At 48.3% G+C, this 144,179-nt stretch overlaps 1 protein-coding gene across 3 annotated transcripts; it reads left to right on the forward strand.

The window, feature by feature from the left end:
- Positions 1 to 9,285: 9,285 nt before the first annotated feature.
- Positions 9,286 to 84,528, forward strand: LOC119971602 (ETS homologous factor-like). 3 transcript variants are annotated; one of them, XM_038807386.1, is made up of 9 exons: positions 9,286 to 9,469; positions 27,764 to 27,869; positions 40,315 to 40,602; positions 45,126 to 45,185; positions 55,418 to 55,480; positions 56,013 to 56,081; positions 62,096 to 62,152; positions 72,586 to 72,781; positions 82,769 to 84,528. In XM_038807386.1, exons 2-9 carry the CDS (start codon positions 27,767 to 27,769, stop codon positions 82,866 to 82,868), a joined length of 936 nt encoding a protein of 311 aa, XP_038663314.1. In that variant the 5' UTR covers positions 9,286 to 9,469; positions 27,764 to 27,766; the 3' UTR covers positions 82,869 to 84,528. The 3 variants fall into 3 exon arrangements, with proteins under 3 accessions (XP_038663314.1, XP_038663315.1, XP_038663316.1); XM_038807387.1 differs by lacking the exon at positions 62,096 to 62,152; XM_038807388.1 differs by lacking the exon at positions 45,126 to 45,185.
- Positions 84,529 to 144,179: the final 59,651 nt, after the last annotated feature.

Raw genomic sequence — 144,179 nt, forward strand, 5'->3', positions numbered from 1 at the left:
GAAGGGACTGTCCGATAGATTCTGAGAACTTCTGGCATTTATCGGCATCACTCGTGTGGACTTTTGATGAATAGAAGGCAACAGTGCTTGGAGTTGGATATTTTCTGTGGTTCTATCTTCAATCAAGTGATGGGCATCACAATCTGCATTGTGATAGGTGCCAGTGTGAACAATGTTGAACAGATTGTCTCTTCTAGCGGCACCGGGATCATCGACAGGCGGGATCTCTTCAGGCTCCTCCCAGGGTCACGGGCCAGATCGCTGCTCCGCCCCCATCACCTGGTCACCAGGAGGCCCCAGAAACAACTCCGGAAACAGCTCTGGGATGGTGATAGAGGTGCCCGAAGACAGCGGTTGGGACAGAGGGTCTTCCAAACCATATCCCACTAAGAACCCAAGAAGCAGGGGGTTATCTCTGTTCCTCTCTCCTGAGAAGCTGAACAAGTCCGGGGTGGTACATTGTACTGGGTGGAACAGGCCCCCCAGGGTCCCGTCCAACCCCGGAGCGCCCTGCTCAGGGGGCAGTGGCAGCTGCTGGGATTTCCTCACTATCCCCCTGCTTCAGGGACTGGGTGTGACATCTATAGGAATGAACCTGGAATGGCGCCATTTGCGGGGGAGAGGGTCACACACCTGGAGACCTCTATCTCTGGAGGCCCCTCCAGGCTGACTCCTTGTCCCTCAGTGTTTCTCTTCAGACTTTTTGGCTGGGACAGAGCACCCTCTGATTTGAGGTTGCGCACCTCACTATCACCACCCATAGGGGGCTGCGCAGAAGTGTCGCCAGGCCCAACATCCGATGGCGAAATATCACTGGGCTGTTGTTGGGTGATGGTGGTATGAGGCATAATGGCTGCACCCGAGTCAATAGCCAGGGGTACTAGGTCAGTCAGGTTCAGAGGGTCAGAAGGATCCGAACCTGACTACTGGTAAATCCATGCTAAATTGCCCCTTAGAGTCCAAAGATTTGCAGGTGAGGTGGATTGGCCATTCTAAATTACTCCTTAGAGCAGGGGTGGGCAAACTTTGAAGATTCGAGGTTTTTAAATTTTAATTTGCCGGTACTTCCCTGCATATAACTCACAGGACTTTGCATCGTGAATTGCATTGGCATAATTAAAGCCACACCTCAAGGAATCATCTTTATACTGCTTTGTTCCCGATTTCAGTTTCTTCTTAATGGGTTGTTCGCCAGAGGCCCTGAAGCTCTGTATGCAGCTCACACCGTCAGGCACAAGTGAGCCTTGAACTCTCCTGAGCAACTTAAACCAGTTGCTGTTTACACAAGGGGCTGTTTAGCACAGAGCTAAATCGCTGGCTTTGAAAGCAGACCAAGCAGGCCAGCAGCACGGTTCGATTCCCGTAACAGCCTCCCCGAACAGGTGCCGGAATGTGTCGACTAGGGGCTTTTCACAGTAACTTTATTGAAGCCTACTCGTGACAATAAGCGATTTTCATTTCATTTTTCATTTCATTTTTCACCAGCACTGCTCTATCCTGCCATGGACTCTCCTGTGAAGCTCTCTCCAGTTGATTTAGTTGTGAGATTCTGGCCTGTTTGTGTCTCTGGCCCTCTCTTCCTTAATACAAAATAATCCATCTTCAGTTCTTTACACACTCCTGTTGCTTGCTTGCTGGTAGCTACAAAATGGAGGAATCTCTCCTCCATGATTTAACGCCCAAAGCATGACGCACAGGGTGCATAGCATCAGTGTACGTGCCAGGTGCGTGACCTTCTGTCTCCCCTGCAGCCAGCGGCGTGCAGAGGGGGGGGCTGACGGTGCGCTGGCCCCGGGCAGCCGTTGGATGGCGGCAGCAGCGTGAAGAGAACGGAGCGCGCCTGCGCACCGCGGTCGGCCGGAGTGCGCCTGCGCACCGCGGTCGGGTGGAGCGCGCCTGCGCACCGCGGTCGGGTGGAGCGCGCCTGCGCACCGCAGTCGGGTGAAGCTTTGGACTCGGCGGCTGGAGAAGGAGCAGAAAGGGCGCGAATTCTCCAGAATCGACGGCAATGCCACCATGGGTGAGTTTTATTTATTCTTTATCTTTATCTTTTGATCTATTTTAAAACTCTTCTCTGCACCCTCTCTGTAGCTGTCAACTTACTAAACTGTCGTGCCCAGAATTTGACATTTGGGCCAGGGGCACCCATTTGGGACAGAATCAGTATTTTATAAAGATTCATCATGGCCTCTTAACTTTTGCCCTCTTACCCTTTATACTTAAAGCCCAGGGTCCTATAAATGGGAGATTCTCAGAGACTTGACTGCAAGCTGCTGGAGCTCGGATCTTGAACAGAGCTTTTATATCTGGATTTGGGGACCCTTTATGCACTGGCATAGTGCACAAACAGGCCCCACATGACCAGGGTTTTGTGAAGAAGAACGGATCTGGAAATGTGTTGACTGTGAAAATTATATTTGTGGAAATTGGGTAAAGTAGTTTGATGAGACTTGGTGCTAAAGCTTTAGAGAAATGAAGATGGAATTTGATTTGAAGAAGTTCAACGTTTTGAAGGATATTGTGGCTGAAATGAAAGCGATACGTGTTGAATGAGCTGACCGAAATGTGTGAGATATGTCTTTGTATCTGCTATGTGTAATTTATCGGTCATATTATTGCAATTTTCCTGTTAATTCATGTTTAATTTACGTTGATTTTGGTGTGATTGCTAATATAAAAGTGAAGTCTTGTATATTGGTCTTAGTTGGGTTGTTTGTAGTTTGTTTCCACAAGGGTCATAACAGTATTTCCATGACGTTGCTGCTCTTATCCTTCTCCATGGGGGTTGCAGAGGAGGGAGGCACAACTTTCGAGACATAACATCTCACCCATTGCTGCAAAGCAAAATGACTGAAGAAGAGAACAATATCCCTAGAATCCCAGCGCTAAGGGGAAATTGACTAACTCTTACAGCGCAATTTAACCTCAGGCAGCCGTCCTATACCTTAGAGATGACCTAGAGGCAGCTTGGGGCCTGTCGTGAAGGTGAGTGAGTGCCTTTAAATTTGCTTACCTTTCACCGGGAGCAGGGTTTGAGGGAATATTAGGTAAGCTCTTCCTTTCTTTTTCTTCTTCTTGTTTATTTTAAAATCTAGAGGTGATGTCAGGGAAGGCAGTACAATGCTCCTCCTGCAGAATGTTTGAGGTGAGGGACGCCGTCAGTGTCCCTGCTGATTTCATCTGTGGGAAGTGCACCCAACTCCAGCTCCTCAAAAACCGTGTTAGGGACCTGGAGCTTGAGCTGGATGAACTTCGGATCATTCGGGAGGCAGAGGGGGTCATAGATAGGAGCTTCAGGGAAGTAGTTACACCAAAGACTGGAGATAGATGGGTAACTGTAAGAGGGACTGGGAAGAAGCAGTCAGTGCAGGGACCCCCTGCGGTCATTCCCCTGAGTAACAAGTATACCGTTTTGGATACTTGTGGGGGGGACGACTTACCAGGGGTAAGCCATGGGGTACGGGCCTCTGGCACGGAGTCTGTCCCTGTTGCTCAGAAGGGAAGGGGGGGAAGGAGTAGAACATTAGTAATTGGGGACTCAATAGTCAGGGGCACAGATAGGAGATTTTGTGGGAGCGAGAGAGACTCACGTTTGGTATGTTGCCTCCCAGGTGCAAGGGTACGTGATGTCTCGGATCGTGTTTTCCGGGTCCTTAAGGGGGAGGGGGAGCAGCCCCAAGTCGTAGTCCACATTGGCACTAACGACATAGGTAGGAAAGGGGACAAGGATGTCAGGCAGGCCTTTAGGGAGCTAGGATGGAAGCTCAGAGCGAGAACAAACAGAGTTGTTATCTCTGGGTTGTTGCCCGTGCCACGTGATAGTGAGATGAGGAATAGGGAGAGAGAGCAATTAAACACGTGGCTACAGGGATGGTGCAGGCGGGAGGGATTCAGATTTCTGGATAACTGGGGCTCTTTCTGGGGAAGGTGGGACCTCTATAGACAGGATGGTCTACATCTGAACCTGAGGGGCACCAATATCCTGGGGGGGAGATTTGTTAGTGCTCTTTGGGGGTGTTTAAACTAATTCAGCAGGGGCATGGGAACCTGGATTGTAGTTTTGGGGTACGGGAGATTGAGAGTATAGAGGTCAGGAGCACAGATTTGACTTCGCAAGAGGGTGCCAGTGTTCAGGTAGGTGGTTTGAAGTGTGTCTACTTCAATGCCAGGAGTTTACGAAATAAGGTAGGGGAACTGGCAGCATGGGTTGGTACCTGGGACTTCGTTGTTGTGGCCATTTCAGAGACATGGATAGAGCAGGGACAGGAATGGTTGTTGCAGGTTCCGGGGTTTAGGTGTTTTAGTAAGGTCAGAGAAGGGGGCAAAAGAGGGGGAGGTGTGGCGCTGCTTGTCAAGGACAGTATTACAGTGGCGGAATGGATGCTAGATGGGGACTCTTCTTCCGAGGTAATATGGGCTGAGGTTAGAAACAGGAAAGGAGAGGTCACCCTGTTGGGAGTTTTCTATAGGCCACCTAATAGTTCTAGGGATGTAGAGGAAAGGATGGCGAAGATGATTCTGGAAAAGAGCGAAAGTAACAGGGTAGTTGTTATGGGAGACTTTAACTTTCCAAATATTGACTGGAAAAGATATAGTTCGAGTACATTAGATGGGTCGTTCTTTGTACAATGTGTGCAGGAGGGTTTCCTGACACAATATGCTGACAGGCCAACAAGAGGCGAGGCCACATTTGATTTGGTTTTGGGTAATGAACCAGGCCAGGTGTTAGATCTGGAGGTAGGTGAGCACTTTGGAAACAGTGACCACAATTCGGTGACCTTTACGTTAGTGATGGAAAGGGATAAGTATACCCCGCAGGGCAAGAGTTATAGCTGGGGGAAGGGCAATTATGATGCCATTAGACATGACTTAGGATGTGTAGGTTGGAGAAGTAGGCTGCAAGGGTTGGGCACACTGGATATGTGGAGCTTGTTCAAGGAACAGCTATTGCATGTTCTTGATAAGTACGTACCAGTCAGGCAGGGAGGAAGGGGTCGAGCGAGGGAACCGTGGTTTACCAAATAAGTGGAATCTCTTGTTAAGAGGAAGAAGGAGGCCTATGTGAAGGTGAGGCGTGAAGTTTCAGTTGGGGCGCTTGATAGTTACAAGGAAGCGAGGAAGGATCTAAAGAGAGAGCTAAGACGAGCAAGGAGGGGACATGAGAAGTCTTTGTCAGGTAGGATCAAGGAAAACCCAAAAGCTTTCTATAGGTATGTCAGGAATAAAAGAATGACGAGGGTAAGAGTAGGGCCAGTCAAGGACAGTGGTGGGAAGTTGTGTGTGGAGGCTGAGGAGATAAGCGAGATACTAAATGAATACTTTTCGTCAGTATTCACTCAGGAAAAAGATAATATTGTGGAGGAGAATGCTGAGACCCAGGCTATTAGAATAGATGGCATTGAGGTGCATAGGGAAGAAGTGTTGGCAATTCTGGACAAGGTGAAAATAGATAAGTCCCCGGGGCCTGATGGGATTTATCTTAGGATTCTCTGGGAAGCCAGGGAAGAGATTGCTGAGCCTTTGGCTTTGATTTTTAGGTCATCATTGGCTACAGGAATAGTGCCAGAGGACTGGAGGATAGCAAATGTGGTCCCTTTGTTGAAGAAGGGGAGTAGAGATAACCCCGGTAACTATAGGCCGGTGAGCCTAACGTCTGTGGTGGGTAAAGTCTTGGAGAGGATTATAAAAGATACAATTTATAATCATCTAGATAGGAATAATATGATTAGGGATAGTCAGCATGGTTTTGTGAAGGGTAGGTCATGCCTCACAAACCTTATCGAGTTCTTTGAGAAGGTGACTGAACAGGTAGACGAGGGTAGAGCTGTTGATGTGGTGTATATGGATTTCAGTAAAGCGTTTGATAAGGTTCCCCACGGTCGGCTATTGCAGAAAATACGGAGGCTGGGGATTGAGGGTGATTTAGAGATGTGGATCAGAAATTGGCTAGTTGAAAGAAGACAGAGAGTGGTAGTTGATGGGAAATGTTCAGAATGGAGTTCAGTTACGAGTGGCGTACCACAAGGATCTGTTCTGGGGCCGTTGCTGTTTGTCATTTTTATAAATGACCTAGAGGAGGGCGCAGAAGGATGGGTGAGTAAATTTGCAGACGACACTAAAGTCGGTGGAGTTGTAGACAGTGCGGAAGGATGTTGCAGGTTACAGAGGGACATAGATAAGCTGCAGAACTGGGCTGAGAGGTGGCAAATGGAGTTTAATGTGGAGAAGTGTGAGGTGATTCACTTTGGAAAGAATAACAGGAATGCAGAATATTTGGCTAATGGTAAAATTCTTGGTTGTGTGGATGAGCAGAGGGATCTCGGTGTCCATGTACATAGATCCCTGAAAGTTGCCACCCAGGTTGATAGGGTTGTGAAGAAGGCCTATGGTGTGTTGGCCTTTATTGGTAGAGGGATTGAGTTCCGGAGCCATGAGGTCATGTTGCAGTTGTACAAAACTCTAGTACGGCCGCATTTGGAGTATTGCGCACAGTTCTGGTCGCCTCATTATAGGAAGGACGTGGAAGCTTTGGAACGGGTGCAGAGGAGATTTACCAGGATGTTGCCTGGTATGGAGGGAAAATCTTATGAGGAAAGGCTGATGGACTCGAGGTTGTTTTCGTTAGAGAGAAGAAGGTTAAGAGGTGACTTAATAGAGGCATACAAAATGATCAGAGGGTTAGATAGGGCGGACAGGGAGAGCCTTCTCCTGCGGATGGAGGTGGCTAGCACGAGGGGACATAGCCTTAAATTGAGGGGTAATAGATATAGGACAGAGGTCAGAGGTGGGTTTTTTACGCAAAGAGTGGTGAGGCCGTGGAATGCCCTACCTGCAACAGTAGTGAACTCGCCAACATTGAGGGCATTTAAAAGTTTATTGGATAAGCATATGGATGATAAGGGCATTGTGTAGGTTAGATGGCCTTTAGTTTTTTTCCATGTCGGTGCAACATCGAGGGCCGAAGGGCCTGTACTGCGCTGTATCGTTCTATGTTCTAAAGATAAAGAGGTCAGTGAATAGCTCTAGAACGGGCGCAACTACATTTTCTATAGGTTTTTTGGTGATATTTAATGAAATATTTACGTGGGGCTTTGGGGCATACAATCAAGATTTGCCCCGGGCATTACCAGACCTCTGCACGCCACTGCCTGCAGCAGAAAAACTCCATTGTTTGTATTTAAAGGCCGTTTGTGGCCGGCATTCTTTACTTTGAAACTTTATTTCCAATACCTGGTTTTTCCAAGTTAATGACATTTTACTACTGAAAATCAAAACACTTTCAGTTGAACATGGGCATCTTTACATTTACAAACAAACTTTGTTTTAAATATATTCCCATTTCTTTAGAAATTTAAACAAGCATAGAAAAAAGCTCAATCTTTCCAAGTTTCACTGTCACCCTGTGTCTGTGTGGGTTTCCTCCGGATTCCTCCCACAAATCCCGAAAGACGGGCTTGTTAGGTGAATTGGACATTCTGAATTCTCCCTCAATGTACTCGAACAGGCGCCAGATTGTGGCGACTAGGGGATTTTCACAGTAACATCATTGCAGTGTTAAAATAAGCCTACTTGTGATAGTAATAAAGATGATTATATTATTATTAAATCTTGTTTTTACTTTACAAACTATGACTTTAGACGAGATGAAGTAACTTGCCAAACACATACAATGTCACAATAAGAAATATTTCTTATTGGTTCCACTGCATTGCATTATCCAAAGATCCAAGTCATCTCCTTCTCCATTCTCACCAAAAGCACTCACTTCCTGGTTTCCAAAGAGTGGTGACACAAAGTGATGGCTGCGGGTTTTTTTCCAGTCTTGACATGTGTCAGCGTATTGACTGACCTCGGTTGATCAGTATTCCTCGCCAACAAACCAGGCCTGGCTTCCCTCTCACTGCCCAGTAGCTGCATCCACCCCAGTCACAGAGTGCTGACCACTTCCTGACCAGTACTTCACGTCCTGGGAGTGCAAGCTGATGTTGTGCCGGCCGTTGAACAGCTTGACCATGGAGCCGCAGGTCTCATACTGCCGATCGGTGGCGGGGGACGAGCTGACCAGTGTACAGAGGAAGAGCACCAGAGCGGAGCTCTAAGCTGGGGCCACCAAGCTGAGAGGTAGCATTGTGCGCCCACGTGGATGCCCATCAGCCCCTATCTCCACCCCCCCAGCATGACCAGCACACAGCCCAGCCTCGTGCCACCCGACCTCCTCAAGCGCCGCAAGAAATTGGGGACTGCCCGCGGCCGGTATTCTTAAAAGCCGGTTGCGGCTGTTGGGGTCTTCTTCCCGTGATCGGGAATGCCACAACCGATCGCTCCAAGATCCTCCCGACAGCAGCCCATGACCCACCCGCGGGTCGCGATTCTGAGTTTGAAAAGCCCTGATGTAAAGATGCAGAGCAGCTCCAACACAAGGGAATAGCGTTAGACTAACCATGCACCGTGTTTGCTCAGGTCTATTTCCTCACTGGCATTATAGCACACAGAGGACAATGTGGTTCCAGATGAGGGCAGCACCAGCTTGGCTGTGGATGGGAGGGACAAGGAGCACATGAAGAAAGGTCAATTGGACGTGTGGCTGGAGGGCTTGCTGCACTGGTGGAGCCTTAACGTGGCCAGCAAGGGGGTCAACATCATTGGGAAGAAATGGTGAAGGGAATCATTGGCAAAAATAATAGAAGAGATTCCAATCATGTAGCTGTGTGGATCCTGCTTTTCATAGCCTCTCAGAATGGGAATAACTGGGAGCATGGGAGAGTGGGAGGGTGCAGGTTTGAAAGCAGGACTGAAGCTGTTTGTCCAGTCCCTTTTATCCTCCCCTGTTTGAGGTTCCCAGCTTACAGGAGGAAATATAGTTTTAGTTGGAAAATTGACACCTATTTATTGCTCAATACAAACAGGCCAACCCGTAGGACGGGTTTTACTGTTAATACAGTACAGGTACTGGTTAACAATTAACCATTTGTAGGATAGACACTGTAAAGATTTGAATGGTTAAGTCATTCTAAATGCATCTTGAACACCGCCAGCAATTCATTTTAGTCACCTATTTCCTGCACAGATATATTTATTGAAAAACTTCCTCCAGTGGAACTTAGCACAGGAGGCTCAGTGTCCTGTATGCAGTTGCCTTGTCCTGAACAGCAACTGCAGTGTTTATGTAAACTGGCAGTCAAATGTTTATGTAAAGCACTGCACATGCAAATTAACAAGCTCCTTTCTGTTTCTAACTACAACCAATCAAACAAAAGGAAGCCAGGGTAGGGGAAACCCCTCACGAGTGACACAGTCCTCCACCAGCCTCAGAATTATTTTATTCTACTTCTGGTCTGATCTTCATAGAGAACCAGGATTAACTTGATTTGTCAAACCATCTCACGTTCAGTTTTACGGGAGTACCTGCATCTGCCATCTTACGCATTGCTCTGGGCACCTTTGGAGGGAGTATTTGGACCTGTGTCAGGTAAGATCTGCAGCTTGCGAAAATTACTTTATGAAGCTCCTCTTTTCGCTACACTTGTCCTGATATAAAAACAGGAGAACTGGAAATACTCATTCGGTCAGGCAGTATCTTTGGAGAAAGAAACTCAGTTACATGTCGGCAACCTTTAGATCGAACTGATTATTGTTTGCTACAGGTGGATGTGCCAGTACTTTTGCTAATGCAGTACAGTCTAAAAAACATTTGAAATATTGTACACTTGCGTAATAAGAAAAGTTGGTTGAATATCTGGTTAAGAACATTTCTAAGGGTTTTGCAAATCCGTAGAGTTAGAGTTAATTATGTGGGGGCCATGGTGGGTCCCCATCAATGTCTTGTCCTTCTTCTTCTTCGGCCGGCCCTCAGAGTCGAGGGTGACTTGGTGGGTTCTGCGGCTGAATAGTCCAATCCTGGATCCGCAGACCCTACCACAGGTTTGGCAGATGGTGTGTGATGAAATGGGTGGGTGGGACGCTCTGGATTCTGCGCTCTCTTTCCGCTGTATACGCTTGCCCTCCGCACGCTCCACCCTACGACGTTCAAGTTGATTGGTGCCTTCGCGGATGATTTTTCTCCAGTTTGTGCGTTGAAGGCAAGTGATTCCCACATGTTGATGGGGATGTTGCATTTATTTAGGGAGGCTTTCAGAGTGTCCTTGTAGCATTTCCTAGTGATCGCTCACCATTGCGGAGTTCAGAATAGAAGTCTTCTTTCGGGAGTCATGTGTTGGGCATGCGGGCAATGTGACCTGCTCATCGCAGCTAGCCAAGCATGACCAGTGCCTGGATACTGGGGATGTTGGCCTGGATTGAGGAAGCTCACATTGGTACGCCTATCCTGCCAGTGGATTTGCAGGATTTTGCGGAGGCAACGTTAGTGATATCTCTCCAGGGATTGTTCATGTTTCAGATGCATACAGGAGGGCGGGGACCATGGCTACTCTTTGACCATGAGCTTGGTGCTGGATTTGAGATCTTGGCCTTCGAACACTTTGATCAAGTGTCCAGCAACTGCACTGGTGGATTGGAGTTAATGTTGAACTTCATCGTCAATGTCTACTTGCGCACAGATGAGGCTCCCCAGGTATGGGAAATTATCCACATTGTCCATGGGGCTCACCATGGATCTTGATGGTCAGGGGACAGTTTGATGTGGCAGGAGCAGGCTGGTAGACAACCTTTGTTTACCAGATGTTTAGTCTGAGCCCATTCTTTCAAATGCCTCAGTCACTGCGTCGACAATGGTATGTAGCTCAGCATCTGATTGTGCACACACACGGGCATCATCTGTGTACTGCAGCTCGATGACAGCATTTTTTAATAATAATCTTTATTAGTGTCACATGTAGGCTTACATTAACACTGCAATGAAGTTACTGTGAAAATCCCCTAGTCGCCACACTCTGGCGCCTGTTCGGGTACACGGAGGGAGAATTCAGAATGTTCAATTCATCTATGTCTTTCGGGACTGTGGGGGAAATCGGAGCACCTGGAGGAAACCAACACAGACACGGGCAGACTCCACACAACAGTGACCCAAGCCGGAAATCGAACCTGGGACCCTGGAACAGTGAAGCAACAATGCTAACCGGTTCTGGCCTGGAGGCATCGGAAGTTGAACAGTGTCCTGCTTGTCCGGTAGGTTAGCTGCACTCCGTGGGATCATCAGGGTTCTGTGAAGAAGATGGAGAAGAACATAGAACATAGAACATAGAACAGTACAGCACAGAACAGGCCCTTCGGCCCTCGATGTTGTGCCGAGCCATGATCACCCTACTCAAACGCACGTATCCACCCTATACCCGTAACCTAACAACCCCCCCCTTTAACCAACGCCCAAGAGCGTTGGTGTAATGGTGCAGCCCTGTTTGGCCCAGTTTCCACAGGTATTGGGCCAGTGACGATTACGTTGGTGAGGATCACGGTTTGCATGCCATCGTGGAGCAGGCTGAGAATGGTGACGAATTTCTGTGGGCAGCCAAATTAGAGGAGGATGTTCCACAATCCTGGTTGATAGAGTTGAAGGCCTTTGTGAGATCGAAGACAGCTACTGGCAGGAAGTGGTTGAGGAGAATTCTCTCAATGACCTTTCCCATGGTGGAGAGTAGGGAAATGCTGCTGTAATTTTCACAGTCAGACCTCTCTCCTTTCTTGACAATGGTCACAAAGATGGATGTGTTCTCCAAAATGGGGTTTGGGGAGGTGTAGGAATTTGACGAGTTAACAGGAAGACTTTTATTCAGCTTTACAGGCCCGGTTACACATTACCGGGTTCTTACTCCTTTTCTCGGCTACTACAAAGGCTGACCTATTATACAAATGCTGGTTAATTCCAATCAGGACAAGGGAACAATCATCCACAGCTGGATGAAGCTCATGCATGTCACATGCAGGTTATTACTGGAGGGAATCTGCAACTGGATCCAAATGCTTTACATAAACAGCAATGCAGTTTCAATCAATGCATGGGAATCAGAAAGCTTTTTGGAGTCAGTCAGGGCTGCCCTCTCTGCCCTGTCCTGTTTGTGTGCTGTATAAAACGTTTTGCCCAGTCCAGCAGGAAGGATTCAGGCAAAAGAGGAGCGATGATCCCAGGCAGCGGAGACATTCAAGTCAAAGCTTCCCTGTACACGGGTGATGTCACTGTTTTCTGCTCAGATCCGATGCTGTTGCACAGGCTCATGAACATTTGCGAACTGTTCAACTGGCCTCAGGAGTCAAGGTAAACCATGGCAAGAGCAATGCCATGTTCTTTGGAAACTGGTTTGAGCGATTGTTTATACTCTTTATGGTCAGATCAGATTACCTGAAGCTTCTGGGGTGTTCAGTGTGACTAGGGTAAAAAACTGGCAGCATTGCATTGTCAAGGTGAGGCAGAAACTGAGCATGTAGGAGTGACACTGCCTCTTCATTGAAGGTAAGAACCTGGCCATCAGCTGTGAGGTACACTTGGGGTTGCTGTACATGTCTGGCCCATACCCCAATCTGTGCTGTAGCATTCACCTGAGCCACTTTCAAGTTCTCCTGGATATCAAAGATGGATTGTGTCCAGAGGGATAGCATTTACAAATCTCCGGATAAGTAAGGGAGTAACATACCCAACGTCACCATCATCCTTCGGCCACCTTTGTATGTGACTGCATCAAGCTGTGCCTCGATCCTCAGTGTGCCAACACCAAGTGTTACCACATACTGTAACAAAAATATTCACATGTTTGTAATGTTCTCATTACTGAATTGAAGAATCTCAAAGTGCATCTTGATCTCCAGAGAAACTGTGAACATAATTGCACTTTCTTGTTGTGATGATTTGAAATGTGTTACAATGTCTCTTTCAGATATTTTATGAGTAAAATATGTTTTTGCAAAAAAATAAGTTTTACACCCAGTCCACTTTTACTCTCCATTGACTTCCTTTGAGAGTAAAGTCAGACACCAAACCCAAACCCTAACCCAGATGGTATCAGTGCACAGCTGGCATCAAAGAACGTGTGGTCTTATTTTAGGTAATGGTTTATCCTAGTTTACATGGTTTTAACACATCGTAAGATTAAACCCCACTATGAGCATTTCCCTTCTCTCAATGTAAAAGATGAAAAGCTGAGACTGAATCAAACAAAAAGTTAACCAAGCTTGTGCAGTAAAAGGCAAATTGCCATTGATAGGCTTTCGGTACAAATACAAACTCACAGCCTCTACCACCTAGACGGACAAGGGCAGTAGACACCCTGAAATACCATCGTCTGGAGGTTTCCCTCCAAGTCACTCACCATCCTGAATTGGAAATATATCGCCGTTCATTCACTGTCGCTGTGTCAAAATCCTGGAACTCCCTCCCAACAGGACTGTGGGTGGACCTACACCACATGGACTGCAGTTGCTCAAGAAGGCAGCTCACCATCACCTTCTGAAGGGCCATTCGGGATGGGCTTTTAGGGATGGGCAATAATGCTGGCCTTACCAGTGATGCCCACATTCCATGAAACAATACAAAAGGCATCTTTCCGCTGCTGTGGAGTGGCAGCAGCAGGGTGAGGAGACTGTCTGTGGTACATCACAATGTTGGCCACAACACACTAAGATCATTCCCATTTCATCAGCTCTCTGAATGGTCTCCATGCATATCAACTCTTTCCAATCTCTACATTTGTTTAACCTCTTTGTGGCCTTTGAAACGTCTGCCAATTTGGTTTGCAATCCAAGCTGCATTGCTTTAAAGCTCTGTTTCCCCACACCTGCTCTGCCATTAGGTGTCCACAGGGGCTCAGTTCTCATATTTTCATGTTTAATTCAGAAAGGCAGCTTCAGAGCCCCACCTCGGAGACATGACACTCCAGTGCAGTACTGAGAGAGTGCTGCACTCTCAGTGGTACCATCTTGACCAGCTTTTCTTTCATGGGATGTGGGTAACACTGGCAGAACCAGCTTTTGTTGCCCGTCCCCAACTCAATGGTTTGCTGGGCCACTTTAGCGGGCAGCTAAGAGCCATTGCTGGAGATCTGGAGTCACATGTAAGCCAGATCAAATAAGGGAGTAGTCGAGGGACTCGGTGGGAATGTTATCTGATGTTGCTGAGGATGGCAGTCACAAATAGAAAGGAAGGAGTGTGCAACAGGATGGTCACCAGGCCTGACTTGCACCTTCTGGTCAGCCACAGACTGTTGTCGAGTATTAGCCATGCATGTACTGGGCAGACCCTGGAAACTGAAGATGTTCACTTGCATGTTTGTATTGTGACATTGGAAAATTGTCTGTATGACAACCTTTAGTCGACACAATAATCTCCTGACCCAGCCAATGAGAGATGAAAATATTCTGATTCACTCCATGTGACACAATCATCCCAGGCCCATTTTGAATGACAGAACGACCTCGAGACCTGCCGTATGTGACAGGATTGTCCTTTGACCTGCCCAATTTTTGACAGCATGGTCATTGACCTGCCCGACGTGACAGGATGATCTTTGACCTGCCCGATGTGACAGGATCATCTTTGACCTGCCCGATGTGACAGGATGGTCTTTGATTTCCCTGACCTAACAGGATGGTCTTTGACCTACCCGATGTGACAGGGTGGTCCTTTGAGCTGCGCGATGTGACAGGATGGTCTTTGACCTGCCCAATGTGACCGGGTGGTCCTTTGACCTGCCCGATGTGACAGGATGGTCTTTGACCTGCCTGATGTGACTGGATGGTCTTTGACCTGCCCAACATGACAGGATGGTCTTTGACTGGCCCGATGTGACAGAATCGTTTTTGACCTGCCTGATGTGACAGGATATTCCTTTGCCTTGCCAATGTGACAGGATATTCCTTTGCCTTGCCAATGTGACAGGATATTCCTTTGCCTTGCCAATGTGACAGGATATCCCTTTGCCTTGCCAATGTGACAGGATGTTCCTTTGCCTTGCCAATGTGACAGGATGTTCCTTTGCCTTGCCAATGTGACAGGATATTCCTTTGCCTTGCCAATGTGACAGGATATTCCTTTGCCTTGCCAATGTGACAGGATATTCCTTTGACCTCCCAGATGTGACAGGATGTTCCTTTGATTTCTCCAATGTGACAGGATGGTCCTTTGATTTCTCCAATGTGACAGGATGGTCCTTTGACCTACCCAATGTGACAGGATGGTCCTTTGACCTACCCAATGTGACAGGAGGCCTGATGTGACACCTCAATTGTCAGGACCTTACTAACCAATTAGATGTGTTTTGGCAAGCTATCCAGTATATGTAGAGAAGGAACAGCAGGCCATACATTGTCCTGTATTTGGAGAGGATAGAAGAGACCCATCTCTGAGCCTGATGACCTCCAAAACCTGGACATCGAGGTCAAGGTGACACGAACCAATATTTGTGCTCAAATATTTGTGCTCAACCATCCCAGAAGATCCTGTTCTGTGGTGTTTAATGATATTGACTGTCATCCAGATTTTACTGTTTTATAATCCACAAAGAATGGAAGTGTAAATAATGAATGAATGTTTCGCTGTCTACAATCACTCCCATTGTTCTCTTTGGAAATGTGACAGTCGCTGTAATTACACTGGTAAATAGCTTCATTTAACACCTCATTTCTCACTAATATCAGAACTGACACAGTGACTGAGCTGTACTCCACCTGAATGAACCGCAGCTGGGGTGGTGGTGGTGGTGGGGGGGGGGGAGTGGATGTGCTCATAAGGAGCTCCAACATCATGACATTGGTTCAGAATTTTGTAAGAGGTGAGAAGGATGGAGGGTAGACATATTACCTGGCAGGACATCAATTGAGCTTGTTTAGAATATAATTACAGGGAATTTACAGATGCTTGAACGGAAGTTAATGGGCTTTCGTATTTTGTGAATATGCACAGGAATCACAGTTCTTCATAACTCTGAGCAGTTAAAGGTGGCATAAATAAGGGAAGATCTCCTTCTGCCTCTGGTGGCCATTTTGCAAGTATTTATTGGCTCGTGTGAGAAGAGTGGGGAGCGGATGCTATTGCAGCCAACAGTGGGAGATATTTAATCGTGGAGGGCTGCTGCATTGAGTGATAGTCCTGTAAGGGTGGCATCAACAGTGCTGGGGTGGGCAATCTGCAAGTGCTAGAGATTGGCTGCAACGCCTGATTTAAAGGAAGTACCAATGGAAAGCCCCTGGGGAGGCTGATGTAAGGTAGCGCCTTGGAGGGAAAGGTGGTGACCAATGGGATGGGACTGATCTACCCAGTCTTCATGGCCTCCAATGTGGGGAAGGGCGATACAAAGGGAGGGAGGAGCATACAGCACCAGCTCCACAGCAAGAGAGCCTGTCACTGGCTGCGCAATGCCAGAGAAATGCACAGAATAAAGTTACATCAAGTTGCAACCCAAATGGCCTCATGGCCTTAAATAAAGGACCCACCCTCCAGAGGCAGTGTGCCAGATATACCAAGACTATTTACATATGCTCGAGCACCAATGCCAAATAAGAACCCAAGGGAGGCCTGCACTGGCTTCTGAGCCAGTTATTCCTGCCCGCACTACTGCCCAATTCCCCTGCAGGTCTGGATTCCCAGTGAGAGGAACGCCCACTGAAGACATGGTTTATCATGGCTGTGAGGAACACTCACACTGCAGCAGAGGAAATGTACAATCCAGGATTTGTCACAGATCCACACGAGTGATCATCAAGCAGGCCACTGTGCTTCTAAAGATGAGATTCAGGTGCCTACAATGATCTGTTGAAGCCCTTTGGTATGCCCCAATATGCCCCAGTGAGGATTTACATAGTGTGGTGGTCTGCTGTGCCCCATGCAATCTAGCACTGCGAGGTTGATGAGAGGAAGGCCTTGAGTAACAAGGACATCATTGATCGCCACTCCTCTCACATTGAAGAAAATGTGAAAGAGACTGCTGAGCAGGTGGCACAGGATGAAGAACCCCTTGTACCAAAAGTGAGGGGCATTGCAGGTGGGCAGGGGAGGGCTCGGTCAATCTCAGATATACCATTTCTTGCGACCCTGTTGTCCTTTCACAATCTTTGTAATGATGATTAACCTCTTGATCTAAAGATACTTCTAATAAAACCCTGGTGCTGTTGTGGGAGAAGATGGGAGAGAATGATAAAGGAAGAAATATAAGAGAAAATAAGGCAATGAGAAATAGAGGAGAGAGAAAAGGAGAAAAATGGAGAAAAATGGGGCTGAATTCTCCGAACCTCCGGGCCAAAATCGCGTTCGATACGGGGAGCGGAGATTGGCCGTCAACCCGGAAATTCGGACCCGCGCCGCTCCCGCGATAATCCGGGGGGCCGCGTGCATGAACTATGCATTGACAGAGGCCCCCCCCCCCCCCGCGATTCTCCGCGCGCAACTGGCTGAGTTCCCGATGGCGTGGGTCTAACCACCTATCGGCCCGCAGGAACGACAGGTGGCGGTTGCGGACTCAATCCGCAGCCGCCCTGGTGGGGGATGGGGGAATCGTTCACCGGCGGGGGGGGGGGGGGGGGGGGGGGGGAGCCTTATGGACGGCCAAGCAAGCGATCGTGTCCAGAATGAAACGCCAACATTTTTACGCTGCCGTCGGGGTAGCGCGGTAGCATTGTGGATAGCACGATGGCTTCACAGCTCCAGGGTCCCAGGTTCAATTCCGGCTTGGGTCACTGTCTGTGCGGAGTCTGCACATCCTCCCCGTGTGTGCGTGGGTTTCCTCCGGGTGCTCCGGTTTCCTCCCACAGTCCAAAGATGTGCAGGTTAGGTGGATTGGCCATGATTAATTGCCCTTAGTGTCCAAAATTGCCCTTAGTGTTGGGTGGGGTTACTGGGTTATTGGGATAGGGGAAGGTGTTGACCTTGGGTAGGGTGCTCTTTCCAAGAGCTGGTGCAGACTCGATGGGCCGAATGGCCTCCTTCTGCACTGTAAATTCTGTGTAATTCTAATAGAAAAAGCCCCATTATTGGAGAATCCAGCCCAATGTTTGAAATAGGCGCTTTACCTACAGGCATTGATTCGGTGAGTCCAGGGATTTTGCAGCACCACAAGTGGTGAGCATGAGGATTTCAAGGTGATTAAAAATAATTCTGCATGACTGGGCTTGAATTTTAACAAAGGGCTTACCGCCTTAGCTAAGACAGGCCATCGCAGACTTCTGCGCCATGCTGCAGGATGAACCGAATCTAGAAGTCCTGCCCATTCCTGATGGCAGTGTGGTGAGCCACGTATGGCTATTGTATATACTCACTGTTGTTCTATTATTACTATTGTGACCGACATCCACTATTGTATATACTCACTGTTGTTCTATTATTACTATTGTGACCGACATCCACTATTGTATATACTCACTGTTGTTCTATTATTACTATTGTGACCGACATCCACTATTGTATATACTCACTGTTGTTCTATTATTACTATTGTGACCGACATCCACTATTGTATATACTCACTGTTGTTCTATTATTACTATTGTGACCGACATCCACTATTGTATATACTTACTGTTGTTGCTGTTACTATTGCTGTTGAATTGTTGTGTTGATGCTGCTGTTGGCTCCGTCTGTGGCTCCGCCCCTCTGAGGAGGTATATAACAGGCCGATCTGAGACAGGCTCTCAGTGTGGGAGAAGCTACAGGTTGGCACACTGTCTCGACTGAATTGATGGTCATCAGGCAAGTATTTTTTGCCCAAGATGGGAGGTGGGGCAGTGGTGGAGTGGATGGTGGGTAGGAGGTGATTTGCACATATGGAAACCTGAATCTAGAAGAGCCTTATAAACTCTTGTTAGAAAGTACATCCCACTTTCTCCCTGGAGTGAAGACAGTTTCCAGTAGTGTGTGACTTATGATTGTTAAGAGTTAGATTTAGATTTATTGTCACTTGTACCGAGGTACAGTGAAAAGTACTCTTCTGCGTACAGTCCAGGGAGATCGTTCCATACATAAAAAAACATAGGACAGACAATAAAAACACAATGTAAACTCATAGACACAGACATCGGGTGAAGCATCCGGAGTATAGTGCTACAACAGTAGAGAAGATGCATAGAAAGGTCAGTCCAGTGCATAAGTGTGTCATTCAGGAGTCTGGGAACAGCGGGGAAGAAACTTTTTAAAAATCTGTTAGCGCATTTAATCTTTTGAATCTCCTGCACAATGGAAGAAGTTGGAAGAGTGAATAAATGAAAAAATGAAATGAAATGAAAAGCGCTTATTGTCACGAGTAGGCTTCAAATGAAGTTACTGTGAAAAGCCCCTAGTCGCCACATTCCGGCGCCTGTTCGGGGAGGCTGTTACGGGAAGCCGGGTGCGATGGGTATTTTATTATGCTGCCCGCTTTCCCAGGGCAGCGTGAGGTGTAGACAGAGTCAATGGATGGGAGGCGGGTTCGCGTGATGGACTAGGCGGTGTTCACTACTCTCTGTAGTTTCTTACAGTCTTGAGCTGAGCTGTGATGAAGCCAGATAGGATGTTTTCTATGGTGCATCTGTAAAAATTGCTAAGAGTCAATGTGGACATTTCCTTAGTTTACTGACGAAGTATAGACGCTGTTGTGCTTTCTTGATCGTAGCGTAGACGTAAGTGGACCAGGACAGATTGTTGGTGATGTGCACACCTAGGAATTTGAAGCTGTCAACCATCTCCACCGATATCTAGCCGCCTCTTGAATATATTCAGTATTTTAGCATCAACTACTTCCTGTGGTAATGAATTCCATAGTCCCACCACTCTTTGAGTGAAGAAATGTCTCCTTATCTCTGTCCGAAATGGTTTACCCTGAATCCTCAGATTGTGAGCCCTTGTTATGAACACACCTATCATTGGTAACATCTTCCCTGCATCTACCCTGTCTAGTCCCGTTAGAATTTTATGTCTCTATGAGATCCCCATCAAGGTTGGTGGTTGATGGGAAATGTTCAGACTGGAGTCCAGTTACTAGTGGTGTACCACAAGGATCTGTTTTGGGGCCACTGCTGTTTGTCATTTTTATAAATCACCTGGAGGAGGGCGTAGAAGCATGGGTGAGTAAATTTGCAGATGACACTAAAGTCGGTGGAGTTGTGGACAGTGTGGAAGGGTGTTACAAGTTACAGAGGGACTGAGAGGTGGCAAATGAAGTTCAATGCAGAAAAGTGTGAGGTAATTCATTTTGGAAGGAATAACAGGAAGACAGAGTACTGGGCTAATGGGAAGATTCTTGGTAGTGTGGATGAGCAGAGAGATCTCGGTGTCTATGTACATAGATCCCTGAAAGTTGCCACCCAGGTTGAGAGGGCTGTTAAGAAGGCGTATGGTGTGTTAGCTTTTATTGGTAGAGGGATTGAGTTTCGGAGCCATGAGGTCATGTTGCAGCTGTACAAACTCTGGTGCGGCCGCATTTGGAGTATTGCGTGCAGTTCTAGTCGCCACATTATAGGAAGGATGTGGAAGCATTGGAAAGGGTGCAGAGGAGATTTACCAGAATGTTGCCTGGTATGGAGGGAAGATCTTATGAGGGAAGGCTGAGTGACTTGAGGCTGTTTTTGTTAGAGAGAAGAAGGTTAAGAGGTGACTTAATTGAGGCATACAAGGTGATCAGAGGATTAGATAGGGTGGACAGTGAGAGCCTTTTTCCTCGGATGGTGATGTCTAGCATGAGGGGACATAGCTTTAAATTGAGGGGAGATAGATAAAGGACAGATGTCAGAGGTAGGTTCTTTACTCAGAGAGTAGTAAGGGCGTGGAATGCCCTGCCTGCAACAGTAGTGGACGCGCCAACACTAAGGGCATTCAAATGGTCATTGGATAGACATATGGATGATAAGGGAATAGTGTAGATGGGCTTTAGAGTGGTTTCACAGGTCGGCGCAACATCGAGGGCCGAAGGGCCTGTACTGCGCTGTAATGTTCTATGTTCTATAGAATCCCAGAAGATGACCACCAATGCCTCCACTATTACCAGAGCCACCTCCCTAAGCACGCTGGGATGCAGATTCTCAGGCCCTGAGGATTTATCCACCTTCAATTCCATCAATTTTCCCAGCACCATTTCTCTACTAATGTTGATCTCCCTCAGTTCTTCCCTCTCACTAAATCTTTCATTCTCCAACATTTGTGGGATCTGATTTGTGCCCTCTCTGGTGACGACAGAACCAAAGTATATATTCAATTGCTCATCCATTTCTTTGTCCCTTATTATGCATTCCCGCGTTTACAGGGGGCCTACATTTCTCTTTACCAATCTGTTTTTCTTCACATATCTATAGAAACTCTTAGTGTCAGTCTTTATGTTCCCTGCAAGCTTCCTTTTGTACTATACTTTCCCCTTCTTAATCAATCCCTTCGTCCTTCTTTGCTGAATTCTAAACTGCTCCCAATCCTCAGACCTATTATTTTTCTTGGCCAATCTGTATGTTTCTTCCTTGGATCATATTCTATTTCTAATTTCCTTTGTCAGTCATGGACTGACCCTTTTACCCCCATTGCTTTTGTGCCAGACATGAATGAACAGTTGCTGTAGGTTCCCCATGCGTTCCTTGAATGTCAAAAGGCTTTGGTACTTTTTTACTGCCAATGAAATCATGGCAGAAGAGAAACACTTTGTGGCCCACAAACATATAACCTCATGCAAAGCTTAACATCTACGAAGACTCCGAACTCCAAGCCCTTTGGTCAATTGGTGCAACTAGTGAGGGACTATTTCTATTATTATGCAGCGCGATAAATTTCATACAGCCATCAGAGATCTGGGTGAAATGGTATCTCCTTTTCAAGCCAGACCTCGACAAATGTTGGAACATTATGAATTTGGTACTTCTCTCAGCGACATGCTGTGTGACCAGTTAGTCTGTGTGATCAATAACTTAAATATTCAGAAGCAGTTATTGGCGGAAATCAAGTAATCCTTGGACAAAGCAGTTTAATTGGCTCAACTGACTGAAAGTTCGAAAGTTTTTGAATTATAAAGCGTACATAGCGAGGTGAATTAGTTTTGGCAGGAAGCGATGGCTGTTCAAAGCTCCTGAATTGAGAGTGCAGCAGAGCCTGAGAAGAAGAAAAATGACCAACGATCACAAGGCTTAGAGGCTTGTAACCATTGAGGGGGGGAGACTTCCAAGATAGATGCAAGTGTCAGGAATTCATCTGTTTCATTTGCAAGCCAGATACAGAGTCAGACAGTCCACTACAAATTCCCGAAAAAAAAACATTGGCGATTCCAGTAGACAAACTTGAGGAAGACCCTGAAGAAAAATCTGAAGTATACAAGCTTAACATGGTGAGATTAAGTAAAACATCCCCACTTAAGATTGTCCTTGTCATCAACAGCTGTCCACTTAAAATGAGGTCGATACAGGGGTGGCTACCACAGTGGTGGGTGAGCAACTGTTTAGGTGTCTACAAGGAGACTGCAGCCTGTGAATCTCAGCAACACATCAACCACCTTCGCTACCTATACAGGGGAGGCACTGATGATATTGGTGATGGCACCCATACCAGCATCGTACCAACAGCAGTCAGCCTAGCTGCCATCAATTGTAGTGAAGGGACAAAGGTCAAGCCTCATGGGGCTGAAGTAAATCAAATTAAATTGGCTAGAAATATTCAGCATTGCCGACAGGGTTTTTCAGGAGCGTCTACAGAAATACCACAAGATCTTCCAGAGAGTGAGATGCATGAAAGGAGTGAAAGCAAAGATATATGTCGAACCAGAAACAACACCAAAAATACTTTACATCAGATCAATCCTTATGCCCTACATCAAAAAGTGGAGGTAGAGTTGGAGTGTCTGGAAGACCTGGGGTTAATTATTCCAGTACAGCTTTCAGAATGGGCATCACCGATAGTCCCAGTATTGAAGCCGGACCACACAGTCCGAATCTGCAGTGATTTTAAATGACGGTGAACAGGGTGGCTAAAGTAGATAAACATCCTATCCCCAGGATAGAAGATTTATATGCCGAGTTGGCAGGAGGCCTCAAATACACCAAATTGGTTTTAAGCCATGTGTACTAGCAGCTCGAGTTGGAAGTTGAGTCGAGAATTTATTTTACCATAAATGCCCACAAAAGCTTTTTCCAATATAGGAGATTGCCCTTTGGGATTTCATCTGCTTGTGTGATATTCCAGCACGCAATGGAAAGCCTTTTGCAGGGAATTCCGAAGGTTGCCACGTATATGGATGATGCCCTAGTGACGGGAACAACACCAGAGGAACACAGCGCATATTTGGAAGAAGTCCTCAAGTGGTGTAAAGAGGGCGACAATTCGGCTAAAGCAAGAGAAGTGCATGTTTCAGGCTGATGAAGTTACGTATTCAGTTTTCAGAGTTGATGCGAAGGGATTACACCGAATTGAAGATAAGATAAAGGCAATAAAAGGGGTTCCGGAACCAAGGAACACATCGGAATTAAAGTCCTTTCTAGGGATGGTTAACTATTACGGCCGTTCTTTAACCAAACTCTCTACCATTTTGGCACCCCTGCATCAACTGCTGAAGGAGTACCAATGCTGGAAGTGGGAAGATTCCCAGAGGAAGTCTTTAGATCAGGTAAAACAGGCCCTGCAGTCGTCAGCCTTGCTGGTCCATTTCAATCCGGATAAACCCATTGTCATCACCTGCGATGCATCACCACATGCATCACAGTAGTACTCTCATACAAAATGGAAGATGGTGTGGAAAAGCTATCACCTTTGCATCCAGAACACTGTTGGATGCCGAGAAGAAATATTTCCAGATCGACAAAGAAAGCCTGGGGTCATTTATGTAAAAAATGTCATCAGAGACCCTGTGCATTCCATATCCTAGTGATGCAACAATCCCTATCCCATTGCTGCAGTATTCCTTATCCCAGTGATGCAGCATCCCCTATCCCATTGCTGCAGTATTCCTTATCCTACTGATGCAACATTCCCTGTACAATTGCTGTGATATTCTGTATCCTTATGATGCAGTATTCCATATCCAATTGCTGCAGAATTCTATATCCTAGTGATGCAGTCTTCCCTATCCTATTGCTGTGGAATTCTATATGCAAGTGATGTAGTCTTCCCTATCCTATTGCTGTGGAATTTTATATCCTAGCGATGTAGTCTTCCCTATCCTACTGCTGTGGAATTCTATATCCTAGTGATGCAGTCTTCCCTATCCTATTGCTGTGGAATTCTATATCCTAGTGATGTAGTCTTCCCTATCTCATTGGTGTAGTATCCCTTATCCTAGTTATGCAATATTCCCTATCCCAATGCTGCAGCAGTCCATAACCCAGTGATAGAGTATTCCTTATCCCCATTGCAGGAATATTCCATATCCCAGTGATACAGTGTTCCCTATTACATTGCTTGTGATGAAGTATTCCCTATCCTCATTGCTGCGGTATCCTGAAGCTTAGTGATGCAGTATTCCCCATCCCAAGGCTGCCTATTCCATATCCAGGATTTTGCAGTATTCCCAATGCCATTGCTGCACTATTCCCAGTGACATATATAGTATTCCTTATTCCATTGTTTCCGTATTCTGGATCCTGGTGATGTAATATTCCCTGTCCAAATTCTCCAGTATTCTGTATCCTAGTGATGCAGTATTCCCTATACCATTGCTGCAATATTCTGTATCCCAGTGATGTAGTATTTCATATCCTAGTGATATGGTATTCCTTATCCCATTGCTGTGGAATTCTGTATCCGAGTGATGCAGTATTCCCTATACCATTGCTGCAATATTCTGTATCCCAGTGATGTAGTATTCCATATCCTAGTGATACGGTATTCCTTATCCATTGCTGTGGAATTCTGTATCCTAGTGATGCAGTATTCCCTATACCATTGCTGCAGAATTCCCTATCCTAGTGATACAGTATTCCTGATCACCATTGCTGCAGTATTTCATATCCTAATGAGGCAGTATTCCCTTTGTCATTGCTGCAGTATTCTGTATCCTAGTAACAGATTAGTACAGTATTCCCTCTCCCATTGCTGAAGCATTCCATGTCCTAGTGATGCAGTATTCCTTATGCCCATCGCTGCAATATTCCATAACCTAGTGATGCAGTATTCCCTATCCTATTGTTGCAGTATTCTGTATCCAAGTAACATAGTATTCCCTATCTTATTGAAGCAGTATTCCATATCCTAGTGTAGTATTCCCTATCCCATTGCTGCAGTATTCTGTATCCTAGTAATACAGTATTCCCTAACCCAATTCTGCAATATTCCATATCCTAGTGATACAAGTTACCTTATCCCAATGCTGCAAAACTCTGTATCCTAGTGATGAGGTATTCCCTCTGCCACTGCTGCAGTATTCCCTATCATTGTGATGCAATATTCCCTATCCCATTGCGAAGGTATTCCCTATTCCATTGCTGCAGTATTCTGAATCTGTGATGCAGTACTCAACCATCCCAAGATGGCAGTATTTCATTTCTTAGTGATGCAATATTCCCTATCGCATTGCTGCAGTATTCCGTATCCTAGTTATATAGTATTCTATATCCCAATTCTGCAATATTCCATATCCTAGTGATAGAGTATACCCTGTCTCGATTCCACAGTATTCTGTATCCTCGTACTGCAGTATTCCCTATCCCATTGCTGCAGTATTCCGTATCCTAGTGATATAATATTCCCTATCCCATTGCTGTAGTATTCCTTATCCTAGAGATACAGTATTCCCCATCCTATTGCTATGGAATTCTGTACCCTAGTGATGCAATATACTCAATCATGATTGTATCCTGGTGATACAGTATTCCTTACTCCGCCTCCAATGCCACCACCCGATTGCTGTGGTCTGACTTCACACTCTCAATCTCTCAGATCTGCCACCCCTGTGCCTCCAACCATTTCGCCACCCTCTGCATCAAGGGTGCCACAGCGATCCTCCTGCATCTCCATTCTCTGCTGGCGGAACTCTTCCTTGATGAAGGCTATTAACTGTTCCACCTGGGGCTTTGCTATTTGCACTGACCCTTCCCCTTCCACCACCTTTCAATAGCTGCTGCACCACAGGTCTCTTCCAACTCCTTGGCCAAGTCCCTCACCTTCTGTCAGGGTTGATAACCAACAGGCATGCCACTCCTGGGGGTAACTTCTCCTCCAACCTTCAGTTACACTTTTCCGTCGAAGTTGCACCCAATTTCGGGTAAAAGGAGCTCTTTTCTACGCCTTCAAGCAGGAACTACCCTGTGTGCGACCACTCACACCATGACTGCCACCAGAAGTCCATACAAATGACTTAGATGACTATGTGGGGAGGGGTAGGATCAGTAAGTTTGCAGATGACACAAAGATTGGCTGGGTGGTTAACTGTGAGGTTGAGCATCTTAAGGTACAGGAAGATATAGACCAGCTGGTCAAATGGGCAAAAAAGTGGCAGATGGAGTTTAACCCTGAAAGGTGTGAGGTGATACACTTTGGAAGGAGTAATATGACAAGGAAGTATTCAATGAATGGCCTGATAGTGGGAGGTTCCGAGGAACAAAGGGACCTTGTCAAAAGATCTCTGAAGGCAGAAGGGCAGGTTACTAGGTTGGCAAAAAAGGCATATGGGACACTTGCCGTTATCACTCAAGGCACAGATTACAAAAGCAAGGAAGGTCATTTTGGAGTCGTATAGAACTTTGGTGAGGCCACAGCTGGAGTACTGTGTGCAATTCTGGTCACCACATTTTAGAAAGGACGTAATTGCACTAGGGGGTGTTGAGGCGATTCACCAGGATGTTGGCTGGGATGGAACATTAAGTTATGAAGAAAGTTTAGGTAGGTTGGGTTGTTTTCGCTGGAGCAGAGAAGACTGATAAAGGTGTCCAATATTATGAGGGGTATGGGCAGGGTGGATAGCTGTTCCCCTTAGTTGAAGAGTCAGTTACAAGAGGACACAAGTTCAAGGTCATGTACAGGAGGTTTTGGGAGGATTTGAGCAAATATATTTTACCCAGAGGGTGGTGACAGTCTGGAATGCACTGCCTGGGATGGTGGTAGAAGTGGGTTACCTCACATCCTTTAAATGTGGTGAGCACTTGGCACGTCATACCATTCAAGGCTGTCGGCCAAGTGCTGACAAATGGGATTAGGTAGGCAGATCAGGTGTTTTTCATGCATTGGTTCAGACTCAATGGGCCAAACTGCCTCTTCTTCATTGTATCAGTCTGTAATTCTGAGTCTGCAGCAAGATGAGCAAGTAAAACCTGTTTTATTAACGTAAGTGATATTTGAAAAATGTGGGTTGCTTAATTGGAATGTAGAGGCAGGTTTCAGGAAGTTAAGATGTTGTACCTGTTAACTGTAAAGCTACTTATTGTTGCAAATGTGCTTAATTCTGTGTTCAAACTAAAGTTTGTTTTAACATAAAAGCTGTCTACTGGTCAGTGTTATCACTCCTGTGGCACAGTACCATTTCCTCATAGTTTTACCAAATGCAAATTGTTAAATTCTAATCCAGGATCTTAACCAAAATTGTAGTTCTGGTAAGGCCCCATAACACTAGTGATAATGTATTCCTTATTCCAATGTTGCAGTACTCTGTAACCTATTGATGCAGTATTCCCTGTTGGATCACTGTGACATTCCCTCTCATATTGTTCTGGTGTTTCCAATTCCCTGTTAACAATGTGAGCTAACCTCGAGGAAATGTTGGGAAGAGAAATATCCCCTCCATGTTGTGTCCTTCTGATGTACAGGTGAGTATTTTCCATTGCAGTCTGGTTCATCTGCAGGAGTTTAGTTGTCGTCACAAATCACTTTCCTTTCAATAGCAACAACTGTTACTGCCTTCCAGTACTGAGAGGCAATTAAGAGGAGTGCTTGATGAGGTCTTTCTTTTTCCTTTGATTCCAGATCATGATTTTGCATGAAAGAAACACAATGAATGCTCAGTTCATACGTCACCCTGTAACTCAGCAATTACCACCCATATGGAGCAACCTTGACCTTGGAAGTGATGGTAAGATTCAGAAATGATATTTACAAAAATGCAAATGTAAAACCATTGGGATGCATTCTGATTTGGGGTGTTTGTGTAAAATGGGTGATAGCGAATCAACAGCTCACTTTATATCTCCCCTGATAGTTATTTCAATTGCTGTTCAACAAGTCACCGATTTTCTATCATCCATTTCACACTAGCACACAAAATCATGATCCAGCCCCAGGGAGTTTTAAAACATTTTTAGATCATAGTATTTTCTCTCCATAGCCTTCAATCTATCTCCGGGTGAAAAATCATCTGGTCATCTGTTCAACACATTTATGTCTGTTGCACATTTCCTTATAGCCGAATAAACAATTAGTACATCAGTAAAAGTCAAGTCAAAGATCGGGCTACTGCTTCACCAACTGCTAAACTTTGACCAACAATCAGACAAGGATATGAACCGCTAGCATCCTGCTGTCAAGCATACACCAGTTTACGAGATGTGTGTGTGCCATTGAAAAGCTGTTGAAAATGTTTCTGTTTTAAAGAAACTACAAAGTATCGGATTCTCACCCTTATAAGTGGAGTGATAGAAAAAACACTGCATCAGTGAGTGCTTCCTATCTGTCACACTGTACACTGTGTGGAGCAAATCAATCTTGGTCACACTTCAAAAGGTCTTGCCAGTTATCAAAGAACAAAGAACAATACAGCACAGGAACAGGCCGTTCAGCCCTCCAAGCCTGCACCGATCACGTGTCCTATCTAGACCTGTCATGTTGTTCACCCTGGGGTAACACGGATTGCACACGATGCAATTAACTGATCAAGTATACACCAAACGTGGGCGTTGGTTCAATATAAGTTTTGTTGAACTCTAGTAACGAAGCACACAGCTGCCTGTAGGTTGACTCTCTCCTACTCTGAGTAAACTATCACTAACTATCGAGACCAGGCTAGCTCTGATCCACGTGTAGAGGTGTTGCATGATTTGTGCACCCTGACTGTCACTACAGCTATCACCAGTGAAAAGAGACACAGTGCTGATGCCTCATGTGTTTTATAGTTGGAAGCCTCCCTCTGACGTTCTGTCTGGTGATTGGTTGTGTTCTGCTCTGTATGTTGAATGGCTCACCTGGGTGTCTGTCACTGCCTGTTTTTACCTCATGATGTGCATGGGTGTATATTATGACATCCCCCTTTTTAAAAATAAATTGTCGCCTGCTTACAGCAGAAGCGACATATTTACAAGAGTAACTATATACAAGATATCGGTGAGTCGATGGATATGTACATGTAAGGTGTCTAGCGTGCAGAAACATAACAGCATATGTACAAGGAACTATTTATAAACCCAGTCGTTGATGCTGTCGTCGGATTCTTGTGGACTGCCTGAGAGGTGGAGGCATAGATAAAGGTGTCTTGACCGGTTGGCATGCAGCCAGGTTGGTAGCCTCGTGAAGCAAGGTGTCCAGAACGGGCAGAATGATATCTGGGAAAGTGAGATCCGATGGTGGGCAGGCAAGTTTGCGTAGTGCCCTTCTGTTGCGCCTTACAATAGATCCATCAGCCATGCGAACCACAAATGACCTGGGAGCAGCCTGTCGAACAATAGCTGGAGCTAACCAGCTTCCACCAGGCAACTGGATGTGAACAGTGTCCTTCGGAGAGAGCACCGGCAGATCCGTAGCCTGAGCATCATATGTTGTCTTTTGCCAGGTTCTGATCTGCTGCATAGAACATAGAACATAGAACAGTACAGCACAGAACAGGCCCTTCGGCCCTCGATGTTGTGCCGAGCAATGATCACCCTACTTAAACCCATGTAACCCGTATACCCGTAACCCAACAATCCCCCCATTAAGCCCCCCCCATTACACTACGGGCAATTTAGCATGGCCAATCCACCTAACCCGCACATCTTTGGACTGTGGGAGGAAACCGGAGCACCCGGAGGAAACCCACGCACACACGGGGAGGACGTGCAGACTCCACACAGACAGTGACCCAGCCGGGAATCGAACCTGGGACCCTGGAGCTGTGAAGCATTGATGCTAACCACCATGCGACCGTGAGGCCCTCTTTTGCAAGAGATCAGATGCAAGAGATGGGGCTGGTTTAGCTCACCAGACAAAATTTCTGGCTTTTAAAGCAGACCAAGGCAGGCCAGCAGCACGGTTTGATTCCCGTACCAGCCTCCCCGGACAGGCGCTGGAATGTGGCGACTAGGGGCTTTTCACAGTAACTTCATTGAAGCCTACTCGTGACAATAAGCGATTTTAATTTCATTTAATTTCAACACTGAAAGGTGATCAGGGTCAGGTACATGAATGGCCGGAACAGTCGTCCTCAGGACCGGTGATGGGATCCGGTTCCCAGTCCAGCAGCCCTTGTTGCACGCTTCGAACTCGTCTTTGTTGGAACTGGAATCACTGGCCCCCAGTCGGAGGTGCAGATCTGCACAAAGCCGCATAGTGGCCAAGCTTCTTGCAGTTGAGACATCGCCTGCCTTTCGCAGGGCATTGCCGCTTTAAATGGGCGGTGTTGCAGTTGGGGCACGTCATCACGTCGCCGTTGTGACGCTTGGCGCGTCATCGCACCTGTGCAGTGCAGTCTGCCGCCGCTCGCACCTGCGCACTGTAGTCTTCGGCCGTTTTGTTTTCCGACCGCAGTGCGCATGCATGGGACCCCTGGAAAAGCACGTGAAATCGATGCTCAGGCCCCGCATTCCGGCAATGGCCTGTACACTTTCAGCCTCGTGGGAGGCAAGTTGGTCCTGCTCTGCCGACTTTAGGCAGGAATAGCAACTTTTCGCCTGTTCATGGACTTTGCATGTCTTGATGGCCACCGACAGGGTCATATTTTTTATTTTTAGGAGCTGCTCGCGCAGGGCATTGGAATGGACGCCAAACACAATCTGATCCCTGATAAGATTGCAAAATACTCATTAAGGACCTCACCTAATTCCTCTGGTTCTACACATAATTTCCATCCTTTGTCCGTGAGTGGGCCAACTCTTTCTTTAACTACCCTCTTGTTCCTAATATACGTATAAAATGCCTTGGGTTTCTCCTTAATCCTGTCTGCCAAGGACATTTTGTGACCCCTTTTTTGCCCTCCTAACTCCCTGCTTAAGCTCTTTTCTACTTTCCTTGTATTCCTCAAGTGCTTTATCTGTTTTTAGTTGCCTGTACCTCAGATGTTTTATTTTGACAAGATTCTCAATTTTCCTGATCATCCATGGTTCCCAAATCCTGCCTTTCCTGTCCTTCCTTTTTACCGGCACATGCCTGTCCTGCACTCCCATCAACTGCTCCTTAAATATCAAATATGGATTTACCCTCAAACAGCCTCTCCCAAACAACAGCCTCCAAATCCTGTCTAATCTGGTTGTAGTTAGCCTTCCCCCAATTTATATTTTTTTAAAAATCTTTTTATTGGCTTTTCTCATATTTATAAACAGTTGTTATGTATATACATTACATTTTTCCTGCCCGCGCTAATTTACTTTAATTTACAGAGAGGTTTGTTTTGGCCTTCATTTAACTAACTCTATGTACATTTTGTTGCCATCTGCATCGGTCTATGATTCCCTCCCCTACCCCACATTAGCTTCAGCACCCTTCCTCTTCTCTTGTGGTTTCCCCACCTTCCTTCCACGCGCCCCCTCCCTCCCCCCCTCACCTTCCTTCCGCTCCCCCCCCCCCACCCCCCACCTTCCTTCCGCTCTCCCACCCCCCACCCCCCTTTCCGGGTTGCACAGTCCTTTGGTTCCTCATCTATCTTTTTTTTCTTAGCTTACTCCTCGTTGCTGGCCTCGAACAGATTTTGGAACAGGCCGACGAACTGCCCCCAAGTATCCAGGAAGCCTTCCTCTGACCCTTGGGTGGCGTACTTAATCTTCTCCAGGTGGAGAAATTCCAATAGGTCTGCCAGCCAGTCTGCAGCTTTGGGTGGTGCTGCCGATCGCCAGCCGAGCAGGATTCTCCAGCGTGCGATTAGGGAAGCGAATGCAAGGGCGTTGGCCCCCTTACCCATGTGTAACTCTGGCTGCTCCGGTACCCCAAAGATTGCCACTATTGGGCATGGCTTCACCCTCACCCCCACAACCTTGGACATTGCCTCGGAGAAGGCTGTCCGGAACCCATCAAGTTTGGGGCAAGCCCAAAACATGTGGGTGTGGTTGGCCGGGCCCCTCTGGCACTGCTTACATTTCTCCTCCACCTCCGGGAAGAACCTGCTCATTCCGGTTCTGGTCAGCTGCGCTCTGTACACCACTTTGAGCTGCATGAGGCTTGCGCAAGAGGGGGTGAAGTTCGCCCTGCTGAGTTCTTCGCTCCAGAGTCCCCATCCTACCTCTGTCCCCAGTTTGTCCTCCCATTTTTGTCTGGTCTCGTCCAGTGGTGTTCGGGCTCTGTCCAGTAGCTGTCCGTATATTTTCCCACATAGCACCCCCTTCTCGCTGCTTGTGCCTATTAGGTCCTTTAATAGTGTGGTTTCTGTGGCCCTGGGGTACCCTACCGTCTCTTTGCGGACGAAGTGTTTTATTTGGATGTGTTTCAATTCCTGTCCTTTTGCTAGTTTCCACTTCCTCATCAGTTCATCCAGTGTCGCCAGTCTGCACCCTACATTGAAATCCCCGACCATCAGTGTGCCCCCGTCCCGCCTCCACCTTTTGAAGGTGGTATCTAGCATGGCTGGGGGGGGGGGGGGGTGAAATCTATGATTTCCGCAGATGGGGACCATAGGGGACATTTTGGTTATCCCGAAGTGCTGTCTCAACTGGGTCCACGTTCTCAGCGTGGTCGTTACCACTGGGCTCGTTGTGTACCTTGTTGAAGAGGATGGGAGTGCTGCTGTGGCCGGGGCCCAGAGGGTTGTTCCTTTACAGGATGCCTCCTCCATTTGTACCCAATCTGTGTCGGGTTCTTGTACCCATCCCCTCACTTTTTGTGCCGTTGCTGCCCAGTCGTACTATTGTAGGTTCGGTCGAGCCAGGCCCTCTCTGACTTTTCCTCTTTGCAGTGTCGGTTTGGAAATTCTCAGGATCTTACCCCCCCCCACACACACAAACGCCATGATTAGACAGTCTACGTTTTGGAAAAAGGCCTTAGGATGAAGATCGGGTTGGATCTAAACAGGAAGAGGAACTTTGGCAGTACGTTCATCTTGATCGCCTGCTCTCTTACCGCCAGGGAGAGTGGGAGTGAGCCCCACCGTTGAAGGTCTTTTCTTACTTCCTCCACCAGGCTGGTCAGGTTCCACTTGTGGGTCTGTGTCCAGTCTCTGGCTATCTGGATCCCCAGGTAACGGAATCTGTTCTGGGCTGTTTTGAACGGGAGCCCCTTCAGCTCTGTCCCTCCCCCTTTTGGGTTCACTGGGAATGTCTCACTTTTGCCCAGGCTAAGTTTGTAGCCCAAGAAGGTTCCAAACTCTTTCAGTATTTGCAGTATTGCCTTCAGTCCCTCCTGTGGCTTTGAGACATAGAGGAGCAGGTCATCTGCATAGAGTGAGACTCTACTCTCTGTCTCCTCTCCAGATTCCCTTCCAGCTTTTTACGTCCCGCAGGGCTATAGCCAGGGATTCGATCGCCAGCGTGAACAAGAGTGGGGACAGGGGGCAGTCCTGTCTTGTTCCTCTCTATAGCTGGAAGTATTCAGAGCTCATGGTGTTAGTTCGGACACTCGCTTTGGGAGCGTTGTACAGGAGCCTCACCCAGGCCGTGAATCCCGCTCCTAGCCCAAAATGTTCCAGTACCTCCAGGAGGTAGTTCCATTCGACTCTGTCGAAGGCCTTTTCTGCATCCAGGGAGACGATCACCTCTGGTGTTCTCTCCCCAGGGGGGGTCATTATCACATTCAGCAGCCGCCTGATGTTCGCGTGGGCTGCCTACCCTTGACAAAGCCCGTTTGGTCCTCTGCAACCACCTTTGGTACGCAGCCCTCCAGCCTTCTGGCCGGGACCTTTGCGAGTATTTTCGCTTCCACGTTCAGCAGTGAAATGGGTCTGTATGATCCACATTCCATCAGGTCTTTATCTTTTGTGGGTATGAGTGAGATTATGGCCTGCGCTAGTGTGAGGGGCAGGGTGCTCTCTGCCATTGAATCTGCGAACATGTCCCGTAAGTGTGGGGCCAGGACTGGTGTAAAGCTTTTGTAGAAGTCAGCCAGGAACACGGGTCCAGGTGCCTTCCCTGCCTGGATGGAGCTGATGTTCTCCATGATTTCTATTGGTCTATTGGTGCTTCCAGCTCCCCCCGTCTGCCTTCCCCCATCACTGGTAGTTCCAGACTGTCTAGGAACTGTTTCCTTACCGCATCCCCGTTGGGGGCCTTCCCCCAATTTAGCACTGTAACCCAAGGACGACACTCGTCGCTTTCCATGAGCATTCAAAACCTTATGGAATTGTGGTCACTGTTCGCCATTTGTTCTCTCATTACAACTTTGATAAGCTGGCCGGGCTCGTTCCCTAGTACTAGGTCCAATATAGCATCCTGTTCACATATTGGGCGGGATTCTCCCCTACCCGGCGTGACGGAGGGTGCCGGCGTAGGGGAGTGGCGCCAACCACTCAGGGGTCGCGCCTCCTCCAAAGGTGGGGAATTCTCCCCACCTTTGGGGGCCAGCCCCGCGCCGGAGCAGTTTGCACCGGTAGACTGGCGCAAACACCCGGCGCAGTCGGAAGCGGGGCTGGCCGAAAGGCTTTCGGCGGTCGGCGCATGCGCCGGCAGTGACGTCAGCGGCAGCTGGCCGCTGACCTCACTGCCGGCGCATGCGCGATGCGGGGTTCTCCTCCGCGTCCGCCATGGCGGAGGCCGTGGCGGCGCGGAAGGAGAAAGAGTGCCCCCACGGCACTGCCCCGCGGAGTGAGCGGGGGGCCCCGATCGCGGGCCAGGCCTCCGTGGGGGCACCCCCCCGGGTCCGATCGCCCCCCGCCCCCCCCAGGACCCCGGGGGCCCGCTCGCGCCGCTGAGTCCGCCGTTTCAGAGGTGGTGTACACCTCGGCGGCGGGAGAAGGCCTCCCAGCGGCGGGACTTCGGCCCATCCGGGCCGGAGATTTCAGGTAAGTTGTAAAAAAATGAAATCCCGCCGGCGCCAGCTGTTTTCACAGGCTGCCGGCGGGATTTGCACAACGCCGGTTTTTTACCGGCGGGAGAATTAGGAAACCTGCGGGAGCGGAAATAACGCCGCTTCCCGCCAATTCTCCGACCCTGCGTGGGGTCGGAGAATCCCGCCCCTGGTTCCAAAAACACTTCTTGGACACACTTAATAAATTCTTCACCATTCAGACCCCTGGCCCTAAGGGATTTTCAGTCAATATGAGGAAAATTAAAGTCTCCCACTACGACAACCCTATTATTTCTATATCGAGAATCTGCTGACATATCTGTTCCTCAACTTCCCGTGGACTGTTAGGAGGTCTGTAGTACACCCCCATCATAGTGACTGCCCCCTTCCTGTTTCTGAGCTCGACCCACAGTGTCTCATTACTTGGTCTTTCCATGGTGTCCTCCCTCTGTACAGCTGTAATATGTTCTCCAACCAGTCCCCCACCTCTTTTACCGAAAGCACCTCTATCCTGGAATATTTAGCTGCCAGTCTTGTCCCTTTTTTAACCACTTCTCCGTTACAGCAACCACATCCAAGTTCTGTGCATGAATCAAGGCTTGAAGTTCATTTGTCTTACCTGTTATACTCCGTGCATTGAAGCAGATACACTCCAGACCTCCAGGGCCACTGAATTCGACCACACCCAGCCTGCCCTTCCTCTTAACCAGCCTGGCCCTGGTATCATGCTCATTCCCAGTCTCTGCACTTGCTGGCTTACAGTCCTGATTCCCACCCCCTGCCAAATTAGTTTAAACCCACCCGAAACATACTAGCAAACCTCCCAGCCAGGATATCGGTGCCGCTCCAGTTCAGCTGTAACCCATCCTTCTTGTACAGGCCCCATCTTCCCTGGAAGACATCCTAGTGATCCAAAAAACCGAAGCCCTCCCTCAGGCACCAGTTCCTTAGCCATGTGTTCATCTGCACTATATCCCTGTTGCTAGCCTCGCTAGCATATGGCACGGGGAGTAATCCTGAGATTACTACCCTCGAGGTCCTGCTTTTTAATCTTCTACCTAGCTCCCTAAATTTCTATTGCAGGACCTCGCTACTCTTTCTACCTATGTCATTTGTGCCAATGTGAACAATGACCTCTGTCTAATTTCCCTCCCATTTTAGGGGTGCTTTGTACCCGCTCAGAGACATCCAGGATCCTGGCACCAGGGAGGCAAATTACCATTCTGGAGCCCTTTTCGCGACCACAGAAGCGCCTGACTATTGAATCCCACTACAGTATTGTTTCTCTACGCTTTGTACCCCCCTCCCCATCTGCGCGGCAGGGCTAGTCATGGTACCATCGCTATGACCACTACTGCTGTCCCCTGATGGACCTTCCCACTCATCAGTATCTAAAATAGCATACTTGTCAGATAGGGGGACAGTCATAGGGTACCCCTGCACTGTCTCCTACCCCGTCTGGCAGTTACCCATCTACCTTCCTGTACCTTGGGTGTGACCACATCTCTGAAGCTATTATCTATAACAATTTCAGCTAATTGTGTGCTCCTCAGTGCTCCCAGCTGCTGCTCCAACAGATCCGTGTGTTCAGTGAACTTTTCCAACTGAATACACTTTCCACAGATGTCCACTTGAAGTGTCCATGATGCCCCACGTCGTGCAAGAGTAATTGACATCCCTCCCTCTTTTGGCTGTTAGATTTTAAGAAAAAAAAGAAATAAAAAATTACTGCTGCTTTCATAAATAGCCCCCCCCCCCAAAAAAAAAGTTTCAAAAGATATTCTGTACTAATAAATGGATTAATTTGCAACATTTCAAATGTGTAGCGAAATTCTCTGGACATCAATTTTATATCCTGGGCACAGTGCATATGAGGAGTTAAAATCATCCAACACCACTGAACCCAACAAAACCCAAGGTCAAAACAATCCCACGCAACAGCATCTTTATCTTTTCGGAGACTTGTTACTGATTCAGTGTGAGAAGAGGTAAGTGTTACTTCACAGCACCTCGAAGAGGATAGAAGTTGCATTTATACAGTATTCTTCACAACCTCATGATGTTTCAACGTGCTTTGCAGTCGATGAGGTACTTTTTGAAGTGTAGTCACTGCTATAAGGTCGGGAATGTGGAAGCCAATCTGTGCACAGCAAGGTCCCATAAATGGTAATGAGAGACATGACCACTTGCTGGTTGAGAGATAAATATTGACAGGGTCACCAAAGAATTCTGTGGCTGGTCCTAACTTCCCAAAGCCTGTCCACCTTCGACAAGGCACAAGTCAGGAGTGTGATGGAATACTCTCCACTTACCGGGACGAGTGTGGCTCCAACGACTTGACACCATCAAGGACAAAACAGTCTGCTTAATTGACATCCTATCCACCACCCGCAACATTCACTCCCTCCATCAGCGATGCACTGTAGCAGCACTGGGTACCTTCTGTAAAATGCACTGCCGCAACTCACCAAGGGGCAGCAGGGTAGCATGGTGGTTAGCATAAATGCTTCACAGCTCCAGGGTCCCAGGTTCGGTTCCGGCTGGGTCACTGTCTGTGTGGAGTCTGCACGTCCTCCCCCTGTGTGCGTGGGTTTCCTCCGGGTGCTCCGGTTTCCTCCCACAGTCCAAAGATGTGCGGGTTAGGTGGATTGGCCATGCTAAATTGCCCGTAGTGTCCTAATAAAAGTAGGGTTAAGGGGGAGGTTGTTGGGTTACGGGTATAGGGTGGATACGTGGGTTTGAGTAGGGTGATCATGGCTCGGCACAACATTGAGGGCCGAAGGGCCTGTTCTGTGCTGTACTGTTCTATGTTCTATGTTCTAAGGCTCCCTTCGCCAGCACCTTCCAAACTTGTGACCTTGACCACCTAGAAGGAGAAGGGCAGGTGATACATGGGAACACCACCACCTGGAAGTTACCCTCCAAGCTATTCACCATCCTCACTTGGAAGTGCTTCGCCATTCCTTCACCGACACTGGGTCAAAACCTAGAACTTCCTCCATAACAGTATTTTGGGTGCACCTACACAAAGGGACTGCAGCAATTCAAGGAGGCAGCTCACCGACCTTCTGAAGGGCAGTTGAGGATGGGCAATAAATGTTGGTCTAGCCAGCGATGCACACGTCCCATGAATGAATTTTAAAAAGGCATCTCATGCTCTGCTTCAAATAGAGCCCTGAGCTCTTCTACATTTGCCATAGAGAGCACATAGAGCCTCAGGTTACTCTCTCATCCAAAAACAGCACCTATGACCATGTAGCACTTCCTCGGCACTACAATGGAATGTTAGCCTTGACATTGTGCTGAAGTGCGACTTAAAGCTGTGACGGTCTGATTCAGCACTGACAGTGGTACCATTGAACCAAGGCTGACACAAATACAAAGAGCTATCTACTGCCTTTCCAGCCCTCTTAGCACAGGGCTAAATCGCTGGCTTTGAAAGCAGACCAAGCAGGCCAGCAGCATGGTTCTATTCCCGTAACAGCCTCCCCGAACAGGCGCCGGAATGTGACGACTAGGGGCTTTTCACAGTAACTTCATTTGAAGCCTACTTGTGACAATAAGCGATTTTCATTTTTCATTTCATTTCTTCAATGTCACTTTGCTCATCAACAGAATTTAAAAAGGCTTAAACATTGGTCATTTCAAAACAGTTTTGATTGAAACGGTAAAGCTGCAGCCCTCACTGGGGTGCTGCAGGTCCTGGGGCTAACATGGTGGCATCTCCATTGAAGGACATCCTGCCTGTGTCAGTTCCTTCATAACCATTAACCTATCTCGTGGGTGAGTGCCTCAAAAACAGGATCAGAACTCATTGTTCAAAACAAAAACTATTCCCAAAATTCAACAAACTACAGCGGTAGCAAACAAAAGGGAAATGTTGCGAAAATCAATCTATAAACTACCTTCATATTAACTCTTTGTTACTGACTTCTCCTCAACATTGCTGTGCTAAAGCTTTAGTTAGAGCTGATGTTTACTTTGACAGGAATACCTTGTCATGAGTTGGGACAAAAATGGATTGCCCTACCTCAGCAGGAATGAAATAATATCAGAAGGTCTTGCCATACAGGTGGACAGGGGAGACAGTGACATGGTGGTATTGTCATGGGACTAGTAAACCAGAGACCCAGAGTAATGCTCTAAGGACCCAGGTTCAAATCCTGCCACTACAGATGGTGAAATTTGAATTCAAAAAATCTCTGGAACTAAAAGTCTAATGATAACCATAATGATTGTCGTAAAAACCCATCTGGTTCACTAATATCCTTTAGGGAAGGAAATCTGCTGTCCTTACCTGGTCTACATGTGTTTCCAGAACCACAGCAAAGTGGTTGACTCTAAACTGCCCCCTGAAGGGCAATTAGGGATGGGCAATAAATAAACCCTCCTCCCTCTGTCAGTTTATATTTTATGCTCAAATCCCTGAATTGGGATTCACAGTTGGTCTTGTGGCACAGTGGTAGCCCCCTACCACTGGACCAGATGTTTTGGGTTCAGGTCCAAGGCTATGGAAAGTGTTCATAATGTGGTAATCAATTCAGGAATCCTACCACTTCCCACTATTCCTCAAAAACGGTTTTTAAAAAAATGTGGGTGTGAAGATATGTGAAAAGGAAAACCAGTTAGAGTGAGTGCTGAATGTTGAGCCCTGGCTGACAAGACCCTAGGATCACACTGGGCTGACTTATCCCACTTGGATTGCAATCCTGATATCAGGAAAATAGAAGTAGCCAGGTCAGGTTGTCGGTTGTGATCCTCCCAGCGGATCACAGCCAATTTGACAACACCAGCCAATAACTGGTGGCATGCGGACCACAGAAACAGGATGTTCAGTGGGAGGGCGAACAACGATGTTAGGCCGGGCTGCCCAGCAGGAGAGGTGGGCACTGCTGAGGCAGGCAGGGATAGTGAAGGTGACTCAAAATGGAGGGACTTTCTGCAGCATTGGGAAAAATTAAAGAAACAGGTATTGCCACAGCTGTCGGACTATCATTGTGGAGGGGAAATCCTGTGAGTGTGGCCGTCACATCTCAGCCAGTTTATGCTGAGGTGAGTGAGAGGAACTGTCGATGGGTTCCTGCCTCCCCTCCCCCCAAGCAATGTTGCCATGAGTTAAAACTGTAAGCTAAAACTGGGCTATAGCCTGGGCTGCAACAATAATATTCTCCCAGTTGGCCTACCAATGCAGCTACCTATTGCTGCTGAGTGGGTAGACTCTGCCCTCCACCCCAGAAAGATAACTCCAAGATGTGAATGTACCAGGTAGCTGGCAAAACGCATGTTCCAATTTTGCTCTTGTTCTACCTCCTAATGCACCTCTGGAGGACCAGGAAACTTCAAGCCCACTGCCTCTGTTGCTATTAACATGCTGACATAAACATAGCTTTTGTATCCTCCTACTTTAGGTGGGTATTCTGGGAGCTCATGGCATCACACTCACCCACAGTTATGGGCCAAGTACCAAGTGTGGGAATGGCTTCAACACACATTGGACATCAATCAGTTGGATGCTAACTGTGTCCGCTTTCAAGACTTTGATGTTACTGGAGAACAGCTGTGTTCTATGACTATTGAGCATTTCACCCAGACAACGGGACATTTGGGTCCACTTCTCTTCGACAACCTGAGGAGCTTCAAGTGGAACAGCAAGTACCTATCCTCAAATGGACAGCCATTGATGGCAGAGCAGAGAGGCGAGTATCTTTATGTCACATATTAATTGGACTTGCTCATTCAGTATCGACTAAATAAGAGTTTGGCCACACGGACTCAGTTGAGACAGCTTTATTAACCTTCTGAAAGTTTTAGATAATAAAGATAATAAGAAAAAGGAATAGTAATAATCTTTATTGTCACAAGTAGGCTTACATTAACACTGCAATGGAGTTACTGTAAAAAGCCCCTAGTCGCCACATTCCAGCACCTGTTCAGGTACACAGAGGGAAAATTCAGAATGTCCAATTCACCTAACAAGCTTGTCTTTTGGAACTTTGTGGGAGGAAACCGGTGCACCCGCAGAGGAACAGGATTCTGCCCATCGAGCTTTCTCGCTGCCATTTAATCAGATCATGATTTATCTGAATGTTGCTTTAGTCCCACTTTCCTGTCTGTCCCCTATGACCCTTGTCTCCCTCGTTAATCAAAAATCTGTCTAAATCAGCCTTGAATATATTCAGTGACCCAGCCTCCACTTCTCTCTGGGGAAGAGAATGTCAAAGCCCTTCTGAGAGAAGAAATTCTTCCTCATCTCAGTCTTAAATGAGAGACCTTTCATCTTCAAACTGTGCACCTGGATCTACATATCCTCACAAGAGGTAAAATCTTCTCTGCATCTAACCTATCAAGTCCCCTCAGAATCTTCTATTGTAAATGTTATGACCACTCAAAAGCAATAATGTAAGTTAATACTACCAATGCCATTACCACCTACAAGTAACAGTAAAAGATGGACATACCTTTGAACAGTACAACATCCAATAGCTATTCCAGAACCCGAAGTTGATCAGACTTTCTTTCATTACAAAGCATCTTGAGAATTCTGCGTCATAGGGGACTTACATTTTCTTCAATTAAGCTTCTCAGCAGATCTTGCACAATGACCCACCCACATCAGTTTGGCTCTATCACTCCCCCCCTCCCCTCACACAGATACACACACCCACACAATCACCTACACAGACACTCACCCACAAACATGCACACACGTTCACCCACAAACATACACTCACGCTCACACATACAATCACTTACATAGACAATCACCCACAAACGCGCACACCCACACACACATCTGCACACACACACGCTCACCCACACACACACACCGACATAGACAATCACCCACAAACACGCACACCCACACACACATCCGCACACACACACGCTCACCCACACACACACCGACATAGACAATCACCCACAAACACGCACACCCACACACACAAACTCTCACCCACAAACACGCACTCCCCTACTTGAAATGAAAATCGCTTATTGTCACGAGTAGGCTTCAATGAAGTTACTGTGAAAAGTCCCTAGTCGCCACATTCCACATTCCACAATCGAACCGTGCTGCTGGCCTGCTTGGTCTGCTTTAAAAGCCAGCGATTTAGCCTAGTGAGCTAAACCAGCCCCTTAGACAATTTACTTAGACAATCACACACAAACATGCACACCCACACACACACACTCACTCACATACAAAAATCACTTACACAGATACTCACCCACAAACAAGCACACACGCTCACTCACAAACTCATACACACTCAAACACACACTTACCCACAAACGCACACACACTTACCCTCAAATACACACACATTCACCCACAAACATTCAACCCACAAATACCCACACATACAAATACACACACACAACCCATCCACAAACACACACAGACAACCCAGAAACACGCAAACACACACATTCATCCACACACAGACGCTCACCCAGAAACACACACACACAAACCCCCACACACACATGCACAGAAACACACAAACACATGCACTCACCCAGAAAAACACACGCACTCACCCAGAAACACACGAACACCCACACACTCACCCAGAAACACACACACACTCACCCAGAAACACACACACACACTCACCCAGAAACACACACACACTGACCCTCAAATACACGCATTCACCCACAAACATTCAACCCACAAATGCCCACACATACAAACATACACACACAACCCATCTACAAACACACACAGACAACCCAGAAACACGCAAACACACACATTCAGCCACATACAGACGCTCACCCAAAAACACACATACACACTCACACACACACACACAAACTCCCACACACACACAGAAACACACAAACACACGCACTCACCCAGAAAAACACACACTCACCCAGAAACACACAAACACCCACACACGCACCCAGAAACACACACACACACACTCACCCAGAGAAACACACACACTCACCCAGAAACACACACTCACCCAGAAAAACACACACACACACTCACCCAGAAACACAAACTCACACAGAAAAACACACACACATCCAAAAACACACACTCACCCATAAGCACACAAACATACATATTCTCCCAGAAAAACAGACACACATTCACCCAGAAAAACAGACACACACTCACCCAGAAAAACACACACACACTCACCCTCAAATACACACATATTAACCCACAAATGCTCAACCCACAAATACACACACATGCACTCACCCAGAAACACACACACAACCCATCCACAAACACACACACTCACCCAGAAACACGCAAACACACACACTCACCCACACACAGACGCTCACCCAGAAACACACACACACACTCACCCACACACACACACTCACCCACACTCACACCCACACACACAAACACATGCACTCACCCAGAAACACACACACACTCACCCAGAAACACACACACACTCACCCTCAAATACACGCATTCACCCACAAACATTCAACCCACAAATGCCCACACATACAAACACACACACACAACCCATCTACAAACACACACAGACAACCCAGAAACACGCAAACACACACATTCAGCCACATACAGACGCTCACCCAGAAACACACATACACACTCACACACACACACAAACTCCCACACACATACACAGAAACACACAAACACACGCACTCACCCAGAAAAACACACACACTCACCCAGAAACACACAAACACCCACACACGCACCCAGAAACACACACACACACTCACCCAGAGAAACACACACACTCACCCAGAAACACACACTCACCCAGAAAAACACACACACACTCACCCAGAAACACAAACTCACACAGAAACACACACACACATCCAAAAACACACACTCACCCATAAGCACACAAACATACATATTCTCCCAGAAAAACAGACACACATTCACCCAGAAAAACAGACATACACACTCACCCAGAAAAACACACACACACTCACCCTCAAATACACACATATTAACCCACAAATGCTCAACCCACAAATACACACACATGCACTCACCCAGAAACACACACACAACCCATCCACAAACACACACACACTCACCCAGAAACACGCAAACACACACACTCACCCACACACAGACGCTCACCCAGAAACACACACACACACACTCACCCACACAGATGCTCACCCAGAAACACACATACACACTCACACACACACACACACACAAACTCCCACACGCACACACACAGAAACACACAAACACACACACTCACCCAGAAAAGCACACACATGCACCCAGAAACACACAAACACCCACACACGCACCCAGAAACACACACACACACACACTCACCCACACACACAAATACACGCACTCACCCAGAAAAACACACACGTACTCACCCAGAAAAACACACACACATACACTCACCCAGAAATGCACAAACACACTCACCCAGAAACACACACTCACCCAGAAATACACACACAAAACACACACACCCAGAAACACACACACACACCCAGAAACATACACACACTCACCCAGAAACACACAGGTACACACACTCACCCAGAAACCCCCCCCCCCCCCCCCCCCCCAGAAACACACACACTCATCCAGAAACACACACACACTCACCCAGAAACACTCACCCACATACACACCCACACAGCACCTGGCAGATGTGTTTTGGAGTGGTGGAATGCCACATCTTAGAGAAGGCCATTTGGCCCATGGTGGCCTTCTTTTTTTTCCATGAATTAATATTTGCAGCACCCAAAGTCAGAATAAGCCTTTTCTAGTGATTTTGAATATAAAATACTTGAAGCTTGACCTGGTTAATATCCTGCAGCCAGGGAAGGACGTTCATCATTGTGATGATTCTTGACCCAATGCGGAATATACAGAATATGAAATATGACAAAGTAATCAATATTTAATATGGTCATTCTGTTTGCACGTTTCATATAATCAGATGCCTGTGGCCTCTGGAGGGATGATTCGTATCCAATGAGTATAGGAAATGAAACAGTGTTGTTTTCTGGCATTGATCTTCTTTTCCTATCAAATGTGGAAAATCTCTGCTCAACGATATTAAACACAGCAATGATTTGGAACAGTTGATCACAATAATTTTAACATAGGACCAGTTGATGTTAGGACTAAGATCAGTGACATACTTCAAAACTTAATCATCTTTATCACAAAACTTAAACAAAAGGAAATCTTTCTTTATTTTACATTTAGGTACTTTTATCAATAGCGTGTTGTTCCCAGTCAACGTCATGGTTAAATCACAAGCACTTGGTAAGTATCCAGACTATCGTCCAAATTGTCTACAGTTATATCATTGCATCAAAATATAAAACGTTGTTCATGAAACAACAAACTGTCGCCCAAACACAACCATCTTCTAGATTCAAAAAGAGCAAGCTTCCCAACCCCCAGGCAGCAACCTCCCTAATCCCCACACAGCAACCTTCCCAATCCTGAGACAGCAACCTCCTCAATCCCCACATAACCTTCTCAATCCCCACACAACCGCCCCAATCCCCACACAACCTCCCCAATCTCCACACAACATCCTCAATCCCCACACAACCTCCCCAATCCCCACACGACCTCCTCAATTCCCACACAACTGCCCCAATCCCCACACAACCTCTCCAATCCCCACACAACCTCTCCAATCCCCACACAACCTCTCCAATCCCCACACAACCTCCTCAATCCCCACACAACCTCCTCAATCCCCACACAACCTCCTCAATCCCCACACAACCTCCTCAATCCCCACACAACTTCTCCAATCCCCACACAACCTCCTCAATCCCCACACATGCTCCTCAATCCCCACACAACCTCTCCAATCCCCACACAACCTCCTCAATCCCCACACAACCTCTCCAATCCCCACACAACATCCTCCTCAATCCCCACACAACCTCCTCAATCCCCACACAACATCCTCCTCAATCCCCACACAGCATCCTCAATCCCCACACAACCTCCTCCTCAATCCCCACACAACCGCCCCAATCCCCACACAACATCCTCCTCAATCCCCACACAACCTCTCCAATCCCCACACAACCTCATCAATCCCCACACAACCTCTCCAATCCCCACACAACCTCCTCAATCCCCACACAACATCCTCCTCAATCCCCACACAACCTCCTCAATCCTCAAACAACCTCTCCAATCCCTACACAATATCCTTCTCAATCCCCACACAACAACCTCCTCAATCCCCACACAACCTCCTCAATCCCCACACAACCTCCTCAGTCCCCACACAACATCTCCAATCCCCACACAACCTCTCCAATCCCCACACAACCTCCTCAATCCCCACATAACTTTCCCAATCCCCACACAACAACCTCCCTTGTCTCCAATAGCAGGTGGTGTGGTAATATTGTTGCAGGATTTATAATTAAAGACCCAGTGCACTGCTCTGGGGACCTGGGTTAAATCCCCACTGCGGCATAATGTCAAATTTGAATTAAATAGAAAATCTGGAATTAAATTCTAAAGGTGACTATGAAACTATTGTCTATTGTCATATTAACCTATCTGGTTCCCTGATGTCCTTTAGAGAAGGGAATCTGCCATCCTTACCTGGTCTGGCCTCTTTATGACTCCAGATCCACAGCAATGAGGTTGACTCTGAAATGCCTAAGAAAGCCACTCATTTTAAGGGCAATGAGGGATGGCCAATAAATGCTGGTCTAACCAATGATGTCCATATTCCATACATCTTTCTCCACAAATCCCCACACAACAATCTTTCCAACCCACATATAACCATCCAACTTGTGTTCTCTGACTGTTATCACACTCTGGCCATCAGGGCCGCACGGTAGCATAGTGGTTAGCACAATTGCTTCACAGCTCCAGGGTCCCAGGTTCGATTTTGGCTTGGGTCACTGTCTGTGCGGAGTCTGCACATCCTCCCCTTGTCTGCGTGGTTTTCCTCCGGGTGCTCCGGTTCCTCCCACAGTCCAAAGATGTGCAGGTTAGGTGGATTGGCCAAGATAAATTGCCCTTAGTGTCCAAAATTGCCCTTAGTGTTGGGTGGGGTTACTGGGTTATGGGGATAGGGTGGAGGTGTTGACCTTGGGTAGGGTGCTCTTTCCAAGAGCCGGTGCAGACTCGATAGGCCGAATGGCCTCCTTCTGCACTGTAAATTCTATTATTCTATGATAATCACTAGCTTGTCAAAAGTTCGAATAGATGTTGTCGCTAGGCCTCCTGAGAACAGCAAAAGAGCAGTAAAAGCACTCGTTCCTGGATTAGTGAGCTGTTGAAAAGGCAATGTTATTTTAATGGTAGATGTTAATTTGCATATATTAGGCAGAGTAGCTCAAGTCAGATAGGTAGTGAATTTCTTGAGTGCATTCAATGTAATTTACTGGAGCAAAATGTTCTACAACCAAAATGATAGCAGGGTATATAAATTTAGTAATAAGTAATGAGCCAGGCTTAATTAATAATCTTAACAGTGACGAAACACTTACCTATCACCGATCATAATATCATTGAATTCAACATTAGGTTTGAAAAGCAGGAGCTTCACATATTTACTAAGCTCCTAGATTTGGTAATACTAACTTCAGTGGGATAGAACAGAGATGACAACAGAAAGCTGGTCAAAACTGTTATCAGGTCAACTACAAACAAACAGAGGGAGGCTCAATACAAATACAGGAACAGTATACAAGTACAGGAACAGTACAGAACTTAGCAAATAAAATAGCTACGTCAAAAGTGGTAAAAGGTCACATAATAATCTTCATTATTGTAGGCTTACATTAACCATGCAATGAAGTTACTGTGAAAATCCCCTAGTCGCCACACTCCGGCGTCTGTTTGGGTACACAGAGGAAGAATTCAGAATGTCCAATTCACCTAACAAGCACGTCTTTATTGTGGGAAGAAACCGGAGCACCCAGAGTAAACCCACGCAGGCACGGGGAGAACGTACAGACTCCACACAGACAGTGACCCAAGCCGGGAACCGAACCTGGGACACTGGTGCTGTGAAACAATAGTGCTAACCACTGTGCTACCATGCCGCTCCGTAAAAGAAAAAAGCATCTAAAAATGAAAAGAATAGTGTAGATCCAGGCTACTAGGATGTTGAGAACAACAATGGAAGACTAAAAGGGACATTACGAGTTGCAAAAAGGATTACAAAAAGGAACTTGCGAGGGATATCAAGATTAACACAAAAGATTTTACAATAAAATGATAAAGGATAGTTACGGTTATATGATCTCTTTAACAAACAGATTTGGGTGACATTGCAATTGAAATATGGCAGACTTGATGAATGATTACTTTGTGTTGATATTCAAAGTAGAAGAGGATAATATATTCATTCCAGGGAAATTATTAATGAATCAAGAACTGGAACTTATTAAAGATAACGTAAGCAAGAAAACAGTGTCAGAACAAATAGTGACTGACAAATCCCCAGGAGCAATTGGTTTCTCACCCAGGGTTTCAAAATAAATTGCAGATGTTTTAGCCAAAATCTTCCAAAGCTCTCTATTCAGAAATCGTCCCTCTAGATTGGAAAATGGAAAATTTAACTCCATTATTTACGAAAAATTAGATTGAAAAACCAGGATATTACAGACGTTTTAGTCTCATCTGTTGTGAGGAAGTAACAGGAATCTATAATTAGGAGTGACTGGTGAAAGGTGAGCTGATTATAATGATCAAACATGGATTTGTGAAGGGTATTCCACCTCCAACAAAGCGAATATACCTTTTTGAGAAAGTGCCTGATTTAGTGGGCAAGGAAATGTGTTGGATGTATTTTATATTGCTTCCAAGAGACATTTGATAGGTTCAACATAAAAGGATGTTAACTTAAAGTTAAAGGGCCCGATTCTCCACCCCCCACGCCGGGTCGGAGAATAGCGGGAGGGCCTTCCCGACATTTTTCCCGCCCTCCTGCTATTCTCCCCCCCACCCCCCCCCCCCAACTCCCGACACGAATCACTGCCGCCGTTTTTTTACGGCCGGCAGAGATTCACAGCTGTTCGATGGGCCGAAGTCCCAGCCCTTTACGCTGTTTTTACGAACGGCAAACACACCTGGTCTGGCCGTTCGTAAAAACGGCGGGAACAACTCGCTTTTTATAACCATGGCACCGATTGGCACGGCAGTACCACGGCCGTGCCAAGGGTGCCATGGGCCTGCGATCGGTGGGCACCGATCGCGGGCAGCGGGCCCGATGCCCGCGCACTATTTGTCCTTCTGCCGCCCCGCAGTATCCATTCGCGGGGCGGCTGAGGGGCATCCCGGCCTGCGCATGCGCGGGTTTCGCGCAAATACGCGATGACGTCATCCGCGCATGCGCGGGTTGGAGTCTTCCAATCCGCGCATGCGCGGCTGACGTCATATGACGCGTCAGCCGGCGCTAACTCCGGCAAGCGGGCTTAACGAAATTCGTCAATCCGTGATGCCGGAGCTTGCGACGTCGGGCTGCTAGCCCCGACCGGGGACCAGAATCGGTTCCCAGTCGGGAAGGGGCGCGCTGGCGTCAAACCCGCCTGGGTTTGACGCCAGCCTTACGATTTCTCCCGTTTTGGGAGAATCGCGCCCACAGTTCATGAAACTGAAACTGACCTGGTTTAGGACACAGGCTCAGTAGTACACACCTGAGAGGGGTCTTTACAGATTCTACTGCCTTGGAGCCTTTTGCCATCACAAAGAGTAGTCCCTGGTCGGTCCAATTTCCAAATGTCTTCTTTTATTGCAGATTACATAAGATTGCCCAGCACATATTTTAATTCTTCAGCTCTTACTGAATTCAATCTCTCACTCGCTGAGCATTCCTCAACTTCCACCGACCCTCTCTCAACTCTTACCTTCTGACTGAAGCTTCACCTCACTTGTCATTTCACCTCTTCACCTCTTCTCCTTTTTGCCATTCCCCCACCCCAATCTAGCATAAAGCTAGACAATGGAGTTCAAAGAGATTTGGGGGTTTATGACCCAGATCCCAAGTGATCAGGGTATAAAAAAATAATCAAAAGAGCTTGTGGAATGTTAATCTTTATACATGGAGGTCTAGAATATAAAGGAGAGAAAGTTTGCTACAGTTATACAAAACCCTGGTTGGACCTCATCTGGAGTTCTGTACGCAGATCTAGATGACAACCTTTAGAAAGGATAGGGTGAAATCCCCCCTTGGCATGTTCTGTGGCGATGGAGACAGCCCTCCATTGGACGGTGATGGGATCATCCTGCTGCTGGCAATGTGATTTCCTGTTACAGGAACATAAGAATTAGGACGACAATGAGGCAATTCAGTCCTTCGAGCCTGCTCCGCCATTTAATCAGATCATGGCTGATCTCTTCCTGGTCTCAAATACACCTCCCCAACTGTTCCCCATATTCCTCTAACCTGTTTTTTTAAATCAGAAATATATCTATCTCCTTCATGAAACCATATAATAACTTGGATTTCACCACACTATGAGGCAGCGAGTTCCACAAATTCACCACCCTCTGCGAGAGGTAGTGCCTCCTCATCTCAGTTCTAAATCAACTCCTCTCAACCTATATCTGTGACCACTTGTTCTAGATTGCACTACAAGTGGGAGCAATTGGTCTACCTTTACTTTATCAGTCCCTTTTAGTATTTTATATACCTCGATCAGATTCCCCTCTCATCCTTCTAAACTCCAGCAAGTGTAAGCCCAAACTGTTTAATCTGTCCTCTTACGTCAATCCTTTCATCCCTGGAATCAATCTGGTGAACCTCCTCTAAACTGTCTCCAATGCTACCACATCCTCCCTCAAATAGGAAAACTAAAACTGGACAAAATACTCCAGGGGCAAATACACCAGGGGCTGGTTTAGCTCACTTGGCTAAATCGCTGGCTTTTAAAGCAGACCAAGCAGGCCAGCAGCACGGTTCGATTCCCGTACCAGCCTCCCCGGACAGGCGCAGGAATGTGGCGACTAGGGGCTTTTCACAGTAACTTCATTGAAGCCTACTCGTGACAATAAGCGATTTTCATTTCATTTTTTTCATTCAGATATGCTCTCATTGACACCTATACAACTGCAGCAACACTTTTCTACTTTTATACTCCAGTCCTTTTGCAATAAAAGCTAACATTCCATTTACCTTTTTAATTACATACTGTACCTGCATACTGACTTTCTGCGATTCATGAACAAAGACACCCAGATCCCTCTGCACAGACGCATTTTGAATCTGCTTTCTATTTAGTCAATAATTTGCCTTTCTACAGGGGCGGCATGGTAGCACAGTGGACAGTGGTTAGCACTGTTGCTTCACAGCCCAGGGTCCAGGTTCGTTTCCCAGCTTGGGTCACTGTCTGTGTAGAGTCTGCATGTTCTCCCCGTGTCCGTGTGGGTTTCCTCCAGGTATTCTGGTTTCCTTCAACAAGTCCCGAAACACGTGCTTGTTCGGTGAATTGGACATTCTGCCATTCTGAATTTGCTCTCAATGTACCGAACAGGTGCCGGAGAGTGGTGCCTATGGAATTTTCACAGTAACTCCATTCCAGTATCAATGTAAACTCTTGTGACACTAATAAGATTATTATTATTATTTTGACCAAAATGGATAATCTCACACTTATCTGCATTAAAAACCATCTGCCAAATGTTGGCCCAATCTCCGAGCCTATCTATATCCGATCTTTATCTCCTCTTCACTGTCTGCTTTCACACCTATTTTAGTGCCATCCACAAATGTTGCTATGTCCTTGCTTATAGATCATTTATATAGATTATAAACAGTTGAAGTCTGAGAATTGACCTCTGCGTCACCCCACTAATTACAGTTTGCCAGCCAGAGGAGGACCCCTTTATCCCGGCCCACTGCGTTCTCGCATCCTCCGCCGGTGTTGCTTGCACCCTCCGCCATCGGGAATGGCCAGAAAATGTTGGTCGATATATTAACCATGGAACAGGAATGGCATAAATTTACTAATGTTCAAAGGGCTCCAAATGTTAGATTACATGGAGAAATGATTTAAATTGGGTTTGCAGTTCCTAGAATACACAGGTTAAGGGTGATTTACTGAGGGTTTTAGAATTTTGAAATAAATTGATAATGTTACAGTGTTTTCGATTGATGGATGAGTCTCCGACAATGGGACATAGCCCTGCAATCAGAGCCAGCCCATCCAAGAGAGAAGTTAGGAAACATGGTCAGCATGGTGGCACAGTGGTTAGCACTGCTGCCTCACAACACCACGGACCTGGATTAAATTCTGAGCTTGAGTCTGTACGGAGTTTGCCCGTTCTCTCTGTGTCTGCGTGGGTTTCCTCCGGGTGCTCTGGTTTCCTCCCACAGTCCAAAGATGTGCAGGTTGGGTGGATTGGCCATGCCAAAATTGCCCCTTAGTGTCCAAAAGGTTAGATGGGTTTAGGGATTATGGGGAAAGGGCGGGAGGTAAGCCTGGGTAGAGTGCTCTTTCGGTAGGTCGGTGCAGATTTGATGGGCCAAATGGTCTCCTTCTGCACTGTAGGATTCTATAAAACATGCCTACACCAGGCTTGGTACACAGAACTCTCTTCCAGCAGTAGGATCTAGATCAATTTTCAGTCTAATGATAGATTTCTGCTAGCCAGGGATACAATAATAATCTTCATTGTCACAAGTAGGCTTACATTAACACTGCAATGAAGTTACTGTGAAAATCCCCTAGTCTCTACATTCCAGCGCCTGTTCGGGTACACCGAGGAGAATTCAGAATGTCCAAATTACCTAACAGTTTGTTTTCCGGGACTTGTGGGAGGAAACCGGAGCACCCGGAGGAAATACATGCAGACACAGGGAGAATGTGCAGACTCTACACAAACAGTGACCCAAGCCGGGAATCGAACCTGAAACCCTGGTAATGTGAAGCAACAGTGCTAACCACTCTACTACCATCCCGCCAAATAAATATAGAAAGATATAGATATATAGATACAGAAAGGATATGGAACCAAAGAGGGGGAATGGAGTTGAGATATAGATGAGCTATGATCTGTATGACAGAACAGGTTGGAGGGGCTGAATGGTCTCCTCCTGATCCGATCAGGTTATCAAGGTTCTATACACTGAGCATTATTAGACATTCAGATTTCTATTTCTGATCCTACTATTATCATGTACAGCTTTCACCTCTCCAACTTGATCGGCAATAACATTTGGATAAATGCCAAGAAGCAACTGCTCGTCACTATTGCTAATCCTGCAACACCAACAAAACTCAGCAAGTTGATTGTTGCACAAGCGACAATTATTTGCTGCTCTTGGCTTCTGAATTCAGCTCACTATATGAATATTCACACTGTTTGATTCATTCATACTGCACGCCAGAAATCCACAAAGGTGAATGTAGATGCGAACTTTCAGCCCATATCATAACAGTCCCCTCTCCCATAACCACATCCAGCTGTCTCTTAGCTTATACTAGATTTTCCTTTCTTTACTCCTTCTAGAAGTCAATCCTATGTGCTGCTCACCTCTCAATATTCACAGAATCACAGGTCACCCCTCAGTCTTCTCTGCTCCAGTGAAAACAACCCAAGACTATCCAACCTTACTTCATAACTAAAATCCCAGGCAACATCCGTGTGAATCACCTCTGCACCCCCTCCAGTGCAATCGCATTCTTCCTATAATGTGGCGACCAGAACTGCACACAATACTCCAGCTGTGGCTTCACCAATGTTCTATACAACTCCAACTTGACCTCCCTGCTTTTGTAATCTACGCCTTGATTGATAAAGGCAAATGTCCTATATTAGTTTAAACTCCTCCCAATGGCACTAACAAACCCACCAGCAAGGATGTTAGTCCCACTCTGGTTCAGAATGTAGACCGTCCTGCTTGTACGGGTACTATCTTCCCCAGAAATAGTCCCAGTGGTCCGGCCATCCAAAACCCCCCCTCCTGCACCACCTCTTTAGCCACACATTCATCTGTGCTATTCTCCTATTTCTATACCCGCTCGCTCGTGGCACTGGGAGTAATCCAGAGATTACAACCCGAGAGGTCCTGATTTTTAGCCTAGCTCCCTGAATTTCTGATGCATGACCTCATCCCTCCTTCTACCTATGTCATTGGTACCAACATGCACCATGACCTCTGCCGTATCACCCTCCCCCTTCAGGATGCCCTGCAGCCGTTCAGTGACATCCCGGACCCTTTCACCAGGGAGGCAACACACCATCCTGGGGTCTTTTTCACGATCACAAAATAGCCTATTTGCGCCCCTGACTATGGAGTCCCCGATGACTGTTGCCTTTCTGCGCTTTGACCCTCCCTGCTGAAAAGTAGAGCCAGTCGTGGTGCCACTGCTTTGGCCGCTGCTATTGTTTTCACCCGTTAGGCCAACCCTCCAACAGTACCCAAAACGGTATACTTGTTAGAGAGGGAGACAGCCACAAGGGATTCCTGCACTGACTGCCTACCCTTTCTAACGATCACCCATCTGTCGCTGTACTTCATGCATGCTGGGTGTCAGCTACAAACATTGTTGTACCAATTCTCCAATCTTAGCTCTTTCCAAAAGCATGATGTGGAGATGCCGGCGTTGGACTGGGGTGAGCACAGTAAGAAGTCTTACAACACCAGGTTAAAGTCCAACAGGTTCGTTTCAAACACTTGCTTAAAGACCAACTAGGTTAAAGTCCAACATGTTTATTTCAAACACTAGCTTTCGGAGCACTTTCGGTTCACCTGAGGACGGAGCAGTGCTCCGAAAGCCAGTGCTTGAATCAAACATGTTGGACTTTAACCTGGTGTTGTAAGACTGCTTACTTTCCAAAAGCAGTTCAACAATGGACCAGTGGGATTGCAGAATCTACTCTTTTCTGTGAAGAATATCTGAAAAACAAATCAAAGTTTGATTATTTTTGGTTTGAACTTGCACTCACTTTCACTATAGAATTAACATTCTTATATAGCTCTGTGATACGATCTTACTGGGTCCCTCTCAAAGCTAAGAAGTTTAATTTACTCCAGTGTTGCTTCAAAATTCAGCCCCCAGACATAAAGGATGAGTCTAGGCTTTAAATATCTCACTGCTGGCTTAATATATTCATGAAATATTGAAGTTGCAGTTAAACTAGAACACTTACAGTTTGGTACTTCTCTTTCTTTTTTTTTTGCCTATTTAGTACAACTTCCTATTTGTCTTCCTCTATCTGTTTAAAAATAATAAAAACTTTAAACTCTTAAAATAGGGCCCAATGCAACACCGCAATGCAGTGCTACTTAATACCACACAACATATCGTAATGCTGTACTGTGCAGTGTAACCTGCTCAAAGCACGGCAGCTTAACGTCTATGTCTGACGTAACGTGTGAATGCTTTCCTGTGAATATTTGAGTAACATGATTTATAGTGAAAATGCATGACATTTCCTCACAGCACCCAATAATAAGACTGTAAGCAAACAAATATCAAATCTAAGAACAGGACATTGGATCACAACATGTACTGTTTGTTCCTTCATCAATAACTTCTTTGGGCTTTTTTCAGATTTGTCAACTGTCAGCAATGTATGGAAGGAAGATGAATATTTGTTTGATAATAACTATGAAGGTATGACCTTATTTCTATTTGGAGAGCATATTCTTCACATTCTTTACTGGGCCTGTACTCGTTGGAATTTAGAAGGATGAGGGGGGATCTTATAGAAACATATAAAATTATGAAGGGAATAGATAGGATAGATGCGGATAGGTTGTTTCCACTGGCGGGTGAAAGCAGAACTAGGGGACATAGCCTCAAAATAAGGGGAAGTAGATTTAGGACTGAGTTTAGGAGGAACTTCTTCACCCAAAGGGTTGTGAATCTATGGAATTCCTTGCCCAATGAAGCAGTTGAGGCTCCTTCATTAAATGTTTTTAAGATAGAGATAGATAGTTTTTTGAAGAATAAAGGGATGAAGGGTTATGGTGTTCGGGCCGGGAAGTGGAGCTGAGTCCACAAACGATCAGCCATGATCCCATTGAATGGCGGAGCAGGCACGAGGGGCCAGGTGGCCTACTCCTGCTCCTAGTTCTTATGTTCTTATGTTCATCCTGTGTGGCTTGGAACACGCATTGAAATCCTGTGAAAACTCTTTTTTTAGATGGTGCTGATGGTAGAGAGGTGAGAAGGACAGAGATTGCAGGAAAGTCTGACCCTGAGGATGCTTCAGGTAATACCCCTTTGATTTGCTAATTTGTTTGTGAAATCTTTTCTGCATCTCCAAGAAGTGGCTTTGACATAAGGGGCATATATGAATAATTAATACCAGAGCCAGGCTCAAAGTGGTCAGGAATGATGTGGCTTGGATTGGGAATTAAAGGACCAAAGGAAATGGACCCTGGAATAATATCATTGGATAAGAGCCAGCTTTTGTTTTAATTTAACTGTAAGACTTCAGTCAATGTCTATTACAGACTAAGTTGGGAGAGATGATCAAAAAGGGACTTGCAGCTCTAGCTACCTACAAAACCACATGGGTACCAGGGTATTTTCACAAGTTTCACAGACTGCTTGTCCACAATAAGCAGAAAATCATTTTTCTTAGCAAAGGGCAGTGGTCATCAGTCACGCTCACGAGCAAACACTGGTACTTAACCTCCAATTGACTGCGCACCTTATCTCTTCATGTTTTTATTTTAATTTTATTCCTCTCTCAGAGTTATAAAACCAATGCGCAGAGTGAACAAGGCAAGAACCTAATCTATCCCTTGCCTGCTCCAAAAATCAATTCAAATTCAACTTGAATCTAATTCATGGTCCTACAAAGGAGCGTACTGGATCCAAGCTGACGAGAACAGGCAATATGCCTGATCGCACACATTCATCCTACACTTGATTGTCTCTCAGTTGAAGTTTATCTTCTGTCTTCTCTTCATCTTATTGATGATGATGCATACTTTAAAATAAATCATTAATTTATACACCGTTTTCAGAATGGCTGTGTGCCATATTAGGTAAAACCCCATTTCTGGCCATCTGATTGATGAATCATTACCTAACTGCCTTTCCACGATAGTACCTTTAGCCTGATTTAAGGGATTGTCATTGAGGGAGGGGTTCCAGATTTGTGGCATCCTTGCTCTTTATTCATCAACACTGACCACCTAACAGGATTAATATACACTTGTCCATTTCACAGCTATTTGGCTAGACTGCCACAGATTAAAAAGCCAACGGCAGCGCAGTGGTTATCACTGCTCCCTCATGGCGCCAAGGACTCGGATTCAATCCCAGCACCGGGTCATTGTCCATGTGGAGTTTGCAAAATCTCCCTGTGTATACTTGGGTCTCACCCCCACAACCCAAAAAGATGTGCAGGACAGGTGGATTGGCCACACAAAATTGTCCCTGGATAAAAAATAAATACATAATTTTAAAAAGATAAAAAGCTAACAGCCTCTCTGGTGTCATCCGTATCCAAATGACGTTTAAATAATGGGGTGGAATTCTCCATTTCAGAGGTAAGTGTTGACGCTGGGACTTATACAACGATAAAATTGGCGCCGGTCCCAGATCAATTCATGAACAGTTAATGGGCCAGCACCGGCACCACGTGAAACACCAGCGATTCCAATCATAAACGGTATCTGATTCGCCAGAGTCGGGATTGACACTCGAGAGGCTGACAAGCTGCGGCTACATATTAGCACCTCACTCCCCACCCACACTCATCCCAGCCAACAAGATGGCAGCATGGAGAGCGGTACCCAATTGTGCAGTGGCAGAGCTCGAGACCCTGTTGGACACCTTGGAGGTGAGGTGGGCCACCCTGTACCCTGGCGTGGGAAGAAGGCTGCCACCCGCCGCCGTACACCGGGACTGGGTACTGGCGGCAGATGCCATGAGCCCCATGGGCCCTACTGTCAGGGCTGGGCAGCAGTGCAGGAAGAAGCTGCATGACCTCCTCAGTGCAACGAGGGTGAGTAGGCATCACCGTGCCCCTGGCACTAACCCCCCATCGCACACACCTGTAACTACCCCCTCACCCCCCTCCCCCACCCCGGAGGGGCAACCAGGCCCTGAAAGTGTGCACACTCCCCACCCTGCAGTACATGCCAGCACCCATACCGGGTGCCATGCCCTGGCCACAGAGGCCACCAGCTGTCCACCCCCTGTGCTGCACGCGTCCAACTGCCTAATAATTTGCCCTTTCTGCCCCACCCCCCCTCCAAAGAAGGGGTCATATAAAAACTGGGAGAGAGGGAAGACCGGAGGGGGTCCGCTGGATCTACGGCACCTCACCGGAGCGGCAGGTACTGGACCTGGTTGGTGGGCCTGGATGCAGAGCAGCCATCAAGGTGGAGGTTGGCATCAGGTGAGCAAGTGAGCCCACTCTGAGTTGTGGTTCTCCATGGCATGTGTGGCACAAACCCCACACATCCCTCTCACTACCCCCACACCATCCCAATGCATGATCCAATCATGTGTCATGAATTGTGTGTTGCAGGATCAGCTGGCGATGAGGGGGAGCCTTCTGGTGTCCCCCACCACCAACCCCAACCCCAAGCAGATACCAGTGACGACAAGGCAATGGACAGCAATGAGAGCCCCAAACCACAGTCTGAGACACCCCGGAGCATCATTCTGGGGACAACACTGATCTCTCGACACAGCTGTCTCCAAAATCCTCCACCATCCCAGAGACACTCACCTCGGGTGGACATGTTAATGAAGAGGCTCCTGAAGCACTATCTGGTGCGCACCACACATGTGCTGTGGCATATCAGGTGGGGGGGGGGGAAACAGTCCAACCGCAGGGACTAACTGCCGTCTGGATGGTATTCGGGCTTTTGGAAAGGGCGGTCCCATCATAGTGGAGATGCAGGAGCAGAGCCAGGGACTACATCAGGGGGTGTCAGCAACCATTTAGCACCTGCAGGTGCAGTTGGAGGAGTCCAACCTCCTTCAGTGGCGGGTGGCAGTGTCAACGATATGTGCCACCCAAGCCATGGGTCAGGATGTCGAAGACCAGGGGCTCTCTGTGCGGGTGTTGGCCAAGGCACAGTCAGGGATGCAGCGCCGGCCCTAGGGTTGCTGGCACCCCGGGCAAGCTGAACTTCGGCGCCCTTGGGGGGGCGGGGCCGAGGGGGGTCGGGGCGGGGGGGGGGGCGAGGGGGGGGCGGGGGCGGGGGGGGGCGAGGGGGGGGGGCGGGGCGGGGGGGCCGTGGGGGGGGGGCGGGGGGCGGGACCGAGGGGGGGGGCGGACCGAGGGGGGGGAGCGGACCGAGCGGGGGGACCGCCCTGGGGGAGGGCGGCCACCGCGCATGCGCTGGTTGGCACCTGCCCAACTGCGCATGCGCGGGACCTGAGTCTCTGGCGCCCCCTAGCACATGGCGCCCCGGGCGACTGCTCGAGTTGCCGGTGCCTTGAGCCGGCCCTGCAGGGATGCCCCGTCACAGGCAGGCTTCCCCACATCCTTCTCATTGGATGAGGTCTGCCGTTCATCCCCCTCCTCCAGCACATTGTCCTTCTGCTGTGCGATGTTGTGGAGGATGCAGCAGGCCACCATGATGTAGGAGACTCTCCACGCGCTATACTGGAGGGCCCTTCCAGAGCAGTCCAGGCCCCTGAACTGCACCTTTAGGATGCCATAAGCACCGCTGGATCACACCCCTGGTCGCTGCATGGCCATTGTTGTAGCGGGTCTCCACATCGCTCTGTAGCCTCCGGATAGACGTCATCAGCCAAAAGCCAACCACTCACCTGGGGTTGCACCTCGTAGGTGTCAGGAACCAACGATTGTGCCAGAATGAAGGTGCTGTGCACACTGTCCGTGTATCAGGCACAGACATGCATGATGTACATCTCATGGTCACACACCAGCTGCACATTCATCGAGTGGAACCTCTTTAGGTTTGTGAAGAGCGGCCTGTTCTGGGCCAGTGCTCGTAGGGTGACATGCATCCCGTTAATCACTCCCTGTACTCGGCACATCCCGGCGATGGCAGCCCCACCACACAGGCATCTGGTGGTCTCGGTCCACATTGAATTTGATATATTGTGCCCACCGGGCATACAGGGCTTCCAGACAGGTCCCCACCAGGCACCTGGAAAGACCCCGTGGTGCAAAGATTCAGGGCGACTGGCACCTTGACAGCCACGAGGAGCGGGTGTGCTCCTCCGAACCTTCCGTGGTTCCAGGTGCGCCATGATCCTGCAGATATGCCTCACAAACCCCTGCTCAGCCGGAGTCTTCAGTGACATGCCCAGTCTGGCAGGTCCTCGAAGGACAGACGCTGCTGGTATACATGATGCCTGATGCGGCGCTTCCTTCGGACATCCTCCTTGGCCTGTTGGGTGGCTGGCTCTCCATCATCACCATCTGGCCCCTGTTCCTCTGGGGCAGGCTCTGTCGCTACAGAGTCCTCCCTAAGCAGCTCCTGATCGTACAGCCTCCGTGCATCCCCCAGGGCTGTGAAGGCCAGGATGAAGGCCACCATTTCTGGTTGGATTCTGATAGCCATTGCTGCAGGGGGTGAAAGGCAAACATATTACCATGGTGCGAACCCCCGTGCCCAACCAGGTCCAATGGGCTGCACGGTGGCCCCAGCCTGCACTGTAGCCCCTGCCCCTGTGTGTCGCCCTTCCTCCTCCCGCATCCTCACGCCAACCACTGGCCATTACCCAGGAACGCTGCCCTCCGCACCGCACTCCTGGCCCCATCTGTGCCTGGCACCACAAAAACCTCTGTCCCTGGCACCCATCCCTGCTGGCAGAGACCCATCCCTGTCAGCAGGGGCGCCAGTGGCTGGCCCTATCCATGCCAGCGGTAAGCTCCACGACCCCGTCCGGCACCCACTTTTAGGGGCTATTGTTGGCGTTGCCCTTGGATGGGTCACGTGATTCCCCACCAGCGGGTGGTGCGGCTCCCAGGGCTTTTCGGGAGGGGCGGGGGGAGTTGGTGGAGCGGAGGGGGGTGGTGTGTGGGATGGTGGGGTGCATGGTGGAGGATGGAGTACTGGGGTGATGGTGTGGGGGCACGCATACTGCCAGTGTCACTTTGTGCAACCACGGGCCATAATGGGCGGTCAGTGTGCAGCAAGGTGGCTGCCTTGCTGGCCAAGGCAATGGCAGTCTGTGCCTGGACACCCCGACCCATCCCCTGATCACCCCCTGTCACCCCCTGCTACCTCCCCTCCCGCTGCCCCTGCTCCCCGCCAGCCCCGACGGCCCCCCATACAGTCCACGGTCGTGCCTCTGCATGTCCTATCTCCTCTCGCTCCCTCATCAGCCACGACGCCTCTTTCCCGATTTTTAAAACCACAAGTGATATTCGCCGTCAGTAATTCCTCCCGGTGGAGGCGGAGCATCAAGGTGGCCCCGGAGAATACCGGTCAGGCCCCTTAATGGTATGCCTACTGCGTTTATTGTATATATGGAGTAGAACGCATTGATGCCACTGTCGAGGTACCGGAGCATGGCAGGTTTTCACCTCACGCGTGATTGCCCGCCAAATCTCGTTTCAGGATTCCGGCGTCGCTAGATGGAGAATCCTGCCCAGGATCTTTACATTGTCTGAATTCATCCTTTTTATCACTTCTCAACATGTCAGCCTTGTAAAGAACTGTAGCTAACCTTTAACTGATCTTATCCATCATGCTCTTCTGGTCATGTTACACCAAGAATATAACATTAAGCAATATATTTAATGATATGATAACTAATAATAATCTTTATTGGCGTCACAAGTAAGCTTACATTAACACTGCAATGAAGTTACTGTGAAAATCCCCTAAGTCCTAATGGTATAACAAAATAGTATCAATCTTACAGGACATGAGTAGTGTTAGGGTGCAGAGGTCCCAAAAAGATGGCGGTGTGAGGAGTGTGAGGAGACACAAGGAAGCCTCCTCCTTCCTTCTCCTCAAATCAAAATCACATGTATTTTGGCTCTGCATCCAGCTAGGTTTCTCTGGCACATTTGACACAGAGTAGGCCTCATCCTGTGTCATTATGAAAGTCGTAATGACGATATCATTAAAATTAGGCCTGGGGCTTGCCTGGAGGAAGAACCTCAAGGTCAAAGTCAGTGAAGATAAGGTGTTGCTGGGTAGGAGCAGCCCTGGGCCCTTGTCAACTCCACATGAATTATTCACAATAATGAGGCAGGAATTACTGCATTCTTGATTTGAAAAATAATTAAATGTACCCCCAGCAATGACTGTGCTGCTATTTTCCTCTTAGACTCCCAAGATAAGAAAGAGTGTGTCCAGTCCCAGAGATCGAATGGAAAAAAGTATAGTAAGTAAATGCCATATTCACTCTTAAGGTAGAATCATGCCATTGTGAAAATGTCCAGTTCCTAAGTGGGTTCATCAGACTGGGCACATCGTGATAGAAAGAATATGGGAAATCGATGGGTCTTCTCTCCTGAGACAATGTCAGGCAGTCTCCTTGCAATGATTTCAGCATTAGTACTGGCACCATACCACTCAGGGACTGTGTATCAGTGTGCTGCTGTAGACTCATCAAGAATGCCTGGCTTAGGAAATGAACTGTTCATCATTACCGACCCATTCTGGCCAGCCTCACCCCATCCAGAAATTTGTTGTCACCCCAAACTCTGCTCTGCGTCTCCTAACTTTCACCAGGTCCTGCTCCCCCATTGTCCATCCCTGTGCTCGCTGACTTACATTGGCTGCCAGTCTGGCAACGTCTCCATTTTAAAATTCTCATCCTGATTTTGAACCTCCCTCCATGGCCTTGCCCCAGCCTAAAACTATAATCTCCTCCAGCTTTACAAATGCTAGTGTTAAACCAATTCAATTTACTCCACATGGAAGCAAGAAATGACTGAATGGACTGGAAACAGCCAAGGCCATAGCGCCTGTCAACATCCCAGCTGAAGTACTAAAGGCTTGTGCTGCAGAACTAGCTTCACCTCCAGTCAAGTTGTCCCAGTACAGCTACAACACTGGCATCTACCCGGCAATGTGGAGAATTGTCCAAATACTTCCTGTCCACAAAATGCAGGACGGATTGTAAGACTTGTAACTAAAGTTTGCATCAGTCTAACAGTGCTTAGAATTTAAACTGGTGCTGGAGCATACAAATCAAGATGAAGACATCAGGATAACTGTGAACATAAAAACTACAATAGTTGGCAGCAAACATGAGCATAGATACCATGTCAGAAGTGGGGATGTTTGCGGATGACTGCACAGTGTTCAGTATCATTCAAGACTCCTCAGATAATGAAGCAGTCCATGTCCATATGCAGCAATACCTGGACAATATTCAGGCTTGAGCTGACAAATGGCAAATAACATTCATGCCACACAAGTGCCAGGCAATGACCATCTCCAATACGAGAGGATCTAACCATCACCCCATGACATTCAATGGCATTACCATCTCTGAATTTCTCACAATCAACATCCTGGAGGTTATTATTGACCAGAAACTGAATTTGACTAGATATATAAATACTATGGTTACAAGAGCAGGTCAGAAGCTGGGAATTTTGTGGCAAGAAACTCGCTTCTTGACTCCCCAAAGCCTGTCCACCATGTATAAGGCACAAGTCAAGAATGTGATGGAATACTCTCCACTTGCCTGGAGTGCAGCTCCAACAACACTCAAGAAGCTCAACACCATCCATGATAAAGCAGCCCGCTTGATTGGCATCCCATCCGTCATCATAAACATTTCACTGCCTCTCCCACTGGCACACTGGGGAATTATAGGGACTGCAGCGATTCAAGTGATTCATTGCCATCTTCTCACGGGTAGAGATGCGGAACAAATGTTGGCCTTACGAATGACACTCAATCTCATGAGAAAGTAAAAATAACCACACAAGATCTCTTCATCACCTCCAATTCTGGCATCTAGAGGGTCACAATTTTCGGTTTGCATGTCTTCAGTTGTCTGGACTCAAAGCCTCATTAAATTTCTCCCTAACCTCCTGCGTCCCTCCCCCTCTCCATATTTAAGATGCTCTTTAAAACCTACCACATTGACCAAGCTTTCTGCCCCCATTCACATATCTCCTCACGTTGACTCCATTTGGTAACATTCCCGTGAAGTGCCACATGATATTTTACTCCGTTGAAGGCACTACATGCAGGTTGTTAGTATTTTTATTCCCACTGTTTTCTCTAACTTTCACTGAGTAGCCATTCATTCATTTGTGTAAAGCAAATGTACCCAAATTAGATTGTGCAATCCATGCAGGTAGATTGAATCGATAGCACAACAGTATACCAGGAAATAATGGAATATTCAGAAGCAGAAATATGATACATCTGGTGCAAGAAGGCACTTGCTCATTTTCTACGCACTGGCTGGATGTTGTGAAACATGTTTTGGATTTCCTACGTTGTGCCTTTCCATACATTAAACAGTTTTCATCTATCCAAATCCTGAAATTCCAATGTTTATGCAGTGCGGAAACTCTATCTGGGAGGGCTTGGGAATTTGTGGAGGAGACAGGGTCCACCGGCTTTATGTCCCATTCCTGTTCTATTCTCCATTCCTGTGGAATGAGAACGAGTGTAAGCCTAGGCCTACCCTAGCTACTTTGCAGCTATGAAGGTGACGAGTTTGCCAGTGGTGACTGTGTATGTCCTCATTGATTTGCAACACAGAAATAAACTGTTCAGTCCAACTAGTCTACCTCATCCTTTATGCTCAGCTGTCTGGATGGCTGGTTTGTGATGCGGAGCAACATCAACAGCACAGGTTCAATTCCTGTACTGGCTGAGGTTATTCATGATGGCCCCGTCTTCTCAACCTTGCCCCTCACCTGATGTGGGGTGACCCACAACCACCACTAATCAGTTTTCTCTCCAATAAAAGAGGGGAGTGCAGCCGACGACCGATTATGGTGACTTTCACTTTCTTTTTCACATGTGCAGTTATCTGACTTCATTTAATCTGGTCTGCATATCCTTAATTTCTGACAGTGCTAACAAGTCGAACAGTTGAGGCTATCATGAAGCAGGGTGTACTCGGACCAGCAGTTGAAAAAGGCTGGTGCCTGAATTGTAGTCCTGTGTTTCGTTGTGCGTTTATATAATGACCCTCAGTTACATTACGTTGATCTTCAACAAAAATTGTGGTTGTATGTCTTTGAGGTTGTTGGTTTAATTTCAAAGTGTCTCTCAAGACTGTCTTCAATTGAGAATATCTATTGATTCATTCATAGAATGTGGACATTGCTAGGCTAGCATTTGTTGCCCATCCCTAATTCCCCTTGAGAAGGTAGTGGCGAGCCATCTTCTTAAACTGCTGCAGTCCATGTGGTGTAGGTACATCACTGTGCTGTTAGAGAGGGAGAAATTAGAATGTTTCCCCGAGATAAAATATTGGGGACCTTCAGCATTCTGGAATCCATTTTTTGCCATTTCACCTGAGCAGCAACCAGATTGCTTTTCTTATTTTCCCATACATTTTCCCCCAAGACACACAGTACTCCATTCAAAAGCTTTCCACTGGCAGGGGGGGCTGGGAGCCAGAGGACACAGATTTAAGGTAATTGGCCAAAAGGCCAGCTGGGAGACGTGGAATTTTATTTTTTATCAGTGGTGTTATGATCTGGAATATACTGCCTGAAATGGTATTGGAAGCAATATTAACTGCCAAAAAGGAATAGAATATCTACTTTAAAATTAAGTTGGCAGGGATATGAGGAAGGAGCAGGGGAGTGGGAGTAACTGGTAGCACTTTCAGAGAGCTGACACAAACAAAATGGCCTGAATGGTCTCCTGTGTGCTAATCTTAAAACAGAAGATCCTAAGGCCATCTTCTTTCACTGCCAGAAGTTGTTTGTGTTTCATTCAGAACAATTTTGAACAATATCCAATTTGTAAAACGACAACAATTTCAAAAGCTTGCATTTGTGAAAAATGTTAAACCTCGCCGAGTAACCACTGTTCACCCACTTTCTGACTTTTTACATTTGTTTGATCAACTCAAACACTTCTTCCAAATTCCACCCACAGTCCAAGGTGCGAAAATTGTAACTTCAGTGTGCAGACAACTACTGGGGAATTATTATTACTCGTGTTATGGAGCTGCCCTCAAGAGAATGAGACTTATAATGGTCTTTCTTACAAGGCAGGAGATGAGAATTGGATAGTTTATGAGGAATTGTTTATATTGGAGATGTGCAATAATTTCAGACCTAACCAGAGGCACCCTCATTCCATGATTAAATATTAAAAAATTATACCTGCTGATAGAACTGGCTTCAAAATCATCCATGTTTGCCTCTTTAAATAGGGCAGGTTGTGTGGTGTATTAGTCATCAATTTCCATGGAGTAGACTGTTGTATTAGAGCCAGTGGGCCAAATTAAAACCAGTTTAACAAGGTCATACCTAGTCAGAATGTCAAACATGAAATTTAGAGACAGGAAGGAGAAAAGGGATAATAATAATCACTCATTGTCACAAGTAGGCTTCAGTGAAGTTACTGTGAAAAGCCCCTATTCGTCACATTCCGGCGCCTGTTCAGGGAGGCCGGTACGGGAATTGAACCCGTGCTGCTGGCCTTGTTCTGCATTACAAGCCAGCTGTTCAGCCCACTGTGCTAAACCAGCCCCTGTGATATTAAATACTGTGATATGACACGATTGGGACACTTGAATGTCACCATGCGAGTTACATAGGGAAAAGCTATAGATACTAGAAAGAACAGATATGATTTTAAAAAAGCAGCTAGAAACAATTCCTTCATATACACTATGAATTGAGAGCTGTATTTCAAGTTGGGCTTTGAAAACCCAAGGCATTACAAGGCATTAAACAACCTCAGGAGGGGCAGCACGGTGGCACAGTGGTTAGCATTGCTGCCTACGGCGCTGAGGACCTGGGTTCAAATCCCGGCCCTGGATCACTGTCTGTGAGGAGTTTGCACATTCTCCCCGTGTCTGCGTGGGTTTCGCCCCCACAACCCAAAGATGTGCAGGTTAGGTGGATTGGCCACATTAAATTGCCCCTTAATTGGAAAAAATAATTGGGTAATCTAAATTTAAAAAAATAAATAAAAAAATTAAAAACAACCTCAGGAAATCCTAAAGTGAAGTACTTTTGAATGTAGTCATTGCGTAATATTGGAAATGTATCAGCTAATCTGAGCATAGCAAGCTCCCATGAGCAATGTAATAATGACCAGGAAATATTTTTTAGTGATGATGGCGGGGGAAAGCATGGGCCAGAGGACCAAGGGAAACTCTCCGACTCTACTTTGAATAATGTCACGGCATCTTGTAGGTTCATTTGTACTTATCTGGTCATTTCAACATTGCTGTTCAAGACAGAGCAAGTGGGCAAGAGGGTTGCTTCAGTTTAGTGGCACATCCAAATATCAACACACACAATGGGCGCGATTCTCCGTTCCCCACGGCGGGTGGGAGAATCGCTGGAGGGCCCCCCCGATAAATTTCACGCCCCGCCCCCCCCCCCCCCCCCCCCCCCCCCCCCCCCCCCGGCTCGGAAGAATCGGCGTTTGCCGTTTTTCACGGCGAACGGCGATTCTCCGACCCGGATGGGCCGAGCTGCATGCCATTCGCGGCCATTTCACGGCCCAGCAAACACACCTGGTTTCTGCCGTTGTGAAACGGGAGTGAGAAGCCTATTTGGGGCTTGTAGGTTGCCTAGCAAGGAAAGAGCACCACGACTGTGCTCGGGAGGGGACAGGCCCACGATCGGTGCCCACCCATCATCGGGCCGGCGTCCAAATCGGACGCACTATTTCCCCTCCGCCGCCCCGCAAGATCAAGCCGCCACGTCTTGCGGGGCGTCTGAGGGGAAAGACGGCCACCGCGCATGCGCGGGTTCGTGCCGTCAGCATCATGACGTCAGCCGCGCATGCGCAGGTTGGAGCCGGCCAACCTGCGCATGCGCAGCTGATGTCATTAGGCGCACCAGCCGCGTCATTCTTGGCGCAACACTCCGGCGGCCAAGAGTTACGGAGCACCGCTCCTAGCCCCGCCGGGAGGGGAGAATAGGGGGCGAGGAGCGGCCTCCGAGGCCGTCGTGAAACTCGGCCGAGTTCACGACGGCCCTCCCGATTTTTCCCAGGAGCAGAGAATTACGCCCAATGTGTCAGTCCAGGATTTGTTGTCTGGTCTCTGGAGTGGGACTTCAACTCACAACTTCTGTATTGTTTTGATACTTATTCAGAAAAACCAATGTGTACCCTGCAATAAACCAAATGCCTGTATGTCAACATTTGTAACCGTTCACAATGGTTACAGGCCCGTATATTGCTTCATTGGTCACGTTGTTGAATTTCCTGATTATATTTTCGATTAGCATGCGGGCTAATGATTATACATCAGTACGTCAGAGGAGTTTCAACTGCCCTATGAACTGGATTAAGAAATTATGGGCATGATCTACCTGAATGGGGACAGAGTTCCGTAGGGCGAGATTAGCCAGGTGTTTCTCGGTGCTCGGAGTGCCGAGAAGCACCCTGCCATCTAATGGCCATCCGGGTAGATCGGTACCTCAGTGCAGAACTCCCTGACGAGGCTGCACTGGGCCCCATTTTCTGTACTGAGGAGCTCCGCTCGGCCATCTCTCAAGCCCCAACATGAAACACGAACCCCCCAAGACGCAACTGACTATAAAGAGGTCCTGGGCCCCCTGCACACACTCACACACCCGTGCAGGGCACATGCTGTCCCGATCACCACTGCGCAAAAAATGCCAGCCTGACACCCTGGAAGTACTCTGGCCAGCTGGCAGTGCCACCTGGGCACTTGGCAGTGCCAGGCTAGCACCCAGGTGCCAATGCCAGGGTTCCCAGGTGGTGTCAGCAGTGCCATGGTACCATCCTGCCCAGAAGGCATGCACCTGGAAGCCTCCAATCCCCTGGGAGACCACCATGAGTGCCGTCCTGTCTGGTCCCCATTTGTGGAGATCATCATTGAACGGCACTCACACATGGGGCTGGATTCTCCAAAAATGGGGCAATGTCCCCACGCCGACGTAAAAACGTTGGTGTTTTACTCCAGACTTTCCTGAAAAAATATAGGGCAATTCACTTACCTGTCGGAGGCTAGCAGGGACCCAGGGACCGTCACGCACCTTTGGCTGTGGATACGGACCCCCGCATTTCTTTTTCCGAGTCCGTGCATGCGCACAGCGGCCGTGCTGAACTCCATGGCGGACTTGGACCGCAGATGATCAGCAAGAAAGAAGGTCCCCCTGATCAGCCCCGCGCCGCTTCATCTCGCCTGCCTGATCGCTGCCCTGGTCGTCCATAAGGCCCCCCCCCCCCACCCGGTGATGGATCCCCCCGCCCCCCACCAGGGAGGCCGTGGACTGAGTGTGCAGCCGCCGCGCGTGAGTCCCGACCGGCCAGACGTGGTTAGAACCACGGCGTCGGGAAATCGGCTGGTAAGGATCAGAGTATCGCTGAGAGGGCCTCTGGCAATGGCCCCCCAGCCGCGCGGTGTGATTCGTAGGCCCGATTCAGGCATAAAAGACGATTCTCCTCCCCCGTGCCAAACGCGATTTCGGCGTGGAGAATCCAGCCCGAGGTCTTCAAGGAGAGGGAGTTAAATACCACACCTTGGTTAGTTCTCAAGAATGCATAATAGAGTGAGACGAGCTGTCCCACTCTACTATTCAGATTTGGCAGAAAGTGATCCTGCCCACAGTGTTAGATCTCACGAGGCGTGGTGAACCTGGGCGATTCGGAAGTGGAATCTCCTGGTATCTACTGGTCACATTGTGCCGCGCCGCATTGCTTTTAGCGTGGAGCCGTAGATCCCACCCTATATCAATAATCATTTTGTATTAACACACGTAATGTTCAATTGAGGAGTGTGAAGAGAGTGACATTTTCTATAATCCAGATACCCATTAAACTCATCATTGTCTAAGGAAGGGACGTTAAAAATACAATGTACTGGATATTGAAGCAATGGCTTTTACAGACACACCACCCAAACTCTCTTGGACATACACAATAGGGGAAGTATTTCCAGGCAAGGCTGCCAGCCATGAAGCAGAGACTGCAAGTGGCACAGACAGTGTCAAGTAAGTCTTTAACAGAGGAAACTGGCTGAGGGATAGTCTCTCTCTCTCTCACTTCTCTCTTTTGAAATAATAGTTTTGTCCGGTTGGAGAAGCCAACTCTACCAGAAACCAGTCAGTGAACCGTGATCTCATAATAATTGCAATATCTTCTACAGCGGTGGTACGGTGGGACAGTGGTTAGCTCTGCTGCCTCACAGCGCCAGGGACCCGGGTTCAATTCCAGCCTCGGGTGAGTGTCTATGTTGAATTTGCACGTTCTCCTCATCTCTCTGTGGGTTTCCTCCAGGTGTCTTCCATAGTTTCCTTCCACAGTCCAAAGATGTGCAGCTTAGATGCTTTGGCCATGTTAAATTGCCCCTTAGTGTCCAAAAGGTTAGGCGGAATTTTGGGAAACGGGGATAGGATGGGGGCTGGACTTAGATGGGCTGCTCTTTCAGATGGTCAGTGAAGACTCGATGGGCTGAATGACTTCCTTCTGCAATGGAATTCTATGATTCCAGTGATCTGACCACTTTCAAGAAACCAGAGAACTTAAATTGGTTGCAACGTTTAAAATGTATACCTCAAAGACAATCAAAAGGTTGCAAAGTATATTATTTTACTTTTTTTATTGGATTTTAACTCGCCTTGTGTGTGTGTGTGTGCCTGTCCTAATGTCTGCAGGGAGGTCCTATGCTTGCTGTTGCGTTTTTATTATTTTTCTCAGATTTAGTGGTTAGTAAATTTGCTCGCTCTTTGATTCAATAAACTCTTGTTTGATTGGTCTTTGTCACCCACAGTTTAAATTCTGAAATACATTCTGGCTTGGAAAAGTTATAGTCTCATGAAAATTAAACTATGGGCGGGATTCTCTCAGCCCATAACCGGGCTGGAGAATCCCTGCGACCAGCGCTAATCGCGCCACGCTTTACCAACACCGGCACATGATTCTCCGCATAGTGGAGAATCGGCACCATTGGCGCCAGCGTGGTTGGTGCCAGTCGGGAGCTGCTCTACGCGGCCGGCCCGCCGACCCTCAGCCCGGGGTGGGCCGAGCGTCCATCGTAAAAAAGCCGAGTCCCGCCGGCGCTGGCCATACCTGCTCTCATCCGGCGGGAAATCGGTGTGGAAGGGTTGGGGAGTGGCCTGAGGGGAGGGGAGGGGTGGTCCAACTCCGGGGGGGCCTCCGATGTGGCCTGACCCATGGCTGGGGGCCTCCTTTCTTTCGCTCCGGCCCCTGTAGCTCTGCGCCATGTTGCGTCGGGGCCGGCGCATTGAAGGAAGCCACTGCGTATGCGCGCATTGGTGCCGGTGCCAATGCGCATGTGCGGATCCCGCGGTGCCCAGTTGATGCCGGGATCAGCAGCTGGAGTGGCGTGAACCGCTCCAGTGCCGTGCTGGCCCCCTGTAGGGGCCAGAATTGCTGATCCTGAAGCCGTGTTGACGCCGTCGAGAAACGCGAAGGCGTTTCCAATGGCGTCAACACTTAGCCTCAGGATCACAGAATTACCGAGGTGATTGAATAGAGGGGAGCCATTTGACTCCTTCATATCTGGTCTTAATAAAATTAGGGGCTCATAGTCGGAATTGTTCTCACAGTTTGTCAGAAGAATTGCAGTGGGGAAAGTAAATTGTTCCTTCAAAAGCAATTTAAAAACTGAAAAATGCTTTCTTGAGTCTGTAATACTCGAGTGCTAAAATATCTACATTTGATGCCATTGCTTTCATAGAGCATGGTGAGATAACTAGTGAGAAGTTAGGGGTGCTGTCCTTGGAAGAATAAAAGAGTTCCACCCAAAAGCTAGAAAAACGGAAGCACAAAGCAGAGAATAATCAGCTCTACTGTATAATTTTGATTATTACTGTCAACCATGGTTGAGCCAGCTTTGGCTGGGGACTCAATAATGAAAACATTTCCGTGCAGTTTGGGTCATTGGTATCTTGAGTGGGTTCAAAAGTCATATTAGTAAGACAAGAGATGTTATGAAAGATGTTCGACATGGCCAACATCTCTCATTTTTGCTGCTATAGTACCTATTTAGTTAAGCACACAGGTCCTTCAAACCTTTTGTGCAGCCACACACATGGTGATTTAAAGGGGCTGAATGATATACTTCCAGATTGATGGAAGTATATCAGCTACACTGAGAATTATTAATCATGATCTAGGCTTCAGTCCATCAGGGGTCTACGTTCTAGGTTCATCTTTCCTCCAAGTGTCTTGAGGAACTTCCTCTGACTAGTTATAATTTTATGTACAGGTCATCTGCCACATAGAGAAGCCTAATTCTTTTTGATGTTCTAGCAACCTAAAATGAACCACTACTTAGTCACGTATGATGATTCATCATTTACCATTTCCTTAGATGAGGTGTTAAGCCTAGATTCTCATCTGCCCCCTCAGGTGGGTAAAAGGATACTCTGGAACTTTTTGCAGAAGAGCAGGGGAGTTGTCCTTGGTATCCTGGTCAATATTTATCCTTCAATCACATCACATGTGACAGCTTATCTGCTCATTTCAGATTGCTTCCTGTTAGATCCTGCTGTGCTTGAATTGGCTGCACGTTTCCTACTCATGATTACAGTTGGAAAGTGCTGCTTTGGCTGTCAAATACTTTCTAGATGCTCTGAGGTTCCCAAAGGTGTGAGATAAATGCAGGTCTTTCCTTCTTTTAGCTACTCTGTATACTTTTCTACACAGCACCTCGAGGGACGCACCTCTGGGAGTTTATTCGGGACATCCTCCTGGATTCAGACAAGAACCCCGGATTGCTAAAGTGGGAGAACAGAGCAGAAGGGGTTTTCCGTTTCCTCAAGTCAGAGGCTGTGGCTCAACTTTGGGGCAAGAGGAAAAACAACAGCAGTATGACCTATGAGAAACTGAGCCGTGCAATGAGGTAGGTACCCTCTGCAGTAAGTTTGTCTCCTTCATTTATCCACTGTAGATATAAAAACCTTCACTCCTGATCTTTCCCAGCACTGCTATTCTTGTGGGCTAATTTCCCCAACACCACCAACAAGGGTGAAATACTGAAGGTCACGACATGAAAATGAAAATTGCTTATTGTCACGAGTAGGCTTCAATTAAGTTACTGTGAAAAACCTCTAGTCGCCACATTCTGGCGCCTGTCCGGGGAGGTTGGTACTGGAATCGAACCGTGCTGCTGGCCTGCTTGGTCTGCTTGAAAAGCTAGCAATTTAGCCAAGTGAGCTAAACCAGCCCCTAGACATAGACAGCATACCCAGTTTGTTCCCTTCGCCGAGAGTGTGGGTCTGAGTGAAATATGGTGGTAATATCAGTGTTAGTGCCATGTGCTCTTTGCTCAGGATGAGCATTGCTTCTGAGAGCTCTTAGCCCCACATCAAACATCAACCTGTGCCACAGTTTCAGGCTGCTCAGTCACATCAAAACAAGAATACTCTCTCCAAGGTCAAACCTGGCATTGGGAAGAATTCTCATTGTCCCAACTGCCATGACAGATGGGAATATTGTAAGCAATAAAGAGGAAAGGAGGACAGCTTTATGAATGGAAGATGCCCACACAGCTGAGAGGCAGAGGCTCCAGACGGGAGTTTGCAGGTTAGGTGAAAATGCAGTGGTTTCTGGACAGGCTGGAGTTTCCCAAGGCAGAGGAGGAGCTGGTTCAGGGATTGGGGGCCCCAACTGGGTTGAGGGAGGTGATGGAGAGTATGGGGGCGATGCAGGCAGGGAAGGTCCCGGGCCCGGATGGGTTCCCGGTAGAATTCTATAAAAAGTTTCAGGGGGACCTGCTGCACTACTGGCGAGGGCATATAATGAGGCAAGCGAGAGGGGGGATCTACCCCCCTCACCCCCCCCCCCCACCACCATATTGTCGCAGGTTTCCATCTTCCTGATATTGAAAAAGGGCAAGGATCCAGAGCAGTGTGGGCCGTACCGCCCAATATCGCTATTGAACGTAGACGCCAAGCAGTTGGCGAAGGTGTTGACCCCGGAATCGAGGACTGCGTCCCGGGGGTGATAGACGAGGATCAAACGGGTTTCATAAAAGGGAGGCAGTTGTCGGCGAATGTGAGGAGGGTGCTCAGTGTAATTATGATGCCTTCAGAGGGGCAGGAGGTGGAGGTGGTAGTGGTGATGGACGCAGAGAAGGTGTTTGATCAGGTGGAGTGGGAATATCTGTGGGAGGTGCTGGGATGGTTTAGGGATGGGTTTGTGGACTGGGTCCAGTTGCTGCACAAGGCACCGGCCGCAAGTGTGCAGACAGACGGAGAGGGTTCGGGATATTTTGGGCTGCATTGGGAGACGAGAGAGGGGTGTCTGCTCTCTCTGTTGCTCTTTGCTTTGGCAATAGAGTCGCTGGCAATGGCACTTAGGGCATTGTGGTCTGCAGAGGGATTGTGCGGGAGACGTCAAGCATAGGGTCTCGCTTTGTGCAGACGGCTTGCTGCTATATATTTTGAACCCATTGAGCAATATTGGGTATTTTGGAGAATTTGGCTGGTTCGCCAGATACAAGTTGAATATGCGAACGAGTGAGATGTTCCCCATTGAGACTAGAGTGCAGGAGAGGAGACTAGGGGAGCTGTTATTCAAGGTAGTGAGGGCGAGTTTTAGATATTTGGGCATCCAGATGACACGGGGCTGGGCGCAGCTGCACAAGCTGAACTTGCCTCGGTTGGTGGAGCAGCTGATGGGGGACTTTAAGAGGTGGGATATGCTGCCGCTGTCGCTGGCGGGACAGGTATAGACAGTAAAAATGACCGTGCTGCCAAGGTTTCTGTTCATGTTTCAGAAACTCCCATCTTCGTCTCAAAGGCGTTCTTCAAAAAGGTTAATGGGCCGATCTCTCGGTTGATGTGGACGGTGAAGGCCCCACGGGTCAGCAGGGCGTTTCTGGAGCAGGAACGAGGGGAGGGAGGCCGTTTATGAACATGATGAACTATTACAGGACGGCGAATATTGCCATTTTCAGGAAATGGGTCTTGGGGGAGAGGTTGGCGTGGGAGTGGATGGAGATAGCTTCGAGTAGGGGAACGAGGGCTTTGTTGTCAGCACCTCTGCCGTTCATACCAGCCAGGTACTCTGTGAGCCCAGTGGTGGTGTTGGCCCTAATGGTGTGTGGACAATGGAGGCAGCATCTGGGACTGGAGGGTGCCTCGGTGTGAGCACCGATCTGCGATAACCATAGGTTTGTGCGGGGGGGGGGGGGGGGGGGGGGGGGGGGGGGGGGGGTTGAATGCGAGGTTTCAGGGAGGGTTGGCGGCAGGCAGGGATTGAGCGATTTGCCGATCTGTTCATAGGAGGCAAAGTACAAGTTGCCCTGGGGAATCGGGTTCAGGTCCGTGATTTTGTAAAGAGAAAGGTGCCGTCCTTTTCTGAGCTGCTTCCCCAGGGGTTGCAAGAGAAGGTACTGTCGAAGGAGGAAATAGAGGAGGGGATGGTGTCCAAGGTCTCCAAGGAGTTGATACACTAGGAAGGAACCCTGGTGGGGGGACATAAAGCATAAGTGGGAGGAGACGCTGGGAGGGGAGGTGGAGGCCAGCGGCTCTGCGGAGGGTGAATACGTCTTTGGGGTGTGTGAGGCTAAGCCTCATTCGGTTTAAAGTAGTCCATTGGGTGCATATGACGGTAGCAAGGATGAGTAGGGTTTTTGAGGGGGTAGCGGACAGGTGTTGGCGAAGCGCTGGGAGGCCTGCGAATCACATCCACATGTTTTGGGCATGTCTGAAGCTGAAGAGGTTCTGGCAGGGCTTCGCAGACATAATGTCCGAGGTGCTGGGGTGAAGGTGGCCCCGAGTCCAGAGGTTGTGATATTTGGGTTGCCGGAAGACCTGGGAGTTCAGGGGGCGAGAGAGGCTGATGTTTTGGCCTTGTCTCCCTGATCACCCAGAGACGGATCTTGCCCAATAGAGGGACTTGGAGCTGTCGAAAGAGGGGGTGTGGGAGAGCGACCTGACAGAATTCCTGAGGCTGGAGAAGGTCAAGTTCATCCTGAGGGTGGTCGATCGATGGGTTCACTCGAAGGTGGAAGCGTTTATTAATTTCTTTAAGGAGGATTTAGGGATCAGCAAAGGTGGCGGGGGGCGGGGAGAGGGGGGGGGGTAAGGTGGTTAAAACCGGGAAGGCAGGATGGGAGAATGGGGCAATTTTGGGGGAGCGGGGGGAGAGTGGGTGTTGGGGTGTTGGTTATGTGTAATATTATGTGATGTTTCTTCTGATTTTGTTTGCTTATATGAAAATGCCTTGAATAAAATATGTTTTTGAAAAACGATGCCCACACAGCCAGTTAGTCAGTTACTGTGTAAGGTATGAGATTAAGACTGAGCTATCTTTTGGTGTGGCACTGTGGTCTGAATGTTACACAAGGCGGCAATCATCACCGGATTTCTGCTCTGCTCAAATCTTTCTGTGCCTTGACGCTGCTCCGCATCTCTCGCCAGTTTTTCAAGTCCAGGTTCTCCAGAATTGCAGAGTGAGTGTCCCTCAGAGATCTCCATTACAGCACCACGCTGTCAGGGGAAAAGCAAGACAGGCCCCCTTTTCACAGCTGCCATATGGTAGGTTGCAATATAAATGTTCGTGAATGAATGAGTGAATAGTTAAGGTGGCAGTGTGGGTAAGGTGGGTGAGACAAGTTGCTAAGGGTGAGGTAGGTTGGGTAAGGTCAATAATAATAATCTTTATTAATGACACAAGTAGGCTTACATTAACACTGCAATGAAGTTACTGTAAAAATCCCCTAGTCATTACACTCCATCGCCTGTTCGGGTACACTGAGGGAGAATTCAAAAATAGGTAAGTGGGTGGGATGACAGGTGGGATGAGGTGGCAAGTGAGTGAGGTGGCGGGAGTGAGATGGCGGGAGTGAGGTGGTAAGTGGGTTGAGTGTAGTTGAGTCAGGAGGGCATGTTAGATTGGGGGGTAGTCAGATCTGGTCGAGGGATAGTCAGGTGGTCGGAGTGGGTAGTCAGTTGGTCAGAGGGTATTTGGGTTGTCAGAGGAGGTAGTTGGGTTGGGTCAGGTTGGAGGGTGATTGGGGTGGGGGGGGGGGGTAGTTGAAGAGTCAGTGTGAGTGATTGGGGGGTCAGTTGTGTAATTACCCAGGAGTTACACAAGGAGTGTTCTGTCAACCATTTCCTGGGTAACTATTCAGCTCAGTCTGATGGAATTGCTCATCTGACGTTGAAACTTCCCAGGAGATTCCCATGTAGGTCAGTGCATCAGGACCTTTGGAAAGGTCCTAATGTGCATCTTGGGTAGTGCATCTGTGTAATGGTGCACTTTTGCAGACTTCATTAATGAACACCAAAAGGATGTATTAATAATAATTATTCACCAACCTCATGCTGCACTAGCTATGAAATGGCTCCTTCCAAAGAGGACTCGACCCTTGGGATGATTCCACACTCGGAGTCCCAATTGGTCCTCCAAGACAGATGACTCTTTTCTGCTGTTTTGCCCTTGAGGTAATCACCACATTCTGGTGTCCAGCGATCCAGAGAGTTGGATATGTGGACCATTCACCTGCTGCTTTAATACATGGTAAATACAGCCTGATTTTATATAAAATGAAACAGCATACCTTAAATAATCCACTTGTTGTTTGCAGATTGGTTTTGAAATATGTAAAGCTGACAAAAGATTTGTAAAGGGATTAGGTTGAGACCGTTCGCTAGTCATAACCTTAGAATGTTTTATTTACTTTATTTTATGTTATTTTATTGACTAGCTGTGTGACATGCTCAAAAACAAACTTTATCTACAATATAGTTCCTAAAAACATGGGATACAAATCGATATATCCACTCCCATATTTGCAGAATGGGGAAAAACAAGGCAGGTGCAGTTCAACACAGATAAATATGAGGTAATTTTGGTAGGAGGAATGGGGGGGGGGGGGACACTTCCTACGTAAAATTTTTTTTTCCATACATTGAATCAGGGCATCACTGGATAGACCAGAATTTAAAATATATATATTTTTATTCTCCTTTTTCACATTTTCATCAACATTTACAACAATAGATAATCAACGATAACAACAAATACAACAGCAACCCTCACCAACAACCCCCTTATCCCACCCACCCTCAAACAGCTCCCAACATTTTAAATACAAAACACCAATGAAAAAGAATCATCAATAACTTATACATTCCAAACCCCCCCTCCCAACACCCCCCTAATGGTCAATGTCATCCAATTCATGAAAATGCATGATGAACAAAGCCCATGAGTTGCAGAACCCTTCCATCCACCACCTCAACTCAAACTTTACTTTCTCGAGCGTTAAGAACTCCAGCAGGTCCCCCCGCCCCGCCGAGGCACAGGGTGGAGAAGCCCACCTCCCTCCCAACAGAATTCCCCTTTGGGCATTTAGCGAGGCGAAGGCTCACATATCTGCCTCCACACTCGCTTCCAACCCCGGCTGGGTTGACGCCCTGAATATGGCTTCTAGGGGACCCGGCTCAGATCTCATGTGCACTACCTTTGAGATTACCCTAAAGACCTCCCTCCAATACCCCTCCAGTTTTGGACAGGACCAAATTTTATGAACGTTTATTAGTGGGGCCCCCCTTCTTGAACCCCTCAAAGAGTTGGCTCATCCTTGCCCTTGTGAGGAGCACTCTATACACCATCTTCAACTGTATCAGCTCCAACCTCGTGCACAAAGTTGATGCATTCACCCTCCGGAGCACCTCACATCATGACCCCACCTCAATATCCTCCCCCAACTCTTCCTCCCACTTCGCCTTAATCCTCTCTAGCAATACCTTATCTTCCCCAGAATCACTCCATAAATCGCTGACAGCCCCCCTTCTCCATTCCCCCTGTCATCAATATCTCTTCTAACAGTGTGGGGGCCGTGCCATCGGAAAGCTCTGTACCTCCTTCCTGGCAAAATTTTGGACCTGTATATACCTAAACATCTCCCTCTGCCCCAACCCATGTTTCTCCCCCAGCTCATCCAACTTCGCAAACCGGCTTACCAGAAACAAATTCTTTAATACTCTAACTCCCCTCTCCTCCCATCTCCGAAAATTCCCATCTCACCTTCCTGGCTTGAATCTATGATTGTCTTGAATCGGCATTTCTCTTGACCGCATGCACAACCTAAAGTCCTGGCACAACTGCCTCCAGATCTTCAGCGTCATCACTACCACTGGACTCCCTGAATATTTCCCCGGGCCCATGGGGAGCGGCGGTGTTGCCAACGCACTCAACCCCGACCCCCTGCATAGACTCTCCTTCATTCTCACCCATTGGCAATCCTCCCTCTTCCCAGCCCCTCACCTTCTCAGCATTTGCTGCCCAGTAATAATACAATAAATTTGGGAGACCCAAGCCCCCTGACTGCCGTCCTCTCTGCAACAGAACCTTCTTAATGGCTCGACCAGAATTTATTGTCCACCCCTAATTACCTTGAACATGGGCTGCTTGGCCATTTCAGAGGGTATTTAAGAGTCAACTATATTGCTGTGGGTCAGGTGTCACATGTAGGCCAGACCCAGGTAAGGCAGCAGATTTCCTTCCCTAAAGGACATTAATGAAGCAGATGGGTTTTTACAACAATCAACAATGATTTCATGGTCATCATTAGACTTTTAGTTCCAGATTTATTTTATTGCATTCAAATTTCACCATCTGCAGTAGTGGGATTCAAACCCTTATTCCCAGAGTGTTACCCTGGGTCTCTGGATTACTAGTGACTTCTTACTTGGACAATATAAGTCAAGATGGAGTAGAGGACCAAAGGGTTCATAGGGTACAAATATGTCAATCATTAAAAGTTGTGCCACATTTTATCAGTATCATTTAAAAAGACACGAAGCACAAGGCTCTCTTTCTAGAGAGACAGAATTAAAAAGTAGGAATATTATGCTAAACCTGTGACAAACCTTGGTTCGGCCACATATAAGGTACTGTGAGCATTCTTAGTCACTATATTCTAAAGGTGAAATAGAGGCACTGGAGGGGGTGAAGAGAAGAATTATAATACCACCAGAAATGCAAAGGTATGCATGTCAGGAATGGATTGACAGATTGGGTCTGCTTTTCAGCCTCAGGGGTGATCTGTTAGAGAAATTCAAAATTAGGAAAGGTTTTCAGAGAGTGGATACAGAGGGCGGGATTCTCCGACTTCACAGCCACGTGTTTCTCGTCAGTGGGAGGTGGCGTGCTGGTTGCTGGTGGTGTAATTCTCTGCTCCTACCGCTGTCAATGGGAATTCCCATTGAAGCCACCTCATGCCACCAGGAAACCCATGGGCAAGGGTCCGCTGCCGCCGGACCAGAGAATTCTGCCGCCAGCCAATGGCCAGAAAATCCCGGCCCAAGACAATGCTTCCTCTTGGGGGCAAACGGCAATTGGAGTATTTGTCCTTTGTACCTACTCTCGATCTTTTATCACTCAATCTATTTCCTAACCAGATCAATAATGTGCCTTCACTTCCACGGACATCTCTCTCTACTGTGGTTCTTACCCATGAAGCGATTTGCCCAGTTTATTGTGACTAGTCTCTGACTCATCGCACTGAAGGTCAGTCCTAACTAAATTGAGAATCATGCTTCAAGTTTTCCCCTTTCAAATGCCATGTGGAACATATTATGATGGTTCATCTGGCTCCTTACTCATGTCTAAATCTAAAATGGCCTGGCCCCTTGTTGATGCTAGGTTATAGTTTTGCAGATAACCTTGCTGAACACAGTCAAGAAATTCAATAACAGGGCAGCACGGTGGCCTAGTGGTTAGCACAACCGCCTCACGGCGCTGAGGTCCCAGGTTCGATCCCGGCTCTGGGTCACTGTCCGTGTGGAGTTTGCACATTCTCCCCGTGTCTGCGTGGGTTTCGCCCCCACAACCCAAAAATGTGCAGGGTAGGTGGATTGGCCACGCTAAATTGCCCCTTAATTGGAAAAAATAATTGGGTAATCTAAATTTATAAAAAAAAAAAAAGAAATTCAATAACTTCCTGACATGAGCTTGTCTGCGAATCCCAATCTTGAAAAATGTTAAAACCTCTTAAAGCCTCACCGCCTTTGCTGCATGCCTAATCAATCTCTGCAGTTACAAAATCAACCATTTCACAGCTGCAATCAGGGGCCCCGTGTACAATTCACACCAGTCTGAATTCCCTTTTCTGTTTCTTAATTCTACCCATAATTGAATTGGATTTGATTTATTGTCACGTGTTCTGAGGTACAGTGACAAGTATTGTTCTGCGTACAGTCCAGACAGATCGTTCCATACATGAAAAAACATAGGACATACATAAATACACAATGTAAATATATGGGCTTCGGGTGAATATACAGAGTGCAGTACTACCCAGTAGAGAAGATGTGTGAAGAGATCAGTTCAGTCCAGAAGCGGGTCATTCAGGAGTCTGGTAAAAGCGGGCAAGAAGTTGTTTTTGCACCTTTCAGTGCGTGTTCTCAGACATCAGAGTCTCCTGCCTGATGGAAGAAGTCAGAAGAGAGAATAACCCGGGTGGGAGGGGTCTTTGATTATGCTGCCCGCTTTCTCAAGGCAGCAGGAGGTGTAGAAAGAGTCAATGGATGGGAAATGGACTTGGGTGATGGACTGGGCTGTGTTCACGACTCTCTCTAGTTTCTTATGGTCTTGGGCGAAGCAGTTGTCATACCAGTTGTGATGCAGCCAGGTAGGCTGCTTTCTATGGCGCATCTGTAAAAATTGGTAAGAGTCAATGTGGACATGCCAAATTTCCTGAGTTTCTTGAGGAAGTATAGCCGCTGTTGTGCTTTTTGGTCGTAGCGTCGACGGGGGTGGACCAGGACAGATTGTTGGTGATGTGCGCACCTAGGAATTTGAAGCTGTCAACCATCTCCATCTTGGCACCATTGATACAGACAGGGATGTGTACGATACTTTGCTTACCGAAGTCAATGATCAGCTCTTTAGTTTTGCTGACGTTGAGGGTAAGATTGTTGTCATTACATCACTCCACTCAGTTCTCGATCTCCCTCCTGTACTTTGACTCATTGTTAAAACCTCCATTGTCACCATTAGCTAATGGGCTATTATTACCTTTTAATTTAAACAATCAGATCACAAATTAATGTGTTTTTATATTGATCACTTGGAATTTCCTTCTCGTTTGGGATGGGTGAGGTAGAGGAAGTACATTAATGGTCTCTCCACTTCAGTTAGCGACCATGATAATCACCATGATGCTAGGATTAGATTAGAACATACTGAATTATTCCTGCTGGAAATATGGATATTGGTGTGGAGCTGTACAGTCTGGGACCTTTATTCCGGTTAGCACAGTACACCTCGGCACTGGAATTATCATCAATGAAATGAGGAAATTGCACGTGGTAAGGCAGTGCTTTTTAAAGCTTCAATCAACAAGCTCAAAGCTGAAATCAGCATCTCCAACATCCCTACTAATAGGATATAACTTCTGAAATCTAGATGTTAACTGGGCTTTATGTAATAGGAGTCCCTCCACCATTTCATAGGATTTTACAATGCAGAAGGAGGCCACTCAGCCCATTGTGCCTGTGTTGCTTCATGTTCTGCATATACCCTCAGAGAATCCAGGCAAAACTTGTACGTTGTCAAAATCAAAGATATGGAACCCTGCATAATGCTGTAAGGGTCCACATCTCAATGAACTGTGTGACAAAGTGAATCTCAAACACACTGCCCCTCACCCAAAAGCACAATACATCGTTCTACATATGGGGACTTGGAGGTTTGATTTGGTGATTTGTTATATTTTATGATTCCCTTTGGCTCTTTGAAGCCTGTTAAAACAAATGATTGTCAGTGCAAGTTTAACAAGTAAATCAATTTACATCACTTAGCAATTCACTTGTGTATGTGACTTTAAGACAACTGCACTCATTGATCTGGTCTTTTTTGTGTGCCGCAGATATTATTATAAACGGGAGATCCTGGAGAGAGTGGATGGTCGCAGGTTGGTCTACAAATTTGGAAAGAATGCTTGTGGCTGGAAGAACTCTGACCAATAGTACAAATCCTCGAAGACCACTGAGGAAATGATTTCCATCTCATCAAAGAGATAGCAATATGGTCACTGTTATTTATATGTATAGAAAGGTCAAACGGTGATAAAAATGGTCACTAACCCTTTTCATTTGTCTATCAGCTGCAACCCAACATTTGTTTTGCAGAAATTGTCAAGGCCTCAAAATCCCAGTTAACAGAAATATGAAGGTACCATGGTCACAGAACAGTGCTCAATGCTGTACAGAACAGCCATGTGTCCAGATACATAGGAAGGTGGAGTGGTCAAAAGTATTTTCCACCCCAAAATTAAAGCAATAATTTGATCATCTAGCAAGGAAGTCTATCACTTTAGTTTCTGTTGAATAACACCAAGTAACAATCACAATTTGTATCTTTAATATCACATTTAATATGGTAAAATGCACCAAAGTATTTCACAGGAGCATCTTCAAACAATATTTGAACTGAGAGAGAGAGGTGGTGAGGTTTAAGAAATAAACTGTAGACCTCAGAGCTGAGTCAGATGAAGGCATGGCTATCAATGATCGGGTGAAAGAAATCAGGGTGTCCATTTTGCCAGAGCTGGAGGAATCACTGAGCCTCTGGCATCTGCCACATGGACAGGGTAACATTTGACGTCAACGACAACATGTGGCTCTTGCTCTTGGTGACTTCTCATCTCATATATCCAATACGGAACTGTATCTATTGCCATTGGGCCACTTAATTCACTCTCTTATCAGTCACATAGTTGTGCATTGGGAACCGAGAGATCATCCCAGTAATTTGCAACTAAACAAACATCAATGGTTGATTATTTCTTTTTTGGAAAGAACAAATTGGTTGTTGGGAAATATATTGATTCCAAAACCTTGTGACAAATGCAAATGGTTAATGATCTTTTAATTCTGAAGATTCCTTATAAATATATAACATTTCTGCAATGAAAATCATCTTTTATATATTTTGTAAAATAATTTAATTTGTATTGTACTGTGTTGATTTGGGTTCTCACTTGGCTGTGTATACTTTGAACTATACAGAGAATCAGAATAATATAATGATGGAACTTAAGGGGTAGAGAGTCTCTGATCATCACGCATAAGGCACCATAATTACATGGGCAGGGCTAGCTGAACCATCTGGTATATTCCTCTCCAATATTGTTGTACCTTTATATATTCCCATTAATTTCCAATGTTCTAAATGCCTCACAACCACTTTCATTGCATAGAACTTCAATCTCTTTGCTATTTACTTCCATTGTGTGTATTCCCACAGGCCAGACTCCTTCACAGTCACTATAGTTATTTAGAATTCTAACATTCCAAACTGTTTTCAACTCACTCCAATTGTGCAGAATATAAGAAAATCAAGCATTCTCATTGCATTAACTAGTTAAGGCAGTGATTAGCTGAGCCATCCAGATGACTGTTGGAAGTGAAAATATGTGCATTTTAATGGAGAGAGATCTGGGCCTGGCTGTAGGACCTTCCCTAGTTGAATAGCTAGCTGAGAATCAGTGGAATGGAATATTTCAGTGAGGGAGTCAATAGTTATGGGGATAAGGTGGGAAATAGGAGTTGAGGACTATCATTTCAGATCAGTCATGATCTCTTTGAATGGTGGAGCAGACTAGATGGACTGAAGGGCAGCACGGTAGCATTGTGGATAGCATAATTGCTTCACAGCTCCAGGGTCCTAGGTTCGATTCCGGTTTGGGTCACTGTCTGTGCGGAGTCTGCAAATCCTCCCATGTGTGCGTGGGTTTCCTCCGGGTGCTCCGGTTTCCTCCCACAGTCCAAAGATGTGCAGGTTAAGTGGATTGGCCATGATAAATTGCCCTTAGTGTCCAAAATTGCCCTTAGTGTTGGGTGGGGTTATTGGGTTATGGGGATATGGTGGAGGTGTTGACCTTGGGTAGGGTGCTCTTTCCAAGAGCCGTTGCAGACTCGATGGGCCGAATGGCCTCCTTCTGCCCTGTAAATTCTATGGAATGGCTTTCTTCTGTTCCTACATCTTATAGTTAGTTTTATGGTTCTTCTTTGCTGCATTTTCACCAATTCTGGGATGGGTGTCAGCTGAAAATAGACCAGGATGTGTTGAACGTGTTTCCCAGAGTAGGCCAGGCCATATGTGAACAATTTCAAGGCACAAAAGCAACACTGTGGAAAATCCGTATCAAATCCACAAAATGGAAAATCAAGGCCAATGTCTTGGGATGACCTGTGAAGAATAATCATTTTCATGAGGTACCTGAGGATAGCTATGAAATGGTAACGCAATGAAGAACACTTCAGCATAGAAGAAGCATTAGTGGGGTATAAAGCAAATGCATTGTTTTTTTAAACTTGTATTGGTCAAATCTTTTGAAGATTTGAGAGTAAAATTTAAATGTGAGGTCATGATGCGACTATTAAATTATTTGGTGCTGACTTTGAGATTTCAGTATATTTTCAAAGTTTGGTCTGTTTCTGTTCAGTGGCTGTGCTCAGATTAAAGTGGTTTAAGTGGGTTGCTGCAGACTCGATGGGCCAAATGGCCTCCTTCTGCACTGTATGTTTTATGTTCTATGTTTAAACACTTAGAACACAGTAAAATAAACCAGAGGATAGTGTTTAAAACAGGACAGTTTATTTCCAAAAATCTTGAGCTTGAGTGAACTGATTGGACCTTATTATTCCTCAGTAAACTGGTGATGCATTTATCAGAATACCGATATGGAAACTGGTATCCACCCTCATTAATTGATTCCGTTGTGCCGCAGATCACTACTGAGTTAGGATTCACTCTGTTATTCAGGTGTATGCCAAAATAAGTAATCAGGATATAAACAGATCCCTGTGAAAGGGGAGGGAAAATGATCTGCAAAAGCAAATTTCACAGAGTTTGGTTGACACAGTGGTTAGCACAGTTGCTTCACAGCTCCAGGGTCCCAGGTTCAATTCCCGGCCTGGGTCACTGTCTGTGTGGAGTCTGCACGTTCTCCCCGTGCCTGTGTGGTTTTCCTCGGGGTGGTCCGGTTTCCTCCCACAGTCAAAGATGTGCAGGTTAGGTGGATTAGCCATTCTAAATTGCCCTTAATGTCCAAAAAGGTTGAGTGAGGTTATTGGATTACGGGGATAGTATGGAGGTGTGGGCTTGTGAGGGTGCTCTTTCCAAGGGCCGGTACAGACTCAATGGGCCGAATAGTCTCCTTCTGGACTGTTAAAATTCTAAATTCTAAATAGTCAGAACAGTGATGGCTACAAGAATGGCCTTATGTGATCCGGTGAGGGTGGTGGAGGCAGCAGGTATCCTTCACTTCCTTTAATAATTCCGGAAATTGGTTCATGAAACGCTGTTCACAATTATCACAAACATTTTTAAATAGTAATATATCCTCCCTCTCAGAATCATCCCCTTACCCTGTGCACCAGACATTGAATCCATCCCAAACTTCAGACCAGGTCTGCGCAGTGTTAGCTGGCCACAGCCAGGTTCCAGGAGGGGTGCTGAGGTGGGCTCGTCTAAATTAGAATCGACTAGGCCTCTCACTTCTTATCACTAACCAGTGAATCTTGCTGGAAAACATATGTGAGTATATGGTGCCTAAGGACAACATCAAATGCGTCTTGATGCTCCCTAGGGTTGAATAACCTGTTGCCTTATAATATTGAGCGCTTAGATAAAGTAATAGAAGGCAACTAGTGTGCCAAGTGCTGCACACCTGGGGCAAGGAGTAATGCAGGACAAGAAACTTCCAAGAAAAGATAAATCAACAAAGTAATTGTGTGAACCCAGCGCACAAAATTGGCAATCTCCCTTTGAAAGTCACATCAGTAGTGTTGAAACAGGTAATATGCTCTGGATTTGACCCGGGCTACCTCTGATTTCAGTGCACATGAGATTGTGGGGGAGGTAATGTAGAAAATCTGCTTTTTCCGAGTGGTAATTTGGGAAGTGCATGAACGGTTTTCCAGACATTTTTACAAATATTTCAGCTGAGGACATTGAGCTGTGAATATCGTCTTCAGCTTTCTCCAGTTCTACAAAGGTGTCTGTCCCGCTGTGGAGATTCCTGTCAATCTCAGCATCACATAATTGGAATGTGGAGCTAGACTACACAAACTGAAACTGGTGTCAGCATAGGAATAAAATCAATCAACGCCACTTAATACAGTTAATCTACTGCTGTAGGCCCTGCTTGTTAGTGGCCGGTCAGTCAAGTTTTTTTAATTAGATATTTGGTCATTCTGAAACAATCAGTTGACACTAAAGTCTGAAAGTGTTATGTCCATGTACAATTTTGTTCTATTAGTAACCTCTTTCCATCTCCCAGTTTTTATTTAATTGCATTAATTTTATTCACAAAGTTAAGCCTCTTTTGGGAAATCTGTCATCACGCTTGGCTTGCGTTCTCTGCAGTGTGGATCTTTGTGTAGGCAGTTTGCAGCTTTGTGCAAATGTCAGAGGATTAAATAGACAATGCCATTGTCAAGTCTTTTCATTTCTGTGTTGGCAAACACATGCCTTAAACGGAGCGGAGGCAGGGAGATAAAAGAGTGACAGAGCTGAGCGCTAGCTTGGAGTTTGGAGCTCCTGAGGTGGCATCAGGATTGAAAAGTGACACAGGGCAGTGGAGGCAGCTGATTGGACGAGTACAGTCGTGTAAGTACTTACTACATTTTCGCTTATAGTTTGTAAGGTCTCAATTTTGTGTTTTCTAATTTCACGGGGCACGCGGTGGCGTAGTGGTATTGTCACTGGACTAGTAATCCAAAGACCCGGGATAATGATCTGGGGACCCGGGTTCGAATCCCACCACGACTCAATAAAATATCTTGAATTAAAAGTCAATTGTCATAATTGGTTCACTAATGTCCTTCAGGGAAGGAAATCCACCATCCTTACCTGGTCTGGCCTACATGTGACTTCAGACCCATAGCAATGTGGTTGACTCTTAAATGCCCTCTGAAATGCTCAGTGAGCCACTCAGCTGTATTCAACCGCTACGAAAACACAAAAAAGGAATGAAATCAAATGAATCACCCGGCATCGAATCAGGCACCAGAAAGGACAACGGCAAACCCAGCCTGTCAACCCTGCAAAGTCCTCCTTACTAAGGCTTGTGCCAAAGTTGGGAGAGTTGTTAGAGCCTGGTTAAGCAACAACTTGACAGCCATACTCACAAAATCATATCTTACAATATTCCAGACAGCGCTATCATAATGCATGAGTATGTCCTCTCTTCGGACAGACCCAGCAGAGGTGGTGGCACAGTGGTATAGAGTCGGGAGAGAGTTTCCCTGGGAGTCCTCAACATCGATATGAATGGGGCATATGAAGTCTCTTGGCTTCAGGTTAAACATGGACAAGGAAACCTCCTGCTGTTATCACGTACTGGTCACCATCAGCTGATGAATCAGTACTTCTCCATGTTGAACAGAATTTGGAGGAAGCACTGAGGGTGGCAAGGGTGCAGAATATGCCCTGGGTGGTGGACTTTTATGTCTATCACCAAGAGTGGCTCAGTAGTACCACCATACACCGAGCTGGCCAGGTCCTAAAGGACACAGCTGCTAGACTGGGACTGCAGCAGGTGATGAGGGAACCAACAAGAAAGAAAAACATACTTGACCACATCTTCACCAATCTGCCTGCTGCAGATGCATCTACCCATGACAGTATCGGTAGAAGTGACCACCGCACAATCCTTGTGGAGACAAAGTCCCGTCTTCACTTTGAGGATACCCTCCATGTGTTGTGTGGCATTACCACCGTGCTAAATGGGATAGACTTTGAACAGATCTAGCAACTCAAGACTGGGCGTCCATGAGGCGCTGTGGGCCCTCAACAACAGCAGAATTGTACTCAACCACAATCTGCAATCCCATGGCCTGGCATATACCCCATTCTACCATTACCATCAAGCCAGGGGATCAACCCTGGTTCAATGAAGGGTGCAGGAAAGCATGCCAACAGCAACATCAGGCATACCAAAATAAGGTGTTAACCTGGCGACGCTACAACATAGGACTACTTGTGTGCCAAACAGCATAAGCAGCAAGTGATAGACAGAGCTAAGCCATTCCACAACAAACGCAGCAGATCTAAGCTCTGCAGTCCTGCCACATCCAGCCTTGAATGGTGGTGGACAATTAAACAACTCACTGGAGGAGGAGGGTCCATAAATATCCCCATCCTCAATCATGGAGAAGCCCAGCACATATGTGCAAAAGACAAGGCTGAGGCATTCGCAACAATCTTCAGCCAGAAGTGCTGAGTGGATGATCAATTTCAGTCTCGTTCAGAGGTCCTCGGTATCACAGATGTCTGTCTTCATCCAATACGATTCACTCCATGTGATATCAAGAAACGGCTGAAGAATCACAGGAGGGGGGTGGGGGGGGGGGGGGGGGAGGGGGGGAGAGGGAAGAGATAGGGAACAAGAGAGGAGAACCAGGGAGGTGGGGGGAGGCAGGGAAATGAGAGCCGGAAGGAAAGCACGGGATACAATAACAAAGATGACATCTCCAGGAGCAGGGAACGAGGAGAATAAAGACGAAAGATGGGAGGAACGGCAGAAGCGGAGGTGAGCGCGAGACGGCAGCGAGATCCGTCCAGGAGAAGCAAGCGACAACACCAACACCAAACCCATTCGAGTATTGCCCACTGTAATTGTTTCTCCGTCACCCAAATGTATATTTACCTCCCCAATCTCCACACCCCCTCCCTCTCCCCCACCAACAGTCGCCCACTTATGTGTTGTAAATAATTTTGCCAGGTGTACAGAGTTGCTGCTGTTGAGCTGGTGCACAAGTTATTCTATTTTATTATCTTTTCCTATTATTTACTATTTTGTTTTCTTTGGTATGTTTGGGTGTGCCCTTCTCTTCTATATATGTGTGTGTATATATATATTATATATATATATGTCTCTTATCCTGTGTACATAACGGTAAATATACTTTGTTCAAAAACCCAATAAAAAACATTTATTAAAAAAAAAAGAAATGGCTGAAGACACTGGATACTGCACAGGCTATAGGTCCTGATAATATTCCGTCAATAGTACTGAAGACTTGTGATCCAGAGCCTAGAAAGTTGTCTTGGACACAAGAAAGAGGACAAATCCAACCCAGCCAATTACTGCCCTATCAGTCTGCTCTCCATCATCAGCAAAGTGATGGAAGGAGCCATCAACAGTGCTATCATGCGGCACTTACTTGTCAATAACCTGCTCACAGCCACTGAGTTTGGATTCCGCCAGGGTCACTCAGCTCCTGACCTCATTAAAGCCTTGGTTCAAACATGGACAAAGAGCTGAATGCCAGAGGTGAGGTGAGAGTGACTGCCCTTGACATCAAGGCAGCATTTGACCGAGTATGACATCAAGGAACTCCACTTAAACTGGATTCAATGGGAATCAGGGGGAAATGTCTCCGCTGATTGGAGTCATACCTGGTGGTGTTGGAGGTCAATCATCTCAGCTCCAGGACATCACTACAGGAGTTCCTCAGGGTAGTGTCCTGGGCCCAACATCAGCTGCTTCATCAATGACCTCCCTTCAATCATAAGGTCATAGTTGGAGAAGTTTGCAGATGAGTGCACAATGTTCAGCACCATTCTCAGATAATGAAACAGTCCAATGAATGGTCTAGGTACACATCGGTACAAACGACATTGGTAGAAACCTAAAAGTAGAATACAAGGACTTGAGAAGTAAGTTGAAAAGTAGGACCTCAAAGTTAGTGATCTCAGGATTACGACCAGTGCCACATGCTCGTCAGAGTAAAAAAAGCAGGATATATCAGATGAAAATGTGGCTGAAGAGATAGTGTGAGAGGCAGAGGGTTTCCGATTCCAGGGACATTGGGACCGCTTGGGGGAGGTGGGACCAGTAAAAACTGAATGGGTTACACCGGGGCAGGACCGGGACTGATGTCCTGGGGGGAACATTTGCTGGAGTGGTTGGGGAGGGTTTAAATTAAAATGACAGGGGGTGGGAACCTGTGCAAGGAGTCATGGGAGGGGTAAACATGGACAAGAACAAAATACAGAAAGGAGGATAAGAAAAGTGATAGGCAGAGAAATCAAGGGCCAGGATGAAATGGCCACAGTGAAAAATAATGGGAATGAAACAACAAATGTTAATAAGACAAGCCTTAAGGCTTTGTGCCTTAATGCACAGAGCACTCACAGTCAAGTGGATGAATTAATCACAAATTGATGCAAATGGGTATGAGAAAGTCAAGATTACTGAGACGTGGCTGCAGGGTGACCAGGGATGGGAATTGAACATCCAAGGGTAGTCAGTATTTAGGAAGGACAGACAAAAAGGAAAAGGTGGTGGGGTTGCATCAGCAGCGGGATTCTCCATCCTGCCAACCGGCCAATGGGATTTCACAAATTTGTGCAGCCTCACGCCATCGGGAAATCCCCTGGTGTGGGTGCGCTGCTGGCACAACGGAGAATCCCAACAGCAAAGAATCCAGCCCTTTTCAAGAAGGAGTTAGGTATAGCACTTGGGGCTAAAGGGATCTAAGGTTTTGGGGGGGGGGGGGGGGGGGGGAGCAGTGGGAACAGGTTACTGAGTTGGATGATCAGCCATGATTATAATAACAGGTGGAGCAGGCTCGAAAGGTTGGATGGCTTTCTCCTGCTTCTATTTGCTATGTTTCTAGACTGGATTGAAAATGCACCACTGCATCACTCACACATGATGAAACCATGACAAACTCAACACCCAGCTTTTCAACACTTCCCAATCTACAAACAGCAGGTTTGTCAACAACGTTTGATTGAAGACGGTGCCCCGTTAATATTCCAGAGTGAGAGTTGATTCACTGTCTGGCATGTCAGCAGTCTCATTTTGCCTGGCCCTGTAATTATCTCATGGTAATGTTTAATAAATCTATTTGCACTGACACCACCCTCTGTGTGCTTCTGCTCCGTGCTTACAAAGTGTCTAAGAAAAGTAAAAAAGATCACATTGAGATTTGTATGGCACCTTTCACATTGTACTTGAGCAGTTTTCAGGCAATGAAGTAACTTGGAGGCAAAAGCAAAATAATGTTGATGCTGGAAATCTAGAATAAAAACAAAAAATGCTGGAAATGCTCAGCAGGACTAGAATAGGGCAGAGCTCTCGCATATGTAGGCCTGCATCACATTGCCATCCTCGGGAGCTTGCTGCCATGTTTCCAACATTACAGTTGTGTCGGCACTGAAAAAGTACTCATTGGCTGTTAATGTTTGGGATTTACCAAAGTGGGATGTAAATGCAAGTTCTTTTTTCCTTTCATGATTTTTGAACAGCAGGTAGGTAGAAGAAGAGAGAAAAGCTTTAGAAAGAGCAGAATTAGATGAGGTAGTCCCTCTGATGGACAATGGAGGAGAGGGGTTGGAGGATAACAGTATCACAGACTACTGTGAAGTTGAAAAGGGAAAATGCACCAGCTATAGTCACAAAAGATGGGCTTCTGTGAATTCAGTTAAGGCTATTTCTTGCTGTGGCAGGAGCAGAAACCTAACTCAATGGATGTTAAATTGTGGAAAAGATAATGATGCGACAACTGGAAGATTTTGGAATATTGAATTCTAAGTATTGGGCAATTTAAAGGTTAAAAGCCTGGGGTTAGAGTGTGTTTGACTGCAATGGTAATGTTTTTGAATAAATAACTCTGTTTTGCAGGGCTTGGGTGTTTCTAGCAGCCAGAAGGTAAAATTTACAAAAGTCCAGGATAATGGACTGTGGTTTGACTGGAGATGTCCCCAGTGAGTTAATGTGCTTTGTAGCTTGCAGAGATCATTGGTTTTTCAGCTTGGGGAGATGAGGTCATTGCTGGGTGGAGCTAGGAATGCAGAGAGACATTTTGAGAAGTTGTGGAGGGAAGCAGTTTTTGGAGAAAGCTGTGGAGAGAGGCAGTTTTTGGTGAAAACAGTGGAGAGAGGCAGTTTTTGGAGAAAGCTGTGGAGAGGCAGTTTTTGGGGAAAGATGTGGAGAGAGTCAGTTTTTGGAGAAAGCCTTGGAGAGAGGAGTTGAACAAAGAACAAGGAACAATGCAGCACAGGAACAGGTCCATTCGTCCCTCCAAGCCATTACCTGTCATGATACCAACCTTGGCCAAAACTCTCAGCCCTTCCTTGTGCCGTATCCCTCTATTTCCATCCAATCCATATATTTGTCAAGACGCCTTTTGAACACCCTTAATGTATCTGCTTCCACAACCTCCCCTGGAAAGCGTTCCAGGCACTCACCACCCTCTGCGTAAAGAACTTGCCTCACACATCTCCTCTAAACCTTGCCCCACGGATCCTGATCTGCCTGATGCCGAGTCCACACTTCTCCCGCCATAAGATAGATTTAGAGCTGTAAGGTTCTGTTTTAGGTGTTTAATGGGAAATTGAATGGTAGTGGTTAAGATGTTATTGAAAGCTTTTCTTTTCTGTGTGAAACTAACAAAGTTTAATCTTGTATTCATAATAAAGTTTTGTTTTTAAAATAACCTTGCTCTATTTCTTCATTCAATCATTCCTGAAGCGAATCATTCTTTCCGCAGTCTTTCAAATAACAAAAATATTGGGGTTTTGGTCCATTATTCTTGCCACTTTAGGGGCCATAATATTGTGAGATCACAATAATGAAAGATTTAGGACATGGGGCACTAGCTTCGAAGAATACGGGGACAGTGGATGTTTGAGACCTGGGTAATGATGGCTCTTTTGAAAGGAATGATCGAATGGTACACCTCAGAAAGAGGTCATTCAGTCCATTATGCCTGTGCCAGCTCTTTGAAAGTCATATTCGATTAGGCCCAAACCCCTGCTTTTTCCCAAGGCCAAATAGTTTTGCATCAAGCATTTATTAGTTTTCTTTTTGAAAGTTATTGAAATTGCTTTCAATGTCCTCTCAGAATGTTGTGGGTTGTTTTATTTGGAATATTGTTGATTGCTTTTAATTCTTGTTGTAGATTATATCAACTGCTGTGGTGGGATTTGCTCCAGCTGGCAAAATGTGAGCTGTGGTTTCACAGCAGGGGTTTTGACCTGAACCCTCCTCAGTGAGATGGAAGCTCGTAGTGAAGTCTGCATTTCTCAATGTGAAGGTTCATACCTGAAAGAGATGCTGTGAGCAGCACCTTATTAATAACGGTAATGTGACACCCGGGTCTGCCTCTGTGAGCAGAGTCTCTTAACGGGAGGAGGAGTTTATAACACAGATTTGCACAATGTCAGTTTGCCTTAACAAGACCAGGGGCTGGATTCTCTGCAGCTCCGCGCCGAAATCGCGAAACGTGATCAGCCGGAGGATCAGCTCCGACGCCGAATCGGCTTGGACGCCGGTTTCGTGCCGATTTTTGATTCTCCGACTCCCCAATATGACAGAATTACAGCGCCCGCCACACGGCCCGGAGTATCGCATTAGGTGCCCCACTGACCGATTCTCTGGGGCCTGAGCGATTCTGCGGCCCTATGGGCCGAAGTCCCGACGGCGTAGCACTAACCACATATAAAAAATCGTGAAGCCGGCGTGATGGCTGATGTGGCAGCAGGAGGAGGTAGGAGTTGGCGTGCGGGTGGGGGGGGGGGGGGGGGGAGAGAGGCCGCGGGTTCCCGAAACGGACACCAGCAGTGGCTGCTGCGGGCTGGGGGGCCCTGCCAGGGTTGGGGGAGGGTCGGAGAAGGGTGGGGGGGGGGGGGGGGGGGGGGGACAGGCTGAGCAGTCGGGGAGCTCCTGTAATGACAGGGTGGTGCCCACGCAAAGGGTGCCATTACGGCGGCCATCTTGTTGGGCACCTACCCCAGGCGCTGGGTGAGCGCAGGGTTAACAGCCGTATGGGTGGGTGGCAGCCTCCTCCCCGGCCACCCCATCCAACCGGTGACACCCACCGGGGGGACGACCCAGGGACACGCCGACGGCAGCCCTCAGTGAGGGCAGTGCCATCTAACGGTGGCCATGGCAGCAGTGGCAGGTGTACCGACGGGGCAGAGGTGGGGGTATGCGAGGCAGGGGTGCACCGTGCCAACTGGGGCAACCATGTAGCCCATGGCACCTGGTTGTGCATGGGTGAATGTGCCATGATAACATTGTGTCCCCTCACATAGAACATAGAACATAGAACAGTACAGCACAGAACAGGCCCTTCGGCCCTCGATGTTGTGCCGAGCAATGATCACCACGTAACCCGTATACCCGTAACCCAACAATCCCCCCATTAACCTTACCTACGGGCAATTTAGCATGGCCAATCCACCTAACCCGCACATCTTTGGACTGTGGGAGGAAACCGGAGCACCCGGAGGAAACCCACGCACACACGGGGAGGACGTGCAGACTCCACACAGACAGTGACCCAGCCGGGAATCGAACCTGGGACCCTGGAGCTGTGAAGCATTGATGCTAACCACCATGCTACCGTGAGGCCCCTAATGCAGATCATAATGTTTGGGGACCACCCCAAATGCAGATCATAATGTTTGGGGACCACCCAGCGATGTTGGTCGCTGTGGCGGGGACTGCTGCCCTGCATGCAGACCTGTGGCAGCATGAGCGCATGCAGCTCAGAGAGGAGGCGGAGGCTGCAGCAAAGGAGCGGGCTGCAGAGGAGCAGGTGCCAGCAGCTCAGGCTGGAGGGCCGCCCGTTCGACAGGCCGAGGCGGAGGAGGAGGAACAAGACGATGAGGAGGAACAAGAAAGGAGGATGAGGGGGAGGATGAGAAGGGGAGGTGGTGGGGGTGGTGTCAAGGAGGCGCCTGGTAAGGCCCCGCGTGCACCGGCACCGAATATCCTTTGGTGACCTCCCGGACCGGGCATGCAGGAGGAGACTGCGGATGAGCCGGGAAACCGTCGCTCATATGATGGCACCTGGCACCGCGTGGTCCTGGGGTGACCCCTACCGGTGGCCATAAAGGTAACGGTTGCCCTCAACGTCTACGCCACGGCGTCGTTCCAGTCACCGAGTGGGGACCTATCCGGCATCTCGCAAGCATCGGTGCACAGGTGCCATCGTCGATGCCCTGTATGCCCTTGCGGACCAGTACATGGGGTGATGGGGCGGGGTGAGGGGATGGGGTGAGGGGGTGGTGTGATGGAGTGGGGTGAGGGGGTGGGTTGAGGGGGTCGGGATGGGCACACGTGTTGTGAGAGGCCGCAATCAGGCAGGGGAATCTCACTTGGCGCGCCTCCACCCTCCTCATGCAGCCTCCCGTTCCTCCAGTCCGCCAACAATGTCCAGTGTCCTCTGCGCGGGCAGGGTGAGGGGACGCAGTTCTGGTGGACCCCCTCCGGTCTTCACCCACTCCCGGCAGTTATGTGCGGACTTCTCCTGACGAGGGAGGGGCAAATTCAAAAAGCAACAGCGTTCGACGATCCGACGCATGCAGCCCAGAGGTTGGGTCTCTGATGGCATCAGTGCACAGGGCACCCGGCCATTGTGGCTGGTATGGGTGGGTGCAGCCATGTGGGTCAGGGCAGGGGTGGGACCACATGTGTGTGAGGGGTAGGGGGGTTGGTGCCAGGGGCACAGTGCTGGGTACTCATCCTGGCTGCCCTGAGGTGATCGTGCAGCTTTTTCCTGCACTGGTCTGCAGTCCTGGCCACTGGCCCGATGGCGCTGATGGCATCTGCCACCTGCGCCCACGCACGCCAAACGATGCCGCCTGCTGTACAGAACCAGCCTCCTCTCCTCCACGCATCCAGGAGGGTGTCTAACTCGCCGTCCCTGAATCGCGGGGCTGCCTGTCTAGTGGCCACCCTGCATGCAACGGCTGTGTGTGGAGGGGGAGAATGCTTTCAGCAGCCGTGGCGTCGTGACAATGACGCAATCCGCGTATCGGTGGCCGATCGGCGGCCGCTCCCTCGGTCGCTTCATGTTGCGCCGGGCTGGCCTCTTGTGGGCCGTTGAATTGCTGCACCTTGGGGCCCGATGATGCCATCGTGAAACACCACGGTTTTCACGATGGCATCAATGCTTAGCCCCATTATCGTAGAATGCCCCCCCCTTAATTTATGTCTCTCCCCACTTTCGAGGTTGGGTATTGAACAGTGGACCATCCCACCAGGGACGAGGAGAAACCCGCGGCAGTTCAGAATTATTTTGTCCCCTATACCCCATTTTTCGTAGTTTGATAATCCATTTAGCACTTTCAATGTCTAATAATGTCCATTGGAAACACACACAATTTGGAATTAGTCAATCTGGGGCCAGAGATTGGAAACTCTCTGAATTGGTCAGAGCCATCATATTACTTGGAGGTGTTTTTGATCACTCTTGTCCTGAGGCCTGTTCCAGAATCCTTCCCATCCAAAGCCCGGACTGTTAAGTAGACTAACCTTCTGTCAGAATTATTCTAGGACAAATGAGGAACTCTGAGAAATTAAAACTATTCTTCATGCATAGAAACAAAATATTCTCGTCTGAAACTTCAACCCAGTATAAGTAAACAAACCCGTTAATATTCTTGTCAATTAATTTAAGGAAAAATGTACTTAATCAAATATAACTCTGATAAAAACAAGATCAGCCATTGTTGTGGATATTCAAGAGGATAAGCATGATCTGTGGATGGAGAAACAGTAGAGTAAATGTTTCAAGGTGCCAAACTTTCATCAGAACTGGACATTATTAGACATTGAAAGTGCTAAATGAATGATCAAACTACGAAAAATGGGATATAGGGGACAAAATAATTAATGGGAACTAACAGATTGGAAGGGTTATAGGGAAACCTTGCCAGAAGGAGAATTCCCCAGTTGTCCAGGAATACAACAGATAAAGGAGGATAATCCCTGGGTGTGCTGAGCAACCCCCTTGGCCATTCATAGAGAGGGAAATCACCAACCCAAACACCAAACCACATCTGCTTCGCTACCAGTGGCTCTAATTTACTCATTTATCATTTGCCGAAGGTTCCTATGAGGAATTCAGGGTTACGTCTCAGAAGTTGTAAAACACCAATGGGCAGGAAATAATATGACAAATCAAAAAAGCTGTTGTTGTTTGACATTGCACTTAAAATGTAATTGTATATATGGAGCAAGCCCATGTTTGGACCGGCTTACCCGACGGTCAGCTGCAGTCAGTGGTCTGGGTCATTCCCTCCACCAGGTTCTGCCAATAAATTCGGAAGGACACATCAGGAATTTATGTCTCCAATTCCTAATTTAGTCCTGCACTGGAGAACTTTAGCAAACCTTTTCTACTTTCTGGAAAGTAAAATACCAGCTATGGACTACTTGAAAGCGAAGCACGAACCTAAATTAGAAACAAATTTGGTAAAATCCTCCAGTGCAGGACTAAATTAGGAAAGGGTCCTAACTTTCCAGGGAATCGAACAAAAATATATGAATGGGAAAACCTGGACAGGATTTGAAGAATCAAATCCTTCACATGTTCCAAGGAAGTGAAAGAAAGTAATAACCCGGTCAGGGTCCCACGGCGTCATCTTTTTAGCACTGGAATGTGTCAATATTCATACCTGAAGTTCACACATTGGTGCTTTGCGGAAGAAGCACTGCATGGGTAACAGAACCAGAACCCTTTCTTTCTCAGGCCAACACTGTCGAATGGGAGAGGAGTTCCCATGGTGATGGTAAATGACAGGAACTGCACAAATTCCAAATGTGTCCTTCTGAATTTATTAGCGGGATCTTGTGGAGGGAAATGGCCAAAACTACCGACTGCAGCTGTCCATCAGGTAAGCCAGAGCTGCCCAATTATTGGGCTTCCCGAGTTCCATACACTTGCAGGCTTCTTGCAGCACACCAGTGTGAAAACCACTGATCTAGGATGTCCTGAGGTCATGAAAGGCACTATATAAATGTAAGTCTTTTCGGGTTTCAGTGTCAATTAATCTTTTCCTGCATTATTGTCTCAAAAGAATTTCTCCACCACCGATGTTAGGCCGACTGGCCTCTAGTTACCAGCTTTCTCTCTCTTCTGTTTTCTAGACAGGAACGTAGCAGGCCTGGAAGATTATGCCAAGGCCTCAGCAATTTTGACCTTTAATGGGCGGTATCAGAATTGCATATTCAACTGAGCAATTCGTTTCACTTGGATGTGTCTGTACCGGAGTTACTCAAGGCGTGGGATGAAATGGCCTCGCCTCAACAACTCTGAACGTGCTCCGTTTAACGCTGGTTCCCACAAACGTGGACCAGGTATGTCGGCACTGGGAGGTGGGGGTCTCCCAGGTGACTGGGGACCCCTGGGTGGTCTGGCTCTGGGCAGTGTGGCACCCTGACTCTCCCAAGACAGCCCAGACACTGTGGTACTGTCAGCCTGGCAGTACCACCCAGGTGTCCAAGTGGCACTGCCCAGTTGGGTTGTTGGGGGAGTCCAGAGACTGAGGTGGGGGGTCCTGAGATTAAAAATGGTGCCCGATCTCTTCCTACGTTGGTGAGTTGAGCTCATTATTCCAGGAAATGAGCCCAAATACGGCCTCAGCGAGGCATTCCTCGCGCAGGTCCGAAAATGAAGTAGAGTCCCGTTTAATAGCCGTGTCGTTCTCGGCACTGCAAGCACCAGGAAACATCTCACTAAACACGCCCATAATGGGGCTCAGTTTCATTTCCATTAAATCGTGCCCCTGATTTCTACTGAAATTCCTCTTTGCGTCAGTCTTGTATCATCTGACCTTGTCGCTCCTGATCTCTCGCAAACAAATCATTGTCAACATACAGAGGGGAGTGAATTGCCTGTCGTCCATCATTCCAAAATGGAGATGTAACTGAGGTGTGGAAGAATCAGCTGTGTGAAGTTGCCTGTCTCCTCCTCCTCTCCATGCCTCACCCTCTCCCCACCTCAATCACGGAAATGGAAATGATGGCAGGTAGAATAAGGAAACAATGAACACTGGCACGCTCTATATGCTGGGCCAAACTAGTCACAACAGAATCATCAATTACTCATTTCAATAGAAGTGTTTTTAATTTTCCATTGGTAAATGTCCAGCTTTAGAATACCAACTCAATCAGATTTGATCATCAGCCAAGAAGTATTTTGAGACTATGTCACCGAAGTTTAAAAAACAATTTAGAGTACCCAATTCAATTTTTTTTTTCAATTAAGGGGCAATTTAGCGTGGCCAGTTCACCCAACCTGCAGGTGAGACCCACGCAAACATGGGGAGAATGTGCAAACTCCACACTGCCAGTGACCCGGGGCTGGGATCGAACCTGGGACCTCGGCGCCGTGAGGTAGCAGAGCTAACCATTGTGCCTGTGCCGCCCATCACTGAAGATCTGATCATTCCTTGTGCTTCTTCCAATTGCATAAGCGATAAAGATGAGTCACACTATACGTGAGAGTGTTCAAATTCAACACCCATCTCTATCTCACCCCTCTCAACTCTTCCACGGTTTCGTTAGACTGCTTGTCCAGTATTTGGAATTGGACAAGCAGAAATTTTCTCCAATTAATTTCCCCAATTAAGTTTTGGGAGACTGAAACCATTGTCTTTGGTCCCGGCTACAAAATCCATTCACTGACTTTCCACCTTTCTCTCTGAGGACAGTCTGTGCCACACCAGACTGTCTACAGCCTTGGTCTCATATTTGTCCTGGAGATGAGCTCCTACCACATAACCTTGCCATCACAAACTCCACCTACGTCCACCCACATCGCTCGATCCTATCCCTTGCTCAGCTCATCTGCTGGTGAAATACTCATCCATGCTCTTGCTACGTCACAACTTGGCTATTCCAATTCATTCCCGGCCAACGTTCCATGTTTTACCCTCCACAACCTTGACATCATTGAAAGCTCTTCTGTTCATGTTCATGTGTACTATTATTCAGTTACTAACAAGAATGCTGGTTGTTAAAATCTAACCTTGCCGTTTTCACTTGACTTTATTGGATACCCTCCTTTGTAAAATGGTGAAGTGGAAAAGCTGACAGATAGAGCATGGCATAGAAAAGATGCCAAGGTAGAGGGATCCTGGGAGTTTATGTCAAATTATAAAGAGCTCCAAATGGACAAGGCTTTCAAGGCTGTGTGAAAAATTGCTTGTCTCTCTCTCTCTACAAGATAAAGAAACTTTTCATGTACAAGCAACGAGATAGAAAGGACATTACCTATGTAAATATGTAAGCGGCAGCCACATAAACTATTCCTGTTTGGTTTAGGAAAATGTTCTCAAACACAGTGCTGAAAATAATGGGGGTGAGGGAGGACTTAATTGGATAACAACTAGAATAGAGGGTGGCCTGAGTCTGCCTTCTGTGTGGGGAGACAAGAACAAAACAAGACAAGAGGCAAAGGATAGATAGATAGAGAGAGAGAGAAATAGCAAAAGACTGTAAGCTGTGAGAAACCATCTTGTGCTCTCTGCTGTCCAGACCTTGACAAGGGAATATTCTTATCTTAAATTGAAAGTACCACCCACGTTTATTGACATGGACCATCTAAGACTTTAACAAACTCGTTACGGTCTGTCTCAATAAAGCCGATTTGTACCAAAGCTTTGCTGCCAAATCTGTTCCTGTCTTAAAGGGGTGCAAAGGCCTCCAAAACCGTCCACTCGCACCATGCCCATACTCTTATAACTGACCTGCATTGACTCCCAACTCTGTTTTCAAACTCTGATGTTTGATTTTTCTTGGCGCACTGTATCTCAGTAAATTCCTCCAGTCGCCCCAAGATTTCTGTGCTCCTCTAATTTGGGTCTCTCGCAAATTCCTAATTTTAGTTGCTTCAGCACTGGTGGCCTGGTCTTTAGCTGCTTAGATTCAAAGCTTTGGAATTCCCTCCCTAAACCTCTCTACTTTCCTCCTTTAGGACACTCCCTAAAACCTCCATCTTTGACCAACCTTTGACCAAGAATGGTGCCTTAATGCCACCATTCTGACATGGTGTTAACTTTTGCTTTATAGTGTTCCTATGAAGTTCCTTGAGATGTTTTATTACATTAAAATCATCATGTAAATACAAGTTTGCAATAGTATCACAGGTGGAACAACTTAGAAATGTTATTGCTCCATCTCCTTGCTCGTTGATATTTGTTCACTATCTCAAAATCACAGAATGTTTGCAGTGCAGAAGGAGGCCATTTGGCCCATTGTGTCAGCCTTGGCTCTCCAAATGAGCATTATGGTTCAATGCAATCCCTCTTCCTTTTCCCCGTTGTTTCGATTGAACTTGCCTCCACCACACTTCCAGGCAGTGCGTTCCAGACCTGAATCAGTCACTGTGTGAAAACGTTTTTCTCACAGGACATTTGCTCCTTTTAAAAATCATTTAAAATCTGTGCCCTCTTGATCTTGATCCTTTTACAAGCGAGAACAGTTTATCCCTGTCTACTCGCCCCCCCCCCCCCTCCCCACCCTCATAATTTTGAATATCTCTATCAAATCTTCCCTTAGACTTCTCTACAAGGGGAACATTCCCAACCTCTCCAATCTTTCCTCAAACTGAAGTTTCTCATCCTGCAACCATTCTTATGAACCACTTCTGCACTCTCTCCAATGTGTTCACATTCTTCCTATAGTGTGGTACCCAGAACAGCACACAATACTCCAGCTGAGGTCCAATTAGTGACCTGTATAAGTTCAGCAAAACCACCTTGGTCTTGTACTTTATGCCGCTGTTAATAAATCCCAGGATACTATCTGCTTTATCAACTGTTCTCTCTACCAGCCCTAATACGTTCAATTATCTATGTACCTATACACTCAGGTCCCTCTGCTCCTGCACCCCCTTAAGAATATTATGCCTGACTCTGGTGACGGGGATGTGCTGAGCAGACGCACAAAAGGTGGCTCTCCTGGAAACTTGAAATTATGCACTTTTAGCCCAAAAATAGACCACTAAACCTGGGGGAAAAAAAACACTTTCCCCCAACACGACCACAATGAATGAGGCATGCCAGACAACAATCTGAGGAATTGAAAGGAAGGCAGAATCAGCAAAAATCTGGAGAGGAAGATTGAGGCGATGATGAACACCTGAGGTGGTGAGGATTCGGCCACACCAGAAAAGGGTGGGCCACCAGGATAAATCCCGAGCTACCCCCTGATAAATGAGCAGAGAGACCTTCTAATACAAGAGATCCAAGAGCTCAGAGATGGTATCAAGCTAGAAATGATAGTGACGGTGAAAGTGGGGAGGGGGAGAAAACTCTCTATGGGAGAAAATGGGGGGTGGGGCAGAAAGGCAGAGGCAGACAAGCCCAGGGGGAAAGTCAAGGAGTTGGGAGTGGCTGGGTCAAGTGGGGGGGTTGGGGGGGGGGGGGGGGGGGGGGGGGGGGGGTAGAAGGCTGGCTTCAACAGATTGAAAATAGCAACTACGGACAAAAGGGCATCACAAGTATCCATCTTGGAGGGCCCTCAGACAGAGGGAAACCCTGGATTGGAGGGGCGCATCCACATGTCTTACACAATGATGGTGGCCATCTTGGTTGGCCCCTGGACAAAAGGAAACCCTGGAATGCAGGGGCACAGCCACATGGCGTGTATGGTGACCACAGCCATCTTGGATGGCCCCCAAACAAGGGGAAACCCCGAAGTGCAGGGGTGTGTCCACCAGGTAAGTATGGTTGACCCTGCAGGAAGTGGGACAGAAACCCTCCATCAGAATAGTCAGCTGGAACATCAGGAAACTTAAAGGCCCGGTGAAAAGATTTAAGTCTTTGCCCACCTGAAATGTCTGAGAGCCAACATAGTCTTCCTCCACGAGACCAACTGAGGAAGAAGGACCTACTGTGGGTAAGAAAGAGCTGAGTGGGACAGACTTACTAATCATGCGATGGGGTGAGGACAAGGGGGCGTCACCATACTGCACAATAAGAGGATGCTGTTTACAGTGACAAGGACAGTTATGGACCAAGGGGGATGGAACATCATGGTTAGTGGTGTCCTGGAGGGGCACCAGTGGTCCTTGTAAATGTGTATGCTTCCAATTGAGACGATGCAGAATTCATAAAGAAAACCATGGCGGAAATCCCCGAAGCACCAAATCATCGTGGTAGGGAGACTTTAACTGCATGCAGGACCCATGGACTGAAAATTAAACCCCAAATCAGGGGGAAAAAAACAAAGACCTGACTGAAGGCGGGTCTGACAGGCACTTCTCACAACTCAGCATGACGGCTGGAGAGCTGTGTGCCAGAGGTAGTCGTGGAGGACCAGACGAGCTTTGTCAAGGGCAGGCAGCTAACCTCGAACATCAGGCACCCGCTGAACGTGATGATGACCATATCCGGGAGAGAACACCAAAAGGGATCATCTCACTGGTCACAGAAAAGGCCTTCCCTTGGACATGAGAGCAAGATGTTGAGTTGAAATGGCAAGTGACTGGAAGGTTGGGATCATACTATCAGATGGAGCGAAGGTGTTCTGCAAAGCGGTCACCCAGCCTGTGTTTAGTCTCCCCAGTGTAGTGGAGACCACATTGGGAGCAGTAAACCAAATTGAAGGAAGTACAAGTGAAACACTGCTTAACCTGAAAGGAGTGTTTGGGACCTTGGATAATGAGGAGGGAGGGGGTAAAGGAGCAGGCATTACACCTTCTATGATTGAATGGGAAGATGTGTGGGAAGGGGATGAAGGGTTCGGGATGATGAATGAGTGGGCCAGGGTGTCATGGAGGGAGTGGTCCCTGTGGAATGCTGACAAAAAGCAATGAGTTGAATATCAACAGAAATCTCCGCCTGTCTTCATCAGCTGGGTAATCTCAATATGTGCAGGATTGGAATCTCATAATTGTATTGTTTCAAAGAGTTTATTTATTGGTGGCTGAAACTCAATCTGCTCAACTGTCACTGGGTTAAGCAATGCGTGACACGCCCAGTAAGCACAACAGAGAGTCAATTATTCCTCATGGCTTTGCCAATGCTGTGCCACGTCCCACCACCAAGAAACACGAGCTGGGAGGCATCAGAACCACACCCCTAATGTCTCTTGTCTGAAGGAGTACTACTTTCCTATAAAATCAACATTTTAGAAAGCTTAATTGAGAGGTAGGTTGGAATGGTAGCCTGCAGATGTTCACAGCCACTATATACCATGTACCAAAACCTTGATCAGAGCAATGCTGCCGTGAGAAATCACTATGAGTAGAAGCAGGTGGATGAAATCAGATGTTTTAGCCTTTGCACTGCAATTACATAGATCCATCAACTGTTTTCAAATCAATATTGATACAGGTCACCTTGGCACCAAACCTGCACATCAATCAGTTAGTTGAAAGCAGGAAGCCAAGGTGAAAACAGAAGAGAAACATTGGAGGGAGCCATACTTTTGTTGAAAAGCAAGCATATACTTAATAATAATAATCACTTTTAGTCACAAGTAGGCTTCAATGAAGTAACTGTGAAAAGCCCCTCGTCGCCACATTCCGCCGCCTGTTCGGGGAGGCCACATATTTTTCTCCTTTGTTTCCTCATGTTCTCCTCAATTTCCTTCACAGACTCTATTTTCTAAATGAATCCCTTCCCTTCCAAGCCCATGCTAGTTGACATTGCAAATGTCTACTTAGTTACTGTACCTTACTGGAAGAATGCCTCAGAGAGAAAGGTACTATGTACCGACAATCCTCCCCCTCTCGCCAGCTCACAGTGCACTCTTTAAAGCCACCTATTCTGGAAATAATATATCAATGAAACAAACTGTCGGGTTATTTTTGTTTTTTTCTATTGAAAGATGACTTGGGCACATTCCTGCAAGTGCTATTTTAATATTCAAGTGTTTTTTTAAAGAAGCAGAAGGCAGCTTGCGCCACCCCCCCCCCCCACCCCCCCCACCCCCCACCCCCTCCCCCCCCCCGCCACAAGAGTGTCGAGTTTTGGGGGCGGTTGAGGTGGCCTGCCATTGGCTAGCAGCAGGATCTTCCACTCCCGCTACTATCAGCAAGGTCTCGTACTGTTACACCCTTCACCACTCGGGAACCTGCAAAGGGCGGGGAGGGAGTTGCCGTTGGCAGGACCGGAATAGCCGGAAAATCACATCCATAGAGTGTGGTGGTATGATTAACATAGCTGCCTGCCATTGGTGCAGAACACCGGCTTACCATTGGCCCTGGTCGGTCATGTGCCTCTCGACCGATTGGTTGAGACCAGTCATGTGACGGCTCCCCGATTGGTCGAGAGGCTGAGTTAACCCCGCCTCCAGGGCGGGGTATAAATACCCAGTACGCCCTGCGGTCGTCCATTTACTGTAGTCGACCGCAGGGCTAACATCTAGCTTATTAAAGCCATACTTTTGTACAGCAACTCGTCTCGCGTTCAATTGGTGGTACATCAATTTAATAAGCTAGAATTTTGAAGATGGAGCTCCGGATCAAGCCCGAATGCCTCCGCATCAGCCCGCAAACTCAGAACGCGTCGGAATTCTTCAAACATTGGCTGGCATGTTTCGATGGTTACCTAGCGTCCGCAAGCAGCCCCCCACCATGGCACAGAAGCTTCATATCCTCCACTCCAGCGTGGGAATGGCGGCCTACGTGATGATAGCGGAGGAAAAAGATTACGACACGGCCATGGATAAGCTGAAAGGACAGTTTCTTAAACCGGTAAACAGAGTATTCGCCCAACATCTGCTGGCTACCAGACAACAGTTCCCCGGTGAGTCATTAGACGATTTTTACCAGGCCCTCGCTGTCCTGGGGAGGAATTGTACCTGCGTCCAAGTTTCAGCCACGGAGCACATGGAACTTTTGATTAGAGATGCTTACGTGGCTGGGATGCAGTCCGCCGCTATCCGCCAGCGGATGCTGGAAAAAGACGACCTCAGCTTAACTGAGGCACGGACTCTCTCCACCTCCCTGGAGGTCGGCGACTTAAATGCCTGCGTCTATGTCCCCAGCCGCTCTGCAGCACCCTGGGCCTCCTGGCACGCTTCCCCACCGCCATCCGCCGCTCCTGACCCCCCTCAGGCCTGCGCCGCAGGAAAGCCCCGACAAGTCCGCGGGGCCCCGCTGCTATTTCTGTGGGTTCGCAAAACACCCTCGCCCGCGCTGCCCAACCCGCTCCGCCCTCTGTAAGAGCTGCGGGAAGAGGGGCCATTTTTCGTCGGTCTGCCAGGCCAAATCGGTCGCTGCTGTACCGCGCAGCGACCGGGGATCCCCCCCTCTGGGCCTTTCTGGGCCCTTCCAGCGCACCACGCCAATCTCCCCCCCCCCCCCCCCCCCGCCCCCGGGCCCCTGCGCCCGGCCTGCGCGTCTCTCCTCCTCCCCCGGGCCCTTCCTGGCCCTTTCAGTGCACAGCGCCAATCTCTCCTCCCCACCCCCGGGCCCCTGCGCCCGGTCTGCGCGCCTCTCTGCCCCCGCTCTCAGCCGCTCCGATCGGCCCGCCAGCACCGCTAACCCCACCCCCAGCAACCACGAGGGTCCCGTGGGCGTTGCCATCTTGGGCCCCGGACGCCACATGCGGGTCCTGGGTGCCGCCATCTTGGGGCGCCGACTCCACGTGCGGGTCCTGGGCGCAGCCATCTTGCCGCCCCGAATCCACGTGCGGGTCCTGGGCGCCGCCATCCTGGACTGGCACACAAGGTCCGGCCAGCACCTACTCGGCCGACGACGACTACGATGATGGATCTTCTCCACGGCTCGCGGCCATTCAACTCGACCAGTCACGGCCACGCACGCTCGCCAAAACAACGACACTGATCCACCTCAACGGCCACGAGACGGGCTGCCTGCTGGACTCTGGGAGCACGGAAAGCTTCGTTCACCCTGCCACGGTAAGACGCCGTGCGCTCCCTGTCCATCCTGTAAAACACAAAATCGGGTTAGCCTCAGGTTCGCACTCCGTCCACATCACCGGCTGCTGCATCGCGGACCTCACGGTCCAAGGGAAGGTTTTAAAAAATTATAAACTCCTTGTCCTCCCTGACTTTTGCGCACCGGCACTCCTAGGACTGGACTTCCAGTGCAACCTGCAGAGCTTGACCTTTCAATTCGGCGGCCCTATACCCCCCTCACTGTCTGCAGCCTCACACCCCTCAAAGTGGACCCCCCCTCCTTGTTTGCTAATCTCACCCCCGATTGCAAACCCGTTGCGACCCGGAGCAGACGGCACAGCGCCCAGGACCGGACCTTCATCAGGTCCGAGGTCCAGAGGTTGCTGAAGGAAGGGGTCATCAAGGCCAGCAACAGTCCCTGGTGAGCCCAAGTGCTGGTGGTCCGGACGGGGGAGAAAAACCGGATGGTCATCGACTATAGCCAGACCATCAACCGGTTTACGCAACTGGACGCGTATCCTCTCCCCCGTATTTCCGCCATGGTAAACGACATCGCGAAATACAAAGTCTTCTCCACTGTGGACCTCAAGTCCGCCTATCACCAGTTCCCCATCCGCGCGAGTGACCGCAAGTACACCGCGTTCGAGGCAGATGGGCACCTCTACCACTTCCTCAGGGTTCCATTCGGTGTCACAAATGGGGTCTCGGTCTTCCAACGGGAGATGGACCAAATGGTCGACAAGTACGGATTACGGGCTACCTTCCCGTATCTCGATAACGTCACCATCTGCGGCCACGACCAGCAGGACCATGACACCAACCTCCAGCAATTCCTCCAAACCGCTACACTCCTTAACCTCACATACAATAAGGATAAGTGCGTGTTTAGCACCGACCATCTAGCCATCCTCGGCTACGTAGTGCGTAACGGAGTGATAGGCCCCGACCCTGAACGTATGCGCCCCCTGATGGAACTCCCTCTCCCCAATACCCTCAAATCCCTCAACCGCTGCCTGGGGTTTCTTCGCTTACTACGCCCAATGGGTTCCCAATTACTAAAGGCCCGTCCCCTCATTCAATCCACGACCTTCCCGCCGTCGTCGGAGGCCTGCCAGGCCTTTAGCCGCATCAAAGCGGACATCGCAAAGGCCACAGTGCGCGTCATCGACGAGTTCCTCCCCTTCCAGGTCGAGAGCGACGCATCAGAAGTAGCTCTGGCGGCCACCCTGAACCAAGCGGGCAGACCCGTGGCCTTCTTCTCCAGAACCCTCCAGGCTTCCGAACTCCGCTACTCCTCAGTGGAAAAGGAAGCCCAGGCCATAGTCGAAGCTGTGCGACATTGGAGGCACTATTTGGCCGGCAGGAAGTTTACTCTCTTCACAGACCAACGGTCAGTGGCCTTCATGTTCGATAATGCACAGAGGGGCAAGATTAAGAATGACAAGATCTTACAGTGGCGGATCGAGTTGTCCACGTACAACTATGAGATCTTGTATCGTCCTGGGAAGCTCAATGAGCCTCCTGACGCCCTGTCCCACGGTACCTGCGCCAGCGCGCAGATAGACCGCCTCCGCTCCCTCCATGCGGACCTCTGCCATCCAGGGTTGACCCGTTTCTACCATTTCATAAAGGCCCGCAACCTGCCTTTCTCCATCGAGGAAGTCAGGACAGTAAGCCGTGACTGCCACATCTGCGCAGAGTGCAAACCGCACTTCTACCGCCCCGAGCGCGCACATCTGATCAAAGCATCCCGCCCCTTCGAACGTCTCAGCATAGACTTTAAGGGGCCCCTTCCCTCTAGCAACCGCAACATTTACTTCCTGACGGTAATCGACGAATACTCCCGCTTCCCCTTCACCATTCCCTGCCCCGACATGACCACATCGACCGTCATTAAGGCCCTCCTCTCCATCTTCTCCCTGTTCGGCTACCCCGCATACATACATAGCGATCGGGGGTCCTCATTTATGTGCGACGAGCTGCATCAATTCCTGCTCAACAGGGGCATTGCCTCTAGCAGGACGACCAGCTGTAACCCTCGGGGTAACGGACAGGTCGAGCGGGAGAATGGCACCATCTGGAAGACCATACTACTGGCCCTCCGGTCCAGGGATCTCCCTATTTCCCGATGGCAAGAGGTTATCCCCGATGCCCTACATTCTATCCACTCACTCCTCTGTACCACAACAAATCAGACACCTCATGAACGTCTTCTTGTTTTCCCCAGAAAGTCGTCCTCCGGATCCCCTCTCCCGTTGTGGCTGGCCGCCCCCGGACCCATCTTGCTCCGGAAGCATGTGCGGGTGCACAAGTCCGACCCGTTGGTGGAACAAGTCCAGTTACTCCACGCTAACCCGCAGTATGCGTACGTGGAGTACCCCGACGGTCGGCAGGACACGGTCTCCCTCCGGGACCTGGCACCCGCCAGCGTGCGGCTCCCCCCCCCTTCACCTAAGACCCCTCCCCTGTTCTTTTTCCCCCAGCGCCCCACCCAGGCCACCCCTCCCCCATCCATGGCGTCTCCACCACCAGCCCGGGTGACGGAGACTGTTCAAGGACCATCGCTCCCGGACTCCAGGACATCAGCGGAACCACCACCATTGGCTGAACCAGCGTCACCAACTCCACTGCGGCGGTCTGCCAGGACGTCACGGGCAACGAAAAGGCTGATCGAGTCTATTTAACTTTCAACAACACCATGGACCTTGTATGGACAGTATGTACTATTGTTAAATGTCTGGGCCAGTGGGAAGTCAAGGATACATTTATTTTTCCTTCTCTCGCTACTACTCATACCACCAGTTCTCCCCCCCTCCCCCCCCCCCAGCTCTCGTTGACACCCCCCCCCCCTCCTCCCGGCTTCTTTCTCCGCAAGGGGTGAATGTGTTGGTATGATTAACATAGCTGCCTGCCATTGGTGCAGAACACCGGCTTACCATTGACCCTGGTCGGTCATGTGCCTCTCGACCGATTGGTTGAGACCAGTCATGTGACGGCTCCCTGATTGGTCGAGAGGCTGAGTTAACCCCACCTCCAGGGCGGGGTATAAATACCCAGTACGCCCTGCGGTCGTCCATTTACTGTAGTCGACCGCAGGGCTAACATCTAGCTTATTAAAGCCATACTTTTGTACAGCAACTCGTCTCGCGTTCAATTGATGGTACATCATAGAGGTCTTAGCAATTAAAACAAACAATGCTGGGAATACGTATCAGGTCAGACAGCATCTGTGGAACGAGAAACAGAGTTAACACTATCAGAATCATTGTATATTGTTCTGTGTAAAGACTATGGTCAATGTTCTTCTCCTTTGCAAAAGCGCTAGATCTTGTTCTAAGGGTGTAGAAAGTATTCAGAAATCTAATCCTGTCAACATGTTTTTCCACCCTGGCTTCATGTTACAAAGGTTCTAAACATTACGCCATCTTTGGAAAGATGTCAAGGCTAATGAGATGTTCCAGAGAGATTTTATAGGGCGGTACTAGGGATGAGGGATTTTATTAATGAGGAAAGATTGGAGGAGCTTGATTGTTCTCCTTACAGTAGGCAGATTTGATAAAGGTGTCAGTGTAGCTGAGAAAAAGCCTTTTTCTCTGGCAAGAGGATCGGTAATCAGATAATGCAGATTTAACATAGTTGGCAAATAATTCAGGGGAAAAATGCGGAGAATACTTTTCATGCAGAGTTGTTATCGACTGGAATGTGCTGCCTGAAAGTAAGGTGAAAGCAGATTCAACAATAGGTTTCAAATGGGCATTAGATATGTTCCTGCAAAGGAATAATTTGTAGAGCTATGGGAAAAGAGCAGGTGAGCGAGAATATTTTTTTCATACATAGAATGCAGGTGCTGCTGGCTAGGCCAAAATTTATTGCCCATCAGTAATTGCCCTTGAGAATGTGATCTGAATGAGAGGTGAGCCACCTTCTTGAGCAACTGCAGTCCATGTGTACCGTGAGGGAGTTCCAGCATTTTGGCCCAGCGACAGTGAAGGAACGGCGATATATTTCCAAGTCAGGATGGTGAATAACTCAGAAGGGGACCTGCAGGTGGTGGTTTTACCATGTATCTTCTGCACTCATCCTTCTAGATGGTAGCGGCCGTGGGTTTGGAAGGTGCTGCAGAAGGAGCCTTGGTGAGTTCCTGCAGTGCACCTTGTAGATGGTACACACAGTTATCACTGGACATCAGTATTAAATGGAGCGAATGTTTGTAATGAGGTGCCTATCAAGTGGGTTACTTTGTTGTGGATGGTGTTGAGCTTCTTGAGTGTTGTTGGAGCTGCAATCATCCAGGCAAGTGGAGAATATTTTATTACATTCCTGACTTGTGCCTTGTAGATGGTGGGAAGACTCTGAGACATCAGCGGGTGAATTACTCACCATTGAATTCCAAGCCTCTGATCTGCTCAGTATTCAAATGGCTAGTCCAGTTCAGCTTCTGGTCAATGGGAAACCTTTGGTTGTTGCATTTTTATATATCATTGATTCACATCAACATTTCTTCCGAAATGTTCAGTTGCTGATCTCCAGCAGTGACGGCTAAAGAAAACCAGGTGAACCAGACATGACCAACAACAAATTCAAGAATGCCTGAAGTCTGGAGAAGAATGCTCCAGATTCTGGAAAAACACAGGGCGTGATTCTCCGAACCCGGGAGAAATCGTGAGGCTGGCGTCAAAAACAGGCAGGTTTGACGCCAGCCTCCGCCACCCCTCCCCCCCCCCCACCCCCCCCCCCCCCCCCCCCCCCGACCGGGAACCGATTCTGGTCCCCGGTCGGGGCTAGCATCCCGCGGCTGTGAACTCCGGCATCGCGGGCTTAACGTATTTCGTTAAGCCCGCTTGCCAGAGTTTGCGACGGCTGACGCGTCACATGACGTCAGCCGCGCATGTGCGGATTGGAAGACTCCAACCCGCGTATGCGCGGATGACGTCATCACGCATATGCGTGAAACCCGCGCATGCGCGGGCCGGTATGCCCCTCAGACGCCCCGCGAATGGATACAGCGGGGCGGCGGAAGGATAAAGAATGCGTGGGGTAAGTACCCGCTGCCCGCGATCGGTGCCCACCGATCGCGGGCCCATGGCACCCTTGGCACGGCCGTGGTACTGCTGTGCCAATCGGTGCCATGGTTCCCCAGATCGCGACTTTACGGCCGTTTTTACGAACGGTCAGACCAGGTGTGTTTGACGTTCATAAAAACGGTCGTAAAGGGCTTGGAATTCGGCCCATCGGTCAGCTGAGAATCGCTGCTCGCCGTAAAAAAACGGCAGGCAGCGATTCGTGTCGGGAGGCGGGCGTGGGGGGGGGGAGAATAGTGAGAGTGCGTCAGACCAGCGTGGCCGTAAAAATTTACAACCCCCGCTATTCTCCGCCCCGTCGTGAGTGCGGAGAATCGCCCCCACAAACTCCGGTATTAATACTGAGCTTATGACTTCTGTACAAGTGGCAAACAAAACAAATGTCCTGTCGCCTTGTGATTTCAGGTTTTGAAACAAATGTCCTCGTCCACGTCCTCCCCCTGTGTGCGTGGGTTTCCTCCGGGTGCTCCGGTTTCCTCCCACAGTCCAAAGATGTGCGGGTTAGGTGGATTGGCCATGCTAAATTGCCCGTAGTGTCCTAATAAAAAAGTACGGTCAAGGTTGTTGGGTTACGGGTATAGGGTGGATACGTGGGTTTGAGTAGGGTGATCATGGCTCGGCACAACATTGAGGGCCGAAGGGCCTGTTCTGTGCTGTACTGTTCTATGTTCTATGTTCTAAATGTCAGATTCCACATCTGCACTCGTTCCACCTGCATAGCTGTAAGTAATACCACACCATCAGGAACAAAGTAATACCACGCAATCAGGCACACAGTAATACCACACTTTCAGGAATATAATAATGAAACACCATCAGGAACATAGTAATACCACACCATCAGGATCACAATTACACCGGACTATCAGGAATATAGTAATGCCACACCATCAAAGAACATACAGTGCAGAAGGAGGCCATCCAGCCCATCGAGTCTGCACCGACCCACTTAAGCCCTCACTTCCACCCTATCCCCGTAACCCAATAACCCTTCGTTCCTGTGCTGTATTGTTCTTTATTCTTTTATTATTTATTCTAACCCTTTTGGCCACTAAGGGCAATTTATTATGGCCAACCCACCTAACCTGCACGTCTTTGGTCTGTGGGAGGAAACCAGAGCATCCAGAGGAAACCCACACAGACACGGGGAGAATGTGGAGACTCCGCAGACAGCGACCCAGCGGGGAATCGAACCTGGGACCCTGGCACCGTGAAGCTACAGTGCTAGCTACTCGTGCTACCGTGCTGCTATGAGAGGGAGACCAACAACCCGAGCATCAACCTCCTTCTCATCACCTGGAGATGGATGGAAGAACTTCCTCATGAAGGAGCTGCCCGCCATGAAGGAGGCATTCAGGACAGAAATCCAGGTGGCGGTCAAGGTGGGGGTGGCAGAGGCGATGGCCACCATGCAAAAGGCTATCGATGGGCTGGGGAAGAAAGTGGAGGCACAGGAGAGGATGGACCTGGAGAAGGCCTCGACGGACCAGAGCAACAGTGGTAGCTGAAGTGAAAAGATTGACGGCGGCCCAGGGCAACTTAAGGGGAAAGTCGAAGAGCAAGAGAACAGGTCCCGACAAATGCTCTTCGACTTTCCCCTTAAGTTGCCCTGGGCCGCCATCAATCTTTTCACTTTGGCTTCCACTGCTGCTCTGGTCCGTCGAGGCCTTCTCCAGGTCAAGGACCATCTTCTCCTGTGTCTAGTAATACCACACTATCAGGAATACATAATGCCACACCATCAGGAATACAGTAATACCATACCATCAGGACCACAGTTATAGCAAACCATCAGAAATACATTACTACCACACCATCAGGGATACAGTAATACCACATCATCAGGAATACAGTAGTGCCACATCATCAAGAACACAGTAATACCACATCATCAGGGCCGCATTTATACTACACCATCAGGAACAGGATAATACCACACCATCAGGAATACAGTAATACAACACCACCACGAACACAGTAATACCACACCATCAGTAATACAGTAATACCACACCAGCAGGAACGCAGTACTACCACACCATCAGGAACACAGTAATACCACACCATCAGTAATACAGTAATACCGCACCATCAGTAATACAGTAATACCACACCAGCAGGAACGCAGTACTACCACACCATCAGGAACGCAGTAATACCACACCATCAGTAATACAGTAATACCGCACCAGCAGGAACGCAGTACTACCACACCATCAGGAACGCAGTAATACCACACCATCAGTAATACAGTAATACCGCACCATCAGTAATACAGTAATACCACACCAGCAGGAACGCAGTACTACCACACCATCAGGAACGCAGTAATACCACACCATCAGTAATACAGTAATACCGCACCAGCAGGAACGCAGTACTACCACACCATCAGGAACGCAGTAATACCACACCATCAGTAATACAGTAATACCACACCAGCAGGAACGCAGTACTACCACACCATCAGGAACGCAGTAATACCACACCATCAGTAATACAGTAATACCGCACCAGCAGGAACGCAGTACTACCACATCATCAGGAACACAGTAATACCACATCATCAGGAACACAGTAATACCACATCATCAGGAACACAGTAATACCACATCATCAAGAACACAGTAATACCACACCATCAGGAACATAGTTATACCATATCATCAGGAATACATTAATCCCACACCATCAAGAATACAGTAATACCACACCATCAGGAATACAGTAATACCACACCATCAGGAACACAGTAATACCACACCATCAGTAATACAGTAATACCGCACCAGCAGGAACGCAGTACTACCACATCATCAGGAACACAGTAATACCACATCATCAGGAACACAGTAATACCACATCATCAGGAACACAGTAATACCACATCATCAAGAACACAGTAATACCACACCATCAGGAACATAGTTATACCATATCATCAGGAATACATTAATCCCACACCATCAGGAATACAGTAATACCACACCATCAGGAATACAGTAATACCACACCATCAGGAACACAGTTATACCATACCATCAGGACTACAGTAATACCACACTATCAGGAACACAGTTATACCATACCATCAGGAATACAGTAATACCACCCCATCAGGAATACAGTAAAACCACAATATCAGGAACACAGTACCACCATGCCATCAGGAACACAGTAATACCACACCATGAGGAATACAGTAATATCACACCATCAGGACCACAGTTGTACCACACCATAGGAATACAGCAACATCACACCATCAGAAACACAGTAATACCACACCATCAGGCATATGGTAATACCACACCATCAAAAATACAGTAACACCGTACCATCAGGAATACAGTATTATCACACCATCAGGAACACAGTAATACCACACCACCAGGACCACAGTTATACCACACTCTCAGGAATAGAGTAATACCACACCATCAGGGATACAATAATCCCACACCCCATCGGGAATACAGTAATATTACACCATCAGGACTACAGTTATATCACAACATCACGAATACGATAATACCACACTGTCAGGGAAACTACCACACCATTAGAAACACAGTAATACCACACCATCAGAGACACACCATCACAAACACAGTATTACCACACCATCAGAAACACAGTAATACCACACCATCAAGAATATAGTAATACCACACCCTCACAAACACAGTACTACCACATCATCAGAAACACAGTAATACCACACCATCAGAAACACAGTAATACCACACCATCAGAAACACAGAAATACCACACCATCAGGAACACAGTAATACCACACCATCAGGAACACAGTCAGTTCCAGGAATATTACACCATCAGAGGTCTCTCTCAAGCAAAGAGAACTCATCATAAAACCTGGAGTGGAGGATGAGAAACTGCAGGAAATGCGTGCGTGGAAACTGTCTGTTTGAATGAGTTTACATATTTTATAAAAATAATTTAGAAATACCTTCCAGAGGCACTGACAGACTGATGAAAGACATGAATATATTTTAAGAATTCTTAAAAGGTCAAGAGACCCTTTGTTCGACTTTATGAAAACCAAAATAATTAACTAGGATTGCTACATCGGGCTGGGGATGCAAATGGTGTTAGTGGGTCTGTTGCAATTCCTGGTGCCACAGTGTTACTGGGTCTGCTGGTGTTCCTAGTGGCACAGTTTTACTTGTGTGCTGTTGTTCCAGATTCCAAAGTGTAACTGGATCTGCTGGTGTTCCTAGTGGTAGTTTTACTGGGCCTTCTGGTGTTCCAAGTGCCACAATTTTACTGGGTCTGCTGGTGTGCCTAGTGTCACAGTTCTATTGTAAGATAGATAACAGTTCTATTGTTCTTCGCAGCCTCCAACACATCATCAGCGAGGATGGACATCTTGCCAAGGTCATCCCCACACCCCCACTACTGGCCTTCAAACAACCGCGCAACCTCAAACAAACCATTGTTTGCAGCAAATTACCCAGCCTTCAGAACAGCAACCACAACACCACAAAACCCTGCCAGGGTAATCTCTGCAAGACATGCCAGATCATCGACATGGACACCACCATTACACGTGGAAACACCACCCACCAGGTACGCGGCGCATACTCGTGCGACTCGACCAATGTAGTCTACCTCATACGCTGCAGGAAAGGATGTCCCGAAGCGTGGTACATTGGCGAGACCATGCAGACACTGCGACAACGAATAAACGGGCATCGTGCGACTATCAACAGGCAGGACTGTTCCCTTCCAGTTGGGGAACACTTCAGCAGTCAAGGACATTCAGCCTCTGATCTCCGGGTCAGCATTCTACAAGGAGGCCTTCAGGAGACGCGACAACGCAAAATTGCTGAGCAAAAACTTATAGCTAAGTTCCGCACGCATGAATGCGGACTCAACCGGGATCTGGGATTCATGTCGCATTACATTCGGCCCCCACCAACAAGCCTGGACTTGCAGAGGCCTACCGACTGAACTGGCTTGGGACAATTCACACCTCTTTAACCTGGAGTTACCTCTCTCTCTGCATCTTTGATGATTTGATTGCCTGCAGGTGCTCGCATTCCGGGGCATCTCTGACTGTGTCTATATAAACATTTCTGGAACAAGCCTTTCCATTCACCTGAAGAAGGAGCCGTGCTCCGAAAGCTCGTGTTTGAAACAAACCTGTTGGACTTTAACCTGGTGTTGTAAGACTTCTTACTGTGCTCACCCCAGTCCAACGCCGGCATCTCCACATCACAGTTCTATTGGTCTGCTGGTGTTCCAGGTGCTACAGTTTTACTGGGTCTGCTGGTTTTCCAGGTGCCACAGTTTTACTGAGTCTGCTGGTGTACCTTGTGGTGCAGTTTTACTGGGTCTGCTGGTATTCCCGTGGCCCATTGTCTTTCATTATTGATTTGGTGAGATTGTATAGAGCAGAGGCAGTCTTGTCATGAAAATGTTCAAATTGGAGATACCTATATATCAGAGTTCAGGGGCTAGAAAACTGGAGCAGATTGATTTGAAGCAATTGATGATTATTTAAATTAACAGTGATGGAAAAATGCAGGTGTAGAAGAATGATCAAAATGAAACCCAAGCATAGAATATTTCGGATGAAATCGCTAAGGTGTTAAAAGCAGAGGAGCCATTGTTGGAGATCATTATAGTGGTAGACTGATTGAAACTGCATGACTAATGAGATGAAAGAGAAAATGTTGGAAAATCTCAGCAGGTCTGCCAGCATCTGTAGGGTGAGAAAAGTGCTAATGTTTCGAGTCCGATGACTCTTTTTCAAAGCTCTAGTAGGCGTGTAGTGGATATTAGTGGATAGTCTATTGCCGGAAATGGAGACAGAAAGATCAAGGAAGGGAAGGGAAGTGTCTGAGATAGTCCAGGTGAAAGTGATGGAAGGGTGGAAACTGGAAGCGAAGTTGATGAATTTTTCCAGGTCCGGACCAGAGCATGACGCGGCATCAAAATAGTCATCAATCTATCGGTAAAGGAGTTGTGAGAGGGGGCCCGGATAGGCCGGGAACAAGGAATGTTCCACATCCCCCATAAAACGGCAAGCATAGCTAGGACCCATGCTGGTACCCATTGCTACACCTTTGATTTGGAGAAAGTGGGATGAGTTAAAGGAGAAGTTATTGAGAGATTGAACGAGTTCAGCCAGGTGGAGGAGAGTGGTGGTGGATGTGAATTGTTCGGGCCTCGTTTTGGGAAAGAAGTGAAGAGCTCTCAGGCCATCCTGGTGTGGGATGGAAGTGTAGACAGACTGCATATCCATGGTGAATAGGCTGCGGTTAGGGCCCGCGAACTGGAAGCTGTCAATATGATGCAGTGTATCAGAGGAATCCCGGATGTAGGTGGGGAGGGAATGGACCAGAGGAGTGAGGATGGAGTCAAGATAAGAGGAAATAATTTCTGTGGGTCAGGAGCATGCTGGCACAATGGGCCTGCCGGGACAGTCCTTTTTGTGGATTTTGGGAAGTAGTTAAAAGCGGGCTGTCCGGGATTGGGAAACTATGCGGTTGGAAGCTGTAGGGAAATGGCATCCGGAGGAAATGAGGCCGCTAACGGTGTTGGAGATAATGGCTTGATGTTCAGTGGTCTGGTCATGGTCCAGGGGGAGGTAGGAAGAAGTATCTGAGAGTTGGCGCTCAGCCTCTGCGAGGCAGATGTCAGTGCGCCAGCCAACAACAGCACCCCTTTTGTTGGCAGGTTTGATGACAAAATCAGGGTTAGACCTGATGGAGTGAAGAGCAGAAAGTTTGGAAGGGGAGATGTTGGAATGGGTGAGGGGGGCAGAAAAATTAAGACGGCCAATATCCCGTCGACAGTTCACAATGAAAAGATCAAGGGAGGTAATTGTCCCGGGGGGGGGGGGGGGGGGGGGGGGGCTGGTCCACTTGGAGGCAGAATGTTGGAGGCACATGAAAGGATCAATGGAACGGGGACAAATGGCACAATGGAGTTTGAGCGTTCTGTGTGAAATGGCACGACTTAACAGAGACCTGTTTAAAACAAGGAGGTGATGATTGCCACATAGGAGAGCTTAGACTATTTCAAACAGCGGAGTAAATAATGTGAGGCAAGGAATGAGTCAGTGCTTCAGCCTTTCACCTCTGATATATGTCTAAACCAGAATAAATTTACTTCCTCTGATGGGTCCTTTATGACATGAGTTTAAAACCGTCTTCATTCAGTTACTGGTGGATGGTCCATGCACAGAACTATAATTAACCTGGCATTCTCGGAGAGATCATCACTAGGGCAGCTGACATGGAATTGTCACATTGGTGCTGTGAGGGAGATGCTGTAAGGTTTGTAAGAAACATTATTGGAGCAGGCGCAAGCGATTTTGAGCACGTGCTGTCTCAGCCCTAGGTTTGCTGCTTGCTGTCAGTGACCATTCTTCAGCACGTCCATTCTTCAGACTTTTGTCAAGTATAAAAATTTAACAACAAAAATCCAATCAGTAAAGTCTAAGATTTTAAAATTGTGAAATGGGGAAGAGTGTTTATTTTTTTTATTGTCGGGATGTGATCATCACATCTAAAATGGCAGGATGCAAAGAACAAAAAACAAAGAACAAAGAAAAGTACAGCACAGGAACAGGCCCTTCGGCCCTCCAAGCCTGTGCCGACCATGCTGCCTGTCTAAACTAAAGGATAATGGGAATTGTGGTCAGATTGGGACACGGATGATACACAGTTTATATATATTGCACAAAGGAAACCAGACCTATGCAGAAACTTGCACCTGCTAAAGGTCAATCACCCATCTCCCCAGGACAATGGGACTCAGATTGAAACATAACAGTAGTAACAGACTTGGGGGTGCCTATTCATCTTATTTGGAAGTGCATACGTGTCTTGGACAATAATAATCAGGACCCGCCCAGCTGTCAAGGTACCCGCCCCTAATTGGCCAAAATCCATTAAGGTCCGAAAATCAAAAAAGTGCGAAAGATCGGAGGATAAGAAGAACTGCGCAACCAACATTCTGCCTCTTTTGGGACCGACCTCTGTCCCACCAACTGCAGCACATCGACCAGCCAAGTTCAAGGACCCGTGATTGCTACCTGAAGGACGAGCCGCAGACACACCTGACAATTTTCAGCCGCCACACGTGGGGAACCAGATAAAGGCCTTATCTAACCTGCACAAAGCCTGTCACTTCAAAGTTAAGTAAAGGTCATTTAAGTTATTAGGTATAGTTTAATGTGTCGCTGCATGTAGATTATTAAGTTTAGAACCAATCCTATGTTTAATAATGAATAATAATTGAACTAATATACTGGTTGTATGGTCATTTGATCAATACACGGAACATACTCGCATCTTGTGGTTAATATTAATAAAGATAAAAGAAGGTTCTGGTGGGCTTTTTAAACTGCTGATTTAATACAATGGAATAGCCCATTTCAGAGAACAGTTATGATTCAGGCATATTGATGTGGGTATGTAGCCATGTGTAGGCAGTGAAGCACTGTTGCAGCAACATCACCACCAGTCTGTTATACCATATATGTTTATGTTAGGTCAGTCCAAGAGGGCCGACAAATTGTTATCAGCCTTTTCAAAATCAGTTGCCTCGCTGGTCCTGCTCTCAAGGGCATCATCATATTGGCTGTCATGCGGCACCTTCTTGTCGAGCCCCATAGTTGTATGTCTGTGGTTTGTATCTGGAAGAGAGTGGCTGGCAAGTGATACAAGGCTAATATATTTCTGATGTTGCATATGCACATCTGTCACATCTGTTTCCAGGGTTAACCCAAGGATCTCAATAGATACCAATTTATAAATTACACAATGCACCCATGATTGGGACAAGATGCCCATTATCTGTGTAGTCTGAAGAAGTGTCTGACAGTATCTGCATGCAACAGCCGCCCTCCTGCCAGGCTTCTGATGATTGAACAGAATCTGTATTGGAATGAATGTCCAAGTGAATCTAAAAGTATCACTAAAATAAAGCCACAGCCGTCTGCTATGCCCCAGATAAAGATAGATTACATTTCACCACTAAAATGGGTTAACACAGGGTTTAGACTGCCACACCCCAATGACTTACCTGAGACAGATTTGCCACAGGGGAAATTAAACTTGAGAAATGCAACTTGCAATTAATCTGATTCTGAAACAAAGGTGCTATTCATAGTGGAGATGAAAGAGAAAGGTTAAAATGTGAATTAAGCTACTGAAATGACAGCTTCATGACAGGATTTGATAAATGGCTGGAAAGAATCAGGCAGTTGAAAAGCAATGCCAACATGTTGGGGATTTGGCAGCTTCGATTTCTTGAAGGAGCAAGAACGACCTGTTCCAAAGTTTCTGTTGCATTGTCCACGAGGGGAGCGTGTCTAGCAGTGATCGATGGATCTGCAGCTGTACAGTATAGGATCAATTTGCCCAGTTACATTTTCATTTGTAATTCCTTTAACTTTGTTCCTCAGCAACACTGAGAAAGGGGCATCAGCTGGGTGACCAGAACGCTTCCACCTTTTATTTCAATTTTAAGAAGCAGTGTTTTCTTTGTACAGTAGGAAACTTTAAGACAAGTTAGTTAAAAGTATCCAGACATCAAAGGAATTTACAAAATTGTTCAACGAGTTTAAATACCTTGGACACAGGTTTACGTGATAAGTGGAGGAACAAGAAATGGACCTCGACAGAACTATCACCAAAAGAATAACAGGGTTGTGGAACAAGGGGTTGGATTCTCTCAGCCCGGGGCCGGGCCGGAGAATCCCCGTGCCTGGCACGAATCGGGCCACACCGTCCTGACACCGGCACGCGATTCTCCACAGAGTGCCGGTTGGGGGCCGCTCATGCGGCCGGCCCGCCAAACCTCGGCCTGGGATGGGCCGAGCGGCCGTCATAAAAACACCGAGTCCCGCCGGCGCCGTCCACACCTGCTCTCAGCCAGTGGGACCTCGGCGTGGAAGGGTGGGGGCGCGGCCTGTGAGGAGGGAGGGGGTGTCCATCTCCGGGTGGGCCTCCGATGTGGCCCGGCCCGCAATCGGGGCCCATCGATCGGCAGCCGGCCTCTCTGGCTGGGGACCTCCTTTCCTCCGCGCCTGCCCTGTAGTCCTGCGCCATGTTGCACGGGGCCGGCGCGTTGAAAGAAGCCACTGCGCATGCGCGTGTTGGCGCTGGTGCCACTGCGCATGCGTGTGTTGGCGCCAGTGCCACTGCGCATGCATGGATCCCGCGGCGGCCAGTTCGCGCTGGGATCAGCAGCTGGAGCGGCGTGAACCGCTCCAGTGCTGTGCTAGCCCCCTGTAGGGGCCAGTATTGTTGATCCTGAGGCCGTGTTGACGCTGTCAAGAAATACGACGGCGTTTCCAACGGCGTAAACTCTTAACCTGAGGATCACAGAATCCCGCCCAAGTTACCAGACAAAGGCACAGAAATCAATAATATGAACGAGTTTGAGAATATTATATACAGTACATTTCTGAACAGGGAATAAAGTATATGCTGAGAGAGGAGCTAGGCAAGATTGGGTAATCTTGACTGCTCAGATTTATGTAGTTTAGGGTCCTCAAAGATAGCATAGAGTCATTGCAATCTGAACTGAAACCGGCCAGAGAAATGGAGGTTAATAATTCACTACACCACCCATTCTTCATAATAATTACTATGCTAGATGGTATTTGGCTCCAATACATTCGATTTAATTCCAGGAATGGGTTATACCCAAGATTTCCCAAGTTGTCAAGCTCAGGCCATGCTTTTATAGGTCAGACACCAAAATAGGCGTTTCTGCATAATTAAGGAACTGAGGTCAGAAATTGCTCCAGATCTACTCCAGGTGACCCGTTGTGCAGTAGCATTGGCAGAGGCCCTGGAGCAGAGTTCCAGCCAGTCCTGATTTCTAAGAAGGGGTGTGGAGAAACTATGAAAAACAGAAAACTGATACAACCAAAACAAGTTTGCCTCTGACAACAGCCTGAAATTCAGAAGATTTTCTCTATTCTGACTTCAGAATGCTTCATGGAGTCATGCAGCTCTGCATTTAAGCTATGTTATACCACCAATGTGTTTGATATGCAAGATATAGAATGTAAAAATAAAAAGCTTTTTGGTCTAAGCCACTGCAAACTTTCCTGCTGGAGATACTTTGGAGTTCATGAGCTCTTCATTCTTGCCAGTGAGGGTGGAGGATGTAGGAGAGAGGTGTTTAAGACAACAGTTTATTGTGTAGAAGAAACATCAGAGGCTGGATTTTATGGGATTCCATGTTCCATGTCTGCACCCCCCCCCCCCCCCCCCCCCCCAACCCTACCACCATCACCATCAAGCCACCCTGCTTAAAAAGACAGTTAGGAGCAAGCCCACAATAAAGATGGCTGCCCTGTAACCATTTTAAGCACATCAGGGTTTTATTGGCTCAGAATAAGACATCTTGCCCCACATCTGTAAAGGACGTTCTGCCCTAAAGAGCTGCTGGCCAATCTGATTGACCACCATCTCTGTAGTCCCAGCAACGCCTGGCTAAATAGTGATCACTGCTGGGATTACAGCCAATCCCCAAAGAGGAGGTGGTTACCTGGAGCAACCAGATTTGAGTGACTGCTGTGGTGATTGGGGTCAGGGGAGTGGTTTAGAGAGGGAGTATAACCTTTGGGCAGTGCTTCCAATGGATATAGGGGAATCCCAAAGGAAGTTCATTCCCCTTACCTGATGTAGCTTGCCCAGTAAAAGTTATCAGGCTTGGTGTGAAGCTCCCTCTGCAATGGTAGAAATAGTGGCAGTGTGAGATGAACCACTTCATTGACCATTAAATGGCCACTTAAAGACCTCAAAGAGTCCAAGGATGAGCAGGCCACCCAAAGCCTAACTTGCCCTCTGTATAATGTGAGACAGGTTGGGAGTGGGTGGGAAGGTGATGGGGAGACCACATGTTGCCATTTACAAACATTCCTGACTTCAAACACACCAGCAGGGGGTGTAAAATCCAGCACCAAGGGCCATTTAGCATGACAATGGTGAACAGTTCTAGTCAAGGAGTGTGGTGAATCACAATCCTAGTAATTCACACTGTGTTATATTGCATGTGTTGTGTCTATGTAAGCTCGGTGTACGAGCAGTTGCGCGGCTCTGCCCATAGGGGGAGATGAGGAGTTTGTACTGGGCTCCACCCTTGGCTCCGCCCATGGTTCCGCCCATGGCTCCTCCCACTAACTGGAAGTATAAAGATCTGCAGTTGTGAGCTTGCATCTCGTCTCAGGCAGGCTCAGTTGTAAGACTATTAAAACCACTGTTCATTTCCAACCACATGTCTTGTGAATTGATGGTCACATCAATTTAATAGTCTTAGGAAACTTGAAAAAACGACTATGGAATCATCCCTCAAACCTGATCGACTAGAACTTGACCCGCAGGCTGCAGAGGCGAAAGAAATCTTTCTACACTGGCTCAGATGTTTCAAAGCCTACCTGGCTGAATCAAGCACAGCAGAAACTACAGAGGAGCAGAAACTCAGCCTACTGCATGCAAGCGTGAGCCACCGTATCTCTACTCAACTTAACAGTACTACCTCGTATACTGTGGCCCTAGCCATGCTAGATCGAATGTACGTGAGGACCATCAATGGGGTCTACGCGCGCCACATTTCTACAACCCGCCGCCAGCGCCCGCGGACTCGTTGGATGAATTCCTGCGCGATTTAAAAGCTTTAGCTCGGGACTGTAATTATCAAGCTGTATCAGCCGAACAGCATATGGAGCTCGTTGTCCGAGATGTGTACGTGGCAGGGCTCAGGTCCAACTATGTGCGCCAGCGGTTACTCAAAAAGGGGCCCAGAACTTAGAGGACACGGTAGAATTGGCTACCACCATGGAGGTCTCGTTCCGCAGCCTCACCTCGTTCCACGTGGACCAAGAGACCCCATCCTGGGCCCCCGACCAGCGACTGCCCCAGGCCTGCGCCGCGCGGCCACCCACCCACTACGCAGCCCCGGTGTGCCATTTTTGCGGACAACCCCAGCCCCCACGGCTGCACTGCCCGGCCCGCAACGCGACCTGCAGCAGCTGCGGTCGCAAAGGACACTATGCCCGGGTCTGCCTGGCGAAGATATCCCCCTCTCCAATCTCTCCCACAGCCCAGAGCACTCGTTTCCAAACCTCACAGGCCCGCAGGCCCTGAAATGCCGCGGCCTGTACTCCGACTCCGCCCCCACCCGACACGTGCGACTCATGGGGGCCGCCACTTTGGCAACCCCCCTCCACGCGGCCGGCCATTTGCGACTCATGGGGACCGCCATCTTGGGTGCCATCTTCCTCACCGCCTGCCACGTGCGATCCACGGGGGCGGCCATCTTGGGATCCATCCTCTTCAAACTCTGAAACTCACCTCGAAGACTACGACCTCAGTGGACAGTCATCACGGGGCCACTCCAGCACAGCTGATCGAGCTACCGACTACTCGCAACTCCGCGCGGTCACGTTGGACCAGTCGCATCCGAAACACCTCCGCAACTCAATGATGACCGTTAAAATCAACGGGTACAAGACACCGTGCCGCTTTGACTCCGGGAGCACCGAGAGCTTCGTACACCCAGATGTGGTAAGACGATGTTCGCTCCCTATCTTACCTGCACGGCAAACAATCTCCCTCACTTCGGGCTCACACTCTGTTCACCTCCAAGGGCGCACCGTCGCGACCCTAACGATTCAGGGCATTAGCTACTCGAACTTCCAGCTATATGTACTCCCCGAACTCTGCGGCCCACTCTTACTGGGACTCGACTTCCAGTGCAACCTCAAAAGCCTCACACTCAGCTTCGGCGGGCCCCTGCCCCCACTCACTATCTGCAGTCTAGCGACGCTAAAAATCGACCCCCCTCCACTCTTTGCTAACCTCACTCCGGACTGCAAACCCGTATCCACTCGCAGCAGGCGGTACAGCCTGCAGGACAGGGTGTTTATCAGAACCGAGGTCCCTAGGCATCTACGTGAGGGGATCATAGAGGCCAGTAATAGCCCCTGCAGAGCTCAGGTGGTGGTCGTCAAGACCGGGGAAAAATTCCGAATGTAGTGGACTATAGCCAGACCATTAATTGGTTCATGCTCCTCGATGTGTACCCCCTCCCCAGGATTGCAGACATGGTCAATCAGATCGCCCATTATCGCATTTTCTCCAGAGTGGATCTGAAGTCTGCATACCACCAGCTCCCAATCCGCCCGGAGGACCTCCACTACACGGCGTTCGAGGCCGACGGCCGCCTCTTCCACTTCCTCCGGGTTCCCTTTGGCGTCATGAATGGGGTCTCAGTGTTCCAACGAGCAATGGACCGAATGGTGAAGCAGTACGGGCTGCGGGCCACGTTTACGTACTTGGACAATATCACCATCTGCGGCCATGATCAGCAGGACCGCGACGCTAATCTCCCTCGATTTCTCCAGACTGCCCAGAAACCCAACCTCACGTATAACACGGAGAAATGCGTTTTCCGCACGACCAGGCTCGCCATCCTCGGCAATGTCGTGGAAAACGGAGTCCTGGGCCCCGACCCGGACCGTACAACTCCCTCTCCCTCATTGTCCCAGGGCCCTCGAAAGGTGCCTGGTATTTTTCTCATATTATGCCCAGTGGGCCCCTCAGTATGCGGAAAAAGACCGCCCACTATTTAAGGCCACTCTCTTTCCTCTATCAGATGAGGCTCGCCAGGCCTTCACCTGCATCAAGGAGGACATCGCCAAAGCTGCCATGTGGGCGGTGGATGAATCCGTCCCCTTCCAGGTGGAAAGCGACGCCTCAGCGATTGCTCTCGCAGCCACACTAAACCAGGCAGGGAGACCAGTCGCCTTTTTCTCCCGAACCCTCTCCGCTTTGGAACTTCGACACTCCTCGGTCGAAAAGGAGGCACAAGCCATCGTGGAAGCCATACGACACTGGAGGCACTACCTCGCAGGTAGGAGGTTCACCCTCATCACCGACCAAAGATCGGTTGCCTTTATGTTTGAAAACTCACAAAGGGGCAAAATTAAAAACGATAAGATCCTACGGTGGAGGATCAAACTCTCCACCTACAAGTACGATATCATGTACCGACCAGGGAAGCTCAACGAGCCCCCAGATGCCCTGTCCCGCGGCACGTGCGCCAACGCGCAAGACGACCGCCTGAAAGATATCCATGATGACCTCTGCCGGCTCGCCCACTACGTCAAAGCCCGAAATCTGCCTTTCTCCACCGACGAGGTAAAAGCCATCACCAGGGATTGCCCGTTCTGTGCTGAGTGCAAACCGCACTTCTATAGACCAGACAGGGCCCACCTGGTAAAGGCCTCCCGGCCCTTTGAACGCTTGAGCATCGATTTCAAAGGGCCACTCCCCTCGACCAATCGGAATGTGTACTTCCTAAACATCATAGATGAATTCTCCCACTTCCCCTTTGCTATCCCATGCCCCGATATGACCTCCCACACAGTCATTAGGGCCCTGCACAGCATCTTCACCCTGTTTGGTTTCCCCAGCTACGTACACAGCGACCGGGGTTCGTCCTTTATGAGCGACAAGCTGCATCAGTACCTGCTCGGCAAGGGCATCGCCTTGAGCAGGACTACCAGCTACAACCCCAGGGGGAACGGGCAGGTGGAGAGGGAGAACGCGACGGTCTGGAAGACCGTCCTACTGACCCTCCGGTCCAGGAAGCTCCCGACCTCCCATTGGCAGGAGGTCCTCCCCAACGCGTCCACGCTATTAGGTCCCTCCTATGCACAGCCACCAACCAGACCCCTCACGAGCGGCTATTTGTTTTTTCCAGGGGCACTACCACGGGGGTTTCGCTCCCAGCATGCTTGAAGACACCGGGCCCGGTTCTCTTCCGGAAGCACGTCCGGGCACACAAAACTGACCCACTCGTTGAGAGTGCTCCTACTCCACTCGAACCCCCAATACGCGTTCATCGAATACCCTGACGGCCGTCAGGACACTGTTTCCCACCGGGACCTGACGCCTGCAGGATCCAACTCCAACACTACTAACGCCGAGGTACCCCTCACACTACACCCTACCCAACCCCCCGCGCCCGGCGCCCCCACGCCTGCAGGTTCACTGCCCGTGCTCCACGCCCCCGCGCCTATGGGTTTCCGGCGCTCCCCGTCACCAGTCGAACCAGTCGGGTACGAAGCTCGGACCAAATCACCCCCGGAGTCCACCATCGTACCCTCACCGACCGCCACCACCCAGCCACCAGAAGAGGCTGCAACCCCGGCGCTTTGTCGATCTCAGAGGACGACTCGACCGCCGGACCGACTCAATTTGTAGACCCATCACCCCCGCCGGACTTGATTTTTTTTACAGTGGGTGAATGTGGTGAATCACAATCCTAGTAATTCACATTGTGTTATATTGTATGTATTGTGCCCTTCTGGGCTCGGTATACGAGCAGTTGCGCGGCTCTGCCCATAGGGGGAGATGAGGAGTTTGTACTGGGCTCCACCCTTGGCTCCGCCCATAGTTCCGCCCATGGCTCCTCCCACTAACCGGAAGTATAAAGATCTGCAGTTGTGAGCCTGCTGCCAGTTCATCTCGTCGCAGGCAGGCTCAGTTGTAAGACTATTAAAACCACTGTTCACTTTCAACCACGTGTCTTTTGAATTGATGGTCACATCAAGGAGAGCAGGACCTGATTCAGATCTGGAGATGAATGGTTAAAGCACGAGCTGTCATTAGGTTCAAGACTGTATTCCTTAGACTTAAGGAATAAAGATGAGGGCCATTGGGATATCATGGATACCTGAATATTGTAGGTAGTTGTGATATCATGGATTACTGAGATATCATGAGCAATAATGTGTGGTTAAATAGCCCAATTTCTTACAAGCAGGGACCACAAAAGATTGATTATTGCAGCTTTAAGATAGATAGTATTATGACCCTAGTCCAGACCCACTAGTTTTTGGTAAGAACCAGTTAGGGAACAATAATGTTTTGTAAAGTAGACAAGGGGCGCAATAATCTGGCCTTGTTACACTTGCGCTCAAGGGGCCGGTGAATAGTGAAAGAGGCCACAAACGGGAACCGCACCAGGTGCCAAACAGTGTGCGATGCAATTGGCCTGGTCCCGTAGATGAATTTGGAATCTCACCGTTGCATGGCGAATAACCAATTATCACCACAATCCCCATTTCCATACAATTAACGAGAGCCACCCATTATCCAACCGCCTCCCGTCACTTACCGGCTTCCTCAGCAAGTGCTCACGCTGGCGCTGATTAGTACTTTTTAAAAACGAGGACAGACGAAGGGGCCCTGTGGGGAGCCGAGGAGGTGAGCAGCCATCTTTGCTCACAGGCAAAGGTTTGCTGCCCATGTGTTCGGTGCGGATGTGGCACCCTTGGCTGGGGGTGGGAGACCCTCCGCAGAGGTGGGCCGCCATGGGAGGGTGGGGGGCCGCTGGGGGCGGGGGGGGGGGAAGGCAACCGCTCGCTGCACCTTCATGTCAATCCCTGGATTGAGTGTACCTGTTCCGGGGACAACCCTTGTCCCTGTCCATCTGCCCCTGGACCACCATTTTTTTAAAATTTAGAGTACCTAATTATTATTTTTTCCAACTCAGAGGTAATTTAGTGTGTCCCGGCGAATCAGCTGGCGAGCCAAAATCCGGGGCGGGAAGCCCGCGAGGCCTCGTTAAGTGGACCAATTACCGTTGAATAGTGTTGCTGGCCTCGCTGGGCCGAGCAATGGGAAACTTGCGGCAATTCCCGCTCACAACAGCACTTTTCCCGAGAATCGCGCCCAATCTTTGAGATGTAAGACAATTGTCTTGTTATGCTCTAAGTGTGGCATAAGTGGCTTCCTTGTGGTGCACTTGACAAAGGAAGGTTCAGACATGGAGATAACTTCAACACGTTTATTAAACTATATACACTTCTATTACTCGGGTTCGACGCTACTGTTAATCCTACTATAGCTACCCAGATTGACTAACCAGTCTGCTGCAGTCCACGTGGTGGGAGTGATATTGAATCAACCCTGTGTCTGTACTCACTGACTGTCTCCACTGGAAAGAGGCAGATCATGTGTGCTGTGTCCTTTATATATGGGTTGGTGTAATGCCCTCCTGTGGTCGTGTCACCTCTGTGTGTATCGTGAATGCCCATTGGTCGTGTCCTATCTAACTGTTCTATTGGTTGAGTGTGTGTGTGAGATGTCTCTGGTGCTCCCTCTAGTGTCTAGCTAGTCTACATGTATTTACATTAACCCCTTGTGTATTTACAGTGATGCACATCACCACAACAATTACCAAGAGAATAAAGCCACAAGATTTCATGGGTTTTGAACAAAAATATGAAATGAAATGAAATGAAATGAAATGAAAATCGCTTATTGTCACGAGTAGGCTTCAATGAAGTTACTGTGAAAAGCCCCTAGTCGCCACATTCCGGCACCTGTCCGGGGAGGCTGGTACGGGAATCGAACCGTGCTGCTGGCCTGCTTGGTCTGCTTTATAAGCCAGCGATTTAGCCTTCTGAGCTAAACCAGCCCCAAATAAACTTTACTGTAGACGGCCAGAAAGATAAAACAATTGACTAGTCCAACTTATGCTATAACATTCAGAGCTGATGTGAAGTACATTTGAATTAGAGTCAGTCATAGATGTTTATAGCATGGAAATAGGCCCATCGGCCTAGCTTGTCCATGCTGCCCAGTTTTTAATCACTAAGCTAGTCCCATTTGCCTGCATTTGGCCCATATCCCTCTATACCCACCCTGCCCATGTAACTGTCTAACTGCTTTTTAAAGGACTAAATTGTACCCGCCTCTACCATTGCCTCTGGTAGCCCGTTCCATAAGTTCACCAACCTCTGTGTGAAGAAATTTCCCCTCTGGTCTCTTTTGTATCTCTCCCCTCTCACCTTAAACCTACGCCCTCTAGTTCTAGGCTCCTCAACCTTTGGGAAAAGATGTCAACTAACTACCTTATCAATGCTGCTCATTATTTTATAGACCTCTGTAAGATCACCCCAAAGCCTCCTACGCTCCAGGGAAAAATGTCCCAGCTTATCCAGCGTCTCCTTATACCTCAGGCCATCAAGTCCTTGTAGCATCCTCATAAATCGCTTCTGCACGAGTTTAACAATATCCTTCCTGTAATAGGGTGACCAGAACTGAACACAGTATTCCATTTGTGGTCTTACCAAAGTTTGTACAACTTCAACAAAATCAACAGGCAAACTATGGTCAAACACACCACAGTGCACAATGAATGACAGGTGCAACCAAGACACAGTCCATGGATTTCTCAACAACTCACCCAAATATCAGGAAACATAGTCGAGGTGATTTTGAGCCTGGGCTAGCTGTGCGTGGGATCGGCAATGCAAGCTCAAAATCTAGAGAGAATTGGAAAGCATGAATCTCTCCGGAAATTCTGATTTTCAGCCCCACCCATTGCTAGAGTAATGGGAAGCGTGCTGCGGGAGATCGAAAACCTCATTTCAATACATATGTCATCAGTGAGCCCTCACTTTGGGGCTTCGCCCCTCACAGAATATTCATCAGGCGCCGGTGTGACATCATGCCAGTGCCATTTCAAACAGTTTTACATAAACGTGAACTTAGCGACCTCATCTCCAAGGGGATTTCGGAGGTTAGCACTCATTCAGCCATCAGCCTCCATGTTGTTGAAAGCTCAGGGGACAACAGAGACGTCAGGGAGGACAGAGATAATTTCAACTCGGGGCCTGGGGGTGGTTTCAGTATTGCAAACTTGGGGGCAGGGGTCACTTGCAGGCCTTACTTACCCTCCACGTTGGGTGACCCTTTCTTTAAAGGGGTATGAAAGCTGACATGCAGGCAATGCTTGTCCTCTTTGTTGGGCTTGTGTCCAAATCACTGCTGAGGGAGTGCCCTTCCATAGTGGAAGGTGGAAAGTAGGTGGAAGAGGTGAATACAGAGGGTCAGCACTGGGGGCGACTGTGGGTGTTCTTGGGTGGGGTTCTATGAGAGGTCAGGCTGCAAGCGCAGAGTGGGGGACTTAGGAATGGGGTGCATCTCTGCTGCATGACGCATGAGGACTTTCTCACAACTTGGGGGGAAACGGGGGAACAACTGCAGTGCGCGTTGAACCCCACACTCAGGCAGCACTGTGAGGACAAAGGGGTTAAGCTGCATGGAAGTTCATATCCACTTGTCAGAGAAGTTTGACTGTCAGAAATTAGTGTTGGGGTCGAAAGCTGTGGCTGATTGATGGCTTGTCAACTTGTCAGCCCTTGTGACCTGGGAGAATAGGGATCCCTCTATGGGTGTGCTTGTCATGCTAATTGCAGGCTTCACTCGAATCAGCTGTGTTTCTTCTGCCACAAGAGGCAGTGGGCGAAATTTTCCGCACCCGCGGAAAGTCGCAAAACCGTCGTAAAAATCGGGACCGTTTTACGACGGTCGCGAAGGCTTCATTTCCCGACGGATTCACTTCCTGGAAATGGGCTAGTAGCGCGGCCGCGTCAATTACGTGCGTGATGACGACGGAACGCGACAACGACACGAACACGCCCATGTGACGCCGCCCGACGCCGTAAAAAGGCGCGGGCGACCACAGAATCTGTCGGGCAGGATGTCGGAGCCGAGGAGAGCTGCTCCTCGCTTTGTAGATGCTGACGTTGAGGCGCTGCTCGATGCCGTGGAGCAGAGGAGGGGCATCATCCGCCCGCGGAGAGGGCATCGCCAACCTGCCAGCGCGGTACGCCAGGCCTGGCGTGACGTGGCTGCTGCCGTCAGTGCTGTGGGGCAGACCCCTCGCTCAGCAGAGCAATGTAGGAAGAAGCTACACGACCTCACCAGGTCTGCCAGGGTAAGTGCCATGAGGGTGCCCCCTAGTCACAACCGTCCCTCCCCCTTAACTTAAGCACCCCCCCCCCCCCCCGGGCACGGGAGGGGGGGGGGGGAGAGGGATTGGGGCAGAGTTATTTGAGGGTGGTTCACAAAGTTGTCGCAGACCCAGCGCTCTGGCCCCGAGGAGAGATGCAATCGTCTTATGACAACTTGCCCCCCCCAAACTGTGCCAGTATCTGAACGGACTGCTGATACCTACCGTTTTGTAATGATCTACCTGTGTTCCCTCCCCCAACAGGCCAAGGCCGCTCATAACCACCGTGAGCGGCACAAGACTGGAGGGGGTTCGCCCAACCTGCACCCCCTCAGCACCTTTGAACAGAGGGCACTGGACCTTGTTGGGGGGTCTGCCACCCGCGATATCGCGCAATGCGAGGTTGGTGGAACTGCAGAAAGTGAGACAACCCTCCCTGACAAACACTCACCCCTCACCCATCCTCTGTCCCTTCACACACCCTGCCCACTGGGACACCTCCCCCATCCTCTGTCCCTTCACAAACCCTGCCCACTGGGACACCTCCCCCATCCTCTGTCCCTTCACACACCCTGCCCACTGGGACACCTCCCCCATCCTCTGTCCCTTCACAAACCCTGCCCACTGGGACACCTCCCCCATCCTCTGTCCCTTCACACACCCTGCCCACTGGGACACCTCCCCCATCCTCTGTCCCTTCACAAACCCTGCCCACTGGGACACCTCCCCCATCCTCTGTCCCTTCACAAACCCTGCCCACTGGGACCGTCCAGCGGCCTGCCGAGCAAATCGAAATAACCCGTCTCATTCTCTTCCCTAGGACGTGATGCTGAACGACCAGGGCCGTCTGCCTCCAGACGGAGACAGGAATCTGCCGCCACCTCACCCGGGGCCTCACAACAGAGGGTGCCCGATCAGCGGGCAGCCCTATCCGCCCCAACCCAATCTGCGGACCAGGACGCACAGAGGGTTCGAAGTCCACCACCACCACTAGAAATGGCCAGGGACAACCCTCCTGTCGCTGAGCAGCCCCACACCATGGACGAGGCCCTAAACATTGAGAGCGTCGGGCTTGCGGCACTGCTTTCTCCCACCACATCCATCATCCCAGAGACACACACCCCGGCGGGCCTATTTAGTGATGAGTCTCCTGGGGCACAGTCTGGTTGGCACATCACAGCTGAGCAGGTACAGCAGGTGGAGGTCGGAGCAACAGAGGGCCCGGACTCGCGGAGGCCAGACCAGGCCCAGGATGCAGCTGGCTCCCAGACGTTTTCAGAGTTCCTGGAGTTTCTCAACCCACCCGCACAGCCGATGCCTCAGGAAACCCTGGGAAACAATGGCGGGAGGAGGGCAGCCTTCCTGGCTCTGCAGACGCTGTTAGAGGAGTTGAACCGCGTCCAAGAGCAGGGAGTGGTGCCGCTCATGGCAGAGACCCAGTCCGACACCGCACGGGTGGCATCCGCGGTGGAGGCAATGGGTCAGGTTATGCAAGACGTTGGGGTTAATGTGCACGCGTCATCCTCGGCCCTGGACAGGGTTGCCCTCTCACAGGCAGCAATGTGCCAGAGCCAAAACGACAATGCCGGCGCCCTGCGGGCCATGGCACAGTCCCAGCAGTCGATAGCACAGTCGCAGCAGTCGGTCGCGGAGACCATCAACCGCCTGACACATGTGCTGGATGGCGTCGTGCACACACAGGTTGAGATCGCACAGTCCCTGGCGGGAATGTCTAACTCCCTGGACTCCGTCTCTGCAAACCTTCGGATCCTGGTGGATACCGTTGCAGGCCTCCAGGACTGGCAGCGCCAGGTGTCGGTGGTGCGACGGGGAACCTCCCCGCTCGCACCTCTGTCCCAAAGTGAGGCCCGGGGGCCACCGGGCTCCCCGAGGGAGGAGGAGGTTTCGGGGCCTGTCCCATTAACTCCATCACGGGACGTCCCGGAATTCTCGGCCTCCCCCCGTCCCATCCCTGGTGCATCGGGTGGGCAGCAGGCAGAGCAGGGTGGCACAATGTCACCCGAGACGCCCGCAGAGCAGCCTGGCCCATCAAGGCCGGGTCGCCCCAGGAAACGCATAGCCAAGGAGAAACGAGTCGAGGGGGGCGATTCGCAGCAATCCTCCTCCACTCCTGCTGTATCATCTGGGGATTCACTTAGACGTAGTGGTAGGGCCCGTAAGGCAACTAAGATAGACACTGAGTAAGTTGGCACGGGTGAAGGGCACAGTTTAGTTGTCGGGGCTAGGGCACTTGTAAATAATTGTTAATATTAAACGCACTGTTCCACCTTACTTGTAATACCGTGTGATTGTTCCACAGCCACAGGAATCGTGATGGTGACCGAGTGTCGCTGGGGGTGACGGGTGGTGAAACCTCGGTGCCGGGTGTGCAGTCCCTGCCCCTACCCCCCTCCCACAGCTAGCCCACGCGGGCACGTGATGGAGTGTCAGTGACGAACTCAGCGGCCACCAAGGTGGATGGTTCAGCTATTGCCATGGGTCAGACTCTCTCTAACGATTCTGAGCTCACAGCTCTTCGCAGAGCGGGCTGTCATCATTCCACATGGCACTGATCACACCCGCTGACACAGCCATCAATGTTGTGCCATTCCGTCTGTACCCAGTGATAAGCGTCATGTCGAAGTGGGGGGGGGTTGTGGTGGTGGCAGTTGTGTGGTGACCCTCTGCATGACTAGCGATGCAGGTGGTGGTTTGGTGTTCATCGGGGACGTCACATGCGATGCGTGAACCGTGCTGCCACCAGGGCGTCGCGTGCCCGCCGTCCTTGCCGGGTCCGTCGTGCCGCCTCCTGGACATCACCAGCACCTGGGTCGTGTCTGCGTTCTGCGCCCGCCACTCCGCCAGCCTCCTCCTCCTCCTCCTCCTCCTCTGTGCTGGCACCACTGCCACTAGCTTCTCCCTCCGCCTCCTGCAACAGGTCATCTCCCCTCTGCATCGCGATGTTGTGCAGCGCACAGCAGACCACTACAATGCGAGCGACCCTGTCGGCCTGGTGCTGCAGGGCCCCTCCGGAGCGGTCCAGGCACCTGAATCTCATCTTCAGGAGGCCAAGGCAGCGCTCCACCACACCCCTGGTTGCTGCATGGGCCTCGTTGTATCGTGTTTCCGCATTGGTCTGAGGCCTCCGTATAGGCGTCATCAGCCAAGACCTCAGCGGATAACCCCTGTCACCTAGCAACCAGCCCCTCAGCCGGGGGGGACGTCCCTCAAACATTGCAGGGATGAACGACTGCGCTAGTATGTAGGAGTCATGCACACTCCCTGGGAACCTTGCACAGACGTTCATGAACCTCATGTGGGGGTCGCATACCACCTGGACATTAATGGAGTATGTCCCCCTCCTGTTTGTGAACACTTCCTTGTCCACAGCAGGCGGGCGCATGGGGACGTGAACACAGTCGATTGACCCCTGAACCCTCGGTATCCCGGCCACACTGGCAAATCCACGGGCTCGTGAGTCTTGACTTGCTTGGTCCTCGGGAAAGGTGATGTAGCGGTCCGCGATGGCATAGAGGGCGTCGGTCACATCCCGGATGCACCTGTGCACCGATGACTGGGAGATCCCGGAGACGTCCCCGCTCGGAGACTGGAAGGAGCCGGTAGCATAGAAGTTCAGAGCGACCGTCACCTTGATGGCTACCGGGATCGCGTGTCCTCCCCCCGTTCCACGTGGGGCGAGGTGCGACAGGAGTTGGCAGATATGTATCACCGTCTGCCTACTCAGCCGGAGTCTTCTCCTGCAGGTGATGTCCGGCATTGTTAGGAAAGAGACCCGGACACGGTACACCCTCGGCTTTGGTCGTCGCCTCTGGCGCCGTGGCTGCACCCTCACTCTCTCCTCTTCCTCTTCCTCCTCCTCCTCCTCCTCCTCCTCCCCCCCCCATGCTGCTCGACGACTGGCAACTCCTCGGCCCTTCCCTCTGCTGCTGCAGCTGGCCCTGCAGCCACTGCGTGTTGTGGGTGTGGATGCTGCTGCATCTCCAAATCCAGTAGAGCGGCCCCAACCACTGCGCAGAACGTAGCCGTTCTGTTCCCATACATCGTGCTAACCTACAGAAGGGTGGTGGGGGGGCAGAGAAACGGGACATGTTAGACGGAGGTTAGTCGACACCTCGGCAGCCGCCAGCCATGGGATACCAGTGTGTCCCGGTGGCCTGGTCGCGCTGCTGACACGCGGTCAGCCTAACCCCTGGTCACTTTCTGCATCCAACGGCCAGTAAACTATGGCCTCCTCACGGGTGCGTCAGTGGCCTGTGTCCGGAAGCCACAGGGGAACCAGCGGCCGTGTCCTCGTCACCGGCACACCATGGCATGCTGGCAGACATTTTGTTACGGGGTTGGACGGCTCACTCTCTACCTAACCCCCCCCCCTCCGTCGCCCCCCACTGCCTCCCCCGTCGCCCCCACTGCCTCCCCGTCTCCCCCACTGCCTCCCCGTCGCCCCCACTGCCTCCCCCGTCGCCCCCACTGCCTCCCCCGTCGCCCCCACTGCCTCCTCCGTCGCCCCCACTGCCTCCCCCGTCTCCCCCACTGCCTCCCCCGTCGCCCCCACTGCCTCCCCCGTCTCCCCCACTGCCTCCCCCGTCGCCCCCACTGCCTCCCCCGTCGCCCCACACTCCCCCCGCTCTGGACCCCCTCCCGTTCTCAGGGATGCCTTCCCCGTTGTGGCCAGACTCGAGCGGTGCGCTGAGCGGTGCGCAGAGTGGTGCCCTGACCTCCTCCAAGCAGTCGTCAGCCAGGCCGACTGGTTGACGAATTTAAAAAGCAGGTGTGTTTCACGACGTCCAAACAGGGCGCCATGACGTCGGGACTTCGGCCCATCCGGGCCGGTGAATAGCGGGGGGGGGGCTATCAGTGGCGATTCTGGTCGTGTCAGGGGCGGGAAGGAGGCGTTTGTCGGGAATGGCGACTCCGACATTTTGCGGGGTTCGGAGAATAGCGGGAGGGCGTCGGAACAGCGTCGCCGTAAAAATTTCCGACGCCCGCTATTCTCCGAACCGTCGTGAGTCCGGAGAATCTCGCCCAGTAATTTTCCTGAAATGCTACCTCATCCTTCCTTGACTAGTCAATTGTGCCAATGACATTTGCAGAGCTAAACATCAATGCCACTGATTGGAGCCAAGTTCTTAACCCTTTGGAGGCATTGACCTCAAACATTGAACTCTAATGCACTACAAGCATTAATATTACACAGATAACACTGATGTGTACCCTTATGCAAGGCATGATGATGATGTCTATCATCACTCATCCTGTTCAAGGTCATGATGGGGGTCATCTTTGAGGTCCTCTGTGAGAATGCAGATGCTGGGCTCATGAGCCACTGAAAGGGGCAACACAGGTGAAGAAGGTAGTCAAGAAGGCATACAGTATGCTTGCCTTCATTGGCCGGGGCGTTGAGTATAAAATTTGGCAAGTCATGTTGCAGCTGTATAGAACCTTAGTTAGGCCACACTTGGAGTAGTGTTCAACTCTGATCGCCAGAAGGATGTGGAGGCTTTAGAGAGGGTGCAGAAAAGATTTACTAGGATGTTGCCTGGTAAGGAGAACAGTAGCTATGAGGAGCGGTTGAATAAACTCGGTTTGTTCTCACTGGAATGACGGAAGTTGAGGGGTGACCTGATAGAGGTCTACAAAATTATGAGGGGCATAGACAGAGTGGATAGTCAGAGGCTTTTTCCCAGGGTAGAGGAGTCAATTACTAGGGGACATAGGTTTAAGGTGCGATGGGCAAGGTTTAGAGATGTACGAGGCAAGTTTTTTACACAGAGGGTAGTGGGTGTCGGGAACTCGCTGCCAGAGGAGGTGGTGGAAGCAGGGACGATAGTGACATTTAAGGGACATTTTGACAAATACATGAATAGGATGGGAATAGAGGGATACGGTCCCAGGAAGTGTAGAAGATTTTAGTTCAGACGGGCAGCATGGTTGGCACAGGCTTGGAGGGCCGAAGGGCCTGTTCATGTGCTGTACTTTTCTTTGTTCTTTGTAATCCAGTCAACTGCCCTCTCGCCTAATGCCAGTGTTGGGTGAGCGTTAGGGGTAAGGTGCCACTTAGATTCTCGAGAGTCCACACCCTTCAACCAGATTGAGGTGAGAGGTACAACTGTGGGGATGTGGCTCTTGTGTGAGATGGGAGGGTGTGAGGCTCAGTAGAGAGGCATTCAGTAAGGGGGAAGTACAAGAGTGGATGTCCCAGTGGCATGGAGGGCTGAGAGTCAGAGTTCTGTCAGGAATGCTCAGTATTCACTTTGATGTTCTCTTCTTTTCACTGCATGATTCTGGAGAATCATGGAGCCAGCTGAGTTGGCTATTCTACTCATAGCACTCAAGCAGCAGCAGAGACATCGGTGTGCTGCTGTACATGGGCAAGACCAAGGCCTACAGAGGAGGGGGAGTCTGGGCCCGTAGCTGTTCCAGAATCAGCACCACAAATTGTGGAGCCTTGTAGGAGACAGTACTGGCAAAAAACTTTTTCACACGAATGGTTTGAATCCAAATGCAGTGCCTGAAAGTGTGGTGGAGGTATGTTCAATTGAAGCTTTCAAGAGGTCATTAGATGATTACTTGAATCAAAACAATGTGCAGGGGTATAGGGAAAAGGCAGGGGAAAGGCATACATCATGATGCTCATTTGGAGAGCCGATACAGACACGATGGGCTGAACAGCTTCTTTCTGCACCGTAACAATTTTGTGATTCTATGTTGTGGAATTGTAGACATGCCAATGCAAACATGTATCTTTAGGAAGATGCACAGTGCCAACACCATGACACCACTGTCTGTGACACTGGAGAATAAAAGGTACAGCCTCCATGTTCCATGATCATTATTGCCTGTACTTTCTATTGCAGATGCTCACCACTGCATGTGACCCAATATCAGCAGGACACCATGTACATCCTATAAGTCAGGCATATAATCAAGTAATCTGTCTATATAACTGTTAGGACCTAGGCCAGGTCAAGGTCTGTGCAAAGCTGTATATAGTTTTTGGCAGTAATATACTTCAGATACTTATGTTTAACCAGAAGCCGAATCAGTCTCAGTACCTTGCTCATTATAGAAAGCACAGAGACAGCTTTCGTCTTAAAGAAGGACATTTTGCATTGGAATAACTAGGTTGATTCCTAGGATGAGAATTTTGTCTTATCAGGAAACAGTTAAGTAGATGTGGTCCATACTTCTTAGAGTTCAGAAGAAAGGAAGGTTATCTGACTAAAGCATATAAGATTTTGAGGGGGCTTGACAGGGTGGGAAGATGTTTCCTGTTGTGGGGGACTTCAAACCTGGGTGCATAATTTATAAATAAAGGGTTCCTGTTTTAGGCAGAGACGAGGATGAATGTTATCTCTCAGAAGGTCGTTGTGTTTGAAATGATCTTCCTCAGTGTGCATTGGAGACGGTCATTGAATATATTCCAGGCTGAATTAACAGGATTTTTTATTGACACGGGTGTTAAGAGCTTTGGAGGTAGGCAGGAAAACAAAGTTAAGACCGTAATCAGGTTAGCCATGATCCTTTGAATGGCGGAGCAGGCTTAATGGACTAATTTTTAAAATTATGCTTCCATTTGTTATATCCTTATGTAGGAGAATTGTACATGCCTAACATCAAAAATGAGTTTGAATTCACTTTTTTATGCCTGCCTTCTGTAACTTGGTGTGAAAAAGGTGTTTCTAAAGTACCAGTTATCCCTTTGCTTTCTTCAATTTTATAATATCATCTCTTATCCCTTTTGTGTTTGGGAATGGATTGAGAGTTGCAGTTTGTTATTCCAGGACATAATGTCACCACACCTGTGGACACAGAAGATGTTCAATAGGGTCTGACTGGACAATAAAAACTAATTCTGCTTGAGGCAATACCAGACCAGGGGAATGATTATATATTGTTCAAAAAGAAATGGAACTCCTACATAGCTGGTATACTCAATAATTTCTACCCCAGAGTTAGATCCAGTTGCATGCCCAAATGCACGAGGGGAAATTAATGATTAAGCGAATCAAAGGTGTCTATACTGACCAGTCTATCAATACACTGCTTAGCAAGTGGGCAGTATTATTGCACTGTCACCAGATGTCACTAAAATAGTTAGTACGTACTTTACTGCTATGCTTCTAATCACATCTGAACACACGGTGTGCTAGAATTTTGTTCACATATTACACTTGTAACAGGGTTGTGGAGTCTTTGCACCTCTCTGCCTGTGTCCTCCATTCTGCCGACTGCTTCCTGCATGGCCTGGGCCAAGGACAGGGGAAATTCTTTATGTGCTCCAGGAGATGGTGAGTGAGCACTATCCTGTATTGTCGTGTATTACAAATCGCATTTTGCAAATCGTCCACTTAATGACTATCCCACACATGTACCAACAGAGGGAGTCAAGAAGAAGAATAAAGGAATCCATGGTTTAACAGCACATGTAGTTCTGTTTCTAAAGACTTTTTATTGAATCTTATTGTTTCTTTTCAAAAACTTTGCAGTAATGATGAAAAGGGTAAAAAAGTAGAAAGCATTGATTTCAGTTATGAAAATTTGAAAGTGTTTGCCTGCTTTCTGCAAACAAAATTTGAAGTTGGGTATTTGGGGAACACATTGAGGGACGCCAGCTTGATATTAGTAAGAGGAATGACTGCAAATGCGCACACACACACTGATCTCTCCACATTAACCATGCAATCAAAAACAATTGACAGCCTTTTGATGTGTATTTCGAGCAATCAATTGTATTCCCATGTTTAAATAGTTGTGCCGTTTTGAAGGCGCAATACAGGTTTTGCAATCACATGACAAAAGGAAAAAGTTCTTTGTCTTCAATTATCTTTGAGGTACATAATAATAATCTTTATTAGAGCCATAGGTAGGCTTCCATTAACACTGCAATGAAGTTACTGTGAAAGTCTCCTAGTCGCCACACTCCAGCGCCTTTTCAGGTAAACAGAGGGAGAATTCAGAATGTCCAATTCACCTAACAAGCCCGTCTTTCAGGACTTGTGGGAGGAAACCGGAGCACCCGGAGGAAACCTATGCATACATGGGGAGAACGTGCACACTGGCGCTGTGAAACAACAGTGCTAACCACTGTGCTATTGTGCATATGCCTGAGCAAGATGGAAATCACCATGACTCAGCAAAAATGCTCTAACTACCTACGTGTGCCCAATAAAACAATATAAGAAACAATTGTCTCCTGACACACTAAGCAAAGAGAAAATTGACAAATATTAAATGCAAACCAAATATGGTTTTGGTGATGTTGAATATGCCAAACAGGAAATCAGAACACAATTTAAGCTTGTCGCTCTAGTCAACTGCAATAGAAATCATTCAAAATGACAGAATGTATTGACATACCCATGAATGTTTGACAATGCAAGCCAGGAACAGATCCATCTATCCATGCTGTCCTAGAAACTGTAGTGTAGAACAATATCTGTACTCCCAATCCACCCAGAACCAGGTTGTACCCTGTCTACGGCACTGGCGAAAAGGATCAGATGGAGCTGCCGTAGGCGGCAAGTGCTGTGAACTCGAACCGTTTTTCAACTGCCTTGGGAGGCCACTCTCCAGCCAGTGGACATGGCACACAGGGGTAAACTTGAGCCGTAAAAATTTTTTTAAGTGCCTAATTCTCTTTTCTTTCCCAATTAAGGAGTAATTTAGCGTGACCAATCCATCTACCCTGCACATTTTTGGGTTGTGGGGGTGAGAACCACGCAGACAGGGGGAGAATGTGCAAACTCCACACGGACAGTGACCTGGGCCAGGATCAAAACTGGGTCCTTGGCGGCGCGAGGCTGCAGTGCTAATCACTGCACCATTGTGCCGCCCTAACTTGAGCCTTTTGACGCCCACTTGGACGATTGGGCCCAGTATGTCTAGAAGTATACTTTAGAATATCGCCCAGGCACAAGAATTCTGCACGCCGATGCATTGATCTGCCTGCCCCTACCCACGAAGCTGCCAGCTCCTTGCATAGCCATGGAGGTGATAGCCGCCCTCCATTTCTTGTTAGTAACAGCAGCTCATATCTGAGAACAGACTCAGACCGACCCTGAGTTGTCGAGGGTCCAACATATAGTTCAATGCGGGGCCTGACATAGGTCAATACCAGATGGACTGAGAGCCTACACCTCCAAGCTGCCTGAAATGACTGTCGAAAACAGCGTCCTCCTGTGGGGGAACCGAATGGGGGCACATATCCCTGTTGAAAGACCTCCATAATAGGCACCCGGCGTGGCCAAAATTAAAATGTTGGCATGCTGCTACATTAGGTGGCCCGGACTGGACGCTCAAATCGAGCAGGTGGCCCGCAATTGCACCCCATGCCAGGATCACCAGAAGGCCCCACCGCAGCCCCAATGCACCCCTGGGAGTGGCCTGGGAAGCCGTGGTCCCGCGTCCACATCGACTGTGCCGGCCCGTTTCAGGGCATCCTTGCATAACTTGTAAACATGTTCCTGGTCCTCGATAACGTACCTAAGCAAATTATTTGGCCCAATGAACTCAGTCTAACACCTTTATTATTTTGTAAGCTTTGATCAAATCACTTTTGTGCCTAAGTATAGAGACCAGCTCTTTGACCCTTTTTTTTCTCAATGGAGCCTTTCTAGATGCAAACTCCACATGGACAGTGACCTGGGCCGGGATCGAACCTGGTCCGTGGCGCCGCAAGGGAATTAATTCCCTGGGATATGAATGTATCTGCCATAAAACTCTCCACACTCAATGGCAGCTCTCAG

The sequence above is a fragment of the Scyliorhinus canicula genome, chromosome 9 (assembly GCF_902713615.1).
Source record: "Scyliorhinus canicula chromosome 9, sScyCan1.1, whole genome shotgun sequence".
NCBI lineage: Eukaryota > Metazoa > Chordata > Chondrichthyes > Carcharhiniformes > Scyliorhinidae > Scyliorhinus > Scyliorhinus canicula.

What these genes read in the sequence shown, in the direction of transcription:
- LOC119971602 (XM_038807386.1), top strand. Translation starts at nt 27,767, where the DNA reads ATGATTTTGCATGAAAGAAACACAATGAATGCTCAGTTCATACGTCAC. An exon ending in ATTGATGGCAGAGCAGAGAG is followed by an intron (nt 40,603 to 45,125) that starts GCGAGTATCTTT and finishes TTTTACATTTAG; the next exon opens with GTACTTTTATCAATAGCGTG. An exon ending in ATCGAATGGAAAAAAGTATA is followed by an intron (nt 62,153 to 72,585) that starts GTAAGTAAATGC and finishes TTTTCTACACAG; the next exon opens with CACCTCGAGGGACGCACCTC.